The 105,021-nt window shown below is 41.1% G+C and overlaps 2 pseudogenes; one reads left to right on the top strand and one right to left on the bottom strand.

The window, feature by feature from the left end:
- The first annotated feature begins 9,362 nt into the window (after nt 1-9,362).
- On the top strand, nt 9,363-84,843 carry LOC123822670 (annotated as a pseudogene).
- A 5,212-nt stretch (nt 84,844-90,055) lies between these two features.
- LOC123822802 lies at nt 90,056-90,195 on the bottom strand (annotated as a pseudogene).
- Between the last annotated feature and the right edge of the window lie 14,826 nt (nt 90,196-105,021).

The following is a 105,021-nucleotide window of genomic DNA, read 5'->3' on the forward strand; positions in this document are numbered from 1 at the left end:
CCTCTTACAACATAAAAGGTGCACTGAGACAAAGAAATATGGCCCAAATGAAAAAAGATATCAAAGCTACAAAAACAGAACTAAGTGACGAGGAGATAGCAAACTTATCAGATGCAGTGTTCAAAACACTGGTAATCAGGATGCTCACAGAAATGGTTGAGTATGGTCACAAAATCGAGGAAAAGGTGAAAGCTATGCAAAGTGAAATCAAGCAAAATATGCTGGGAACCAAGAGTAAAGAGAAGGAAACCAGGATTCAAATCAATGAATGCAACAGAATGAAGAAATAAACATTCAGCCAGAACAGAACGAAGCGACAAGAATTCAAAAAAAAGGAGGAGAGGCTTAGGAACCTCTGGAACTACATAAAACATTCTAACATCTGAATCATAGGGGTGCCAGAAGGAGAAGAGGAAGACCAAGCAATTGAAAACTTATTTGAAAAAATAATGAAGGAAAACTATACCAATCTGGTAAAGGATACAGACTTCCAGGAAGTTCAGATAGTCCCAAAGAAGTTGGACCCACAGAGGAACACACCAAGACATATCATAATTAAATTACCTAAGATGAAAGATAAGGAGAGATTCTTAAAAGCAGCAAGAGAAAAGGAGACAGTTACCTACCAAGGAGTTCCCATAAGACTATTAGCTGACTTCTTAGAAACCTTGCAGGCAAGAAGGGGCTGGAAAAAAAATATTTAAAGTGATGAAAGGGAAGGACCTACATCCAAGATGACTTGATACAGCAAAGCTATCAGTCAGAATGGAAAGGCAGATAAACTTCTTTCCAGATAAGGTCAAGTTAAAGGAGTTCATAATCACCAAGCCATTATTATATGAAATGTTAAAGGGACTTATCCAAGAAAAAGAAGAAGATCAAAACCATGAACAGTAAAATGACAACAAACTCACAACTATCAATAACTGAATATAAAAACACAAAAACAATCCAAGCAAACAAGTAGAACAGTAATAGAATTACAGAAATGGATATCACATAGAAGGTTGTCAGCGGGGAGGGGTGGGAGTAGAATGGGAAAGAAGGTACAGAGAATAAGAAGCATAAATGGTAGGTAGAATATAGACAGGGGGAGGTTAAGAATAGTATAGGAAATTGAGAAGCCAGAGAACTTAATATGTATGACTCATGGACATTACTAGGAGTGGGTAATACTGGTGGGAGGTGGGGTTCAGAGCAGAGGGGAATAAAGTGAAGAAAAAATATGAGACAACTATAATAGCACAACCAATAAAATATACTTTTAAAAATATGATTTTAATCGATAAAATATATGAAGAGACTCATCACCAAAGCTGAGATACAAAATGGCAAAGTACACAAAAAGATGCTCAATATCATTATTCATTAGGGAAATGAGAGTTATAAAACCACTGTGATTTTCACTGCATACCCACTAGAACGATGAAAAGACTATTCAGTATTGGCAAGGATGCAGAGCAAATGTAACTCTCATGCTGATGGAAATACAAATAGTATACCAATTTAGAAAACAGTTGAGCATTTCTTTATAAAGTTAAAACATATACTACCATATGACCAAGCAAAGCCTGGTCCTCATGTGGACATGAAGAGAAAATAAAGAAGATTTTTTATAAGAATGTTCCAGCAACTCATTCTTGGTAGCCACGGGTTAGACAGGACCCAAAAGTCCTTCAGCTGGTGAACAGATAAACAAACTGTGGCATATCCATACAATGGAATACTATTCAGGAATTAAAAAAAGAAAAACAAATTACTGATATACACAACATAGGTAAATCTCAAAAGCTTACACTAAGTGAAAGAAGTCAGACACAAGAGATACGTACTGAATAATTCTCTCACATGAAATTGTCGAACAGGCTAAGCTGTAGGAGAAAGCAGATTAGTGGTTGCCAGGGCCCAGGGAGGAGGGCTGGTGGGGCTGACTGTGAGGGGCACAAGTGAACTCTCGGGGGGATGCGAAGGCTCGGTATTGCGGTGGTTGTGGTGGCTGCACAGCTGTGTGCATTTATCAAAACTCACTGAACTATACACTTAACATTGCTCAATTTAGCACATGTAAATCAGACCTCAGTAAAACTGGCTTTAAAAATCAATGGCATGAGAGAAAGAAAACTTGGTGAATAAAAATGGAGAAAGATAAATGTTTTCAAGCAGCAATGGAATGAACTAGGGAAAAGTAAGCCACGTGGAAGGATATGGTGATTCAGGGTTAGGAGAACCCACCAAGGAAGAGCAGGATTTTTGGCCTCAATGTTCAGAGAAAGAGAGGGTGTCACATGTAAGAAATACACCTTTTTTGTCCCTGATTGGGTGGTCAGTTGGTTGGAGCACTGTCCTGGTGCACCAAGGTCATGGATTCGATCCTCAGCCAGGGCATACATAACAGTCAAATGATGAATTGCATAAAAAAGTCCAACAACAAATTGTTTTTTTTCTCTCTCTCACCCTTCCCCCTCTCTAAAAAAATAAAAATAAGAATAAATATGCCACTTCCATTCATTAGAAGAAACAGAAAATGAGAAAAAAAGAAAGAGAAAGCTAAGACCCAGGCAGATAAGCAAACAAAACAACGCGAGTGTCTAAAAGGCTGACAGAAGTACAGGAGCAGCTAAGGCTGCTATGGCATTCTTCAAGCATAACACATGCATGAAGATGAAGCACCAGCCATGCTCTCAAACCCCTTAAATACCTGTGAACTAAGAAGGGAACAAATGGACCAAAAATAGATTGCTGGTTGCCAGGGGCCAGGAGCTGGGGAAGGTTGGGCAGTGATTTCTAAAGGGCACAGGATTTCTTCATGGGGTGATGAAAACGTTCAATATTTGATTGTGGTGATGGCTGCACCACCCTGTGCATATACTAAAAGGCACCCAATTGTACACTGCAAATGGGTGAATTATATGGGGTCTGAATTATGTCTCAATAAAGCTTTTACCAAAAGAAATTATTTGCATGTTTGTACAATGTGAATGTACTTAGTGCCACAATACTACACACCTAAAAATGGTTAAAATGGTACATTTCATGTTATGTATACCTTACCAAAATTAAAATAAAAAAATAAAAACAAAAATCAATTGTGTGCCATATACTGGCAACAAACAATTAGAAAATTAACTTTATAAAATACCATTTACAAAAGCACTTGAACCAAAAATATCTAGGAACAACTCTAAGAAAAGATGTGCAATACTTCTATGCTGAAAAATATAAAACATTAAAATATTGCTAAGAAAAAATAGAAAATACCTAAATAAATGGAGGCACACATAATATTCTTGGATTAGAAGATTCAGTGTTTAAGATGTCAAATCTCCCTGATTTGATGTATAAATTCAATGGAATCTCAACCAGAACACCAGCACTTTTTTAAACATTGACAAAATGAGTCTAATATGTGTACAAAAAAAAATGTGTTCAACCTACAAAAGCCAACACAATCTTAACAATAGAAGAACAAAGCTAGAGGACTTACACTACCAGATGTCAAAACTCATTTTAAAGCTATAGCAACTAAGATACCATGTGGCAAGGGATAGATGAACAGACCTCTGAAACAAAGGAGAGTCTGCCAACAGACACAAATACATAGTCACACCTGAGGGATGACAAAGGAGCCATCACAGTTCAGTGAGGGGAGGTCATCTCTCAATAAATGGGGCCTGATCAACTGTACATCCATATGTAAGAAAAATAAACCTGACTCCACCTCACGCCACATGTAAAAATTAATTTGAGATGGATCACAGACCTAAATGTGAAAGATTTCTTTTAAAGTTTCTAGAATTTAAAACACAAAAAGGAGACTATCTTCATGACCATGGAATAGACAAAGATTTTTTAAATAAGACACACGTGAAACACCACTCTTTCTTTTCAGATGACATGATCATCCATGTAGAAAATCCAAAATAATCAACAAGAAAAAACCCTAATAGAGCTAATACATAATTCTATTATAGCAATGTCACAGGATATAGGTTTACATGCAAAAGCTCATTGCTTTTCCATATACCAGTAATGAACAAGTGAAATTTGAAGTTAAGAATATACCATCTACACTAGCACCATCCCCAATAACTGAAATACTTAGGTATAAGTCTGCCAATATATGTACAAGATCTATATGAGGAAGACGAGAAAACTCTGATGAAGGCTGTATTTCTTTGCTCATTTTGGCAGCCTCCCTGTGTTGGTTTCCAGGTGTTAGGTAGAGTCAACAAATGGTGATAGAACAACTGGACACTCACAAACAAAACAACAAATTTAGACGAAGATCTTTCACTTCTGCCCAAGGACTCATGATGTGTTCAATGACAAAGTTAATATCTGAACTCTGGTAAACCCAATCCAGTGCCCACGAGCTTAGCCTTTGCACCGTGCAGATCTCCATTATGTGCAGGCTTCATGTAGAGGTCTACTATTTTTCAAATGTGTGAAGTGGAGCTGCCATCACTAAAATAAGCATATCCATAAATGTTTCATGACATGTATAGTAGCACTTTTCACCAGTGGTATAGTTTGTGTTTTCTCAGGCAACAGAGAACAAACATAAGAAGAAGTTATAGAAGCATCCTTACCATGTTTCATATCACAGTTTTGACACAAATCGTGGTGGTAAGGTTCTAATTCTTAGGTTGGGTACTCTCCTGCCAAGTTTCATTACATTCTGTGTTACATAACGTGCGTGCACACATATCTGAACACACACTCATCTCTCATGCTTTTGAGTGATCCAAATACTAAATATTTTTTAAATGTTTAAGAGCACTGACACTCTAAGAAGAAAAAATATCTTTTTAAAAAACAAGGTGTCTTCATGTGTGAAGGATGGGTCTAGCATTAGGGACATGAGCCAGATTAGCTCAGGATGGCTCGTTTTGGCAATGACAAAACTTCTAACCTTAGCATTGCTCATCTACAGCGTACAGTGGATGGCTATTTTTCAAGTGTGTTCTCTTTCTCTAGCAAAAAGGGAAATTTTCAGAAGGATTTTACATGATGGAATGATACCATTGAAAAGAGCTACATTGTTAAACATCTGTGATGAGACCACTAATTCAACTGGGATATGAAAGGGGTAAGGAACAGGAGGGAAAGAATGAAATACCCATGCACATTCTACATTGAATATGTGTAAATTTTACAACCAGAAGAATGTAATGCAAATGACCAGAAAACAAATCCAGTAACAATAAGTTCCTGCTCTGAATTTTAAGAACCCTGTGCCCTCTGCCCTCCCCACTCCTGCCCATCTCTCAGCCCCACACCCACTCACTGCCTGAGTGGGTGAAGAGCTTTCTCACTGAAAACTTTTCCTTCTTGTCCTTCTCTTTTCCCTTGCACCCTAACTTTCCCTTCTCTTCTGGGCCTCTGTATTTTTAGCACTTTGTCCCCATTGCCACCACCACATTGATCACATTAGAGTGATGACCCTGATGTCATAACCACCTGCTTGAAGGCGGGCACCATGCCAGAGAGCTGACACATTTCCTCTTCTTGAACCATCACAACTGCCCTTGTTGACAGCTGTTGCTATCCCAATCACCTGCCCCAGATCGAATGGTCAGTGCATGGGCAACCCAAGTCTTTGCTTACTCCCATGCAGGTGCTCTTTCTACTGCTATTAAGTTACCTGTTAATGCAATGACAGGCACATCCTAAGTGCTCAATTAATACGTGCTGATGGGAATTAAAAAGACATGGACTTATGCTGGGTGCTCCCAATAAAGAAAAAGGTGCAGAAAAGCATTACTCTAAAGGTGAAGTTTTCTCTTCCTTCCCAACCTTTTCTGCCAAATAATACTCTATGGCCCTAGCATTAAAAACTAGCACATGCTGAGACTAAGCAGGTGCACAAGACAACAGTAAATCACTGCCACACCTGCAAGCCACCACCCTACCCTCCATTCCCATCACCTGGAATTTCGGAGGGTTTTGACACCATATCCTTCCAATATATCCCCAGTCATCTAAGAAGAAATGTCTTGCCATAATCCGTGTGGCTCAGTGGTTTGATGGTCCTCCTGGAAACCGAAAGGCTGCCAGTTTGATTCCTTGTCAGGGTCCACATTTGGGTCGCATGCCAGGTCCCTGCTGCAAAAGACAACCTATGGATGTTTCTCTCACACCTCCATGTTTCTTTCCCTCTCTTCCTGCCTCCCCTCCCCTCTCTCTAATAAAATAAGTAAATAAAATCCTTTTAAAAAAAGAAAGAATAAGTGATGTCTTAGCTGTGACTAAATTCATTTGCTGTAAATTGCTGGAGGAACTGGCTTTATTTCTTCTGTATCTTCTCTCAGTAAAGTTTGATCCGAGAGGACTATGATGAATTATCAAATTATGTTAAGGTATTGAAATTTCATGTGCAACAGTCCTGTGGTTACTTACCTAAAAGGGACAGTTTGCCTCCAACAGCACAGTGCCAGGCCCATTGCCAGGGCTCAAGAATTTTCTTTCTTGTTATTGGAATACAAATTCATACAGCCAATGACTATTTGATACTGCTCACCAGGCACTATGCTAACTTGGGGTTAAGTGCTTACCAAAATCAAGACCCTCTCTACAAGAATCTTTTTGTGAAAAAGCAAGCCAGGCGGTGAGGGACAAATACCATATGATCTCACCTTTAACTGGAACACAGTCAACAAAAGAAAAAAGCAAACAAAATATAACCAGAGACACTGAAATCAAGAACAATCTGACAATAGCCAGAGGGGAGGGGAGAGGGGACAGTTGGGAGAAGGGTTTTCAAGAACTACCATAAAGGACACAAGGACAAAACCAAGGAGGAGGATGGAAGCAAGGGAGAGAGGTGGGTTAGGCTGAGGTGGGGGGAAGGGGTGGGGAGAAAATGCAGACAACTGTAATTGAACAACAATAAAGTAATTTTAAAAAATAAACTATTGCAACGATTTTTTTAAAAAAGCAATTGTTTGGGTAATTAGGTGCTGCAGAGCATTGACCCACCACACAGATGCTCTGCCCTCCAGACAGATAAACACTTGGGAACCAAATAATAAGAACATACACCTTGCCACGGCCTTTAGTAAAATGCAATGACTTTTTTCCTGAGTTGAAACCACTTTTTCGTTTTTAAATATTAACCGAAATAGTTGTTTCATTATTGTGGGGGTCGTACCACTCAATACGTGCCCTGTTTAAGAACCCTTAGCTCAGCAGGTCATTTCTTGCAAATTGACTGCTCCAAGCATTTTAAAGAGCTGACGGCGGCACGTCTTCTGGGCTCTGGGAAAAGTAAGGCTGCTCTCATCCAATTCTGTGCACTCAGGTAAGTGCTCCTCACTCACTGCCCTCCACTCCCCACCCCAACTCCCTTCCCATCTTCCTCCCCAATGCCTTGTGTTCTTGCGGAGGAAAGGCAGGGAGGCCTTGCCGCCTATACTTACGGTTGACATTTATAAATACGCACATTTGGGGTCTTACAGAGACCCGTGCACTGCCACTACAGCCCATTACACAGCTCAGAGCAAACCACGAGGTGGGCTGCAATGTATGGGGTGGATCTGGCTTGGCAGGCAAGGTACAGGAGCACCTTAGGAGCATTCAGAAGGGCCTGGAAGAATCCGGTTAGACCAGGAAGCAGGAGAGGGATGGAGGGGAGAGCGTTCTGCAGGGGGTGGGGTGGGCGGTCCCCAAAATCTGAGGATCACAGCAGTGCGGGGAGGAGGGCCAGGCAGCCAGCAGGAGGAACAGCCAGAAATAGGTTTCACATAAGTGCCCACAACACTTCAGCCCCAACCAGCGTAGGCCCCACTGCCCGCAGAAATTTCTCCACTCTGGCTGCAGGCCTGCTTCCTCCTGTGCTGCTGGTCCAGCTCCTTCCAGCCAGTCCCTCTGCTGCAGGTGGGACCAATGGTTCCTTGGGCCGCTCAGTACCACCTACTCCATCCTAAGCTGGGCTCCCCCATGTTCTGTGAGCTAGCCTCGAGCCTGAGAGACTCGAACCCTGGACCACTTAGTTTGCAGGTGGGTGGCTGTGAAGCCGGCACCAGTGTTACAGGGTGCAGCCAAGAGGGGGGCACTGAATAGGGATTTGGAATGGGGTCCAGAATTCAAGGTGTCTAGGAAATATTAGAAAGACATATAAAATGTCTTCACCCCTTCCTCCCACAGGTGTGAGTTGGGGGAAGGAACACATGGAGCAGGAACATGCAGAGCTGTTTTATACAGCAACAGCTTTGCAGCTAATGCATGGCATGGTCATTTAGCATATCTATAACCTGTAACTGGTTGCATAGATATGTTAAATGGCTGTGGCCATGCTTGGAGCCAGGGGGATGAAAGTGACTTCCACCCAAGATGTAACTGGGGGCAGGTCCCCAGAGTTGCGGCACCTGCGTGAGAGCTTGGAGAAGATTGGCTCCATGACATGGGGCCACACCTGCCCAGACTCACAATGGCAGCCCAGTAAAGCTGGAAGGATACGGGAGTGCTGGCAAGTGTAGCCAGTTGTGGGAGGAGTTGGAAATGGGGCTGCAGAGGAGGATCGGCGTGGGGATTTAAACCAAGATGCGGCAGCCATGTGAGAGGACCACTTGGCTGTGGCAATAGAGAGAGAATAATGTGGTCTTTACCAGAGTGGGGACTCCTGCAGCCCTGTGAGAGAGAAGCACCATGCAGCTTTAGCAAAGAACCACCACCTGGCTTTGGCAGAGGGGCGACCCCCACCTCCCCACTGCTTTGCCGAGAAGAACCATGTGGTTTTGGCCAGAGTGGGGATCCCTTCAGCTTTGGTAGAAGAGGACCACATGGCTTTGGGGTGCTCCCTTTGGCCACGTGGCCTGGAAGAAGGTGAAAGAACTCTTGCCAGTAGGCCATGAGAAGGTGCCACATGGCTTTGGATTAATTAGAGATCCTGCCTGGACTGCAACACAGCTGATGGTGCTTGCAGCCTGAATCATGGACATCTACTTCTTTTCCTGAGATATAGTATCCCAAATTAGGACAGGGGGAGAAGGAAGCACTGTGGGTATCCAAAAGGACTTTGAAATTTTAATGAAGACATTGGGTCACTACTTTAAGTCTGTATAGCTTTAAACAAACATTTCTTTTCCTTCTCACAAATCTCTGGCATTGAGAGATGCCTTTCCTGTAGCAACAGACAATTGAACCTAGTGGGAGGTCCTTTTGGTAATAGTGTATCATACCCCCCTGGTCTGTGTGTGTGTGTGTGTGTTCTGTAACAGTTTTTGGAATCCTTGGGTGGGTCAATAATTGCCCCCTCCCCCCCCAGTCTGCTATGTAACACCAGCACCCCAAGGTGGGTGTCTGAGAGGGCTTGGTTCATGCCACCTGCCCAGCCCCTGGAATAAATGGGGCTCAGAGCAGCCATGATCGCTGAGGAAATGAAGGTGGCTGAGAGTGGGGTGCAGCTGGTGCCTCTCGGAATGGAGAGAGTGGACATCAATCCCAAGTATGATGAAGGCGTGCTGAAGGTGAGGATGGGGGTGCCGGGGGAGTACAGGGTCTGCTGAAGGCGCTGAGCCTGAAGCACCCATGGCAGCCGCCCTCCTGCCGAGCCTGGAAGCTCCTGGCTGAAGCACAGGACAGGGACGGCTGCCTCTGCAGGCTCCAGGCTGTCATGGAGTGCTTGTGCAGGCAGAGGTCAGTTGCAGTGCAGTCTTAAACCATGCTGCATTGTTTGGGAGTTGAGGGTGGCCACAGGCTCGGAAGAGGGCAGCCTAGGTGCATGAACCTACTGTTGGCCATTATTGTGGCCCCCTTGGAAGTCTGTGGTCCGAGCTGAGGCCCTGAGCCCTGCAGCATCAACTAAGGCATGCTCAGTGCAGGGGGGCAGATGGAATAGGGGAGGGAATAGTGGGGGTGCATGCAAGCAGTAGCTAGGGCCCTTGGGTCGTGTGCATAGGGGGCCAGCCCTGCTCCAACTCTGCAGCTGTGGCCAGGATGCCAGCTCCAGCCCTGCCAGCCGTAGCCTGGATGGTTCTGAGCCACCTTCATCGGTGGTGGCGCAAGAGCTCACCAACATCTGACAATTAAATAGTAGCTAGGACTAGAAAAGGGTCACAAGAGCAATATCCTGGCCCAGAGGCTTCTGTGCAACTTGGCCCCCAGACCTGGCCTCCAGGAAGGTTCTGGTACCCTCTGCGCTCTCCTTAATCCCTTTCTAAAGGCTGGGACTTAGCTAGGTCACCCACTCAGCCATGCTGTCTCCAGCTCCCTCAGCCCAGAGAAAACAAGGGACCTATACTTCCTCCTTACACCTGAAACCTCTGTCCTCCCTCACCCGCCCCTCACCACCCACCCTGGCCTCCCTGAATTGGGACTTGGGGTGTGGGGCCTAAAGGCGATGCTTTATTTGGGAGCCTGCTGCTCTGTGTGGGCTAGGCAAACCTCTGGCAGTCCCTCTCTGCTCCAGAAATGCATGTGACTCCCACCCCCTCCCCAATATCTTGGAATAATCTCAAGCTGCTGTGCCCATGGGCATGTGGCTTTCCCTTCTCTCTCCAGGGTCTTAGTGATTTCCACCAGGTTGATATTCCAGAAAGGGTCATTTCCCTTTTTATCCTCAACTCCTTTCCCTTTTCTACTCCTTAATCCCCTGTTATATCACGGAAGCTTCCCTTTAGAGGGCAATGACAGGCCTACCAGGTGGCCCATGGAGGGACCTTGGTAAATGCTAAGGAAAAGAAGACCAGGCTTACAAATTCCTAGGAAATATTCTTAGCCTGGAAATAAAGGACTTAAACTAGTCTATGAGTTGGAAATGCCCTTGTCCTGAGTCCGAGTTTAGGGCCTGATTGGCAGCCCCTGTGCTGGTCCACAATCTGGTGGATTCCCTCTTTCAGTTGCTTCGTTACTCACACTCCTCTCCTCATCTCCAAACCAGACTCTGATCTGAGGGTCACTGGCATTTAGGAAGAATGAGAACATAGAGCGTAAATATGCCTTCCTTTGCTGCTGATAAGCTTTACCAATTGAATCCTCCAACAACTCTGACTGAGATGGTCACCATTCCAAATAAGGTCTAGAGAATCTGAGTGACTGTCTAAGATCATACAGCAAAAACTTGAACTTGGGTCTTTTGTCTCCAGGGTTTCTTTTGTTTTCTTTGTTGTTATTGTTTTTGTTTTTGTTTTTTTAAGAGGGAGACCTGTTTGTTGTTCCACTTATTGGTTGCTGTTTGTATATGCACCCTGACTGGAGATCAAACCTGCAGTGTTGGTGTGTCAGGGTGACACTCTAACCAACTTCACTACGTGGCCAGGGCTTGTCTGCAGGTTTTCAAGCCAAGTCCTGTCATACCTCAAGAAAGACAGGGAGGTAATTTGGCTTCTAGCCAAGCTTTGTATCAGAGTCCTTTGACATTGGTCCCTTGACTCTATTTGCAAGGAGATAGGAGGCTTCCTCTATCTACCTGTCAGAAACACTGAGGTTGTTTTGTGCCTCTTTCTGCCCCCATCCCTGGGTACTCACCTTCTCCCTCTTCCTCCCTGGTCATCAAGCAAGAGGGCACGGACACAGAGTTGCCCATGACTGGGGACCGAGTCCTTGTTCACTGCACTGGGCAGTTGTTAGATGGCACCAAGTTTGCCTCCAGTCTGGACCGCAAGGACAAATTCTTTGATCTGAGAAAAGGTGGGCAAAACCTAGGCTTGGTAGCTAGATTTCCGGGAGGATGTAAGCAGTCACAAGCAGGAACCACGTTTTCAGAAGCTCAAGGAGGAATAGTTTATTACAAACTGCTGCCTTTGTTGTTGTTGCTCCTTCTGCCACTGTTCTGTATCTCCACTGATTCCTCTCCTTGCTCTGATCACTCTGAGTACCTCACTTCCTCTTCAGAAGTGACTGCCTTGTTTCTTGAACATCTTTGTTCCAGAGTTGAGTGGTTTGGTTTGTTGGTTTCTTTTTTAGGAGGTCTAGGATGACAGCACTGATCGCAGCCATGTGTTTCTACTTCTAAAGAGTGTCCAGCTTCCCCTTAGGCATCGTACTCAGGCACCACAGACCCCAGAGTCAGTTCCCTGCCAAGGAGGAAGGACCTGTTTGCCTTCCGTACCTAAAGAAAGGGGAGGTCATCAAGGTGTAGGATGTTGTTATAGCAACCCTGAGGTTGGAAGAAGCCTCACCTGCAAGCCAGAATATGCCCACAGTTGGGCAGGCAGCCCTCTGCAAACCCCTTCAAATGCCACGCTTGTGTTTGAGGTAAGTATCCATCCAGAGAGCAAGGCAAAGAGCCAGCCTTATCTCAGCTCAGTACCTGACTGCCCTCCAGTCCTTCCTGCAGCTTGGAAACAATGTAGCCAATGCTAAGGGTATGGCCTTAAGGGGCAAAGAGAAATGGCCAGGGCAGTTGGCTTTGCTGTGCACACAGCTTACTGCTGCCAGGACAGAGGCTATGATGGAAGTTTCAGGTGGGAAGAGGTGGCCATGAAGCCCTCTTCAGGCTCGAGGCAGTAATGGGCGGAGACATGTTTATCTCAAGAGCGGTGCACAGAGGAGATGAGGTATAATTTGAATCGAAAGGAGCCAGGAGGTCAGAATGTGTATGTAGTTACAAATGACAGTATAGAATGTTGGTGCTTGGAGATAAGAGGAGCAGGGAGATGCTTCCCCCTGTGGGTCAGGAAGGTGAGGAAAGTTTCCTCTGAGGAGGTGGAACTTGACACTGGTCAGTCTGCAAGTAGGGGAGCCCTAATTACCACTAATGACTTGGAGAATGTTCAGAAGACTGCTGAAAGATGTTGGGTCATTTCTAACCCTATCAGACTCAAGTTCCCAGGTAACTGAGTTAGGATGGACTGGAACATGTCCTTATCGTGCAGAGCAGGTAGCAAATAGATTGGTCTTCTGAGGTTAACTGAAATCTGGGTGGCCCGCCCAGCTCTACCAAAATCAAGACCAGGGCAAATCCTGAGAACCTGGCAAAAGTGCCACTTCGTTCACTCCTAGCATGGCTGCCCTCCTGGTCAGACTTCATCTGGCAGTTAGAAGGAACTCTTCTAAATGAGAGATAAGTTGTGTCTCACTGTTGACAAGTTAGTGCTGGGAGGACTGGTCACCCTATGCCTTGTCCCACAAGTAGAGCTGTGCAAGTTCAAGGGAGAGGACCTAACAGAGGAAGAATAAGGGGGAATCATCAGAGAATCGTCAGAGAATACAGACTCAGGGCGAAGGTTATGCCAGGCCCATGAGGGTAGGGTAAGACAGTAGGCAGGTTTTAATTTGGTTTCTGATACTTACTCTTTGGGTGGCTTAGGGCAGGTTATTTCCTTTCACCAATCCTCTTTTCTTGTCTATAAAATCAGGGATTGGAACATACCCTTTTATCATCCCTCCAAGTCTGAGAACACCAGGGTGTCTTGGGGGCAGGAAGTGATGGGACCATGGAGGGATGCCGATGGCATCCTTCTTCAGTCGCCTCCTCACTCGTGCACTCGGTACATTGCCTACAGAGAGCTACATGTCCCCAGTGAGTTAAATGACTGGCCATGTTTGTCTTCACCTTGGTGTGTGTTCACTACCCCCACAGCCTCATTCATGTTCACTGTGCCTCTGGGCACACCAAACATAGGCCGTAATGGTCTCTTCACTGCATTTAGGCGTGTGGCCACAACTGTCCATATCTTCTTGGATCAAAGCATAATCTTTTTGGTCATGGCTGCTACAGACTCTCCTTCGCTGACATCACGGTTTTCATGTTCCATTGGTTCACTCACTCATTCGTGACATTTATGGCAGCACACTTGCTCTGTGATGTACATGATGCTGACAATTTGTAGTTTCTCAGTGACATTGTTCCTGCCACCCATTGAGTCATTTTTCAGTGAGATGCCAGTTTCAGTTAGTAATCATGCCAGTATATGTCTAGCATGAGTTGTCACAAGGGTACGTAAGATACTAACAGAACAAGCAATGTGTTCGGAGGTCAGGGAAGATTCATATCCACACAGGACATGGAGGTACTTCCTGGAAAACAGAAAGTCTTTTTCATGCAGAGCAGGTTAATTGCTGATGAGATGGCTTTGAGGCTTTTTCTGCCCCCACAGCCATGCTTTTGGCAGTGCTAGGAAGGGAAAGTTCTAAATTCCACCAAACGCTGACATGAAATAGGAAATGCACCTCCAGAGTTTTGAGAAGGTGAATTGGCTCAAGGCCCTTCCCATCCTGAAGTCTCATCCCACCCTGGAGGTGACTCTCTGGGGTCACTGACAGTTGTGTTTCTCCATTGGAGGATGGCAGGCCAAGGAGCCTTGGGAGATGCATTCACAGGAGAAGCTGAAACAGAGCTCCACAGTGAAAGAGCAAGTGCTATGTGCTTGAAGGTGAGCCAGCAGCCATGGTCCTGAGACACGCCCAGGGAGGGCTCCTTTGGGCCCACCTTTCCCTGCCAATGGAGAAGTCAGTTTCTGCCAGGGAGTGGACAAGTGGCACCTGCAGTCTTCACTTAGTATAAGCTAGCTGGTCTTGCCTGGTGGCATTGAGGAAGACCTAGCTTCCCTCTCTGCCTCTTAGACTGAAAGAGGTTCCTTTGTAGACATTGGTCTTTTCTATTTAATGCCCCAAGACTCATTCTTTTATGGGTGGAACTAGCCATTTGCATTCCCCATCATCCTGCTGAGGGTACTTTAGAAACCCAGTCTTGGCCAGATGAGTTACAGGACCTGAGGTCTCACTGTTGATTCCTTTCTCCAAGAGGAAGGCACTGCAAGACACTGAGGAAAGAAACTGAAGAAGATACAAATCAGTGGAAGCATATATTTCATGCTCATGGATTGAAAGAATTAACATCATTAAAATGTCCATACTCCCCAAAGCAATCTATACATTCCACACAATTCCTATCAAAATACTAATGGCATATTTCACAGAGCTGGAACAAATATTTCAAACATTTATATGAAACCAAAAAAGACCCTGAATAGCCTTAGCAATCTTGAGAAAGAACAAAGTTGGAGGGATCACAATACCTGATATCAAACTATTCTCTAAGTCCACTGTAATCAGAACACCCTAGTGGTGGCATGAGAACAGGTATATAGATCAATTGAACAAAACAGAAAGCCCAGAAATAAACCCATGCCTTTATGTTCAGTTAATATTTGACAAAGGAGACAAGAGCATGCAATGGAGTAAAGACAGTCTTGTCAATAAATGGTGTTTCATAAACTGGACTGGTCCATGCAAAAAGACAAAACTAGACCACCAACTTACACAAGAATAAACTCAAAATGGATAAATGACTTAACTATAAGTCATGATACCATAAAAATCTTAGCAGAAACCATAGTCAGTAAAATTTCAGATAACTCACATAGCAATATTTTTGCTGAAATATGTCCCAGGACAAGGGAAACAAAGGAGAAACTAAACAAATGGGACATCAAATTAGAAAGCTTCTGAACAGCTAAAGAAACCATCATCAGAATGAGAAGTTCTGGCCCAGATGGAGGTGTAGGTAGAAACACTTTGCTTCCTTGCACAACCAAGAGAAGGATAACAACCAATATAAAAATAAAACATAACCACAACTGCCAGAAAAGCAAACTGCATGGAATTCTGACAACCAAGGAGTCAAAGAAACATTCATCCAGACTGGTGGGAAGGGTGGAGATGGGGGCAGAGACGATGCACAACAAGGCAAAGCAGTGGACCATGCAGGTGAGGTCAGGTGAGGCTGGCTGACAGGAGGGTCCCACATCATGTGCAGAGATACCGGGAAGTGTCTCTGGGGAGTACGAGAGATCACAAATCCCAAGGTTTCAGTGCAGGAAACAAAAGAGTCAAAACCTCTGCCTGTAAAACTCTGGTGGCTGCAGTGAAAAGAGAAACTCCCAGTCTCACAGCCAAGTCTGTTAGAAAGGCCCATGGGATCCTACAACATTCACAAACCCACCCACCTGCAAATAAGCACCTGAAAGGAAAAAGTTTGCTTGTGGGAAGCATGGGAAGTGACAGAAAGTGGAGCAAGAGCTGGGCAAGTGTCATTGTTCCCTCTAGTACACCTCCCCCACAAACAGCACCACAACACAGCAAAGCAGGTTGCCCTGCCCCACCCCTAGCACATAACAGGCCCACCAAGACAAAGAAATATGGTTCAACTGAAAGAAAAGATCAAAACTCCAGAAAAAGAACTAAGAACAGAAGATAGACAACCTATCTGATGCATAGTTCAAAACATTGGTAATGAGGATGCTCATAGAAATGACAGAGCTCTGTTGCAAAATGAAGGAAGAAACGAAGGCTATACAAAGTCAACTAAAGGAAAATATACAGGGAACCAACAGTAAAGGGAAGGAAACCAGGACTCAAATCAAGAATTTGGAACAAAAGGAAGAAATTAACATAGAACTGGAACAGAATGAACAAACAAGAATTCCAAAAAGTGAGGAGAGGTTGGGGAATCTCTGGGACAACTTTAAATGCTCCAATATGTGAATTGTAGGGATGCCAGAAGGAGAAGAGGAACAGCAAGAAGTGGAAATGTATTTGAAAAAATAATGAAGGAGAACTTCTCCAATCTGGCAAAGGAAATAGACTTCCAGGAAGTCCAGGAAACTCAGAAAGTCCCAAAGAAGTTGGACCCAAGGAAGCACACACAAAGGCACATCATAATTACATTAGTCAAGATTAAAGATAAAGAAAGAATCTTAAAAGCAGCAAGAGGAAAGGAGTGAGTTTCCTACAAAGGAGTTCCCAAAATAGTATCAGCTTATTTCTCAAAAGAAACCTTGCAGGGAAGAAGGGACTGGAAAGAAGTATTCCAAGTCATGAAAGGCAAAAAGATTTACATCCGAGATTACTCTATCCAGCAAAACTCTTATTTAGAATGGAAGGGCATGTAAAATGCTTCCCAGATAAGGTCAAGTTAAAGGAGTTCATTATCAACCAATCCTAATTACATGAAATGTTAAAGGGACTTATCTAAGAAATAGAAGATAAAAAACTGTGAACAGTAAAATGACAACAAATTCACAATTATCAACAACTTAACCTAAAAAACAAAAACTAAGCAAACAACTAGAACAGGAACAGAATCACAGAAATGGAGATCATGTGGAGGATTATCAGTGAGGAGGCAGAGGGGAAGAAAGGGGTGAAAAGGAATAGGGTTAAGAACCATAAATGGTAGGTACAAAATAGACAGGGGGAGGTTAAGCATAGTATAGGAAATGGAGAAGCCAAAGAACTTACATGTACAACCCATGGACATAAACAAAGGCACAGGTGAATTCTGGATTGTTTGCAGGGGCATGCAGGGAGGAGGTGCATAAAGGGGAGAAAAAAATTGGGACAACTGTAATAGCATAATCAATAAAATATACTTTAAAAAGGCAAAACAAAACAATGGAAAGGGAACCCACTATATAGGAGAACATATTTGTCAATGATACATTGGACAAGGGTTTCGTCTCCACAATATGTAAGAACTTATACAACTCAACACCAGGAAGACAAACAATCCAATTAAAAAATGGACAATGGACCTGAGAAGACACTATTCCAAGAGAGACATATATAGATGACACACACACATTTGAAAAGATGCTCAACATCACTAATCATCAGAGAAACGCAAATTAAAACCAAAACAAGATATCACCTCACACTTGCTAGAATGGCTATCATGAATAAACCATCAAACAAATGCTGGCGAGGTTGTGGAGAAAAGGGAACCCTAGGATACTGTTTGTGGGAATACAGACTGGTACAGCCACTGTGCAACACAACATGGACTTTCCTCAAAAAATTAAAAATGGAACTGCCTTTTAACCTAGTGATTCCACTTCTGAGAATATATCTTAAGAATCCTGAAACGCCAATTAAGAAGAATATGTGCACTCCATATTCATAGCAACATTATTTAGGATACCAAGATCTGGAAGCAGCCTTACTTCCCATCAGCAGATGAGTAGATTAAAAAAGCTCTGGTTCATTTACACAATGGAATACTGCTCAGCAGTAAAAAAGAAGTACCTTGCACCTTTTACAATAGCATGGATGGACCTGGAGACAATTATGCTAAGTGAAATAAGCCAGTCACTGAAAGACAAATACCATATGATCTCACTTATATGTGGAATCTAATGAACAAAATAAAGTAACAAGCAAAATAGAATCTGAGGCACAGAAACATGGAACAGACTGACAGCTGTAAGAGGGGTGGTGTGAGGTGGGGACTGTTTCAAAGAAGGTGAAGAGGTTAGCCAACCAAAGAACATATATGCATGACCCATGGACATGGACAACAGTGTGGAACTGTCTGAGGGAGTGAGGAGACTGGGTACAGGTGGGCAAGAGGAAAAAATTGGGACAATTCTAATACCATAAACAATAAAAATATTTCTTTTTAATTTAACAAAAGAAAATTACATCCCCACTGTAGTCCCCACTCCCCACAGAAGACAGAAATTTTTTTTTCTGGTTAAGCTGAGCCAGGATGGCCCTAGAGACAGCAGGTCGAGTGAAGCATGGTTAAGAGGGCTGGACTGAGAGCAGAGCACTGAGAGGCAGTGTACCTGAAGACTTTTCTCCAGGATACCCTCAAGAATTCTGATTGTTAGGCTGAGACCCCCTGGGCAAGAATTCAGAGGAGAGGCTTCTCTGGAAAAACTTCTGGATGGCTCTAGGGAAAATTCCACAAATACTGACACCTGGAAGCCCCAACAGAGAGGCTCAGCCCATGGGTCTACAGCCAGCCTACATCACAGACCTTACATTCAGCCTTGCAGCACCTTTCTCTTGGACACCAACAGAAGATAGCCATGGATTGCCAGCCATGGATTTGAGGAAAGCCTCAGAACAAAACACATAACCCAAAATTGGGGGGGAGGGGGGGGGGCGGGGATGGGACAAGACAATGCAATGGGAGAAAACTTCAAAACTACCCTAATTGATATCTTCAGAAAGACAGTATTTCCATGAAACAAGAACAGGATGCTACTTCTTTAAAAATTACAGAACAAGTTCTTGAATATTTCAGAGATGACAGCCAAAATAAACTAAACAGAAAGACTGGGCAATAAAGGTAAAGAAATCTTGATGAAGTGGAATTGAAGGCAAAAACAAAAACAAACCATGCTGCGCAAAGAGACAAGCAATTAGAAGAAAACAATTGTAGGGGAACCAGGAGGTCCAAACCAATGAATGTGAGTATCAAGAAGGTTATTATCAAACATAAGAAAATGTTTCAGGATAGAGGGGTCAAAGTCCCCAGATGGAAAGTGCTCATCAAGCAGCCTGCACAAGGAATTCTGCATGAACACAGCAGGCCCCCTGACTTTCAATCTCAGAGCACAAAGGAGAAAGGGAAGATCCTGAAAACTTTGGAGGGCGAGGTGGGGTCACATCACCAAGGACTAAGTGCAAGTTGCCACTGGACTTCTCAACAGCAGCCATGGAAACCAGTGCAGAGAGGGAGCAATTGTGAGGGAAAATTATCTTCCAGCTAGACTTATGTGTCCATCCAAACTATTAATACCAACCAAGTAGAATTGATACATTTTCAGAACAGCCAAGTCATCATTTACCTCCTATAAAGTCCTTCTCAGGAAGATTCTCTATCAAAACAAGGAAGAAAACCAAGATACAGAATTCAAGAAACAGAGAATCCAACACAGAAAAAATAGGGAACCGATACACATAACAACATGGAAAAATCTTAAAAGCATTATGCTATGTAAAAGAAACCAGACACAAAAGAGCACATGCAATATGATTCCATTTTTATGAAACAGTGGAAAGGTAAAATTAATCTTCAGAAACAAAAAGTGGATCAGTGACTGCCTGGGGCTGGGGTGAGGTGGGAATGGAGAAGCAGCAGCAGAGAACAACTTCCAAGAAGTACAATGAACTTTCAAGGGTGAGGGAAATGTTCTGCGTCTTATTTGTGGTGGTGGTAGTGATGATATGGGTGTTCACATCTATCAGGACTCATTGAGGCCCTGGCAGGATAACTCAGTTGGTTAGAGGGTCATGCTGATACCCCAAGGTTATGGGTTCCTTGCCTGGTTGGGGCACATACAGGAAGGTCACTGGTCATACAGTGAGTGCATAAACTAAGTGGAACTGCAAATAGATGCCTCCCTCTCTCTTCCTTCCTCTCACTCTCACAAATCAATAAAAATGTTTTTAAAAATTACAAAACTAGAAAACTCATTGATATTATACACTTAAAAGGGTGTATATTTTTTATGTCAGTTACCCTCAATAAAATTTATTTTTTTTCAACAGATCAATAGCTGTGAAGTAGGTGTAGGGAGCAACTAATTCAAACTACAACAAATGGATGAAGCACTTCACAGAAGTCTCCAGAGTAAAATGGAATTGATTACTGCTATGGACTGGATATATACCCCCCTGTCCCCACCCGCAATTCATGTTGGAGACCTAACCCCCTTATGGCCATATTGGAAAAGCAGCCTTTAAGGAGGTGATTAAGGTTAAACGAGGTCATAAAAGTAGAGCCCTGATCCAATAGAACCACTGGGGTCCTTATAAAAAGGTTGGAGACACCAAAGATCCCTCTCTCTCTGCCAAGTGAGGACACAACTAGAAAGGGGCAATCTGAAAGCAGGAAGCAAGTCCTCACCAGAAACCAAAGCCTGCTGCAACCTTAATGTTGGATGTTGCAGTCTCCAGAACTGTGAGAAAATAAATTCCTATCATTTAAGCCACACAGTCTATGGTATTTTGCTGTGGCAGCTCTAGCAGACTAAGATGGTAATTCTAGGTATGGAACAGAGGTATCCCCCACTTTCCAAAAGTTTGCATTAGGCAAACTTAGGTCTTTCATAAAAGCAAAATGGCATAATGCAAACCTGCTTAAAGCACATTTTTGGAAAGTGGAAGATACTCCTCACTTTTTGCCTTTTTGGCTTATGAAAGGTTTCTTCTGAATGCTGTACAGTTGTTCCTCAGTATCCACAGGCCATTACTTCCAGGACCCCCACGGATAAAAAAATCTGTAGATGCTAACGTCCTTGATATAAAATGCCTTAATATTTGCACATAACCTGTGCACATTGTCCAGTATACTTTAAATCGTGTCTAGATTATTTGTTTTGTTCACAGCTTCCCCCACCTTAAGGTGGGGAGGCAGAGTCCAGGGGAATGTCAGAGAAGGCCAGGCCTGGCCCTCCCCAAGTCCCCAAATGCAGACAGGCCACCCCCAAAGTGTCTTTAAACCTCAGCCATGGGACATACAAAGTACCTGGAAAGAGGGGAAAGAGCGAATGGTTGAGTGGAGGGGCACGCGACCCACTGCCACTGCCCTGCTGTCTGCACTGCCAGCCCCTGACGCTACTTGAGCCTCTGCCTCCTTAGGCAACTCCCCGCACCTGCGGGGCCTGGAGGGCAAGGGGTGGTGAAGGGTGGCAAGGGTATATGGGGTGCGGACTGGTAGGCATGGACGTGGTGTGGGGCATGAGAGAGGAAACTCAGACAGAGGGTCCTGGCCCTTGGGCCTGGCAGGCAGAAGTTGGCTGGGGTGGAGGCAGACGCCAGGAGAAGGTGACCGGACGCTGAACCAGGAGACTTGTCCAGGTCAGGCTGCAGGCAGGTGCACATGCGGGAACTAGTCTGGCCATGAGGAATACCCGCTGCTTCAGCGCCCCACACTGCCTTCCCCAGACGCACCAGCACCAGGAGGGTGTGGGTGGCAAGCATGGTCTAGAGCTCCCTTACTCCCAGCTCTCTCCACTCTGGTGACAGGAGGCGCCTGCAACCAAGAGGCTAGATTATTTATAATATGTAATATAATGTAAATGTTAGGTAAATAATTGCTATACTAAAGTCTCTACATGTTCAGCAACCATCATAGGTCTAACTACATAGTACATGTTAGCAACAAGGTAGCTTTTCCCCCCAATATTTTTTTAATATATTTTATTGATTATGCTATTACAGTTGTCCCATTACCTCCCCTTCATTCCCCTTCACCCTGTACACCCTCTCCCACCCACATTCCTCCCCTTTAGTTCATGTCCATGTGTCATAAGTTCTTTAGCTTCTACACTTCCCATACTATTCTTGTCCTCCCCCCGTCTATTTTCTACCTACTATCTATGCTACTAATTCTCTGTACCTTTTCCCCCTCTTTCCTCCTCCCAGTCCCCTGTTGCTAACCCTCCATGTGATCTCCATTTCTGTGGTTCTGTTCCTGTTCTAGCTGTTTGCTTAGTTTCTTTTTGTTTTTGTTTTAGGTGTGGTTGTTAATAATTGTGAGTTTGCTGTCATTTTACTATACATGTTTTTTTTATCTTCTTTTTCTTAGATAAGTCCCTTTAACATTTCATAAAATAAGGGCTTGGTGATGATGAACTCCTTTAACTTGACCTTATCTGAGAAGCACTTTATCTGACCTTCCATATTCCAAATGATAGCTTTGCTGGATAGAGCAATCTGGGATGTATGTCCTTGCCTTTCATGACTTGGAATACCTCTTTCCAGCCCCTTCTTGCCTGCAAGATCTCTTTTGAGAAATCAGCTGACAGTCTGATGGGAACTCCTTTGTAGGTTACTGTCTCCTTATCTCTTGCTGCTTCTAGGATTCTCTCCTTCATTTTTACCTTGGCTAATGTAATTATGATGTGCCTTGGTGTCCAACTTCTTTGAGCTTCCTGGACATCCTGGAAGTCTATTTCCTTTGCCAGATTGGAGAAGTTCTCCTTTATTATTTGCTCAAATATTTTTTTCACTTGTTGCTCTTCCTCTTCTTCTTCTGGTACCCCTATAATTTGGATGTTGGAACATTTAAAGGTGTCCTGAAGGTTCCTAAGCCTCTCCTCATTTTTTTGAATTCTTATTTCTTCATTCTTTTCTGATTGTATGTTTTTTTCTTCCTTCTGGTCCACTCCACTGATGTGAGGTGCAGCTTTCATTCCATCACTATTGGTTCAGTGTGCATTTTTCTTCATTTCACTTATTGTAGCCCTGATTTTTTCATCTAATTTGCGACCCAAATCAACCAATTCTGTGAGCATCCTGATCATCAGTGCTTTCAACTGTGTATCTGATAGGTTGGCTATCTCTCAGTTGCTTAAAAGTACTGGTTGTGGAGCTTTCATTTATTTTTCTGTTTGAGCCATCTTTTTCCCCCCTTTGGTCTGGTTGTGCCTGTTACATATGTGGTGCGAAGCCTTAGGTGTTCACCAGGGTGGGGCACCCCAGTTGCTGGGTTGTGATGTTGTATGTGGGGGCAGGGTTGGAGAGGGAACAATGGTGCTTGCTCCACTCTCCATCAGACCTCAGTCCCTTCCGCCGCTTCCCCCGAGCAAACTGGGCCCCTCTGGTGCCTATTTCCATGTGGGTGGGCTTGTGCACCCTGTGGGACTTTCCAAGGACCTCTCCTGTGAGGCTGGGAGTCTCTTTCTGCACCTCAACTCCCACAGGTGTTCTCAGTCAGTGCCCTGAGGCTCTATTTCCCAGTGCTGGGATCCTGGGTTGCTCGCAGTGCCTTGCTTCACAATCGCCACCTCGCTGGGTATGCCAGTTGCCACCCCTTGGCTGGGGTCTGCCAGCTGCCACTTGTGTGCTCCAGTTGCTTTACACACCCCATTCCAATGCTCTCTGCTCTCTGCACTGCAACCCATGCCCGGCTGCCGGACTCCACCCCTCCTACCAATCTGGATGAACGTGTCTATTTTAACTCCTTGGTTGTCTGACTTCCATACAGTTCAATTTTCTGTCAGTTCTGTTTGTTATTCTGTTTCTAAATTGTTGTCCCTATCTTGGTTGTGTGAGGAGGCACAATGTGTCTACCTATGCCTCCATCTTGGCTGGAAGTTCCCCCCAATATTTTTGATCTGAGGTTGACTGAATCCATGGGTGCTGAACTTTGGATGGAGTGGAAACCTATATCCTATTGAGACCACTGGATAATGTGTGAGCAGTTGGCATAAGCATATTTTTAAAACAAACTTCTAAAAGGCAGTTATTCTAGAAAAACAAAATTATTCAAGAAGAAAAAACAATCATAGTATATTGACTTAGCAGAGACTAAAAATAGATTACTACATCATACTCATCACAAGAGGAAGGCACCTATGACCAAAATCAAGAAATAAAGAAATAGCAGCACATAGCTTACAATTTCAAAATGTGCTATGCAAGTGTATTTCCTAAGACACAGACAAAAGAATTAAAAACACCTGCCCGCCAAATCAATGTTTGACTTTGTAGGTAACATGCAGTATTCTATGATAACAACTTTTATAGTGCTTTAAACTAAGGAGTTCAACAAAGTCAAACAATGTGTAGTCAAAAGGACTTTCGATATCCAGATCTATGAAGCAGGAAGTCACTACTGATCTTAAAAGATATTTCACTGGGTTGGTAGTGGAAGAAGTCACACTGCACTGGGTTTAAATGGAAAGCATGAATACTAGTTGAATACTATTTAAAAAAAAAACAAAACAAAACCCTCTTTGCACATTGTATTCCTGACCCGCACTTTGTCCATTGGCAGGACTAGTTATCTCCTACTTGCTAAACATACATGAAAGAACAAAATGAAACAATACAGTACCCCAGTCTGCCCTCCTCCTGTCTCAGAAGATCATGTCATCTCAAGAAAGATGAGATGAGATCATGTCATCTCATCTCACTTACTGCTTCCATCAGTAAGTGAGAGAAAAGGAATGGATCACATTCTTTTATTCATTCAGTCATTCATTCAACATACACTTACTAAGAGCCTTTTGGGGACCTAATAGGCCAAGCTCTTCTTGATTACAGGGACACAGAAGTAAAGACCACAGGTTCCTTATCCTTCAGAAGGTCACAGCCTAGTTGAGAGACCTTCACATCAACACATACGTTCTAATATCACGTAGTACTTACTATAAAAGACAATAAATGAAGTACAAGAGAGAAGCAAGAACTGATCACTATAGCCCTAGCAATCCTCAATGGCCAATATCTAATAAATCCCTAATTCTAGGCTGGGAAGAAAAGACTTAGGGGCCCTTGATTGGATTCCTGCTGTGTTGGGAACCACCCTGCCTTGTTTCAGAAGCTGTAATGCCCTATGGCTAAGGCTGAGTGAGAGACCTTGGAACGATAAGCCACTTAAGGAGACAAAGCTTATCTCCCTGGCAGGAGTGCCACCTCTGCCCCCTTTTACTTCACCCTGCTTGGCCATGAGTGGATGACCTGTTAGCCAATGATGGGTAAAATTCCTCACAGGAGGAACAACCTAAGACAGGCACAGTCATGAAGGGCCCCCAGGGAAGGACTTGAGGGGCTACAGAAAAAGAGGGTGATGGACCCTCACCCCTCAGCTTTGACATAGCCTGAGTCCTCATTCTGTCTGCAAGAAGGCTCCTAATCTCTTGACTGCCTTACTTAAGCCTGAAACAATGACAGAGGGCAGTGCAGTCCTGTGCTGGAAAGGGCAGGTTCCCTGGGGCGATGAGGCCTAAGAAACAATACATAAGATCCTATGAAACCTGCTTTGCTAAGAATGCCCTTAGTTTTCTGATAAGTGTCCCAGCAGGAAATAAGTTTGTTTCCCAAAGTTTTATAGCCCCTTAGCTAACTGACCCTGCCTCAGAATAAGCCCTCGTAGTTCTTTGTATGTTATCTATTGTTTGATCCTTACTGACTGACGATGACTAATGAGTTATACCTGTATTCCTGTGCAAATTGAACCCAGTAAAAGCCCATTGAGGAAAAGGTTCTTGGCCCTTCTTCTTTGAGAGGTTGGCCATCTTTCCTCCCCAAGCAGATCATGTCTTGGTAGACTTATTCTCATCTGTGGTAGACAGGGGTCCCTGTGGGCAGAACACCCCCATCTGGCACCCAAACAGGGACCTGAGGATTCAAGACCTCCTTTGACCAGAGGCTACGAGCCATCATCATGGACAGCATGCCTAAGAGGATGGAAATTAGCACTTTCATCCCCCCAGGGACAGAGGCATCTCTCAGTAAGGCCCTCATTGTGTTACACATAAGAGGAAAGGTTTCTGTTATGCTGCCATGAGTGGTTTTCTTCTCATTTCTCTTCTCTGCACCCTCTTCCATGAATAGGAGTCTTGCTTTCTCTCTCCCAAGCATTTGCTGCATTTTGCGGGCATGGGTTGAGCAGTTAAGAGCCACTAGGATGCTCGCCACTAGAAGACACCCTTGAGAGGATAAGCTCGACATGGACTGGGAAGACACTAGGTTTCCCACCAGCCACAAGCAAAAATCCATGCCATGAGAGGCACACTGTAAAAGCATTCACAAGCCCATCCCCTGAAGCATGATCCCCACCTAGGTTTAGGCTTGAGAAGGAGAAAGCAAAGACTTTTCCTTTTATCAGCTTTTGTAGCAAGGTATTTGTGAGTGTTTCAGCTTCCTGCTAAGCACCAAAGAAAAGACGCACTTCCTCACACTGGCTTGATATCTCGGGTGTCCCTATGTGAGTAGGGGCCTCATGGAAGTGTCTGGGGTCAAATCCCTGAGACATGCAGGAACCTCACAGGGGATTCCACCTTACATAATTTAACTTTGGCTCACCCAGGGAAGCGAGATTTAAGGGTTGGTCACCCAGAGATTCGAGCCCTTCCAGCTGGTCTAGATGACTGGGGGAAAACCCAAGAACCATAAGTGGGGTGAGGGTACCTGGACATCTGGTAGCCCTCCCTGACTGTCTTCCACCAGCAGTACATTTTGACCCATTACACTCCCCTCACTAGCAAGAAACAAGATCTGAGGGTGCAGATGGAGTAAACTGAAAACTGAAACTGGTTTCGTAATTGCTGCGCATGCAGCGGGAGGAATTTCAGAAAATGTTCTTTTATTTGTTAAGGAATTTCTTTAAAGATTTCTAAAAATCCCCTACCATGGGGAACAGACTCTCTAAGGAACAGGAGCAATGTTTTAGGCTAATTCAGTAGCTTTTTAAGGCTGCTGGATGTCTCCGTGATAACAGATCTTTAGATTTGGAAATATGGAAGAGAAGGGACTGATGGACACCAGCTAGGCCCTTCTTGCGGTTCACCCCAGCTGCAGCAAGCATCATGGCTCCACCTAGTAAGCCCATCCAGGCCTGGGTGTATGTGCACTCACAGCGCAGTGGGGCTGGATCATTCCGCCAGGACCAGAGACAGCAGTGGAGAGGGGATTTGGTCCCCCTGACATCCCCTCCTCCCCATGTGGTCAGGGGCAACCTTCCCCTGCACCCAGCACCCAGCACCAGGCACGGGTCCTGGCCCGTAGGGTCAGCCCCTGGGCTGTGGTTCTGTGCAGTGCCTTGCCTCAGCCAGCGCCAAGCAACAGACTTAGAAGTAGCACAGACAGCGTGTCACGGAGGGGAGTTCCAGCCCAGTCATCTCTGAGGTAAGGGACAGCAGCTCCCTGAGCTTTGGGAGGCTGCTGGCATGCTTAATTTTGAGAAAGGGATTTCTATTTTCTTTACATTTCTATACCTGGAAGAGGGGGCATTTCTCAGCCCCACAAAAGTGTGTGGACTCTTAAATGTTTTGGTCCAGATGAGCAAGTTGGATGAATTCAGCCTTATATCCTTTCCATCCCACTTAATATCTGGGGCAGGGACCTCCTCACTCAATGGGGAAAACAAATCACCCTGCCGCCTTTTCCTTAGTGGCCACTGTCCAGATCCAGACTTAAATTCTCCTAGATCCTTAAGTGATCAGGCTAAACAGGAATTAGATTTAGTTAACCAATACCTTTTTTCCAGGCAGCTCACTAGGGTAAACAGACAATTACCTGTCAGACTTTTTTGTTTCCCCACACTTGGGATGCCTACTAGCCTAATCGGACAGTTATCACCTAATTTAGAAATGATTGAATGGTTATTTTTATCCCATCAACCCCAGTGCACTATTACCACCTATATTACTGCACTATGTCAGCTTATTATCAAAGGCTGTGATAGAGTAATTCAGCCTTTTGGCCATGACCCAGATGTTATACATGTTCCACTCACCCAAGTGTATCCACAACAACTTTATAGTCAATCTTTAGAATTTCAGTGTGTGGTCACTGATTTTGTAGGAGATCTTAATAATCATTTACCTTCTGATAAATTTCTCCAAAACCTCCCCACTCTTAATATCCACATAGGGGAAAAATTCAGTACCACTCCTATTCCTAAAGCTAGAACCACCTTTACTGATGGTTCAGGAAAAACGGGAAAGCTGCTATCACCTGGAAAGAAGGGAATGAGTGGAAACATTTTCTTTCTGGAGGGCACTCTTCCACCCAATGGGCAGAAATTTCAGGGGCTATTCTTGTCCTCCAGCATTGGCCCAAAGAGCCAATGACTTAGTTTGTGACTCTGGTTATACTGTATATACACTCCTTCATATAGATCGGGCTCTATTAAAAGAGTAGGTTGAGCCTCAGTTACTAAGTCTATTTCTAACCCTGCAAAGTCTTTTAGATAAAAGGAAGCACCCCTTATTTGTTACCCATATCCAATCTCATTTGGGCTTGCCCAGACCTATGGCAGAGGGTAATTCTCAGGCTGATGCCCTTGTCAGCCTAGCAGATACTTTTCAGTCTACAGTAATGTCTCATCAATTTTTTCACCAAAATAGTCAGGCCCTGCATAAAGAATTTAATATTCCATGGACCCAAGCAAAACAGATTATCAGAGAATGTCCAGATTGTCAAGCGCTTTCAAAAGTGCCCCCTACTCTTGGCATTAACCCTAGAGGGTTGCAAGCTCAAATAATTTGGCAAACAGATGTTACTCACTATCTCCCTCTTCATTTCATAATCTCCTTAAGTTTAGCAATCTAATGAAGCTTAAATTTTAAAAGACTTATTATACTTATTTTGGAATGTTATGTGAATTATGTATGTTGTAAAAAGTTCAAGTAAGTTGTAGACAGTCTGTAAGAAAGGAATTAAGAAAATGAAGGAAAGTATAGGATTGTGAAGGAGGGTAGAAGGAATAAAGGAAAAAGATAGATACCACATTCATGGGTGGCATGGAAAGAAAGTAGTTAGAGTGAAGAGCTGAAGAGGGGAAGTAAAAGTGGAAAGGAAATAAGAGGGATAATAAGCATCTAAGTCTTTGAAACACTGCAAATTCTAGACCTAGGAACTACCAGGTCCTGAAAACAAAAGAGTAATTAACTCGCTGCACAAACCCATTGCAGCTTGCAGAAACAGCAGGGGGCCTGTCTTTCCAAGCAGACACTTACTCAGGTTTTCTACAGGCCACTCCCCTCACTGGAGAATCAGCAAAGAATGCTAGAGCTCCAGGCTTTCAGCCACCTAGGCCATCCACAGAAGATCAAGACTGATAATGTCCCAGGATAAATTACATAAGCCATTCAGGCTTTCTTAGAAAAATGGGGAATTCAGCATAAAACAGGTATCCCCTATAATTCTTTTGGCCAAGCAATTGTTGAAAGAGCTCACCAGACCTTTAAAACATTATTAAACAAACAAAAAAGGGGGAGTCAGGAAACATCCCCCAGGAACTTAACCATGCTAGCAATATATACATACAATTTTTTGAATTGGGATGATAATCCAAAGTTACCCATAGACAAACACTTTGTACAAAACAGCCCTGCACGCCCACACCCTTTGGTCTTGTACAAAGACCCTTAGGGGAAGGAAAATGGGAGGGCCCAGTTGAGCTATTAACTAGGAAAGAGGGTATGATTGTGTTTACCCTCCAGAAGGACCTTTGGAGTTGCTGGAAGAGGGTGAAACCATGTCATAGAAAAGGCTACCCCACCTGCAACCCACCTCCACCCTATTGGACTCCCCCCACCCATCCAACTTCTCTAAGCTGTGTGTCACCCCCCTGAAGCAGAATTCCAGTCAGCATTCCTGGGCAGATATTCATCATTACCTGCAGAGTGCAGTCTCTACCAATCACAAAGGACAAACAGATCAGCTTCAGCTTGAGTTCCAGTAACAGCTCAATGACATCAAAGGCCTTACTGAACAGAAAGTGTTCCAGACCCTCAATGATAATCTACGATGGCTGAACCCTAAGAACTGGTTCAATGGACTGAATTTACAAGTTTGGGTCATGGCAGCCCTTGGGTGACTCCTTGTCTTAACCCTTATTTGTGCTTTACACTGTAGATAGAGGCTGTTTTCTTGTGATCATGTTCAGAAACAGCAAATAACAACTACAATTGAGTTCAGCACCCACCACCCCCGACACTACAACACTCAGTAACATAGTTCCTGAAGATTAAACCAATGGGGTCAGTATGTGAATAAGCCAAGGTAATTTCTGTTTTGCTCAACATCAAAGCAATTTGTGCCCAGAGAAATCTGGAAAGGTTCAGTGCTATGCTTCCATGACCATTCAAATCTAATTTGCTTTCAGTCTAATTTTCCTTGGACCCTGGGGTGTGTTTAACAATTTAATAGAGGGGAGTGAGCATTCCTCAAAAATAAACTGAGAGAACTACTTTGCCCAACTTCAAACCATGAAAATTTCTGTTTGGGTAAATAAGGCTCTGACTAGTTGTAATTGAGGTCTCTCAAGAGCCCTCTTGGACCCCACTATTCATACTTACAGTGCTGATTGGACTCTCAAATATCCCAACCTTGCCAGCCTGCAACACCTGGTAGAGCTCTGCCATGAAGTCTTTCTGGATGGAATAGGGTGTGAAGGGAAAAGGGAAATGGATGCCACCAATCTCCTGGGTTTTATCAGCCATGACCCTAAAGGAGGGGAAAAAAACACCTTGTAGTTCTCTGATGAGCCAGAAAGAACTGGCTTGAAAACTAGAAGAATTCCTAAGAACAGTCTCAGTGCCAGTTATAGAACTTCTCCTTAGGTTGTACATTTTTTTTTTCTTTCACAAAAACACACCACACTCTCTCCATCACGTGCATGTCCCCATGAAGCCATATCAAATCATGGGGAATCCATCTAGTGACATTTATCCCAAGTGGCTCTACAAGAAGGAAGCCTAGCAAAGCCCTTATACAGGAACTGAACTCCCTGCCATTCTACCTGGGATGCTTTTACTGCTTGGATAGCCTTGTAGTGCCCCTAGGAAAGGATTGGAGATTTCTTCTGGGATCGGAGGTGTTGCCTATAATCACGTCTCCAGTATTCTTCTCTCCCTTCTCAGGGCAGCATTTGCAGGATAAATTTGCTTCACTTTATCCTGTTGCAAAGACCTGGAAGTAAAATCATGGCACACAGGCAAAAAATGACAAGTACCATTACAACTTTTCTTATATGGCACAATTTAACATACATGTCCCTATTTTACAGATTATCTTTAGTTTGCTTGTTAGTTCACCCTACCCTCCATTTCCAGTACCCACCAGAGCTGCCTCCGCAAAGTGGTTGGGCCTCAAGAATCAGACCTTTCTGTCTGGTTCCAGACTGGCAGAGCACTCTTCACAAGGACTATGCCCAGCTAGAAAAGCTCCAGATACAGAGACCACAGCATCTCTTTCCCTTGCCAGGCCAAGGTCTAAGGCAAACACTTCCACTCTGTGTCATCTTTTTCCTCTCTTCTGAACCTGATTTCTCTGAGATAGCATTTGCATCTAAGGGACTTCCTTCCCTGAGTCACCATTTGGAGGACCGACTCTTCCATCCTGGTCCCACACTCTCTCTTTGGAAGACACTACTCCAAGCTCTTTAGCAGGTTCATCTTTCACAAGTACAAATACCAATAACCCTAAAACCATTTACATCTTTGTTACCTAACTAGCCTCAATAAAACCAACAGCAGTGTCTGTTCAACATGAGGGGAAAGGCAGTTGCTGTAATGTCCTTCCAGTTACAGTTTAGGGGCAGTTCTATTGACTGCAGAGGTGGAAGGATGAACTATAAGAAAAGTGACTTTAAAAAACTTGGGCAATTCAATAACTAGAGGGAAGCATGTAATCAAATAACCATTACAACATGAAGGGGAGGAGAAAAGGCATGCAACGAATTTTGAGCACCTATGTGCTAAGCACTCCACAGGCCCTTTTGCTTTTATTATCTCATTGAATCTGAAAAACACTGAAGGATACAGTTGTTGCATGTAGATACTTCCAGAGATGAAATAATTGTTCAAAGTCTCAGCTAATTAGAGGAAAACCAGGGATCCAAACCCAGGTCCATATGACTGTTTTAGTCAAATTTAACTGGCTGCAGGAGATAACCAACAGACATAAAAGGGAGATTTATTGAAAAGATACCTATTGAGAATTGAGACCATCTGGAAAAACCAAGAATAGAAGCCATGGACAGGGTGAGAGTTCTGGTACACTAGAACTACTGACACGTTCAAATTTCAAAACAGTTCCCAGAACCTCACCAACCAGTAAGTACCCACAGATTATCTTTCTCCAGCTCACTCAGATGCCAGATGGAGCCACTGACTGACTTCCTCTGCTTACTCACAGCTTCTGCTCATTCAGAACTTCAGCCTGCACATGGTCACTTCAGCCTTCTGTACCTTTTATCTTCAGCTCCCACTACCATGAGAAAATGTTTTTCATGTTTCTCAGTTCTAAATTCCAAGAAAAATCTCTGATCAGCACCTCCTGCCCTTTTAAGACAGGTCCCTGGTCACCCTACAGAAAGGTAAAGCACCAGCCTGATCTGATCATCCCAGGCCTTGGACTTGATGCCCTCCCCACTCCCACCCCAGCCCCCACCCCAGAGAAGGATGAGTCCTCAACAGTTAGGGCCGCTCATCTCCTCAGAGAAGCCTCTTCCTCTATTTCGCCATCCTAGTGGTCAAATACCCTGCCTCCTAATACAAGCACACTCGCACACATGTGCGTGCACACGTGCACACACTGCTCTACTTTAAGTCACTCTTTTATTTCAATACCCTATATTTAATTTCTTCAGAGCTCTTAGCACTCATGACTAACTGGGTTGGCCAAAAAGTCCGCGTAGTTTTTTCCAATAAAATATAAGACACATATTTTGTTTTCACCGATAACTTTATTCATTTGGATATTTTGAGTGTCACAGCTATCTCCTGCACGGTATAATGTTGATTGTTCTCAATAAATGTCTCAGTATGATCACTATAAACTTCAACTGGTCCACCTCACCATGGAGCATCATCTAGGAAGAAATCCCTACCACAAAACTTCACAAATCTCTTTTGACACATTCCATCAGTCACAGTACCTTTTCCATAGGCTGCACCACTCTTTTTGTGTTTCAGTTGCATTTTTACCTTTCTTGAAATAATGAAGCATAATATGCTAAAAATGTTGCTCATTTTCTTCCATCTTCAATATTAAAATGGTGACACAAAAATTCACCAATTTTGATATGTTTTTAATGCACGCTAATATGACAGCTGTCAATATAATCTAACAAAATTATTTTGAATGAAGTTAAAGACAACTAAGCCCTGCTAAAGCCATCTTACAGAAAAAAAACAAGTAAACTTTTTGGCCAACCTAATATTTGTTTTGTCCTCCCCCCTAGAATATATGAGGTGTGTATGGAAAAAGTACAGCCATTGTTAATAGAATAAAAATGGTTTGTGTGAAATCGGTGTAACCTGGCAGTCAAGGAGAGTGGACTGGAATGCACATGCATGAACAACAAAAACTTTACTAGTTGTGGGGGCAGCGAGGGTGTGTAGCGATAGATAACCTTGAGTGAGCATGCATACTCTGTGGCCAGTGTATTCAAAATGACTGAGCAAAAGGAGCAGCAAATCTGCTTCAAATTTTGCGTCAAACTTGAATGTTCCTCTGTAGAAACTATTTGGATGATTCAGGAAGCCATAGCTATGTGGAACTGGTGACTGACAGCTTCATCACAACAACACGCCTGCTTATTCATTACATCTCATGCAGAGTTTTTTGGCCAAACATCAAATCACCCAGGTGACTCAGCTCCCCTATAGCCCACATTTGGTGCTCTGTGACTTCTGGCTTTTCCTACAACTAAAATCACCTTTGAAATGGAAGAGATTTCAGATCCTTGATGAGATATAGGAATATATGTCAGGACTGCTGATGGCAATTGGGAAAACTGTGTGAAGTCCCAAGGTGCCTCCTTTGAAGGGGACTGAGGTGTCATTGTTCTGTGTTTCCTGTATCCTGTATCTTCTTTAGTAAATGTCTCTATTCTTCATATTACATGGCTGGGTACCTTCTGTACAGACTTCCTAAGCTGCATAAAAGAAGGACCCTTGTCTGTCTTGTTCTTCCCTGACCTTAGCACTCAGAAAGCTACATGCTTTGGCAACTAGAAGGCATTCAATAAAAATCTGATACATAAATAAAAAGCAGGCTTGAGATGGGGGCTGTAGGTGGAGGTTTCTGTTCTTTACAGGTGAGTGTGGAGGATGCCCCATGACTTAAATATATAATCCACAAGACAGTTCTTTAACAGTTCCAACCTGTTTTCATATAACCTCACAACAACCCTGTGTAGCCAGTATTTTTATTAGATTTATTTTATAGATGAAGAAACTGACACTCAGAAATGTTAAATCAAGGGGGGAGTGGTTTAACAGGGGAAAGAAAGGGAGGGATCAAGTCAAGGAACATATATAAAGGACCCATGGACAAAGACAATGGGGAAGGGAGGACTGAATTGGGAGTGGAGGAAGGTTAGGGCAGGGGAGGGTAATTGGGGGGATGGGGACAACTGTAATTGAACAAAGATAAAAAATGAAAAAAAGAAAAAAGGGGGGGGTAGAAATGTTAAGTGATTTGTCCAGTCAATCAGCAATTCCCTGAACTCAAGGTTTGAATGTACATCTACCAGACCTCAAACCACTGACTTTGTATTTCTTCACTCTTCCTTCTCACCAGGATAAGTAGGGTGAAGAGACTTGATTATCAAATATCAGAGTGACCACAGGAAACAATACAAAAAGAGAGTCATTATTATTTTACTCCCTGTGAGTAGTAATTATGGACCTCATTATTCTAGAAGCAGCACAAGATAAGTGAGAAGTTAAAGAAGTGTTTAGCCCTGGCCAGCTGGCACAGTTGGTTGGAGCTTTGTCCTATACACCAAAATGTTGTGCTTCCATCCTGGTCAGGGCACATGCCTGGGTTGCAGGCTAGGTCCCTAGTGGGAGGCCACATGAGAGGCAACCATACATTGATTTTTCTCTCCCTCTCTCTCTCCCTCCCTTCCCCTTCTCTAAAAATAAATAAATAAATAAATAAATAAATAAATAAATTTTTAAGCACTACTTTGGTTGTATCCCATAGATTTTAGATCATTGTGTTTTCATTTTCATTTTTCTCAAGGTCTCTTTTGAGTTCTTCCTTGACCTGCTTGTTGACCCATTCATTGTTTAGTATCATGTTATTTTACCTCCATGTGTTTGTGTTTTTCAGTTTTCTTCTTGTAATTGATTTTTAGTTTCATACTATTGTGATTGGAGAAGATGGTTGATATGATATCAATCTTTGCAAATTTATTGAGACTTGTTTTGTTACCTATATTGTGGTCTATTCTGGAAAAAATGTTCCATGTGCACTTGGAAAGAATGTATATTCTTCTGTTTGGGGTGAAATGTCCTAAAAATATTAATTAAGTCCATCTGGTCTAATGTGTCATTTAAAGCCACTGTTTTCGTTTTTGATTTTCAGTTTGGATGATCTACCCATTGATGTCAATGGGATATTAAGACCTCCATTATTGTTACATTACTGTTGATACCTCCTTTTATGTCCATCAATATTTGCTTTATGTATTCAGGTGCCTGTACATTGGGTCAATCAACATTTATGACAGTTATGTCCTCTTATTTGTTTGTCTATTGCTATGAAATGCCTCACTTTGTTTTTGTTACAGCCCTTGTTTTAAAGTCCATTTTGTCTGATATAAGTATTGATACCCCATCTTTTTAAATTTTTTATTGTTGTTCAAGCACAGTTGTCTCCACTGTCCCTTCACCTCATCCACCCCCACCTCCCACCATCAATCCTGCTCCCATTTGGCTTTGTCCATGGGTCCTTTATACATGTTCCTTGATGAGCGTTTCCCTTCTTTCCCCCATTATCCTTCTCCTACCTCTGGTTACTGTCAGTTTGTTCTTTATTTCAATGTCTCTGGTTATATTTGGCTTGCTTGTATGTTTTGTTGATTAGGTTCCACTTATATGGTGGAGATTATATGGTATTTTTCTTTTACTGCCTGGCTTATTTCACTTAGCATAGTGCTCTCCAGTTTCAACCATGCAGTTATGAAGGGTAGGAGCTCCTTCTTTCTTTCTGCTGCATAGTATTCCATCATGTAAATGTACCACAGTTTTTTGATCCATTCCTTTACTGATGGGAACTTAGGTTGCTCCCAGCACTTGACTGTAAATTGTGCTGCTATGAACATTGGGCTGCATAGGTTCTTTTGAACTGGAGTTTCAAGGTTCTTAGGATATAATCCTGGCAGTGGAATTGCTGGGTGAAAAGGCAGTTCCATTTTTAGTTTTCTGAGGAGATTCCATACTGTTTTCCACAGTGGCTGCACCAGTCTGCAATCCCACCAACAGTGCACTAGGGTTCCCTTTTCCCCACAACCTTGCCAGAACTTGTTTGTTGGTTTGTTTATGATGGCCATTCTGACTAGTGTGGAGTGGTATCTCATTGTGGTTCTAACTTGCATCTCTCTGATGGCTAGTGATGATGAGCATCCTTTCATATGTCTCTGAGCTCACTGCATGTCCTCCTTGGAAAAATGTCTATTCAGGTCCTTCGCCCATTTTTTAATCGGATTGTTCATCTTTCTGGTGTGGAGTTGTGAGTTCTTTAAATATTTTAGAGATCAAACCCTTGTCCAAAGTATCTTTGACAAATATATTTTCTCATATGATTGGTTCCCTTTTCATTTTGCTGATGTTTGCTTTAGCCATGCAGAAGCTTTTTATTTTGATCAAGTCCCATTTGTGTATTCTTTCTTTTGTATCTCTTGCTCTAGGAGACATGTCGATAAAATATTGCTGCATGGAATATCTGAGATTTTCCTGCCTATCTTCTACTCTATGACTCTTATGTTGTCACAACTTATATTTAAGTCTTCTATCCATCTTCAGTTTATTTTTGTGTATGGTGTCATTTGGCGTTCAGGTTCCTTTTTTTGCATGTAGCTGTCCAGATCTCCCATAACCATTTGTTGAAGAGGCTATTTTTACTCCATTTTATGCTCCTGTCCCATTTGTCATATAGTAATTGATCACAGAGACATGGGTTTATTTCTGGGTTCTCTATTCTGTTACATTGATCTATGTGTCTATTATTATGCCAGTACCAGACTATTGGCCTTATAATATAGTGGCCTTATAATATAGTTTGGTATCAGGTATTGTGTTCCCTCCTATTTTGTTCTTCTTTCTTAAAATAGCTGAAGATATTCAGGGTCAGTTATGGTTCCATAAACATTTTTGAAATGTTTGTTCTGTATCTGTGAAATATGTCATTGGTATCTTAATAGGGATTGCATTGATCTATAAATTGCTTTGGGTAGTATGGAAATTTTGATGATGTTAATTCTTCCAGTCCATGAACACAGTATAAGCTTCCATTTATTTGTGTCTTCCTTAATTTCTTTCTGCAGTGTTGTGTAGTTTTCTGAGTACAGGTCTTTTACCTCCTTCGTTAGGTTTATTCCTAGGCACTTTATTTTTCTTGTTGCTATAGCAAATGGGATTCCCTCTCCCCCCATTTCTATTTCTGATATTTTGTTGTTAGTGTACAAAAATGCCTTTGATTTCTGAATATTGACTTTGTATCCTGCTCTTTTGCCAAAGTCAGTTATTAGGTCAAGTAGTTTTTTGGTGGAGTCTATAGGGTTTTCTATATATGCTATCATGTCATCTACAGACAATGACAGTTTTACTTCCTCTTTTCCAATTTGGATGACTTTTATTTCTTCTTCTTGGCTGATCACAGTGGCTAGAACTTCCAATACTATGTTGAATAGAAGTGGTGAAAGCAGACACCTTTGTTTTGTTCCTCAACTTAATGGGAAAGCTTTTCATTTTTGCCTGTGTAGTATGATGTTGGCTATAGGTTTCTTGTATATGGGCTTTATTAGGTTGAGGTATGCTCCATCTACTCTCACTTTGCTGTGTGTTTTTATCATAAATGGGTGTGTACTTTATCAAATGCTTTTTCCACACCTATTGATATAATCATGTGGTTTTGTCCTTCATTTTGTTTATGTGGCATATTACAGTTAGTGATTTGTGGATATTATACAATCCTTGCATCCCTGGGATGAATCCCACTTGATCATCACGTATGGTCTTTTTAAAGTATTGCTAGTTGCTGTTTGCCAATATTTTGTTGAGGATTTTAGCATCTATGTTCATCAGTGTTATTGGCCTGTAGTTTTCTTTCTTTGTTGTGTCTTTATCTGGTTTGGGGATTAAGATGATGCTGGCTTCATAAAAGAGTTTGGGAGTCTTCCCTCTTCTTGGATTTTTTTGGAATATTCTGAGAAGGATAGGGGTCAGATCATTCTTAAATGTTTTGTAAAAATCTCCTGTGAAACTTCCAGGCTTAGGGCATTTGTATGCTGGTAGTTTTCTGATTACTGCTTCAATTTCACAGCTCTTATCAGTCTGTTAAGGCTTTCCGCTTCGTCTTGATTCAGTTTTGGAAGACTATATTTTTCTAGAAATTTGTCCATTTCACCCAGGTTTTCAAATTTCTTGGCATATAGTTGTTGGTAGTAATTTCTTACAGTCTTTTGTATTTCTGTGGTGTCAGTTGTAATCTCTTCCCTTTCATTTGTGATTTTATGTATTTGGGTCCTCTCTCTCTCTCTCTCTCTCTCTCTCTCTCTGATGAGTCTGGCTAAAGGCTTATTGATTTTGTTTATCTTTTCAAAGAACCAGCTCTTGGATTTATTAATCTTTTGAATATTCTTTTAGTCTCTATGTCATTTAATTCTGCTCTGATCTTGGTAATTTCCTTCCTTCTGTTTGCTCTGGGATTTGTTTGTTATTGTTCCTCCAGTTCTTGTAGATGTAGGGTTAGGTTGTTTATTTGAAATGTTTCTATTTTTTTAGGTAGGCCTGTATCACTCTGAATTTACCTGGTAGGACTGCCTTCACTGTGTCCCATAGATTTTGGGCTGTTGTGTATTCATTTTCACTTGTTTCCAGAACTTTTTTATTCCTTCCTTGATGTCATTATTAACCATTTCATTGTTTAGTAGCATGCTATTCAATCTCCATGAATTTGAATGTTTTTGAGTGTTTTTCATTGAGGTTGGTTTCTAGTTTCAGGTCCTTGTTGCCCAAGAAAATGCTTGATATAATTTCACTTTTCTTGAATTTGTTGAGGCTTGTTTTGTGTCGTAACATGTGCTTTATCTTTGAAAATGTTCCATGTGCATTTCAAAAGAATATGTATTTTGCTTCTTTGGGATATATATATATATATATATATATATATATATCACTTAACTGATTTTATATATAAAATCAGTTAAGTCCATTTGATCTAAGGTGTTGTTCCATTTTGCAATAACCTTGATGGCATTTTGTTTGAAAGATCTATCCATTGTTGATAGTGGAGTGTTAAAATCCCCTATTATAAGTGTGTTGCTGTCTATCTCTTTATTGAAGTCTGGCAAGATTTTTCTTGTATATTTGCATGCTCCTACATTGGGTGCATATATGTTTACAATGTTTGTGTCTTCTTGTTGAATTCTTCCCTTGAGTATTATGAAATGTCCTTCTGGGTCTCCTTTTATGGCCTTTGTTTTTGAAGTCTATTTTGTCTCATATGAGTATTGCTACCACAACTTTTTTTCCTGCCCATTTGCTTAGAATATTTTTTCCATCTCTTCACTTTCATTCTACGTAGGTGTTTTGTTCTGAGGTGGGTCTCTTGCACGCAGCATATGTACAGGACATGTTTTCTTATCCATTCAGTTACTTTATGTCTTTTGATTGGAGTATTTAATCCATTTACATTTAAGGTAATTATTGATGGGTACTTATTCATTGCCATGCCCCCTTTTGTACTTGTGTTCCTCTCCCTCTCACTCTTTTCCTTCATCTTCTTAAAGCAGACCATTTAGCATCTCTTGCAGTGCTGGTTTGGTGAAGGTGTATTCTTTGAACCTTCTTTTGTCTGGGAAACTCCTTAACTGGCTTTCCATTTTAATTGAGAGCCTTACTAGGTAGAGTAGTCTTGGTTGTAGGCATTCGTTTTTCATTACTTGGTATATCTCTTGCCATTCCCTTCTGGCTTGTAGTGTTTCTGTTGAGAAGTCAGCTGCTAGGCTTATTGGAACTCGCTTGTATGTCCCTTGCTGTCTTTAAGAATCTCTCTTTGTCTTTAATATTTGGCATTTTAATTATGATGTGTCTTGGAGTAGGCCTCCTTGAGTTCATCTTGATTGGGACCCTCTGTGTTTCCTGAATTTATGTGGTTTTTCCTCTCTCCAGGTTAGGGAAGTGTTCTGTCATTATTTTTTCAAACAGGTTTTCTATTCCTTGCTCCTTTTCTTGTCCTTCTGGTATTCCTGTGATACAAATGTTGTTGCATTTCATGTTGTCTTGCAGTTCCCTTAAGCTATCTTCATATTTTTTTAGTCTTTTTTCATGCTCTACCTGGGTTTTTCTTTGTACCTTGTCTTCCAGCTCACTAATTCATTCCTCTGTTTCATCCAGCCTGTTTGTAATTCCTTCTGGTGTATTTTTCAGTTCAGATATTGTATTCTCCACTCCTTCCTGGTTCTTGTTTATAGTTTCTATTTCCTTTTTCATACTTTTTTAGTTGTCACTTAATTCCTTGGTGTTGTCAGTGAGTTCCTGGAGCATCCTTATAACCATTCTTTTGAATTTATACCTGATAGTTTGCTTGCCTCCATTTCATTTAGCTTTTTAGTATTGAATCTTCCATTTCTTTTTATTGTGGGTTCTTTGTTTCCTCATTTTAGGTGATTCTTTTTTGTTTGTTTCTGTGATTCCAGATGCTCTGTTTTGCCAGCTGTCTTTGTTGGGTGAACTTCTGTGGTAGGTGTTCTGTGGGACTCAGGGGTATGGTTTCTTTAATCTGCTTTTCTGGATACTCTAGGGTTGCCCTTTCTTCTGTTTGTGTGGGCTCTGTTGTTGTACTTGGACTTTACCTGTTGGTGGCTCCTTTGTTGGTGGGTTCTCCCCGCCAGCAGTTTTACTGGTAGTCTCAACTCCCACCTTGTCTTGTATGCTATTGTACAGGTGTTGGTTAACAAAGCGGTATTACCAGACAACCAAATCTATGCCAGAAAAACAAAAACAAAACAAAAAACCCTTACCACATCAGTAGTCTCAACCACAATTGAACTAAGATTAATAAAGGTGAAGAGAGATTGCAGGTATTATAAGATATGACCAAGGGAATATGAGATGACTAAAAGAGGGGAAAATGTTGTTGTGTGGTTAAGAGGGAAGAGTATTGATAAGAGTTGGGATAGAACCAAGGTGAAGAAAGGGATAGAGCAAAATTTACAAGATAAGTAAAACCTGAAAGGGCAATGCAAACAGTGGGGTGAGAAGAGAGAATACGGTACTATGAGGTTTGAAATAAAATTGGAAAGGTAGTGGACCAATAGGAACTAAATTGCAGAAAAACCATAAAAGGGTCAGTAGCAATGATAACTGAATGAAGTTTAATCAAGTTGGCACAGGAATAAGACTATTGTAGAAAAGCAAAAAACGAATTGAGATGTCTAGAGTAAACAAAAATGATTTTGAAAGGGTGGGGGAAGCAAGCTAATAAGAGTAAGGAATAAAGCCCAGGTTGAGAGAGAGGAAGAAAGAAAAAGAAAAAGAAAAAATGGGAGAGAGAAAACAATTAAATAAAATTCCTTACTCAACTGATTAGGGGCATGGGGAAGGCAAAGTAGAGTAACACAGCAGAAGAGTATTTTATGGGGTTTAAAGTACAAATAAGTAGTGAACAAATGGAGATCCTTTGGAGAAGTATAATACTAACCTTGATATTTCACTCAACTAGCCACTGTTTATGAAAGGTGAAAAAGAAATAAGACTCTAGAAGGGAAAAAATGTGAGCTGAAAGAAGAGCGCCTATGTGAGGTTAGTTGGAAGTGAAACAGTTAGAGTAAGGCATAGAAACTTGGCATAGTATGAGATAAAATAAAGTTAACCACAACAGTAATAAAGCTCAGGAAGATGGCAAAACAGATTAAGACCAGGGAAGGGTGCTGTGTAAGATTTGGAATAACAGCATAAGAAATATATAATCTGAATAAAAAGTAAAAGACCAAAAGTAGTGTGTTATTTAGAATACAAGTGAAATGAAAGGAGAAAAATTAAAATGCACTATGAACAGGAGAATAAAAAAAGAACAAATCACAAAATTAAAACACACACACAAAAACCAAAAAACCCTAAATAAATGGAAAGATGAGATATTAAAAAATGCAAGTTCTCAAGGTGAGCAAAGTGAAATTTGTTTCACCTGTTGGTGTTCATCTTCTGACTCCTTTCTGGATCTGTCTCTGGTTTTCTCACAGCTCCAGGCTTTATTGTCTGACTTTTAAGAAAAAAAAAAAAGCTCCTCCTACTGATTTTAAACCAGCCAATCTGGTTTTGTAGGTCTTCCTGGATCCTGCAGGCAGAGGTGGGTTGGGGTCCTTTTCAATCCTTTCCTGTGGTGCAGAGAGGATGGAAGCTCAGCCTAGGGTACAATATGCACAGGTGCCTAGTTTCCAGCCCATACCCTCAGAGCACTGTGCAGTCTGCACTGTCCACTCTGTGCATTTGAGCCCTGACAGTCCTGATAATCCACCTTGTTTTGTGCCCCTTTGATTGGTCCGTGAGGTGCATGGAGTGGGAGCAAAGTGCCCCTCTTCATCCCTCTTTGTGGGCCTGGCCATTGCATGAATGCGAGGTTCCTGCAAGACGGCTCAGTTCCCCTGTTGAATGAAGTCTTTTTGGGGGCCACTGCCTCTCCGAGCCCTTGCTGCCTCCATTTGAGCAATCTGTGAGGCACCCTGAGGGAGCAAATCATGATTTTCTGGGGACCAGATCATGCCCCCACTCCTCCTTCGCTGGCCTAACTGCTGGATGCATGAGGTCCCTGCACAGCAGCTGAGATTGTCTTTTGAAAAAAGTCCCCTTGGGTGCCACCTGACGCTCCTTACAAGCACCTGGTTTTCCACACATTCCAACTCTCTGATTAGTCCAGAATCTATCTGGGTCATGGCTAGTCCCCGCCCCTCTCTTCTCCCAGTTCCAGGTGTTACTCCTCTCCCCAATTTCTCTGGTACTGCCCCAGCTGGCAACCGCCGCCCCAGCCAAGGTTCGCTGCCCAAAAGAAGGCAATTCTTTAAAAGGTTCTTATTTTCCCTGCGGTAGTAGAGCAAGGATACAGATGAGTAGACAGGCACAAAATGAAGATAACATTTCCAAAGGTATGGCCTTCTTCTTGTGATGATGACATGATAAAATGTGAAGGTGATGAGATGAATTGAGGTGAATGAAAGAGGCAGTGTAGATATGTTAGGCTATTGACCTTCTGATGGTTTACAGTTATACATAGCAAGCACCTTACGGCTTTTCTTTGGCATATCCCAATTGACAACATCACTATTCTTGGTCCTTGGGACCATTGTTAAGTAAAATGAAAGTTACTTGAAAACAAACACTGAAATACCTCGTGGGTGATATGATAACCAGGATCCCCATCTTTTTTTATTTCCATGTTTATGAAATATCTTTTTTCCATCCCTTTATATTCAGTTAGTGTGTGTCTTTCAGTATGAAGTGGGTCTTTTGTAGGCAACATGTATGGGTCTTTTTTTTTTTAATCCATTCAGACACCTGTCTTTTTTGATTGGAGCATTTAGTCCACTTGCATTTAGAGTAATTATTGATAGCTATGTAATTATTGCCATTTATTGTTTTCTGGTGTTTTTTGTTTTTCTGTTTCTTTTTCTCTTACTCTCTTCTCTTGCATGACTTTATATATACAGTGTTGTTGTACTTAGATTTCTTTCTCCTTATTTCTCATATATCTCTTGTAACTTTTTGGTTTGTGGTAACTGTGTGCTGTACCAAGCTATGTTTATAGCAGTTTATTTTCAGTTGATGGTCATTTAAATTCAAACGCATTCTAAAATCACTACAAATTTTACTCACCATCCTCTACATTCATGTATTTGTCATTATTTTTAGTTCTTTTGTATATGTGTGTTTGCCTGTGTCCCTTAATTTATTGTTGTAATTACACATGACCTTCCTATGTTTGTCTTTCAACCTTTGTACTAGCTTTATATTTTGTTGATTCACTGCTGTCATGTTTTCCTTTGTCAGTGAGAAGTCTTACTTTCCCATATTTTCTTATTCACATTTTTTCTTTTCTCCTTAAAGAAGTTCCTTTAACATTTTTTGTTTATAGCTGATTTATAGCTGGTTTATAACTGATTAATTCCTTCATCTTTATCTCATCTGGGAAGTCAAAGGAGCCCTTCCTTCGACTCTAAATGATACCCTTCCTGGATAGAGGAATTTTGGTTGTAGGTTTTTACTTTCTATCACTTTAAATATTTTGTGTCACTTCCTTTTGGCCTGCGAAGTTTCTCTTGAGAAATCATCAGATGGTCCATGTGTTCTCTGTATCTAAGAGTCTGTTTCTATTTTGTTTGTATTGTGTATTAGATTCCATATAAGTGAAATCATATGGGCTTTGTCTTTCTCTGGCTGGCTTATTTCACTTAGTATAATGTTTCCAGATCCATCCATGCTGTCACAAAAGGTAAGAATTTCTTCTTCTTTTTTAATGGCTGAGTAGTGTTCCATTGTGTAAATGTACCACAGCTTTTTTTATCCACTCATCTACTGACAGACACTTGAGCTGCTTCCAAATCTTGTCTACCATAAATAATGCTGCAGTGAACATAAGGATGCATATATTCTTTGGAATTAATGTTTTAGGTTTTTAAAATATACTCCTAGAAGTGGAGTCACTGGGACATAAGGCAGTTCCATTTTTAATTTTTGAGGAAACTACACACTGTTTTCTATAGTGGCTGCACCATTCTGCATGCTCGCCAGCAGCGCACAGGTGTTCCCTTTTCTCCATATCCTTGCCAACACTTGTTGTTTGTCAATTTACTGGTGGTAGCCATTCTGACAGGTGTGAAGTGATATATCATTATCTTTTTAGTTTGTATTTCTCTGATGATTAGTAACATTGAGTATCTTTTCATGTATCTGTTGGTCATCTGTATCATCCTCCTTGGAGAAATATCTGCTCAGGTCCTTTGTCCATTTTTTATTTAATTGGATTGTTATTTTGGTGTTGAGTTTTATACATTCTCTCTATATTTTAGACATTAACCTCTTACTGGATGTATCACTGGCAAATATGTTCTCCCATTTATTGCAGTCTTTTCATTTTGTTGATAGTTTCCTTTACTGTACAAAAACATTTTAGTTTGATGTAGTCACATTTCTTTATTTTTTCTTTTGTTTCCCTTGCCCAAGGAAGTATATCAGAAAAAATATTGCTATGAGAAATGTCCAAGATTTTACTGCCTATGTTTTCTTCTAAGAATTTTATGGTTTCACATCTCACATTTAAGTCTTTAATAATTTTGAGTTTATTCTTCTGCATGGTGTGAGAAGATGGTCTAGTTTCATTTTTTTGCTTGTATCTGTCCAATATTCCAAACTCCACTTATTGCATAGATGATCTTTAAACACATTTTGTGTTCTTACCCCCTTTGTCAAATATTAATTGACCATAAAGACATGGGTTTATTTCTGGGCTCTCTATTCTGTTCCATTGATCTATATGTCTGGTGTTTTGTTTGTTTGTTTGTTTGTTTTTATGCCAGTACCATGCTGTTTTGATTACCATGGCCTTGTAGTATAGTTTGACATCAGGTAGTATGATTCCTCCCACTTTGTCCTTTTTTCTCAAAATTGCTATGGTTATTCAGGGACTTTTGTGGTTTCATATAAGTTTTTGGGATATTTGTTCTAGTTCTTTGTTTGAAGTGTGCCATTGGAATCTTGAGAGAAATTGCATTGAATCTATAGATTGCTTTGGGTAATATGGACATTTTAATGATGTTAATCTTTCTATCCATGAACATGGTATATGCTTCCACTCATTTATATGTTCTTCAAAATCTTTTTTCAGTGTCTCATAATTTAGCATGTACAACTCTTTTACACCCTTGGTTAAGCTTATCCCTAGGTATTTTTTTGGAGGGATGCAATTGTAAATACGATTGCTTTCTTAGTTTCCCTTTCTGATATTTCTTTATTGGTGTATAAAAATGCAACTAATTTCTGGATATTTATTTTGTATCTTGGTACTTTAATGAATTCATTTTTCAGTTATAGTAGTTTTTGGTGGAATCTTTAGGATTCTCTATGTACAGTATCATATCATCTGCAAATAATATTTTACTTCTTCCTTTCCTATTTGGATGCCTTTTATTTCTTATTCTTGTCTGATTTCTGTGTCTAGGGCTTCTAGTCCTAACTTAGACAAAAGTGGTGAAAGCAGACATCCCTGTCTTGTTCCCAATCTTGAGGGAAGTACTTTAAGTTTTTGTCCTCTGAGTATGATGATGGCTGTAGGTTTGTTATATATGGCTTTTATTACACTAAGGTACATTCCCTTTATTTCTATTTTGCTGAGAGTTTTTATGATAAATGGGTACTAATTTGTATCAAATGCTTTTCTGCATCTGCTGATATGATCATGTGATTTTTACCCTTCATTTTTTTATTAAAATTTTTTTTTTAATTTTTAGACAGAGCAGACAGGTGAAGAAAGAGAGGGAGAGAAGCATCAATGTGTGGTTGTCTCTCACATGCCCCCTGCTGGGGACCTGGCCTGCAACCCAGGCATGTGCCCTGACAGGGAACAGAACCAGCAACACTTTGGTTCGCAGGCCGGCACTCAAGTCTACTGAGCCACAGCAGCTGGAGCCTTCATTTTTTTAATGTAGTATATAACACTTATTGATTTGAGGATATTGTACTAATCTTGCATCCCCAGAATAAATTCCACTTGATAATGGTGTATGATCTTTATAATGTATTGCTAGATTCAATTTGCTTACATTTTCTTGGGGATATGAACATCTATGTTTATCAGGAATATTGGCCTATAATTTTCTCTTTTTTTTTTTTTTGTAGTGTCTTCACCTGATTTTGGAATTAGGATAATGATGGTCTCATACAATGAGCTTGAAATCTTCCCTGAATCTTTCCTTGAAAATTTTTTTTTGAATAGTTTGAGAATGACGGGTATTAGCTCTTCTTTGAATGTTCGGTAAAATTCTCCTGTGAAGCCATCCAGTCCAGGACCTTTGTTTGTTGGAGTTTTTTATTATTACTTCAATTTCATTATTTGTAATTGGTCTATACAGATTTTCCGATTCTTCCTGACTCATTTCTGGAATATTTTATCTTTCTAGGAATATATTCATTTCATCCAGATTGTCCAATTTTTTGGCATATAGTTGTTTGTAATATTTTCTTAGAATCCTTTGTATTTCTTTGGTGTCAGTTGTTATTTCTCTTTTATTTCTGATTTAATTTGGGGGGGTCCTGTCTCTTTTTTTCTTGATGAGTCTGATTAAAGGTTTGTCAGTCTTCCCTGGCAGGTGTGGCTCAGTGGATTAAGTGCAAGCCTGCAAACCAAAAGGATGCCAGTTGGATTCCCAGTCAAGGCACACACCTGGATTGTGGGCCAGGTTCCCAATTGGGGGCATGTGAGAGGCAACTGAATGACATTTCTCACACCAATGTTTCTCTCCCTTTCTCCCTCCCTTCCCCTGTCTCTAAAAATAAATAAATAAAATCTTTTTTAAAAATTGTCTATCTTGTTTATCTCTTCAAAAAAACAACCTTAATTTCATTAATATTTTGTAATTTTTTAATTCTATCTCATTTATTTCTACTGTATTATTATTTCTTTTCTTCTACTCACTTTGGGCTTTGGTTGTAGTTCTTTTTCTAATTCCTTTAAGTGTCAAGTTAGATTGTTTGAGATTTTTAATGTGTTTTGAGGCAGGCCTGTAATGCTATACATTTATCTCTTAGGACTACTTTTCTGTGTTCCATAGATATTTTTGTTATTCTCATTTTCATTTGTTTCAAGGTATCTTTTGATTTCTTCCCTGATTTCATTGTTAATCTATTCATTGTTCAGTACATGTCATTTAGCTGCCATGTCTTTTTGTGCTTTTTAGTGTTTGGTTTTTTTGTGTGATTGATTTCTAGTTTCATACCATTATGGTCAGCGAAGATGCTTGATATGGTTTTAATTTCTTAAATGTATTGAGACTTGTTTTGTGTCCTAACATGTAGTCTATCCTAGAAATGTTTCATGTGTACTTGAAAAGAATGTATATTTTGCTGCTTTGGGGTAAAATGCTCTAAATATATCAGTTAAATACATCTGATCTAGCATGCTATTTAATGCCTCTGATTTCTTGTCTCTGCCTGGGAGATGTATCCATTGATGTGAATAAGATCTTAAAATCCCTTATTACGACCATATTATTGTCAATCTCTCCCTTTATATTCATCAAGGTTTACTGTATATATTTAGGTGCTTCTATAGTGGGTGTGTAAATTAGAGCATTTAAGCCATTTACATTTGAAGTAATTATTTTTTATTTTTAATATATTTTATTGATTATGCCATCATAGTAGTCCCATCCCCCCCCATTCCCCTCCACCCTGCACACCCTCTCTCACCCACATTCCCCATTTTTAGTTCATGTCCATGGGTCATACATATAAGTTCTTTGGCTTCTACATTTCCTATACTATTCTTAACCTCCCCCTGTCTGTTTTCTACCAACTATTTATGCTACTTATTCTCTGTACCTTTTCTCCCTCTCTCCCCCTCCAACTCCCCTGATGATAACCCTCCATGAGATTTCCATTTCTGTGATTCTGTTCCTGTTCTAGTTGTTTGATTAGTTTCTTTTTGTTTTTGTTTTAGGTGTAGTTGTTAATAACTGTGATTGGCTGTCATTTTACTATTCATATTTTTTATCTTCTTTTTCTTAGATAAATCCCTTTAACATTTCATGTAATAAGGGCTTGATGATGATGAACTCCTTTAACTTGACCTTATCTGGGAAGCATTTTATCTGCCCTTCCATTCTAAATGATAGCTTTGCTGGATAGAGTCATCTTGGATGTAGGTCCTTGCCTTTCATGACTTTGAATACCTTTCTCCAGCCCCTTCCTGCCTGCAAGGTCTCTTTTGAGAAATCAGCTGGCAGTCTTATGGGCACTCCCTTGTAGGCAACTATCTCCTTTTCTTTTGATGCTTTTAAGATTGTCTCCTTATCTTTAATCTTGGGTAATGTAATTATGATGTGACTTGGTGTGTTCTTCTTTGGGTCCAACTTCTTTGGGGCTCTCTGAGCTCCCTGGACTTCCTGAGAGTCTATTTCTTTTGCCAGATTGGAGAAGTTCTCCTTCATTATTTGCTCAAATAAGTTTTCAATTTGTTGTTCTTCCTCTTCTCCTTCTGGTACCCCTATGATTTGGATGTTGGAACATTTAAAGCTGTCCTGGAGGTTCCTAAGCCTCTCCTCATTTTTTAAATTCTCATTTCTTCATTCTGTTCTGGTTGAATATTTCTTTCTTCCTTCTGGTCCACACCATTGATCTGAGTCCCTGTTTCCTTCACGCCACTATTGCTTCCCTGTACATTTTCCTTTATTCCACTTAGCATAGCCTTCATTTTTTCCTCTAATTTGTGACCATATTCAGCCAATTCTGTGAACATCCTGATTACCAGTGTTTTGAACTGTGCATCTGATAGGTTGGCTATCTCTTTGTCACTTAGTTGTATTTTTTTCTGGAGCTTTGATCTGTTCTTTCATTTGGGCCATTTTTTTTTGTCTCAGTGTACCTGTTATGTAGTAAGGGGCAGAGCCTCAGGTGTTCACCAGGGCAGGGCAACCCATGTAGCTATGGTGTGACGCTGTATGTGGGAGAGAGGTCCAAAAGGAAATAATTGTGCTTGCTCCACTCTCTGCCAGTTTTCAGTCACTTCCTTCACTATCCACGAGCAAATTGGGCCCTTCTGGTGCTGATTCCCAGGTGCATGGGTTTGTATACATTCTAGGACCCTGTGGGCCTCTCCAGTGGACTCTCCTGTGAGGCTGGGAGTTTCTCCCACTGCTGCCTCAACCCCCACAGGTGTTTTCAATCAGAGGTTTGAGGCTTTATTTTCCCATGCTGCAGCCCTGGGTTGTGCAGTCTGCCTCACTCCCCGGTTGTTCCTTCTGGTTTATCTGCATGAGAACATGGGGCCACCCACTCCACCAGCCACCACCTCGCTGGATCCACCAGCTGCAGCCTTGCCGCAAGTCCTCTCCACCCAGCTTCCTGTCTCCTCCCCTCCTACCAGTCTAGATGAATGTTCCTTCTTTAACTCCTTGGTTTTCAGACTTCCCTACAGTTAGATTTTCTATCTGTTCTGGTTGTTTTTGTTTTTAAATTGTTGTCGTCCTTCTTTCGGTTGTGTGAGGAGGCACAGTGTGTCTACCTATGCCTCCATCTTGGCCAGAAGCCCCCTCAAACCAACCTTTTTATAAAGAGAAAAGTGATCATTGATAGTTATGTAGCTATTGCCTTTTTATTCTTTTAACTATGTTCTTCTGTTTTTTTTTTCTTCTACTTCTTTTTCTTAAAAAAGATCCTTAAACATTTCTTGTGATGCTGGTTTGGTGGTAACAGATTCCTTAGGTTTTTGTTATCTGGGAAGCTCTTATTTCCCCTTCAACTTTAAATGATAACCTTGCTGGGTAAAGTAGTCTTGGTTATAGTTCTTCACTTTTCATCACTTTGAATATTTCATGCCAATCCCTTCCAGACTAAAATCTTTTGGTGGAAAAATCAGTTGACAGTCTTATGAAAGCTCCCTTGTAAGTAACTCTCTTTCTCTTGCTGCTTTTAAGATTATCTCTTTGTCTTTCTTTAACCTCTGCCATTTTATTTATGTGTCTCGGTGCAGACCTCTTTGGATTCATCTTGTTTGTGACTGTTTTTGCTTCTTGGACTTGTGTATCTTTTTCCTTTACCAGATTAGAGAAGTTTTCAGGTATTTCTTCAAATAGTCAATCCCTTGTTCTCTCTCTTTTCCCTCTGGCACCTCTATGATATAGATGTTGTTACACTTCATGCTGTCCCATAGGGTCCTTGAACTATCCTCATTGTTTTTCTTCTTCTTCTTCTTCTTCTTTTTGCTGCTCTGATTGGGTGATTTCTGCTATCTTGTCTTCCAAATTGCTGATTCATTTCTCTGCCTCATCCAACCTACTCTTCATTGCTTATAGTGTATTCTTCATTTCAGATACTATCCTTCATTTCTGACTGGTTGTTTTTCATGGTTTCTATGTCCTTTTGCATGCTGTTGTAGTTCTTACTAAGTTCCTTGAACATCATTATAACCACTTTTTGAATTCTATATCTAATAAATTTCTTGCCTCCATTTCATTTAACACTTTTTTCTGGCTATTTCTCTTGTTGTTTCATTTGGGGCCTCTTTCTTCTTCTCCCCATTTTGGCTGTCTCTTTGTGTTTGTTTGTATGTATTAGGTAGATCTGCTATGACTCCCAGTCTTGGTAGGGTGGTCTTATGTAATAGGTGTCCTGTAGGACCCAGTGATGCAGTCTACTTGATCACCTGAGCTGAGTGCTCCAGGAATGATCCTTGTGTGGGTTAAGTGGGCTCTTGTGTGGTAATTGGTTCTTGATTGCGCTTGGCTCATATGCACATGGTACGTGGTGTCGACTCCTAGGCTGGCTTACAATGAGGATCAACTCTGACCACACTGTACAAGTGCTGTGCAGATACTGGCCACACAAAGCAGAATTTGCTTCAGTAGGGTCTGGTTCCTTTTGAGATCTCCCTTTTTATATGCCACTTGTGAAGCTTATTGGATCCTGCTCTGATGTTGTCTGAAGCTAGTCACTGGGTGTTGGTTTTGGGCCTCTTAGGAGGGACTCTGATACAGACCAATGTTATATGTTGCCTGTGACTGGCCCTAGGCAACATGTTTGGAGCTACCAAATGATCCATTGCTTGTGGCTACTTCTGCTGAGCCTGAATGTGCACAAGAAGGGCCAAGCTGTGCACCAAGGCCAGTTTTACCAGCACCAGGCCAGAGGGCAGGTCAGCAAAAGTACTACAGCACCCAAAAATCCACCTCTGCCCGCCTCTTCCTGCCTCTTCCTGCTGGTTGCCTATTTGGTTCAGTCACTGAAAGAACCTCTGGTAGCACTTGAGTTGTATGAGGCAGGTTCTCAGTGAATCACTAGGCAGATGTGTGTTATATTCACTGGTTTGATACAGGCTTAAACTTGATGCCTGTGCTAGGTTGGATGACACTCAGCAAATGTCCTATAATATACCAAGTCTATCTTCCACCCACTGTGTTCTCACACACCTTTGTGGTGGGGTGGGGTGCCAGGGAGTCATCAAAGTGAGGCCAGCAGGGTTTATCAGTACTAAACAGACCAAGATTTGACCTTGTAAAAGGAGGGCTATGCACTGGTCAGGCTTTTGAGGGAAAAATGTTCTCCATTCTAGAGCCACACAACTCAGTTTGTCTCAGGTTCTTCCAGGAGCCCAATCTCAGCAGGGTGGGGATGCCAGGAGATGGGAGGTTGGGGCTAGTGGATCTCCCATGGGGAAGAGGTGCCAGTCAGGCTTGGGGGAAGGTGAGGAGAGTTGCCATGCTTCAGAACCACACAACTCAATCTGTGCAGCATTATTCCCAGACCTCAGCAGTGTAGAGCCACTGGGAATCATGAAGGTGGGGATGGCTGATCTTTCGAGTGTTAGATGCTCATCAGGTTCACAGGAAAGTAGGGTAAATGGTGCCCATTCCAAAGCCACACAACTCAGTCACTGACACCCCATGGGTTTGCCTAGACCTATACATCTTGGCCCACACAGCTGACTCTTCAGCAGGGCACAAGCTCTGCTGGGTGGGGCAAGAAGCACTCCAGAGTGTGAAGCTATTGCATATTTCTAGGCTTATGCTTATGAAGTAAGGAGGGAACTTCTCCAGCCAAGAAAAATGGCATCGACAATGTTGGAAAATGACTCAGCATAGGGATCCTGGTGGCTATCCCTTCAGCTGTCTCCCCAGAGCCACAAACCCCAGTCTCTCCTTGTGCATCTCTCATCCACTCCTCTCTCCCTTCCAACCAGAGCCCAGGGTGAGTGGGTGCAAACAAGATTTTATGAATTGGCTCTTTACAAGGATATCTACATCTTTAGCCAACTCTCATCTCCCCCTGGTGGACAGAATCACTATTTTTACAGCCAGGTGTTATGTGGGTGTCTCTTCCATGCTCTGGCGCTCTGGGCTGGGGAGCCTGGCTTAGAGTTTAGACTTTTCACTTCTCAGGGGGAACTTTTGCCACTGAGATGTCCCTCCAGGATCTTAGCCACTGTCCAAGGCAACAAGGAGGGCTAGCCCTTTTTGCATCTCTGCCCTTCCCACCAGTCTTGCTATTGCTTCTTCTGTAAACCCTTTGTCATAAGACCTCTTTGGGTAGACTTCAGTTCATTATTCAGGTTGATTGCTCTATATTTTAGTTGTAATTCTAGTTTAGTCCTAAGAGGAAATGAGTATAACATTTATCTACTCTGCCACCATCTTGGACCTGGATGCCAGTTTTTCAAATGTAGTCCCAGAAATGTAACTTTTATGTCAGGTTTTCCTGGAATGAGTGACTGTGCCAAAGCATTCACTGGCTACATTTGGAATAAATAATCAAGGAAAGGGAGCTATTGCAGCTGATTGGTTGGCAAGCTTGAAGCCAAAACCAAAGATTGGGTGCTCAGCTCAACTGCGCTTCACTTCACTTACATTTTTAGAATGCAGCATCATTCAGAAGTGCAAATGATTCTTATGCTATCTCCAATTCATTGAAACATGGATATGAGAAATGTGCTCTAAGCACACTTACAAAAGGGGAAAGAATTATTTTCCTTAGGTTTTGTAGTAGTTGGACATCATACTCAAAGATATTTTCTATATTTATATCACCACGGCCCAGATTGTTATGCACTGGATTGTTATGCTGCTTAAAGTTGGTGCCAACCACCATAATCACTTGTGGAATTGTTTATTCCAAAATTCCCTTAATCACCCTGCTGTTAGTACAAGTAAAAATGACTATACTTGACTTGAACCTATTCATAATGAAACACAGGCCTAGGATGGAACATTACTGGCAAAAAAAGAAAGTCTTGACTTTAGACTCACAAGCCAAAGAACTTAAAAGAAATTATACTAATAATCTGAATAAAACAAAATAGGGCAAAAAAGTAAAACATTCGGATAAGGACTTTATCTATGAAGTTTTCAACTCTCCACACTGACAAAATTATTCTAATCACTCTAGCTGTTGTTAACCTGGCCTCAGCTTTGCTTTATTTCCTTCCAGAATGTATTACATACATGGAGAGGGATTTTTCATGAGGGAAAGTTGGCCTAGTCATGGTTTTATTTATATTTCTATGTTGACACTGTCTTTCTGTTAGAGAGAAACAACTATTGGTCTACAGGGAGAAGAGTCACCCCTCATCTCCCCTGGAAGTTCTGTTTGGTATTCTCACACAGGTTCCCACTGAGTCGAGAGGGTGTCCAATTATTTAGATGACGAATGGGGAAAATACACAGCAGCCCACAAAACAGATCTTCCAACTGTTGCCTGAAAATGAACACTTACATTTCACTTCATTAGAACTATCATTACATCACTACCCATGGGAGGGACTTGGTATTTGTTGAATGGATGATTCACACTTCAGGACCACCATTCATCACAAATGGCTAGCCTGGCCCACATTATCTGCACCCAGGCCCCTCTAAAGGAGCATGAAGGTCCTATAGGATGGGCTGAGCTTCCAGAGCAGGAGTGGGGGACTGGTGCTCCATAGAGTCTAACAGCTCCTCCTCATCTCAATGCTGAGATTCTGAGAATAAAGTCCATCTCCTGCTTACAGCCTTCAGTAAATTTCCCACTTTTCTTAGGACAATCAAGTCAGAATTCCTTAACCTAGTCCATATGGCCAGATGCCACGGCCCTTTAGCTTCTGTTCTACCCTGCCTCTTCCCTTTGTCCCCTTCAGGTGGAGCGTCCTGGCTCCAGCCACTTGGTCCCAGCCACAGGCCCACTTCCTGCCTCAGCCACACCATACATCACTTCCCACCCACTTTGTCTCACTTCCCACTCCAGATGAGTTCAGGGTCAGCTCACAGCTCACCAACCCTGAGAAACCTCCTCTAAGAAAGTCCCCTACTGAATGCTGTCATGCATGTCTCTCCACTGGACATCCACGCTCATTGGTATGACTGTCTTCGCCCTTCATGAGGCAGAACCTCATCTATCTAGTTCATTCTCATCCTCAGTAACCACCATACTAGCTGACATAGATGAAACTGGCAGGGAGGGAGGGAAGGAAAGTGGGAAGGGGGGAAGCTCCTTACACTAGGCAATCCCTCTCCCTTACCCACTGACTTAGGGGTAGATATAACAGACAGGGGCAGGGAAAGTGTTAAAAAGAACTTCAGTAGACTCTTTTCAGCACATCCTGTGCATGCTCTACAATGAAATAGTCATTTTAGAAATTTTTCTCATACAAACTGTATTGGCTTTACCACCTTCATTACATTTTTTATATTAGTCTGTTTCATTAAAAATGAATGTTCTCAAAGGCTCTCCACCAGAAAAGTGCCCTGGAGTGGGCAGTGGTAAGTGTTAAGTCTCTTAAATAAGTCATTTTTATAAAATAAATAATGTCCACAGAGTGAGCATAATATTGTAGATGCTGACAACTGACTAAACGCCAGGCATATTGGAGCCTGTTTTTTTCTAGTTTTTTTTGTTAAGACACTACACTCCCCCAAGTAGACTGGCCATGGGCATGTTCTGAATCTCCTGGTTCCATGGAAAGGGTCAGGGTTATAAAAACAGTAGCTACTACTGTCCTCACTGAGCCCTCACCCCTCACCATGTGCCAGTCATCATGATGGGCAGGATTATGGGGTGAAAGCTCTGACATCAGGCATCCATACTTTGCTGACCCACAGGTAACTTCCGACAAGGACCTTGCCACTGTGCCCCAGATTCCTCCTTCCTAAAGTGAGGGTGATAATAGTACCTATCTCAGGTGGGTTTCAAGGATGGAGTCACAGAATGCACACCAAGTGTTGAGCTCATGGAAAAGCTCTCAGTGAGAGTTAACCATTGACGTTGTTCAACAAACCATGTTATTATGTCCTCAGCAAACTAAAGATGGATGCGTGCACAGGTTTAGCCATGTGTGCATGTGTTTGTTTACAACCTCATTGTACAAAGGAGAAAAATGAGGTTTGGAATAGAGGTAAGTCAGCCTGATCATGTCAGATTGTTGGAGTGACGTCAGGATGCCCACACAGACTGATTTGTCTGCAAAGTCCCTGACCTCCATCACTGCTGAGATCTGAAAGAAGAACACAGCCCCATTAACACAACAGTCTGAAATGCTACCACTAGCACCACCCCCATCACACCCTGCCAACCTCACCTACCACCAGGTGGCTTTCACACCTCTGCATGACTGAGGTTTAGGTTAGCACCTGTTTGAAGACAGTAGACTGGTCTTTTTGAGCTTTCCATTCATTTCTTAACTCAGATGAGAGGAAGGCTTCCTGCTGCACATAATCTATAGTATTAGAATGAATATTGAAAGAGATGCTAAGTGGTACAACTCCTTGTAGAGTTGGAAGCATTAAACAAATGAAGTTTTTGGGTTTGTTGTTTTGTCTAGGGCAACAGGAGAAGCACATATGAGCCCTGGTTCCCATGTAGCTGTCCCAAACCTTGATCTAAATCCCCAGAACTTTCCAGACACTCCTTCTCTATTTGTAACATGAGAATAAACTCACCCCCTCCCAGAGGAGCTCTGTAAACCCTAATGCTCTACCCAAATATTATGTCATTATTCCCAGTGTGTGCATTGAGGGGTAGGGTGGGAGGAAGTGTCTGCCTTTGGTGGTGGAGGTCCAATTGAGAATTGGACCTATCCAAAGGTCTCATGTATTTTCAGATTCTGTTTCAGATTTCATCTCTTCCATGCAGAATGCTGATACTGCTGGCCTGGAGTGGAATCCTACACCTCCTTTCTCCCATGGACCCCTCCAGGGTCCCACACCAGCCTCCCTTATCACAGGTGCTCTGTGTGATTACACACATAACTCTAACCTCAGGAGAACAATTTCAGGGAAAAAATATATGACCAATAAAAATACTTTCAGAATGCTGATTCTTCAGCCTTTAATATAAAATAATATTTATGAAATATTCTAGGATTTACATTGAAAGTGAAACATGAGGGTCGTGAACATATGTTCATCTAGCTCATTAGGCAAGCCACAGTCCTAGTGTCACAGAAAGTAGGTCTATAACCCTGGGCTCCATTCATTACATTATTCCATGATGTAACCAACTACCTTGAAACCAATAGTGAGTCCCTTTGGTGGGAGTGATGATTAAAGATGAAGTTTATTGCTAAGAAATACAGAAGTCCATCTATCCTACCAATCCTTAAGGAAATGCTAGGTACACCAAATTAAAAAACTTGTTTTGTGTCCATCCCCACCCCTTCCTGCCCGAGTAGCTGTGGCACAGAGTAAACACTATATTGGGAATGCACCCATGTGTGGCAGTATCCCACACTTACCCCTCCCCAACTGAGCAGAGAAAACAGTCTCTGCATTTCTCCAGCCCTGAGCTGTTCCTCCTCAGGAGACTCTGTCCCTGCAGGAAGGAAGGGTGAGAAACTAAATTCTCAAGATTCAGTAAATTCAGTCTGATGTAATCATTCAAGTGTTACCTTTCAGTATATGCTCAGTCTCGTAAGTATTTCTGAGTCTCTCAGATATTTCCCCCTTTTCCCACTCTTCTCCAAAATAGTGAATGAGAGCCTGGAAGTAGCTAATCTCATCTCCCCTAGGGTCTCCCAGAAATCCTCTTGTTGTGACTGCAAAGTGGCTGATGGGGTCACCACCAGATTTGCTGTGGAATGACAGACTGACCTGTATTGGAGGAGGGGGAGAACGTGCCAACACCCTCTACAAGGGTCCTTGTCATTGCCCTAGTGCTAAGTAGGTTCTGCTTGTCAGTGGACTCTCATGAGGTTATAAGGTCATAACTAGGTCACCACAGCCAAGCAACAAGGACTCCCCAAAAGGCTGCTGGGACATGGCCTCATGCCATACCTAAAGGGATCACTTTGGAGACCAGCCGTGATTACAAAGATACCTTCACAGTAAATGCATGTTTCTCAGCAACAGCAATGGAAAGATAGATGCCATAGGTGGCATCTCCTATGACAGATGGTTTATCAGGGATAGTGGTGCAAATAGGGATAAGCAGAGGATGTTGGCATCCCTATCCTGGGTCACAGTCTTGGCTGCTCTCATAGAGAGAGGCAAGCAATCAATTTACTATCAAAAGGATATGATAATATGATGATCCCAGATAGCAGCTCCACTGCAAAGCCTTCCTCAGTACCCATTTAACAGGCAGAAGAGGTCTCACTCCCTCCTCTTTGCTGCCATAGCCCAGGGTTCACTCTATAATACCATCACCAGTGTGTCCACACACACCACAACCCCGACCATAGCAGTCCTTCCCCAAGTGATCACAGTTGTTTCCTCTTCCTGACCCTTGTTTAAAATGTGGATATGTGCGGAAATGATGACTGTGTTTTGAGTGAAGTGTCCCAGGGCCAAAGGGAAGGTGTCCAGCTCCTCTAGTGACTTCTGATTCAGGACTCAGAAGCTCTTGAGGAAATCTCTAGCCGACCCCGTCATGCTTTCCAGCCACCCTCATGCCTGCTCTCCCATCTCCATTGCTGTGCAAAATAAGGACTGCCTCCTTGAGCAAACTTTAGTCAGGCTTCACAACCCTTTTTTTAAGTAGGCTTCATCCTTGGCCCTGTCCTTGGTGTGTCAAATCCAGTTTTACCAGAGTCTTTCAGTTTATTGAGAAACCCCCCAACCTTGATATCCAAGTGAGCTCCCCTCACCTTGATACCTACCCAAGTTCCTAATAATTTTCCATCTACTACCTCATCCTGCCAGTTGATTAACAACTTCTATGTGTCCTTGTTGTATTCAGAGTTGTGTTCAATCTCTCCCCTACTAAAGTAGTCTTAACTTCTATATTCATCACTAAAGTCTTCCTTGCCATTTCCACAAGTGCCAGCATAGTTTCTCTTTACCAGTTCCAAAATGACCCTAACACTTGGTCAGTGGAAACCACCATTTGATTTTGCTTCTGGTGCCAGGACAGCACATCTGAGCAATCTGTTTCTGATCCATGGTCACTGGCTGGGAAGATAGGGCTGGACGAGCCACTCCAGGACAGCTTTGTCACTCCCATAACTGGCACCTTCAGACCTCCTGTCCTCTTGCTCTCTACCTGGCATTTCATTCTCCAGGGCCTCTCCTAGACTGTGGGCTTCTCCAGCAGACTGGTCTCAGGGCAGTCAGGCTGCTTACACACACTGGCTTCTAGCAGAGCATGCATTCCTGGGTGAGTGTTCCAGGAGGCCCAGGAAAAGCTGAGAAGCTTCCTATGACCTAGACATGGAAGTCCAATATGTCACTCCTGCCTCATTCCATTGACCAAGCAAGTCACTATATCCAGTCCAATTTCATGGGAGGATGGAATATATTCCACTCTCAAAGGGAAGGTGGCTTTTGTGTCCAGGGAGGGAAGGAAATGATGGTAGTATCTCAGAGACAAGCTGTCATTTGCCCTGGGTTTGCCATTCTCACAACAGGCCTCCCCCAGGAATTAACCCGTGGGCCATTGACTTCTAATTTATATTCTAAGCTTCACAATAATTTTGCATCTTTAAAAGTACACGAGTTTTCAAACTGAAAGAGCTCCAAGGTCAAAGTTCAAACAGTGAACAACAAAATAATATTAATTTATAACCCAAAATACAAAATAAATGTCTATGAGTCCTTACTGATATAAATGAATGAATCAATCAATGAATGAGTAGGGAAGATAAATATCCTTTACAAAAGAATTTCATATGGTGTCAGATGGGTACTAGACTTATGAGAGTGATCACAAGGTGTATAAATGTCTAATCACTGTATTGTACACCTGAAACTAATATAAAATTGCATGTCAATTGTAACTGAAAAATAAAAATTTTTATGTATTGTTGTTCAAGTACAGTCATCTCCATTTCCCCCCTACCATGCCTCCCCACCCATCCTTGCCTCCTACCCTTAAACCCACCCCCATTTGGCTTTTCCATGTGTCCTTTATGGAAAAGCTTCCTTGGTGGCCCTTCCTCTATTTTCCCTCATATGGTCACTGTCAGTTTGTTCTTTATTCCAATGTCTTTGATAATATTTTGCTTGCTTGTTTGTTTTGTTGATTAGGTTCCACTTATAGGCGAGATCATATGGTATTTGTCCCTCACCACCTGGCCTATTTCACTTAGCATAATGCTCTCCAGTTCCATCCATGCTGTCACCAAGAGTAGGAGCTCCTTTTTTCTTCCTCCTGTATAGTATTTCATTGTGTAAATATACTGTAGTTTTTTGATCCACTCATTTACTGCTGGGCACTTAAGTTGCTTTCAGAAGGCCAAGAGAAATATGAAAGGATGCTCAGCATCACTAGCCATCAGAGAGATGCACATTAAAACTACAATGAGATATCACTTTACACCAGTCAGAATGGTCATTATAAACAAATCAACAAACAAGTGCTGGAGAGGTTGTGGAGAAAAGGGAACCCTAGTATACTGTTGGTGGGAATGCAGATTGGTACAGCCACCGTGGAAAACAGTATGGTATTTCCTCAGAAAACTAAAAATGGAACTGCCTTTTGACCCAGCAATACCACTGCTGGAATTATACCCTAAGAATCCTAAAACACCAATTCAAAAGAATCTATGGCACCTCAATGTTCACAGCAGCACAATTTACAGTAGCCAAACACTGAAAAATAAATTTATTTTATTTTGCTTTAAAAAAAATTTTATTATATTTTCCATTACTATTTAGTTCCCTCATTCTCTCTTCCCCCTGCAATCACCACACTGTGGTCCATGTCCATGAGTTCTTTTTCCTTTTTGCTCAATCTCTCCATCCCCTAAACCACCCCCATGGCTTAGCTGACATCCTGCTCTCTATGAGTCTTTCTCTATTTCTTTGTTAGTTCAATTCAATAGATTCCATATATGAGTGAAATCATATGGTATTTGTTTTTCTCTCACTGGCTTATTTCATTTAGCATACTGTTCTCTAGGTCCATCCATACTGTTGCAAATGGCAAAATGTTCTTTTTCTTGTGGCTGAGTAGTATTCCACTGTGTAAATGTCCCACAGTTGTTTCATATACTCATCTATTGATGGACACTTGGGCTGCCTCCATACCTTGGTGACTGTAAGAAATGCTTCAATGAACATACGTGTTGGGGACCACCCTGCCTGGTATCAGAAGCTGTAACCCCCGCCAAGGCTAAGGCTGAGGGAGTGATCTTGGACCATAAGCCACCAAGGAGACAAAAGCTTATCTCCCTAGCAGGAGCACTGCTTCTGCTGCTTCATTCACAACTGACCCCCAATGCTTGGTCGGTTAGCCAATGACAGGTAAGATTCCCCAAGGGGGGAACGATCTAAGACAGGCATGATCACATGGAAGGCTCCCAAGAAAGGACTTTGGGGGCTACAGCAAAAGGGGGTGAGGGACCCTCGCCCCTTGGCTTTGACGTAGCCTGAGTCCTCATCATCTGGGAGAAAATCTCCTTATCTCTTGGTTGCCTTAGTTCCCTTGCTCCACCTAAGCCTGAAACAATGACAGGGTGGTGCAGCTCTGTGCAGAGGGGGTGGCGGGCGGGGGGGAGGGGTGGGAGCGGATTCCCCAGGTGATCAGGCCTAAGAAAGAATATGTAAAATCCTGTGAAACCTGCTTTGTTTAGAATGCTCTCAGTTGAATGATAAGGGTCCAGGGAAGAAGTTTGTTCCTCAAAGTTTTACAGCTCTTTGACCCTGACTCAAAATAGGCCCTCAGATTCCCTTGTTACCTATTGTTTGATCCTTACTTCCTAGCAATGAGTAATAAGCTTTACCTGAATTCTTATGAAAATGAAGCCAATAAAAAGCCTCTCCGGTGGGTGAACGGGGCGTGCTCCCCACTAGAGAGAATGGCCATTTCGTTCCTACTTCCCCACAGAAACTGCTTGTCTCTGTGTATGTCTTTCTCACATTTCAATGAGCCATCCACAGTGTTCCACGCTCACTGCCGGCCGGTGAGCAGGCATCACATACGGGTACTTACGGTCTTTCAAATTAGTGTTTTGAGTTTCTTTGGATATATTCCCAGGAGTGGGATTACTGGGTCAAAAGGCAGATCATTTTTTTTATTTTTTGAGGTATCTCTATAGTTCTTTCCACAATGTCTGCACCTGAACAACAATTAAAATAAAAAACAAAAACAAAAAAATAAAATAACAAACAGTAAGTGCTGGTGAGGATGTGCAGAAAAGGAAACCCTTTTGCACTGTTGGTGGGAATGCAGGTTGAAAAATAAATTTTAAAAAAAGAATCCAAATAATTTATGTAGCTATTTCCCCTTCAAAGAAGTGGAGTTGAACTCCTTACCCCTTAAGCATTAGCTTTGTTTAGTGATTTTCTTCCAAAAAGTAGAGTTGGAAGTTGGGAAAAAGTAGCTCCACAGTGGGTGTCAAGTGATTTTATGTAACCATTTGACTAGATCATGATATGCCCAGATATCTAGTTAAACAATGATTTCTGGGTGTGCTTATGAGAGTGTTTCCACAAGAGATTAGCATTTGAATGGTGGACTGAGTAAAGCAAATGACCTCCCCCAAAGGGGGTGGGCATTCATTCAATCTGTACAGAGCCTGATAGAAGCAAAAAGTGGAGGGAGGTGGAATTCACTCTCTGCCTGACTGGTCAGCCAGACAATAAATCATCTACTCCAGCTACACACTGGTTCTCTGGCTCTTAGGCCTTCAAATTATGCCACCCCATTCCTAGGTTTCAAGCTGGCAGACTGCAGCTCATGAGGCTCCTTAGCCTCCACAATCATGTAGTCAATACATTATAATAAATAATAAAATAAAACAAAACTGTATATCATTATGTTACAGAACAGACAAGGGGGGCCTGAGACGATATACTATTATTGAAAGAAGGCCCCAGGTCCGTTATGTCCACTGCCAGAGGAAAGACGTCTCTCAATGCCAGAGATTCGTGAAAAGGAAAGGAAATGTTTATTTAATGCTATACTAACTTAAAGTAGTGACCTAATGTCTTTATCAAAAATCCCAAAGTCCCCCAAAACACCCACAAACACACACAGTCCTTCCTTCCTTCCCCCTTTGCCCAGTCCAGAGTACTGTATCTCAGGAAAGGAAATAGAAGTCCATGGCTCAGGCAGTCCTCTGGTTCTTCCCAGTTAATACTCCATCTTGACTAGGAGACCTCCCTGGGTTCCCGGCACCCTCTGCTGAGTCGCCGGGATCTCTGCTAAAACCAGGTGGTGGTTCCCCTTCTAAAGCTGTGGGGGTCCCCGCTCTGTCCAGGCCTCGTGGTTCTCCCTTTCAGGCCTGCGGGAGTCTCCACTCTGTCAAGGCCACGTGGTTCTCTCTCCTAAAGCAAAACGGTTCCCCCTCAATGGCTGAGGTCCTCCCTATTCTGCTAAAGCCGCATGGTTCTCTCTCTCTCAGGGCTGTGCATGGCTCTCCTTCCTAAAGCAGCATGGTTCTCCCTCCTAAAGCAGCATGGTTCTCCCTCCTAAAGCAGCATGGTTCTCCCTATTCTGCTAAAGCCACATGGCTCTCTCTTTCTCAATGGCCGCCAAGTCTGGGTTTTAAATCCCTGCGGCCAATCTTCCTCTGCAGCCTCATTTCCGACTCCTCCCACACTCGGCTTCACATGCCAGAACTCGTGTCCTTCCAGGTTTACTGGGCTGCCATCATGAGTCTGGGCAGGTGTGGCCCCATGTCCTGGAGCCAATCTTCTCCGAGCTCCCAGGCAGGTGCTGCGGCTTGGGGGATCTGCCCCCAGTCAGTCTTGGTGGGGAAGTTACTTCCATTCCCCTGGCTCAGGGCATGGCCACAGCTATTTAACATATCTAAGCAACCAGCCAAAGGCTATAGATATATTAAATGACCACGCCAGAGGGTAGCTGCAAGGCTATTGCTATGCAAAACAGCTCTCAATGGCCCTGCTCCATTTGTTCCTTCCCCCAACCCACACCGTGGGGGTGGGGGATGGAGACATCTTAAAATCTCCTGGACACCTTAAGTTCTGGACCCCATTTCAAATGCCCATTTGGGGTCCCCCCTCTTGGCTGCACCCTGTAACAATTATAATATTAATGTAATGAATGATAAAATAAATAATACCTGATTATATATATAAGCAATAAACTAAAAATGTTTGGACAGAGAGAGAGTGAAAGACATCTTATTGGTTCTGTTTTTCTGGAGAACATTGACTGATACAGTGGAGAAACCTGGCAAACAGCTCAGCCAGGTGATCAAGGTCATCATCAACAGTGATAAATCATGTTAATAAATATACAGTTGATATGATATAGTAAAAATGGCACTTCTGTGCCCTTCCTCCCAAGAACATTAGACACATTCGAATAGAGGGACAGATCTCTTAAATTCAGCACATGCTGACCAGCACTTCTCAAAACTGTCAAGGTCATGAAAAACAAGGGAAAACTGAAACTATCATAGACCAAAGGAGGTTAAGGAGACATGACATCTAAATGGAATGTAGGAGCCTAGATAAGATCCTGGAACAGAAGAGGAGCATTATAGGGGGAAACTAATGAAATTTGAGGTAAGTGTTCAGTTTAATAGTAACGTGCTGATGTTAGTTCCACAGTTGTGACTATGTGCCATTGTGACGACAACTGTAACAACTGGGGAAACTGGGTATGGAGTATATGGAATTCCCTTTACTGCTTTTGCAACTCTTCTGTGAATCTAAGACTATTCTAAAATGAAATACTTCCTCCCAAATTATATGAATCTAAACTAAAATAAGATTAATTCATTAAGGAATAGAAAATAAAAAAAGGAGGGGAGGGCCAAGCCCAACAACAGCTGGATCTTGTTACTTCAAAGCGCAGGTGACAGAAAGGAATTCAAAAGCAGATAATGACTGCCAAAAGCCAATTACTTCAGATTTAGGGTCTAGGATTTTGAAATGATCAGTGTCTGTACATGGAGTAATTATGACCATTGACTAGACTATGGTTCAATTTAAATTCTGAGTTTTAAGTTTGTTCCCTTTTCTCCTGGGTAACCCCAATTGAATTGCATCTGCAATGACACATCAGGAATCTGAATCAAATATTCTCCTCCAGGACAATGACTATGTTCAAGGAAGGATGATCAATCAATACAGGAGTCCTCTCTTTTGCCTCTGGCTACCTGATGAAACTTAACCTACCACTACCAGCAGCTAATCCTACGTTATGGGAACAGAAAGGGGACTTAGAGTTTTAGAGCTTTAAGTCCCAAAGTGCTGGTGGAGATGACCCTAGTGGTGCTGGTAAGAGTAGCCACATCTTTCCACAGCTGTTTCTCAGTAGATATGGTACTTAGACACTCATTTGGCCATGGCAATAGGGTTGTCGGCTTCAGTCACATGGCCCGTTGAGTGTCAGCTCAGTGGGAAACCCAGCCCAGCACAATGAAGGCCCTGCCCTTCAAGGCCAATTCAGTCACAGACAGCTCTTTTCCCAGACCTTCTACAAAAGTGGGAGGTGAGGTGCAGGGTGCTGTGAAAGTGGCATCCCACTGTTTCCTTTCCCATTGATGTCTCTTTCAATAAGTAAGCATTCATATAGGAAAAGTGATAATATCATGGCTTTGACAGTGTGTTTGACTTTGTTTTCCTAAGAAAGGATGAGAACAAAGATTCCTTTCACCACACTATAGCACAGCAGCACACAAGAGGGAGGCAGCCTGGAAAAGGTTACATATGCTGTGAGGGGTCAGATTATGTTCCAAGTGCACTGGGAAGTCACTAGGAGGTGCAGCCATTTAAGGACAGAGTGTGCTGGAGAATGTAAGGGACCTGTCTGGAACTGGGAGGAAGTTTATTGGCTCTCTCATCTCCTTCATAAATTTTAATGGCATGGTAGAAAATTGGGGTCAAAAGAAACAATTAGGAAAAAAAAAGAAACAATTTCCCCAAGTCTTGATTTCCTGAAAAAATAGCTACAGTTTACCCTACAAGCATCTATTTTCATAGGATCCCAAAATAAGATGGAATCAGATTTTAATCTGGGAAGGGAATGTGAACATTCTAGGCCATTTTGCAGCATTTTTGTATTAAACCAACCAACAAATATTTATTTGGAATTGGCACAGTCCTAGCCAGAGGGCTGGGCACCAGGAATAGTGATGAACAGGACTCAGCTTGTGCCCTAAGGTGCTTACAGCCTAGTGCTAGAGAGAAGTAGTGATGGATGCTGATTGGGAAAGACCAGTTCCAATTTCATCTGGCTTTTATAAGTTTTTTTTTTTTTTACCTTCACCTGAGGATACATTTATTGATTTTAGAGAGAGACGAAGTGGGGTGGGAGGAGAGAGAGAGGGAAGCATCCGTGTGAGAGAAACATCACTCAGCTGCCTCCCATACTCACATCCACTGGAGATCAAACCCACAACCTAGGTATGTGCCCTCACCAAGAATTGAACTCACAACCTTTTGGTGCAAAGGACAGCATTCCAACCAACTGAGCCACCTGGCCAGGACTGGATTTTCTACATTTTATAAACTCAACCCAAGTTTAAACATCTACAAGATGAGGATGATACCCAAATGTTCTCTGGCATTGAGATCCAGCTGCTCAATCATCTTTAAAGTATGCGTGAGTTAAGAACAACTTTTTCTGTTGACACTAGTGATTTACCAAAGTCAGAAGTCTGGAAAGTTGGGACAGTGACAAAGTTTAATTTGGTGACCTACTTTTCATCTTTCTATATCCTTTTTATTCTCTCCAGATTTCCAAGATCTCTTATTTTGTACTTCCTCTCTATCCTCTTAAGAAAGAATCTGAAACTCCTGGGTACTTTATTTTTCTTATTGTCATATCTACATTGAGATTTAAAGGACTGATGAAGCCTAAAGTGTGTTTCAGTGGGGATGAAGTTGTTTTTTTGAATTTGAAGTAAGCTCCACTCAATCCATTGTAGCTGGTTATTATATGTGGATTAAAAGAATAAATGTGTACATAAGCAAAAAATAAAAAATAAATAAATAAGATGTATTCAAAAGAACAAAAGGGGAAGTAGAGTTAGATAGACAGAATGGTAACACTGCACTAGTCCAAATAAGGTTATTAAGCAATCAACACACAAAGATAAACAAGATATTATAACAGCAAAAAATGAACAGGTGATATGCTCTCAGAATCAAGGATCATTCATCCCAAGAGAAGACCGTTAGCAACCTGATCCCAACACACATTACATTATCCTTCCTCCATTCATTCTGACAAAGACTGGGAAAACTTTATCATGGCCTGAGGCCAGCAGCAGCCCACAGCTAACTGGTGGCTGGAGCCACAGGCCAGAAGATGACTCTACAGAGAGAAACTCTCTCTTTAACTGGGAGGGACAGAACTTGTGATGTGGCAGCAACAGGATTTTGTACTCTACCTGTGTGTTGTTCTTTCCTTGGAACCTGAAGCCTCTAACCTGTAATGTCTGTTCATGTGAAAGGTAAGGACTGTTCAACTCATAATGTCCTGATGCCTTTTCTTGGGAAGAGGGTGCCACCTCATTCTACCTTTTCCTTCCAGTCAGTTCCATTGCCTCATGTGATCCTTGCCTCCAAAGATCAGTACTCTCTGGATTTGTTTTTCTGAAAAGGAACACTTAACAATCTTCACTTACTCAACTTTACCAGTTGATATTGACTCCTTGGGTAATCCTTTGTGCAAGTCACACTTTAAACAACACAAAAACACTGTGTTGTACAATATGTTACCTGCCACCCCACACAATCCCTACTGTATCTAAGTGACTCTTACCTTTAAGATCAATTTTAAGTAGAGCTGCTCCCTCAGCCTCCAGATGAGAAAGCAGCAAAATCACAATTGATAGGGAATATAGTCTTTTCTTAATGAAAAAGGCTCTGGTTACACTTCTGATTTATGACAGATTATTTGTTTCAGACCAGGTAAAGAATGCAGCAATTTGCTAGTATAAAAGCAAGTAGATAATTTTTAAATAGTTATTTGTATTCAACCACTTTACTAATCTCTTATCAAATGAAATGCTTCTTTGATTATCTGGTGTTCTTATAGGCAGACAACAATATCTGCTACAATATTTTTCTCCTTTTAAATAATTATAGCTCTTATTTCTACTTGATATCAAATTGCATTGCCCAGAAATTCAAGGAAATGGTGAATAATAATAGTGACAGGAGACATTCTTGGGGTCTCCCCCCATATGTAATGGAAATACTTCTAAGGTCTCACACTTAAGCTAGCTGTTGTTTAGTAGAGTTACATATTCTACCCCAAATGCACACCTTTAGATTCCTAGTGTTTTAAGGACTTTTCTTATCTCAGTAGGGAAAGAGCTCTGAATTTCATAAAACTCTCTTCAGAATCTAAAGTGTTTTCCTTTTTGAGTTGTTGATTTGATTTGTTAATACATTTTAATATGGTTATTCTTGTATTGCTGTGATAAATTCTATGTGATCATAATAATTTATCTTTCAAGTGTGCTGTTTAATTTGCTACTGTTTTATGTAGGATTTCATATCTATGTTCAAAGGTGAGACTAGGCTACAGTTTTCTATTCTGAAATTTGAGGAAAATAAATCTTTAACACAATTTTAAATTTTATTTTTTATTATTGGTCTATTTAAATTTCCCATTTTGCTCAGTTAAAGATTTTTCTATTTATTAGTATTTATTGTCTTATAATATTTAAAACTGCTATTACTTATGCATTCCTTCCTTCATTCAACAAATACTGTGTTTGACTTCATAGATTCAATCATAATAAGTTGTGAGACTTCCATGGAGACTTCACATTTTAGGAATTTAATCACTGTGCCTGGTGCTAATTTCACTATTGGTGACATGTTTGTGAATGTGACTAAAGAAGTCCTTTTCCAATGTGGTTTATATCCCAGTAGTGGGCAGCCATGGATGAAGTAGATGAATTGATTGTAGACAGTGACAGGACATGGCAAAGCAAGGCACAGTGATGGCAATAGGCAGCATGGCTACCTGGAACACAAGATCAGAGACAGGGTCTCTGAGGGGACAAGGAGGAGCCGAGGTCTCATGGGAAGCAGACTTGCAAAGGTCATGGGGTCCAGCATTGCCAAGGTTCCAAAGCCAGAACAAGCTTAACCTGTTAAAAAAAAATGACTGGAGGAAAAAAACAGGGAGGTTATGGTAAAGGAGGTCCAGAGAAATCATTCTCAGCCTTTGTGAGGAGATTGGATGTGTTCTAAGGGCAATAGGGGGATGTTGGAGGATTTAATGCAAAGAGTGACATGTTTCAATGTACATTTGATGAAAATTGGTTTTGCCTTCATGTAGAGTGTTGGGGCAGGGAACAAGAGTGGCAGCTGGGAGACTAGTTAGGGGTTTAGTGGTTGCCCAGGTGAGAGGTGATGGTGTAGCTCTATCCCTTTCTTGTTCTGTTTTCATATGTCTTGTTCTCCCTTGAGTAGATATTCTGGAAGTTTCCCTACTCAATTCCTTTTGTCTAAGAAACAGCACTTGGGTTTCTTACTCTTTTAATGTCTTCTTATGAATAATTTAATGGTGTTTTCAGTCTACTTTTCTTTTGCTTTTTTTTTGCTCTTTTCTGATTCTTAGCTCATTAGTTTGTTGCTTTCTTTAAAAATAAAAACATTTATAAACTTCAATGTATCCCATAAATCTAATATTTAGCAAAACCATAATTTCACCGGCCATCACCAGTTTGGGTACTAAAGGTATTATATCAATGACCCAAATTTTACTAGATAAAGAACAATAATTGTTATACATTTAGAACCCTTTTACATTTGAGGAATTCCCCACCATATGACACAGCATGCCTACCTGCATTAAGTGAAAACCTGAGATATCTTCCCAGCTCCCATCATACTAAGGCATGAACACTAGACTCTAAATCAGAAGCCAGTGAGAGGAAGAATTGATGGCTGAGCAGAACCATGCTGTAATGGGGCAGCAAGGGCCATGGTCACACAGGCAGAGGAGCTCATAGAAGCTGATGGCAGAAAAAGTTCCATGAAGGAGGGGCAATAAAACATGTCCATTGTTCCTAGAAGACCAGGTAAAAGGAGCAATGAAAACTGGTCACTGGAGGTGACAACACAGAGATGAGGGAGTGAAAGCTGAATCACTCTTTCTGATTGCATCCCTGTTTTCTCAGGGAATAGGGAAGGCCGGCCATCACCTGAGAGGAAGGAGGTGCAAGGGAATTTTGGAGGTTTGAGGAAAGGCAGTGTGGGGCACTCATTGAAAGGGAAACCATCAGCTACTAAGGCTAGCAACATTTTGACATTCTTGAATATCTGTAAATTTCCCCAGCATTAAAAAAGTTTTGTAGCAATAAATCCCTATAGCATGTGTGTGCATTTGTTTCAGAGAATGCAAGAAAAAAGGTTGGATAAACTGCATTATACCCTACACCCAGGACTAGCAGAGAAAAGCACCAGTAGCTGGAAAGGTCCAGCAGGTCCCAGGGAGGGAAATACAGGATGGCTCAGGTAGACAAACAGAGCAGAAGGTGAGGCTGAGCCGGGGCAGTAGGGCACTGAGCAGTGTCCTCCCCACCAGGGGCTATGGTCCCTACATTCCTAAATAGGTTAGAATTGCCCTCCTAGATACACCATCACCTTCCAGGAGAAGTTGAACTTCATGTGTTTAGAAATTATTTGAATTTCACTGACATGGATTGCCAATATTGTTTTCTTCCAATGTATTCCTGTAGTTGCAAACACTAATGAAGGCTATTTCCAATCCTCACCTTTACTTTTGCTGAATAAAATATGTTTGCACTGAATAAAACATTTCTCCTCCCTCCCTCTGAGCACATGTTTTCAGTGTTTTCCATTAGGGACCTCTACTTTCCTCTGGGGTTTAAATGCTTATCTTTGAATGTACTCCTGTTCTATGGGGGAGTTGTAAAGAAGTCAAGTACATGTAAAGCCATGGCTAAAGCCATCTCATAAATAGATCTCTCTTTCTCTGGAAACTCCTGTACTTCACACCCAAAGTGCATCTCAGACCTTAAAAGCCTTCCCATGTAGCCTGAATGCTCCAGACAACACTTCTACTTCTCACCTTTCTTTTGGCTTTCTGATTGCTGACTTTCACTTTTAAAAGTGTAAGAGATTCTCCTTCACACATTCCCTACAGTGTTGTCTCCATGGCAGACAACTAATTATAAACTGAATCTTAAAAGTGAAAATTGAATCTAGATACTAGAATCCTTAATTAAGAGGTTTCACTATATTACTATTTACAAAAGGACATTTGACTACCTGAGCCTCACTCAGTTTCATGTCAGTATTAACCATGAGTTATATACCACAAAGAAACAGAAACAAGAAGTCCATGTTCCAAGAGCAAACTACTGTATTTGATTTTGTATGTGAAGCTAAGCCATCAAGTGGACATATATGTATTGACTGCATTGGAGCCTTGGAATAGGACTCTTTGATACTTAAATACTTTGTTCTCAATCCATTTTCCAAACACTCTAGTAAAATCATTGTGGAGAACACTTGAGTGTTCCACAGGTAAATCATAGACCAAACATAAATACAAGATGAATTAATAGTAGTAAATAAATAAAAGATGACAAAAATAGATCATTTGAATAAATAAGAAAAAATATAACTTTTAACAGGACTGATATTAATTCAAATCAAGGAACAGAAACTAGAAGAGTTAGCCTTTCATAAGTAAATAAAGTACCAGGGAGGATGAACATAATTTAATTTTAGAATCACAGAAAACTTGCTTTATATTCAGAAGTTTCCTTCCTTACAATAGAAATCGATTGCCATGGATAGGTTACCAGAGCCAATAGTTCTGTTTAGTGTTTATTTTCTTTTACCACTCAGTAGGATGACCTTCCTTTCCAACCTTTCCCCCGCTTGACTTCCTGTATTCACTCATTCAACAAATCACTGAGCATCCACTGCACACTGAGCCTTGAGGTACATCACACATACAGATATCTCTGTCCTCAGTGCATATGTTTGAGGACACAGACTGATGGTTTAAACAGACTGTTCTGAACTATACTGAGAGTGGACTCAGAGTGGGGGCATGAGTGGAGAACACAGAAGCCCCTGTCTGTGCCCGCCCCCTCTCGTCCTGGCAGTTGCTCAGTCCTTCAAGGCAGCACCTGCCCTAGAGGCCTTCTGTCTGATGGCTTACTCCTCACCCCCACCCCCAGCTGTCTTCGCTCTATGTCACCTTCTCAGTGAGGCCCACCATGATCACCCTGTGCAACCCATGCTTTCTTGTCCTCCTCAGCATATTACTTCTTTTCCATAGCACTTATCATTTTCTACCATGCAATGCAAATTACTTTTAAAGGTTATAGCTTATTGACTGACTTCTTCCTCCCTAGCAGCTCCTCCTGAGGCTCCTCCACTGTCTCTTCCCCATCCATAGCTAATATGTTCCCATGAGTGTTATTCTCAGTTATTTTCAACAATGATTCATTTTTAATAGTGTTTGTTTGTCAGACACTGAGAACACAAAGATGAAAGAAGCCTTGGACCCTGTCCTCAAGGAACTTAAAATGTATCTGAGGAGGCAGACCTGGAACCATTTTCACTATCCAGTGAAATACTTAGATGTAGCTGAATTGCTAAGAGATCACATGGACCACTCAGCCCCAACTGGGAGTGAAGGGAAGTCCTCCTATTGATCGTAAATTCAAGGATCCATTGGCCTAAAAAGAAGCTTGAAGGATGAGTGAAAGTTAGCCAAAAAGATGAACAAAGAGGAGACTAAGAACATGCGTTATGCTGGCAGAGCTGATAAACTTCCCCCAAGTTGCAGACAGGCGTCCTCAGTTCCCAGCACATACCATCCTTGAATGGCTACACCTTCTGGTGACTTCTCAGCACAGTTGGAACAAAATCCAACCAGGTCATCCATGAACATGCCTATCTGTCTACCTCTCCTTCGTGTACTGCTCTCACATGTGAGAAAGGGACTTTTGTCTTTATCCTAAGTCTTTTTTTATTTTTTAGTTTTGAATTTTTATAAGAGTTCATTTGAGCTAAACTGATGACATATGCTGGGGAGCAAGAACTCTAATGATCCAGAGAAAAACTGTTTTGCAGCTTTTTTTATGCCCTTGAAATTAAGGAGAGAACATCAGTCCTTTTGTTAGAAGACAAAATTTTAAAATAATCAACAAAACAAACAAACAAGCAAAATATAACCAAAGACACTGAAATTGAGAACAGGCTGACAGTGAGCAGATGGGAGAGGGGAGGGAAATTCAGCAGAAAAGGGGAAGGGTTTGCAGGAACAAGTATAAAGGACACATGGACAAAAACTAGTGGAGGGTGGAAACAGGAGGGAGTTGGGGAGGGCTTGGGGGTGGGCTGGGATGGGGGTAAAAGGCAGAAAACTGTACTTGAACAACAACTAAAATAAAATAAAATTTTTTAAATAGAAAAAATACAACTACAGCAATATAGCTTTTAATGAATAAATGTTCTTTTAGTTTAAAAAAGGACTCATGGGAACAGTAAGATGCAGGAAATAGGGGCATCTGCATGGCACTCTCAACTGTATCATGCCCTTTCCTCTGAAAATCTGGGTAAAGAGCTACATAGAACTAATATTAGACACTCAATAAATGTAGGCACCCTCTCTTTCTCATACTTTCCTAACTCAAACCTGACAAGTGAGGCCTCTTCCCTGAGCTCCAGACTCTCAGATCCAACTTTTTACTAACCATTTCTGCCTGTGTTTCCTGCAGCACCTCAAATTCTTTATGTGAAAAGTGGAATCCATGATCTCTCCACTCACACACCTCTCTTACAGCTTTATTTCTCAACTTGGTCAATGACACCACCAGTTCCTGTCAGCAATGCAAGAGACATCAGAAATCCCTCCCTCTTCTCACCCCTCACACAGAATTGGCCATCAAGACAATTAGATTTTCTCTTCTACAGCCCCCTCCACTTCTCTTCCTAGTTGACATCCTGACAGTTAATGTTTCCCTTTGATCCTTCATTATCTTCATATAATTGACTGTAAAACCTTTCTCATTGGTACCTGCTGTCCTGGCCTGGGTCTCCTTCCTTCCTTTTCCAAAAGCAGAGCTTGACTAGAACCTGTGAGCAGGTAGTTAATTTAGGATGCACTCAAGGCAACAGGAATAAGGAGCCAGAAAAGTGATGTGAGGAGCAAAAACCAATATAAGGATCAGTTATCATATAAAGAAGATTGCTTCCATGGGTAGCTTGGGCTCAATTCTACTTTTCAGGAACATACAGATTGCCTCTCTAAATTTTTCACTGAGGTGGGACCAGGAGTAGCATCTACCCACTGGTTCTCGTCCCTCATGGTGCACTTCTGAGGTGGGCGAGGCAGTGTGGGGCAAGGCACCAGAGGCATCTGTTACCTGCCTAAAAAAATCCACCTTCCAGCCCTGGCTGGCATAGCTCAGTGGATTGAGCGTGGGCTGGGAACCAAAGTGTCCCAGGTTCGATTCCCAGCCAGGGTACATTCCTGGGTTGCAGGCCATAACCCCCAGCAACTGCACATTGATGTTTCTCTCTCATTCTCATTCTCTCTCTCTCTCTCTCTCTCTCTCTCTCTCCCCCTTCTCTCCCTAAAAATAAATAAATAAATAAAAAACTAAAAAAAAATCCACCTTCCTTCCAAAATGTCTTTCTAAAATATAAATTTGATTATTTAAATGCCCTACTTAAAATCCTCCTTTCACTGAGGCTTCCAACATGGCACCCATACCCATTAGAAGAGAGGATAAAGTCTGCATGATTTGACCCCCACCTTCCCAACCTCATCTCCTACCGTTCCTCTCTGCTGAATGCCCTGGGCTCCAGCAATATCAGGCTATGTAATCTCATTCCTTTGTGTTTGTTCATCCTTCCCTTTTGAATGTTCTTCTCCGCCTGGTGAATACCTACTCATCTACTAAAACTCAATCCCGCTGTATACCATTCTCCTGTAGAACCTCCCTGACCCATAAGAAACAGCTAAGCTCCCCTTCTTTGTTTCTATAACAAAGAAGTATAAGGAAATGTTATGGGTGGAATAGTGTACAACTCTGTAATGTCACATATCAATTTTCTTGTATTACATGCCTGTCACTCCCCCTACTATGTTATGAGACCCTGGCAGAAACTACTGTTAATTTTTTTCAGTGTCTTAAACAATGTTTGGCTCATGGACCCTTCACTAAATATTTCTTGAGTAACAACATGAATTGGTCACTTATAATGAATCAGCCACTTAATGCACATGCCTGACTAATTCCCAGTCAGGGCATATGCCTGGGTTGCAGGCCAGGTCCCCAGTAGTGGGTGCTGGAAGGCAACCACACATTGATGTTTCTCTCCCTCTTTTTCTCCTTCTCTTCCCCTCTCTCTAACAATAAATTAACAGAGTCTTCAAAAGAAAAGAAAAGAAAAGTTATATAGATAAATTAAGAAACTTGTTCTTTACCCTAAAAGTAGCTATAGTCTGCATTCACGGTCTCTACTTACTCATCATCCATTCAAATATAAAGTCCCTCAAATGAGATTTCTGCCTCTGCTACCTAATTTTGAAACTACTTTTGCCAAATGCGGATGGCATGGACAATTTCTTCTCTTTAAATTAAATTATCTCTATTTGGCATCTGACAGAGTAACTTTCTCAATCAAACTCTCTTCTTCACTGGAGTCAGTCTCTCTGGTTTTCTAATGTTCTCTCTCTTGTTTTTTCTTGGGCTTCTCTTCTTCTGCCTACTGCTCAAGATTTTATTCTCAGATCTCTTACCTTATTCTAAAATACTCCTGAAAAATTTTATGCAACCCCATAGCTTAATCCTCCAGAGAAACTGGTACATTCCAGACTTCCTTCTCTAGTTGAGGTCTCTTCCCTTAATACCAGCCACACATCTGATTGGATAGCATACCTCCACATCAATGTCCCATAGACTAGGGTTACATCTAGTTAGGGTTACATCTGCAATGTAAAAACCTAAAACCAAGAGCATCTTTCCTTCACATTCTTGATTCTCCTCTGCTATTCCCTACCTAGGTGAATGACAGTCCCATCCAACCCAGTTACCCTTGTGAAAAACCTGGAAGTCATCATTGATACACATTGGTAGACATTTGTACCTATGTGTACACTAGGTCCATCAACAATGTATTGATCAGCAAACACTGTCTATTTGCTCCTACCATCTCTATGATCACAGTCTTACTTAAAACCTTCATAACTTTTCTCTTGGATTATCTCTGTAGCCACTTGTTGGCCCCTTGCAGCCCAGAGCAATCCTCCTTAAATATAAACCTGACCTATGTCACTTAAAACCAAACTTCAAGCTGCCTTTCCATCTTCTTCAACATCAACTGTTACTACTCTCTAGTCACACTTTTTATTATTATCATATTCTGACTACTAAGCCATGTTCTCCTGTATGCCTTTCATCTAGGTAGATAAATCTCCTCTTTTCTTTACCTGGCTAAAGCTTACACATTCTTCCCAGCATGACTCATTTGCACAAACAGTTCAAGAGCTGGGTTAAAATTTATCTATGTTATAATAATAAAGTGTGCAGCAGCAGTGGAAAGAAAGAAAGAAAGAAAGAAAGAAAGAAAGAAAGAAAGAAAGAAAGAAAGAAAGAAAGAGGGAGGGAGGGAGAGAGAAACAAAGAGAGAAAGAAAGAGAGAAAGAAAGGAAGGAAGAAACAACTAACACTTACTGAGGGTTCACCAGTCACAGTGGTTCTCAAACTTAAATGTGTAGAAGAATCACCTGGGAATATATGAAAATGATGATCTCCAGGGCCCATCTTAGTATTTAGATTCATCAGATTTGAGGCTGGGCTCAAAACTCTACCTTTTCAACAAAGTATTCCGAGTGATTCTGATACAGGTGATTAAGGAATCATATTTTGAAAAACACTGAATTACTGGCTCCCCTCCAATCAACTCAATACATTGCCACCAAATTAATATTCATACAATAGCTTTTATAATTTTAAAACATCAAGTACTTGGTACCAAACATGATTGATTATGTGCTTCACACATACCTGTGAATTATATTAAACCCAGTGAGGTTGGTATTATCTATACATAAAGAAACAGTTACAGATGTTAACTTGATCAAATTCATGCACAGAATGACAGGATTTAAGCTTGGGCTTGTGTCCCACAATATCATGTTTTAGATCATTTACTGCTATATAAAAACAATATACAAAAGTTTCAGTGGTGTCCTCCATGACTGTCAACTGCATGAAATCCTTGGCCTGGATTTGAAAGCCCTTAAGAGTCTGCCCCATATGACCATTAAATTTATTTCTCAATTTGACTGGTCTAAGGGATCCCAGATAGATGATAATATATTATTTCCAAGTGTGTCTGTGAGTGAGACCTAGAGAACAGTGTGTTTAAGACTAGCATTTGAATTGGTGGACTGAGTTAAGCAGATGGCCCTCCCCAATCTCAGTGGGCATCACTGAGTTCATTGAGGACTCACATTGAATAAAAAAGGTGGTGGGTGAATTCACTCTCCACTTGAGCTGTGACATCCATCCTCTCCTGCCATTGGGTTTCAGCTTAGGCTTTTGGACTCAAACTGGGACTTAGACCATCAACCACCCTCTCCCCCCATTTCTTAGGCCTTCAACTGGGACTCCATTACACCACTAGCTTTCCTGGTTCTCCAGCCAGCAGATAGCACATCATGGGACTTCTCCCCTATGCAATCCTGAAATTAGAAACTTCGTATCCCTAACTGCATGAACAAATTTGTGTCTCTTATCGATATTTACATATTTCCTATTGGGTTCTGTCTCTCTGGAAAATTCTAATTAACATTTTGGTAGCAGAGTTGGTCGAGGAGAACAGAATTTTAAAAATAAAGTTTCTGAGAGACTTCCAGTCAAGATGGTGCCATAGGTAAACACATCTTCCCTCCTCACACAATCACATCAAAATTGCAACTAAAATTATAGAACAGCCATCACTCAGAACCAGGAGAAATCTAGTTGAATGGAAGTCTGACAACTACAGAATTAAAGAAACCACATCCATCCAGGTAGATAGGAGGGGTGGATATGCAAAACAAGCTGGTCCCACATCTATGTGTGGTGAATACAAATTTGGGAAGAATATCTCAGGAGTGAGGAGTCCTAACCCCACACCAGGCCCCCAGCCCAGGGTACCAGTGCCAGGCAAGTAAGACCCCATAACTTGTAGCTGCAAAAACCAGCAGAGATTGGGCCAGTGAAGGAAACTTCTGGAGTCCCAAGCAGTTCCTCTTAAAGAATCCATACATGAACTTACTCAGATCACTCCCTATGAAATTCAGCACCAGGGTAGCAGCTTGAAAGGTACCAGTGGCATATAAGGAGGAACTGAAATGACCAGCATAAAGGTGAGACATGGAGGACAGCTTTCTTCCAGACAGAAAATAGGTAGAGCCACAGAACTGACAGCTGGGTGCCATATCTGAGACTCCATCAACCTGGCTAACACTGTTTGCCTCACCCTGGAGATCACTCGAGGTTCTGTCCCACTCAATTTACAGCTGTTAACAGTGGCAACTACATAGGAATGGCTGGTCTTGACTCAAGCTTCACAACTTCCTAAATCCTATTAAACAAGCAACATCTGACCTCAGTGAGTCCCCAGCCATCCATACCTCTTGCTAGGTGGTCCCAGGCCCAGAACTAGAAGCAACCAGCCTAGAGTAACAGTTTGGCTTTGACTGGGAATCTCCAAGCCCAGCACAAGTAGCAACCATCTCAGATTGCTCTATAGCTCTGGCAGGGTGGCCCCTGAGCAAAACATAGGTGAGGGCTGAATTTGGCCTGCACCCCTTGGAAACCCCAGGACCAAAAACCCAGTGGATAGCTACAGACCATGTCGGATCACCATCACCCTGCCCCTGCACGAGTGATTCTCCATGGAGGGCAGAGGTTGGTGGTTAATGGTGACAGCCAATCCTTGCAACTGACTGGCCTGAGTAAACCCCTCCCATTGACCTGCCAAGATCAACCAAAGGCTCTACTACAAAAGGAAGGTGTACTCAGCTGACATGATGGCACTCCTTGAGTATTGCACCTTGGATGATAGGGGAGGTTGTACCACTGGACCCTACAAGACAGCTACTACATTATACCAAGATATGGAGTCATAGCAGCTCTACCTAATAAATAGAAACAAACACAGGAGGCTGCCAAAATGAGGAGACAAAAAACATGGCCCAAATGAAAGAACAGATTAAAACTACAGAAAAAGAACTGAACAGAATTGAGATAAGCAATCTCTCAGATGCAGAGTTCAAATCACTGGTCATAAGAATGCTCAAGGAACTTAGTGAGGACCTCAACTGCATAAAAAAGATCCAGTCAGAAACAAATGATAAACTAACTAAGATAAAGAGCAATTTTCAGGGAAACAACAGTAGAGTAAATGAAGCTGAGAATCAAATCAATGAGTTGGAACATAAAGGAAGCAAAAAACAACCAATCAGAATAAGAAGAAAAGAGAATCTAAACAAATGAGGATAGTATAAGCAGCCTCTGGCACAAATTTTAGTGTTCCAACATTTACATCAGAGGAGTGCCAGAAGGGGAGGAGAAAGAGCAAGTCATTGGAAATCTCTTTGAGATAATAACAAAAGAAAACCTCCCTCATTTGGTGAAGGAAATAGGCATGCAAGTCCAGAAAGCACAGAGAGTCCCAAACAAGATGGATGCAAAGAGGCCCACTCCAATATATATAAAAATTAAAATGCCAAAAGTTAGACTTCTAACCAAGATGGAGGTGTAGATAGACACACTGTGCCTCCTCACACAACCAAAAGAGGGACAACAACAAATTTTTTAAAAAAGCAACCAGACTAAAAGAAAATCGAACTGTATAGAAGTCCAACAACCAAGGAGTTAAAGAAGAAACACTCATCCAGACTGGAAGGAAGGGCAGAGACAGGCAGCTGAGAGGACTTGCAGCAAGGTGGAGGCTGATGTACCAGGCCAGGCAATGGCTAGTGGACTGTTGGTCCCACATTCACATGCAGATAAACTGGGAGGAACAACTAGGGAGTGATACAGACCACACAACCCAGGGCTCCAGTGAGGGAAAACAAAGCTTCAAAGCCTCTAAGCCTCTGACTGAAAACACCTGTGGGAGTTGAGGTGACGGGAGAAACTTCCAGCCTCACAGGACAGTTCATTGGAGAGACCCACAGGGTCCTAGAATATACACAAACCCCCTCACCTGGAAATCAGCACCAGAAGGGCCCAATTTCTTTGTGGGTAGCAGAGGAAGTGACTGAAAACTGGCATAGAGTGGAGCAAGCAGCACTATCCCCTCTCAGACTCCTCCCCCACATACAGCGTCACAACGTAGCCACATGGGTTGTCCCGCCCTGGTGAACACCTAAGGCTCCACCCCTTACTACATAACAGGTACCACAAAACAAAAAAATAATGGCCCAAATAAAAGAACAGATCAAAGCTCTAGAAAAAATACAACTAAGTGGCAAAGAGATAGCCAACCTATCAGATGCACAGTTCAAAACACTGGTAATTAGGATGCTTACAGAATTAGTTGAATATGGTCACAAATTACAGAAAAAAAAATGAAGGCTATGAAAAGTGAAATAAAGGAAAATTTGCAGGGAAACAATGAAGGGAAGGAAACAGAGACTCAAATCAATGGTGTGGATCAGAAGGAAGAAAGAAACATTCAACCAGAACAAAATGAAGAAACAAGAATTCAAAAATTGAGGAGAGGCTTAGGAACCTCTGGAACAACATAAAACATTCCAACATCTGAATCATGGGGTACCTGAAGGAGAAGAGGAAGAGCAACAAATTGAAAATTTATTTGAAAAAATAATGAAGGAGAACTTCCCCAATCTGGCAAAGTAAATAGACTTCCAGGAAGTCCAGAATGCTCATAAAGTCCCAAAGAAGTTGGACCCAAGGAAGCACACACCAAGGCACATCATAACTGCATTAGTCAAGATTAAAGATAAGGAAAGAATCTTAAAAGCAGCAAGAGAAAAGGAGATAGTTACCTACAAAGGAGTTCCCATTAGACTATTGTCTGATTTCTCAAAAGAGACCTTGCAGGCAACAAGGGGCTGGAAAAAGGTATTTGAAGTCATGAAAGTCAAGGACCTACATCCAAGATGACTCTATCCAGAAAAGCTATCATTTAGAATGAAAGGGTAGATAAAGTGCTTCCCAGATAAGGTCAAGTTAAAGGAGTTCATCATCACCAAGCCCTTATTATATGAAATGTTAAAGGGACTTATCTAAGAAAAAGAAGATAAAAACTATGAACAGTAAAATGATGGCAAACTCACAGCTATTAGCAACTGAACCTAAAAACAAAACAAAAACAAACTAAGCAAACAATTAGAACAGGAACAGAATCACAGAAATGGAGATCACATGGAGGGTTATCAGTGGGGGAGGGGGAGCATGAATGGTAGGTTGAAAATAGACAGGGGAAAGCTAAGACTAGTATAGGAAATGTAGAAGCCAAAGAACTTATATGTATGACCCATGGACATGAACTAAAGTGGGGGAAGCAGGTGGGAGGGTGTGTGCAGAGCAGAGGGAATAAAGGGGAGGAATGGGACTACTGTAATAGCATAATCAATAAAATATATTAAAAAAATAAAATGCCAAAAGTTAAAGACAGAATCTCAGAAGCAGCAAGAAAAAAGCAGTTAGTTACCTACAGGAGAATCCCCGTAAGATTGTCAGCCAATTTCTCAAAAGAAACTTTGCAGCCTACAAGGGACTGGCAAGAAATATTCAAAGTCATGAAAAGGAGGAACCTACAGCCAAGATTGCTCTAACCAGCAAAGATATCATTTAGAATTGATGGGCAGATAAAGAGCTTCCCAGACAAGAAAAAAACTAAAGAAGTTCATCATCACCAAACATTATTATATGAAATGTTAAGGGCACTTATTTAAGAAAAGAAGATTAAAACTATGAACAATAAAATAACAAAAAGTACATACCTGTCAACAACTGAATCTAGAAAACAAACTAAGCAAACAAGAAGAATTGATGTGGAGAGCATTTTGATGGCTGCCAAATGGGAGGGGGTTGCAGGGGAATGGGTGAAGAGATTGGGGATTAAGAGTTACAAATAGATAATTATAGAATAGCCATGTGGAGGCAAAGTTTGGTATAGGAAATGGAGTTTAGATCCTCCAATGGGGATGACAAAGAATTTATATGCATGACCCACAGACATGAGCAATGGTGTAGGGATTGTCAGAGAGAGTGGGGGCTTCTGGGTGGAGAGGGGCAAAGGGGAAAAATTGTGACAACTGTAATAGCAAAATCAATAAAATAAAAAAATAAAAATACAGTTTCCAAATTGATACTTGTGTTTTTGGAATTGGCTTAGATGCTAATTCTATATCCAGCAGTAAATAAACACTGATGGGGATGGTGTAAGACCAGTAAGATGGTGTGGTGGTGGCAGTGGTGGTAGAGACCCAGAGAGCCCAGTCTCTACTCAGCAATGACCAGGAGGCCTCCATCAATATGCTCCAATCCATAGTGAACTGTGATATTCAGGAAAATGATGAAAGGGCAGTGCAGGCCAAAGAGCAGAGCATCCTGGAACTGGAGCCTCTCCTGGCAAAGAATGGACAAGCTGCAGAGCTTGGAGGACTCCTGAAGTATATGTGACCCTTCTTAAATTCCATCAGCAAAGCTAAAGCAGCTCATCTTGCCTGATCTCTTCTTGATCTGTTTCTTGATATAGAAGCAGTTACAGGGCAGGAGGTTGAGTTGTGTTTAGAGTGCCTCAAATGAGTCAAGTCAGAGAAAAAAAAACTTTCTTACACCAAACTTCAGAGATGAGGCTGGTGTCTTTGTACTTTGATACCAAGAGGTTCCAGGAAGCATTGCATTTAGGTTCTACCTGTTGTGGGGGTTGAAAATGATGGATGACAAAGCCCTTTTGGTGGAAGTACAGCTTTTAGAAAGCAAAACATACCATGACCTGAGGAACTTGCCGAAAGCCCAAACTGCCTTAACTTCTGCTCAAACCACAGCAAATACCATCTACTGCACCCCTAAATTTCAGGCTACCTTGGATATGCAGTCAGGTATTATTCATGCAGGAGAGAAAAATTGGAAAACTGCACACTCATATTTCTATGAGGCATTTGAGGGTTATGACTCCATTGATAGCCCCAAGGCCATCACATCTCTAAAGTAAATGTTGCTGTGAAAAATCATGCTCAACACCTCAGAAGATGTCCAGGCTCTGGTGAGTGGGAAGCATGCACTTCAGTATGCGAGGAGGCAGATAGAAGCATTAAAATGTGTGGCCCAGGCTAGCAAGAGCAGATCACTGACAGATTTTGAAAAGGCCCCAACAGATTACCAGGCAGAGCTCCAGGATGACTCAGTCATCAGCACACACTTGGCCAAGTTGCATAACAATTTACTGGAACAGAATCTGATCTGAGTCATTGGGTCATTTTCCCGAGTACAGATAGAATACATATCTAGCCTCATCAAACTCTCCAATGCCAATGTGGAAGGAAAATTATCACAGATGATTCTTGACAAGAAATTTCATGGGATCTTGGACTGGGGGAGGGTGTTTTGATAGTTTTCAATGAATCTCCAGTAGATAAAACTTATGAAGCTGCTCTGGAAACAATTTAGAACATGAGTCAAGTAGTGGTTTCTCTCTACAACAAAGCCAAGAAACTGATACAGAGTTGGATCTATAATGGTCCTTTGGAGAGTGTGTGTGCAAGACTCTTTTATCTTGTTGTTCTACTTTTCCCTCAGAAAGTTCTTCAACCCTTATATGGTGCATCTGTATTCGAGCTGATAGAATTCCAGTTTTCATGTAATCCTTACTGGCCCAGCTTGGGAGTAGGGACATTGCTAGGAAGGGAGGAAGGAAGGGAGGGAGGAAGGAAGGAAGGGAGGGAGGGAGGGAGGAAGGAAGGAAGAAAGGAAAAGAGGGAGGGAGGGAGAAGGAAGGAGGGAGGGAGGAAGGAAGGAAAAGAGGGAGGGAAGGAGAAAGAGGGAGGGAGGGAGGGAGGGAGGGAGGGAGGGAGGGAGGAAGGAAGGAAGGAAGGAAGGAAGGAAGGAAGGAAGGAAGGAAGGAAGGAAGGAAGGAAGCTCTAAATAAAAGGAAAAAAGGCTTACACTACCTAAAGCTGTGCTCTCTGCCTCCTGGGAGAGGGCTGCCAAGCAAGGTGCTCTGCCAGTCAGTCACTGGGACTGTTGATCCACCTGCTTGGGCGCCACCACCAAAGCAATGACTTTTTATTCTGTTTGTACTGAACCAAAACAAACAACTGTGCACAGACTGCTATTTTTTTTATTTGAAATCAGGCATTTTGGTGTTCTTACTCCTGTCATATGGACTGTCCATCCAACTTCCCTCCAACAATGGCTCCAGCAGACTGGCTGGAGATCCTGCTACCACCACAGCAGCAGCAGCAGTGGCAGCAGCAGTGGCAGCAGCAGAGCTCCACTCTGACCTGTGAAGGAATAGGGACGAGGCCAGGAGCTGGTGTCCACCATGGCCACACAAGAAGTAGTGTGGGCCCTCAAAGGTCTGCTGTGCACATGGCTCTCTTTAACACAGTGAACTAGATTAGACATCAGTGTTTAGATTGCCCCTATCCTTTGCTCTTTCTCTCTCCTTTCTCTTTTTCCCCTTTCTCAACCAGAAGACTGTCACATGTCTCTCTTCCTTCCTCCTTTCTCGCCATGGGGAAGTCAGGCTATCTGATATCCATTAGCTCTCTCCCTGTCCCACACCTCCTCTCTCCTGCTGGAAGATGGGTTTATTCCTTTTTTAAACAGTGAACATTAGAAATGAGACTGTGGCACTGGAATGATGTGGATTTGTTTATTTGTTTCATTTTTGTTGGGTTTCCAAGCAACATCATGTCCCCTTCCCAGGGAGCTTCTTTACCTCTTAGAAATCAAAGGGATTGAGGGAGAGCTGGGTTTCAGTATGCTTTGTGTTAGGATGAAACAGCAAGGCTTGGTGCTCAGTTCCATTTTCTTCTTCCTCTCATCTCTCTGCTTTCTTTCTTTCTTAATTTCTTTCTTTCTTTCTTTCTTTCTTTCTTTCTTTCTTTCTTTCTTTCTTTCTTTCTTTCTTTCTTTCTTTCTTTCTTTCTTTCTTTCTTTCTTTCTTTCTTTCCCTTTCTCCCTCCTCCTCTTCCTTCCTGATGCCCTCTTTTTGTCTTTCCTTACCTTTCTCATATTATCTTTCTAGGTTTTTGAATAAATTTATATTTTGTAAAAGGATTTTATTGTACTGGGTTTTGCATCCTCACTGAATCTGTCTGGCTTTTATTTTCCTCTCCAAGATCAGGTATTTGTTCTCAACATCTCTCCCCATGATATCCAGTCACTGTTTTGGTTTTGACACCATCAATATCAAATGTACAAACGGTTCTTGCTAACCAACACCAGGTATATCTAACATTCAGATGAGTTCCAATAAAAATAATTTAAAAAAAAAGAAAGAAAGAAACACTGATAGCCCATGGTGTGAACTGTTTACAAAGATTTTGCAAAATGTGTGCACTGGGTTCTCCTAATTAACTAACCACAAGAAGCAAGGAGCTAAGTAACTCCATATATGATACTTTCAAACATTTTTAGAAAACTAAGTACTAAAATGACACAGGTCAGTGATGAAAGGAAAAAAAAGATGAGCTACTTAATTTTGAATACTCCCCCACATGAATGCCTTCTGGTAATTTTCCCATCAACATTCTCTTTCTTCTTAGATCTTGAATCTCTTCTCTAGTGCCTTCTCTAACTACCACAGATACTCAGATCTTCCTTAAACAAAATTTTAAGATCAGAACTATAGGGAACTTGATAAGCATTGCCCTCTACTTCATAGGTAGAAGAAATTGAGACCCTGTGGGAAGGATCTGGCCCATGGCCATAGTGGCAAAACAGGGACTGGGTCCTAGTTCTCCTGACCCTTAGGTCAGTGCTCCTTCCACACAAAAGGCCACCTCCCTCCATTTATTGAGAAAACAAAAACAACACCTTGCTTGTAGTAAGAAGGAGCTTTATGGAATGATGGAAATGTTTGAAACTGATTGAGATGATGGTTGGACAACTCTATAAATTTACTAAAAATCATTGAATTGTACACTTAAAATGAGTGAATTTTAGACTATGTAAATTACACCTCAATAAAGCTGTTAAGAAATGAAATCTTGTTCTTAGAGAATGGAATTTAGTCAGAAGCAGATGCTAGCACACAATAGGCAGCAATAAATTATAGTTACTGCATATGATTCTTTCCTCCTCATTTAAGGTCCCCATCCTTCCTTTAGAATCAGTTTTCTTACTTGCTGTCACTACAAGATAAGCTTTCTACAGGCAAGAACTTTCTGTAATTTGTCCTATTTGACATCACCAACTCCTAGAATAATATCGACTCAAATATTTGCCAAATAAATAAATGAATGAATGAAAAATATGCAGACACTTATTTTCTTACTATTCATTCACTCTACCACATAAAATTTGGCTTCTATCCCTGGGAAGGAGCTGATAACTTGTCCAAAGTCCACAGATGCTTAAGGGCTTAGGAGCAGAGCTGGGATCTGCCAGGCTCCCAAGTCTCTGCTCTTACCCACACTGCTCAAGCTGCCTCTGATAGGCACTGAATAGCTGTTAGCTGGTGCTATTTCTGAATCTGCAAATAGCTGTATTACCTAGGTCCCAATATTTAGCCAGATTGGTTTGTATCTTTTTTTAATCAGACAGAGGTATGTGTAAGTTTTTTTCCTAAAGAATAACAAGAAGAGTTTTGAAAGAGCCAAAAGAGAATAGATTTAGAAATTAGAAAGATAAAGTGTGAATCCACGTTGCTAGCGGGTGATGATGGTGGGCATGTTACCTAACTGCTCTGAATGGGTTCTTTTACAAAATCAGAAAAGTGCCACCATCTTTGCAGAGTTATCACAAGATTTTAATGAAGTAGTGTCTGTAATGTCTGTGATGTCCCCAGCACCCTACCTGGCACGCACTAAGCATTCAATAAATGCCAAAAGGCTGAAAGGAAAGAAATGGAGGAAAGAACCAAAGGAGACAAAGTGTGAAAGGACAGTAAACAGATGGCATGAGTGAGACAAAGATAGAAATAAGAGGCAGACAGTAGTGCTTAATACCATTTATGTAAATTAAAAACACACCACAAACTTTTAAGGACAAGCATCTAGAAGGCATGTATTAAATATAATAAAGGGAGGATTTTTAGGGGGTGTAGCATACAATGAGATGAATGGGAAATACAGAACAAGACAGGGATGTGTGTGAGCTGCTGTTGACAGCATACACAAGAAATCCAAGACATTCATGTTCCTACAGACATCACTGTTATGCACACACATCTTCCGTGTACTCACAAACAGGCAAAAAGAGAAGGAAGAAAGGCCAACTTTTCTGCCCACTCAACTTTTGTTCCCAAACTCCCTGATGTTTTGTAACTCCCATCTACCAGCCATTCCAAAAGTCTACCTCCTGCTGGATCCAGTGAACCTAAAATCCCCAACAAATTGTCTGAGGTGCTCAGTTGACACAACTACTTAGCCACCAGTCCTCCTTTTCTTCCTCAAGTGCCAAGCTTGCTTGCCAAGGACTTGTTTCTTGACTGTGATCTTTCTGAAGAATACATCATTAGCCAAATTAAAGACTTTGGGATTGATTTACATCTTCCCATAGGAACTGCCTTGTATATAAACACACAGTTGACTCAGTTAAGAACAGAGGTCAGAAAACCTGACAAGTCCATCTGTCAAGCTTTCAAAACTTAAATTGAAGAACAGATCCAGGCAAGCAAAATCCATCTGTTTAGAATTTTTCTATCTAATACAGTGGGCACATATGGTCATTGAGCACATTAAATGTGGCTGGTCCAAACTGATACATGCTGTAAGTGTAAAAGGTACAAGATTTTGAAGATTTAGCATGAAAAATTTAGCATATCTTACATTAATAATTTTATATTAATTACTTGTTACAATGATAATATTTTGAGTATATTGGGTTAAATAAAATATATATTTTTGATTTTTTAAAAAATATATTTTATTTATTTATTTTTAGAGAGGGGAAAGAGAAAGGAAGAGAGGGAGAGAAACATCAGGGAGTGGTTGCCTCTCACACGGCCCCAAATAGGGACCTGGCCTACAACCCCGGCATGTGCCCTGACTGGGAATTGAACCAGCAACCCCTTGGTTCACAGGCCCACACTCAATCCATTGAGCTACACCAGCCAGGGTGATAAATAAAATATATTATTAAAATAAATTTCACCTATTTCATTTTACTTTTTAATATGACTTCTAGAAAGTTTAAAATTACATATATGGCTTATATTATATTTCTATTAAAGAGCATGGATATACACTTCCCCCACCAGTGTGTTTCAATCACTGTTTTACCACAGTAACACCCACTGATAACAATATCTGATGATCTGATAATTTGAGTAAGAGCTTCTATCTGCCCAATTTCATACTTACGTGCTATTCAACCTATTTTCAATCTTACTTATTCTATAATATTCTGTGTTTTTCTTTTGGATGGCTACAATGAGTCTAGAGTTTCTCGTATATTTTACATGAGTGTTTTAGCCATATTTATTTTAATTTTCACATTTTTGGTAACCATAACAAAAGAAAAATTTAAGATGAGTTGAAGGATGATAGTCCACTCAATTAAGCTGAGAAATGCTTTTTTTTTTCTTCCTTGCTAAAGTGACAGTGTTGGAGGATGGTTACTCTCTCTCTGGTTTATTGACCTATACATACCAAAAATAAAAAATAGCTGGGTCAAAACCAAGGGCACCATAAGAAGAAAAACCTACAGATCAGTGTGCTTTATGGACATTGATGGGAAAATCCTCAACAAAATACTGGCAAACTGAGTTCAACAGCACATTAAAAAGATTATAGACCACAGCCAAGTGAGATTTATTTCTGAAATTCTGAGAGGGTTAAACACACAAAAATCAACTGATATAATATGCCTCATTAACAGAAAGGGAAAAAACCTGCATAAGCATCTCAATTTATACAGAAAAATTGTTTTACAAAATTCAGCACTCTTTCATGACAAAAACATCCAACAGATTAGAAATAAAAGAAAATTTCCTCAAAGTGATAAGGGCCATATATGAAAAACCCACAGCTCACACCATGTTTACTGGTGGGAGACTAAAAGCTTTCCCCCTAAGATCAAGAACAATACAAGAATGCCTGTTTTCATCACTTCTATTCAAAATAATACATGCTGTAGATTCTATCAAAAGCAATTAGAGGAAAAAAGAAATAAAAGACACCCAAATTGGAAAGAAATAAGTAAAATTATCTCTGTTCACAGAAGACATGATCATATATATATATATGTTTATATATATATATATATATAACCCTAAATATTTCACCAAGAAAAAAAACAGAACTAATAAATGAGTTCAGCAAAATTGCAGGATGCAAAATTAACACACAAAAATCAATTATGTTTCTGTATGCTAGCAATGAACAATTGGAAAGAAAATTAAGAAAACAATTCAATTTATAATTGCATTAAAAAGAACAGAATACCTAGGAATAAACTTAACCAAGAAGGTGAAAAACTTGAATACTGAAAACTACAAAACATAGGTGAAAGAAATTTTAAAAGACACATACAAATGAAAATACATCCTTTAGTTCATAGATCAGAAGATTTAATATTATTAAGACATCAACAGCATCCAAAGTAATCTATAGATTCAATGCATTGTCTATCAAATTCCCACAGGTTTTTTTTCCTGAGATATTATAGGAAAGGCAAGTGGCAGCTGCAGGTATTATGGTGACCTGAGCTGTCAAAGTCTCTCCAGGTTGCTATCACATGCAGTTGCCCACAGTTTTTTTTTTCCTTCAGAAATAGAAAAGTACACCTAAAAAAATATATATGGACTCTCAAGGGATCATGAATAAACCAAAATCATCTTGAAAAAAAGAAGAACCAAGTTAGAGTAGTCACACTTGCTGATTGCAAAACTTACTACAATAATTAAAACAGCATGGTACTGGCACAAAGATGATACAATATTATATATATCAATGGAATAAGATAGAGAGCCCAGAAATAGAGAAATTAGCCCTCATGTATGTGTCAATTAATTTTAATTAATAGTGTCAAAAACAATTTGTTAGGAAAAGAACAGTTCCTTCAACAAATGACACTGAGAAAACAGGTTATCCACATGCAAAAGAATAAAATTGGACCCATATCTAATCATGTACAAAAATTTACTCAAAATTGGTCAAAGATCTAAGCACAAAAGCTAAAACTATAACACTCTTAGAAGACCTAGGAGGAAAGCTTCATGATACCAGATTTGGCAATAATTTCTTGGAATTGACACAAAAGCACATACAAATAAGAAAAAATAAATGAAATATGTCAGATACAAAAGCACATAAGCTGCATGATTGTACTTAAGTGAGATAACTAGAATAGCCCAGTTCATACAGACAGAAAGTAGAAGGGTGGCTGCCAGAGGCAATGGAGAGTTATTGTTTAATGGGTACTTAGTTTCTGTTGGGATGGTAACAAATTCCTGCAGATGGATATAGGTGATAACTGTTCGATACTCTAAATGTACTTAATGCCACTTAATTGTAGATTTAAAATGGTTAAGATGGTAAATTTGACATTATGTATATTTTACCACAATAATAATAACACAAAAAAGAATAGTTAAGGGTCTTCTGGGTTCCTACAGGATAATGGTAGCTACCTGTATTAGTCAGGGTTCCTTAGAGCAACAGAACCATGTATAGAGAGAAATTTATCATAAGGAATTGGTTCACATGATTACAGAGGCTGAGAAGTTCCATGATCTGCCATTGGCAACCTATAGACCCAAGGAAATCCAGTGGTATAATTTGGTCCAAGTGCAAAGGCCTGAGAATCAGTCCAAGAGCAGGAGAAAACTGATGTCCCAGCTCAAGTGCTCATGCAGAAGAAAGGAAAAATCCTGTGTTCCCTCACTTTTTGTTCTATTCAGACCCTCAATGGGTTGGAGGATGCCCACCAACATTAGGGAGGGCAATCTGCTTTATTGTGTCCACCAATTCAAATGCTAACTTCATCTGGAAACATCCTCACAGACACATCCAGAATAATGTTCAGCCAAATATCTGCACACCCATGGCACAGCCAAGTAGACATACAAAACTAACCACACCAGGTCTGCTCCTTCTCAACTTGGCATCCACATACATCTCTTAAACCATACTTAATCTCCAGATAAAGACAACAAGAAGGTCCTAATTCTGCCTAACATAATACAACTATACTGCATACAACTGAAAAAGCACTAACCCTTTCCCCAGAAAAAGAAATGAAGTCCTTTAGTAATGGTTACTTTTCTCCTTGATGTTCTGTAACTTAAATATTATGATATAACCCTGGCTAGTGTGGATTGAGGGCAGGCCTGTGAACCAAAGTGTTGTCAGTTTGACTTCCAGTCAGGGCACATGCCTGGGTTGCAGGCCAGGTCCCCAGTGGGTGGCACACGAGAGGCAACCACACATTGATGATCTCTCCCTCTCTTTCTCCCTCTCTTCCCCTCTGTCTGAAAATAAATAAAAATTCTTTAAATATTATGATATAAAATGTAAAATACTTAAATACTTAAAACTTAAAATACTTAAAACATAAAATACTTAAATCAATACAGTGTATGTTACAGTATATGTAAGACAGAAAACAAAGATGTATTCATAACAAAATAAGGAGAAAATGCTCATGACAGTTATTGTCCTCATTATGTAACTGGTCACATGGTCCTTCCTGATATTTATAAGTACCTTCTTCTACTACCTATTCTGTATTCCTTTTACCTTCAGCAAGCCCTTTCGGTGGTCATGGTTCTTTACTTGGTGGAGTGACCCAAATCTACATTCCTGAAGGGTCAGGGATATTAGCAATTATGCCTAGATTAGATTGTTGTAGTTTTTCATTGACCCTACTCAAGGCATGGTAATATTGAGAGACACCCAAAGGGGTCTCCTGTATACCTTACCTCCATTGTGGAATTGCAGGTACAATTTCCCCTTGGTAGTCAGGATTAATCACCCCAGCCAGCACACTAAATCCCTTCTTTGCCTGTTGATCAAGAGGCATGAGGAGCTCAAAGTGGCCAGGTGGCAGTCTTAACATTCAGTTCAATGGAATAATTGTTGTGTCTCCTGATGGAAGCACTGCTCCCTCTGGAACTAAGACCCTTAGGCTAGTAGAACATGACTTTTCAGCAACACAAAACAAAAATTTGCTAGTTGGCCACTAAGTGTAATAGTGACTGGAGTCACCCCTGTTTTCATCCCTTGACTCCTGGAGATGGGAGAAACAACACCATATATTGAATACTGATTCAAAGTAAATACAGTCTTCTGGAGAACTTTGTCCCAGCAAGGTATTGTTACCTAGATGGCACTGTAAATGAGTCTTCAAAGGGCCATTCCATGTTCTATCAAGCCAGCTACTTCATCATGGTGGAGAACACAATAAGACCAATTAATTCTATGAGCATGGGCCCACTGTCACACTTCTATTGTGAAATGAGTACTTTAATCTAAGCAATGCTGTGTGAAATACCATGATGGTGGATAAAGCATTCTGTAAGTCCATCCATAGATGGTAATTTTAGCAGAAGTATCGATACAGGGAAGGCAAATCCATATCCTGAGTATCTATTCCAGTAAGAACAAAATGCTTTCCCTTCCATGATGGAAGAGTTCAATGTAATCAGCCCGCCACCAGGTAGCTGACTGATCACCCTGGAGAAGAGTGCCATATCAGGGACAGTGTTGATCTTTGCTGCTGGCAGATTGACACTCAAGAGTGGCCAAAGCCAGGTGAGCCTTGGTAAGGGGAAGTCTATTTTGTTGACCCCATCAGTGCATCTTCCATTTCTACCACCATGCCACTTTGTTCATCAGTCCATTGGGTGATGACAGGAGTGGCTGGGAAAGAGGCTGACTGGTCACAGAATGGGTCATCCTACCCACTTGATTATTAAAATCCTCCTTTGCCAAGGTCACCCTTTGATGGATATTCATAAGGGAGACAAATATCTTCACATATTTTTTGCTCATTCCAAGAGTTCTATTTACCTTGCCACCAATTTTCCAATCATTCCTTCCAAGGCCCTGGCCATCCAGCCAAACCATTGGCTGCAACCCATGAATTGGTATATAGTTGGACATCTAGACATTTCTCCTTCCAAACAAAGTAAATAACCAGGTGTGCTGTTCAAAGTCTTGGGAAGATTTCTCTTCACCATTGTCCTTCAGGGATGTCCAAGAATGGGGCTAGAGTGCTGCAGCTGTCCACTTGGGGGTGGTACCTGCATATCAGGCAGGAACACCTGTGAGCCAGGCCTAAGTATTCTCTTCATCAACTGGCTGTAGGGAACTCTGTATGAGGCCACTCACATACATGGGAGAAAAAAAGGGGACTGTATGCATTTGGGCCACTTCTTCATGTAAAAAACCTGCGCCTCCAGGGACTTCCCAGACTTGGTCACATATTTACCACTTGCATTTGATGCAACTGTATGGCTTGCTGGGTCATATAACTTCAGTTAGATAGTCAGCTCAGGTGGCATGGTAACTTGGTGGCCCATGGTTAAACATTCAGTCTCTACCAATGCTCAGTAGCAGCCCAAGAGTTTTGTTTTGTTTTCTTAAAAGGAAAGTACTTATCTGCAGAGGATGTATTTCCTCAAAAATCCTAAGAGCCTATGTTGAGAAGCACATATAGAAGCCTGTCAGAGACTCAAAGCAGCATCCCCCTCTGCCACTGACACTTCAGTTACCATCGGGTCTGCTCATCTCCTGGCCCAAATGGCAAAGCAGCTTGCACAGCAGGCTGGACCTGTTGCAGAGTCTTCTCTTATTCTGGAGCCCATTCAAAACTAGCATCTTCTTGGATCACTCAGTTAATGGGACAGTGTCTCAGTTAATGGGACACATCCAGCTGAGGAATACATTGCTTCCAAAGTCCAAAGAGAATCACTAGGTGTTGTGCCTCTTTCATTGTAGGAGGGGCCAGATGCAGTAACTTTTTCTTCACCTTAGATAGGATAGCTCTACATGTGTCACTGAACTCCTAGAGATGTCACTGAGATAGAAGGCCCCTGAATTTTTGTCAAATTTATTTCCTACCCTCTGGCACACAAATGTCTTACCAATAAGCCCAGAGTAGTTACTACTTCTTGCTCTAATAAGCATCATGGAGCAAGTTTCATTCCCCACAATATCATCAGTGTAATGGATCAGTGTGATATCTTGTGGAAGGGAAAGATAATCAAGATCCCTGAGAATGAACTATTGACTTAAGGCTGGAGAGTAGATATACTCCTGGTTTGTGTTGCTGGTCTTACCAGGTGAAAGCAAGCATTTTCTGTTGGTTTTGCTAACAGGTATCAAGAAAAAAAGCATTTGCCCAATGCCAGCTGCATACCACGTACCAGTTAATTTGCTCAAGCAATGAAACCACATCTGGTACAGCAACTGCACTAAGAAACACCATCTGGTTAAGTTAATAATAACCCACTGTCATTCTCCAAGATCCATCTGTCTCCTGCACAGTCCAGTTAGCAAGTTGAATGGGGATGTGGTAGGAATCACCACCCCTACATCTTTCAAGTCCTTGATGGTGGCACAAATCTCTGCCACACAAAAGCAGTATTGCATTTGGCTTGCTGTTTTCCTAGGCAGAGGCAGTTTGCATGGCTTATGCTTGGCCTTTCCCACTGTAATAACCCTCAATCCACAAGTCAGGGAGCCAATGTGGGGATTCTGCCAGCTGCTTACTATGTCTATTCTAATTATAAATTCCAAAAGTAAGGGAATAACCACAGGATAGTTTGATGGTTCACTAGTCCCACTGTGAGACAGACCTGAGCTAACTTAATTGATAACCTGACCTCTTTAAGTCCCTACACTGACTGGTGGATCAGAGTGATACTTTGGTTCTCCCGAAATCAAAAAGAAGACACTTCCTCTTTTCAGGAGAAAAGATACTTTTTTTTCCTGAAAGAAGACAGCTGAAAAGAAGCACCTTAGTGAGACAAGATAATGTAAACGAATCAGGAGACAGACAACAAAGGCACCATTTATTAAAGAAAACTGCAATTCACTATAGCAACAGAAGAGGAAGCTCTTGAACTAATCATTCTTCTACATATTATCATCTGCAACAGCGATCCAGGAAAATCCAACACAAACACTCATGAACAGAAAACAAAACAAACAAAAAAGCACCAATGTGAAGTTAATATAAAAATAAAACAAAAAGTAAGAATTAAAACTCTTGAATAGATGAAATCCCAAAGAGAAAGGCTATAAGTAGAGGCAAACTGTAGCAATACTAAAACATGCTTTAAAATGGTTTTTATTTTTATTAATAATTATTTTATTGTTGTTCAATTACAATTGTCTGCATTTTCCCCCAACCGGTCCCCCGCCAACTCCAGCCAAATCTGCCTCCCCCCCTTGCTTCCATCCTCCCCCCACCCCGGTTTCATCTATGTGTTGCTCGTAGTAGTTCCTGAAAACCCTTCCCCTCATTATCTCTTCCCACCAACCCTCTGGTTACTGTCAAATTGTTCTTAATTTCTATGTCTCTGGTTATACTTTGCCTGCTTTTTTCTTTTGTTGATTATGTTCCAGTTAAAGGTGAGATCATATGATATTTGTCCTCACTGCCTGGCTTATTTCACTTAGCATAATGCTCTCCAGTTCCATCCATGCTGTTGCAAAGGATAGGGGCTCCTTCTTTCTCTCTGCTGCATAGAATTCCCATTGTGTAAATAAACCATAGTTTTTTGATCCATTCATTTACTGAAGGGCACTTAGGTTGCTCCCAGCATTTGGCTATTGTAATTTGTGCTGCTATGAACATTGGGGTGCATAGCTTCTTTTGGGTTGGTGTTTTAGGGTTCTTGGGATATAATCCCCACAGTGGAATTGCTAGGTCAAAAGGCAGTCCCATTTTCAGTTTTCTGAGGAAATTCCACACTGTTTTCCACAGTGGCTGCACCAGTCTGCATTCCCACCAACAGTGAAGTAGGGTTCCTTTTTCTCCACATCTTCTCCAACACTTGTTTGTTAATTTGTTTATGATGGCCATTCTGACCAGTGTGAAGTGGTATCTCATTGTAGTTTTAATTTGCATCTTTCTAATGACTAGCGATGCTGAGTATCTTTCCATATGTCTCTGGGCCCCTCTGTATGTCCTCCTTGGAGAAGTGTCTGTTCAGGTCCTTTGCCCACTTTTTAATTGGGTTGTTTGTCTTCCTGGAGTGGAGTTATGTGAGTGAGTTCTTTCTATATTTTGGTTATCAAATCCTTGTCTGAGATATCATAGGCAAATATGTTATTCCATATAGTTGGTTCTCTTTTCATTTTAATGTTGTTTCCCTTAGCCTTGCAGAAGCTATTTAATTTGATGTGATCCCATTTTTTTATTCTTTCCTTTATGTTCTTTGCTCAAGGAGGCATATCGGTAAAAATATTGCTGCGTGGAATGTCTGAGGTTTTCCTGCCTCTGTTTTCCTCTAGGACTTTTATGGTGTCACAACTTATATTTAAGTATTTTATCCACCTCAAATTTATTTTTATGTATGGTGTAAGTTGGTGATCGAGTTTCATTTTTTTGCATGTAGCTGTCAAGATCTCCCAACACCATTTGTTGAAGAGGCTATTTTTACTCCATAAAATGTTTTTTTTTAAAGCAAGTGCTAATATGATAAATGACCACTAATCACAAATTCAAACACTCAGAATAGAAATGGATGAAAAAAAATTTGAAACAAAAACTACTGTACCAAAAAATATAAGCCAGAGAAAATGAAGTTTTCCAGAAACAAAGATTACATTTTAATTTTCCAGAGAAAGCCTTTTTAAAAAAAATTATTGCATTTATGGGGTAATATTGGTTAATAAAATTATATAGATTTCAGGTGTACAATTCTATAATACATCATCTGCATATTTTATTGTGTTCACCACCCAAAGTCAAGCCTTCTCCTATCACCATTTATCCCCATTTCCCCTCTTCTACCCTTCTCCATTTCCCTCTGATAATGACCATGCTATTGTCTGTGTCTATGAGGATTTGGGTTTGTTTGTTTTTTTTTTTGCTTAATCCCTTCACCTTTTTCACCCAGTCCTCCAATCCCCCTCCCAACAGCAGTTTCTGTACTTATAAGCCTGTTTCTGTGCTGCTTGCTTATTTTGCTTTTAGATTCAATTGTCAATAGATATGTATTTATTGCCATTTTATTGTTCATGTTTCTGATCTTTTTTCTCTCTTCTTCAAGAAGACCCTTTAACACTTTATGTAATACTAGTTTGGTGGTGATGAAATCCTTTAGCTTTTTCTTGTCTGGAAAGCTCTTAATATATCTTTCAATTCTAAATGATGGTTTTGCTGGTAATCTTGGTTTGTAGGTCCTTGCTCTGCATCACTTTGAATATTTCTCGTCAATCATTCTGGCCTGCAAAGTTTCTGTTGAGAAATCAGCTGACAGTCTTATGGGAGCTCCCTTTAGGTAAGTGCTTTTCTCTTGCTGCTTTTAAGATACTCTGACTTTAATATTTTGCATTTTAATTATGATGTATCTTGGTGTGGGCCTCCTTGGGTTCATCTTGTATGGGACTCTGCACTACCCAGACTTGCATGTCTATTTCCTTCACCAGGTGAGGGAAGTTTTCCATCATTTTTTCCAAATAGGTTTTCAATTTCTTGCTCTCTCTCTTCTTCTTCTAGCACATCCATGATTCGAATGTTGGTATACTTCAAGTAGTCCCAAAGGCTCCTTACATTATTTTTTAAACTTCTTTTTTTCTTTTTACTGTTCTAATTGGGTGTTTTTTGCTTCCTTATATTCTAAACCTTTGATTTGATCCTCTGCTTCATCTACTCTATTCTTGATTCCCAGTAATGTATTCTTCATTTCAGTTATTGTATTCTTCATTTCTGCCTGATTCTTTTTTATCTTTTCTATCTTCAATTTTAAGTTCCCTATCTCTTTGTTGAAGTTCTTTCTCACTAAGTTCATTGAACTTACTTGTAACTAGTGTTTTGAACTCTACATCTAGTAGAATGCTTGTCTCCATTTTGATTAGTAGTTCCTTTCCTGGAGTTTTGTTTTTTTCTTTCCCTTAGGATATGTTTCTTTGCCTCCTCATCTTTGAAGCTTCCCTGTGTTTGTTTCTATGTATAAGCACATTAGGTAGAACTGCTATGTCTGCCATTTTTAGTACAGTGGCTTTATGTAATAGTGTTCTGTAGAGTCCCATGGCACAGCCTCCCTGTTCACCAGAGCCAGGCACTCCAGGTGCATTCCTTCCCACTCCCATGTGGGGTGTGTATACTCTACTGTTGTAGTTAAGCCTTCATTGCTGTTAGCACATCAATGGGGTTTACTCCCAGGCTGACTGGTGGCTACAAGGACTGGCCTGCACCCACCAACCACCATGGAGGATCAGCTGTGCAGGGGCCCACTCTACAGAGCAGGACTTACTTCAGTAGGGCTCTGGTGCTCACTGAGTCTACTCCTTGAATGTGTTGCTTGTCAAGGCAGTTGGGTAGTGCTTCAATGTGGTCTCAAGCTGTCCACCAGCTGCACTGGCTCTGAGGGCTTCCAGAATATGCAGGCCAACGTCAGCTGCCACCTGTTTTACTGGGTCCACCCAGCATGAATTACAAAGTAATCTGCAGATGGCTCCTACTTGTACTGGGCTTGGAGGTACCCAGGCAAGGCCAAGCTGTGACCCATAGCCAGGTGCTGCTAGAGCCAGGCCTGGGGCCACTTAGTGAATGCCTTAGTACAGGGCATTCTGAGGCCAGATGCTGCTTGTTTGAGAGATTTTTAAAAAGTCTGAAGCATAAGCCAAGACAAGATATTTGTATAGAAAGGACACTGGAAATAGCTTGGGTGGACCTACCAGCTTGGTGGAGCAGGGTCTCGGAGAATCACGAGAGTAAGGCAAACAGTGTGAGCCAGGTTGATGGAGACTCAGATATGGCACCCATCTGCCAACTCTGTGGACAGGGGGCATCTCAGATAAGAAATAGCAGTCTGTGTCAGCGCTTCTATCAGAAAGCTGCCTCTCCAGCTTTTGCCCTGATGCCAGACAATTCAGTTCTTCCCTGTATGTCTCTGATGCCTTTCAATCTTCTACTCCCACACTGGAGCTCAAAGGTAGTGAGTCAGAGTTAAGTCCGTGTGTGGGCCCTTTAAGAGGAACTGCCTTGGTTACCAGTAGCCCTCCATCTCACTCAGCAACAATCTCTGCTGGTCTTTACAGACAGTCGTTATGGGGAATTCTTTTCCTGGCACTGGAACCCTGGGCTGTGGGGATGGGACCTCTTGCTCCTTAGGGGGTACCTCCACAGCTGAGATATCCCTCCCAATTTTTATCTGCCACCATGGGTGTGGGACCAGCCTAATGCATGTCTCTGCCCCTCCTATCAGTCTCAATGTGGCTTCTTCTTTAATCCTTAGTTGTAGGACTTCCATTCAGCCAGAGGTTAGGGGTTCTGAATGATGGTTGTTCTGTAGTTTAATTGTACTTTTGATATGGTTGTGGGAGGAAGTGAGTACCGTGTTTATCTACACTGCCATCTTGACTGGAAGTCCAAAAGGAAATTTTCCAAGGGAAGAATATAAATAACTAAACATATGATAAGATACATAGATTAAAGAAATATAATACATACCAAAAATTAAACAAAAATAATAAAAAGAGAAATAGATATAAAAAAAATTTAAAGGATCCAATTTGAGCTACTGTTAAAGTAAAATGAAACAATAGAACTAATATCTAAAAGCATGATTTAAGAAAAATTAGCTGAAATTAAAAAAAAAACCTGAATCCATCTGTTGAGGTGGGCCCTAGTGTACCTGGAAAAACTGACCTAGAAGAGGTAAATGCAAGACATATGCTTACAAAACCACTTGACAAAAACGACAAACAGAAAACACTGGACCTCCAAGGAAAGGACCAAGTTACTTACAAAAAACAAAAACAAAAACAAATCAGGTTGGACTCAGACTTCTCAATAGTATACAAATAGAAATCAATGGAACATTTTCAACAACCCCAACACACTCATAAAAGTGTGGGCAAAGGATTTTATATGAAGCCATAATAAATATCTTTAAAGAATCAAATCTCCAGAAAACATTTTAAACATGCAAGGACCAAGGAAAGATTGTATTTACAAACCCTTCTGAGGAATATTCCAGGGAATAAGATCCACTGGGAAACTTTGGCAAAAGGCTGGTGTTGAGCATCAAGGGCATTTAGTGATACACTCGAGTACATCAAAACTGGGGATAAGGGTGGAAGAACAGTTTAGTAATGTTACACACTCTGACAAAGTGGAAATAACCCAGCTGAGAAAAGGGAGGAGAAGGGAGAGAGAAAGAAAAAAGTAGAATAAACTCATTGACTGATATGTAAGTAACAGGTGGGAGTCAAAAAAGGTTATATAGTTGACAACCCAAAAAGTACAAACCTAATGAGGTAAAAATAAACTAGGTATTTTATATAAAATATTAGTAACTTACATATTTACACACATTTTGATCCAATTTGAGCTACTGTTAAATATTTTGAACTATTTGGATAAAATGGCATGTCTGAAATATGTTTTTATATGAGTATATCCCAACAACAAAAAAAGGGAGAGTATCAATAAATGTAATTAGCAGTGTCATTAATAATAATTGACTCTAGGTGAATACATGAAGGATCATTATACTATTATCATTTTTAAACATTTGGATATTTGCATAATAAAGAGTTTTAAAATAGGAACTAGTTGAGTAAACTAGTTTAATAACATCTGCACAATGGAGTCTCAAGAGCCATAAATAAGGAATAAGCAAGCTTTATCTGTGCTGATATAAAGTAATCACCAAGATTCACTAGTAAGTGGAAAAAAAAGATATAGAACAGTATATATAGCATATCTTTTGTTCAACAAAAAAGAAATACATATATGTATACAGCCCTGGTCAGGTGGCTCATTTGGTTGGAGCACTGTCTGGTGCACCGAAAGGTTGCAGGTTCGATCCACAGTCAGGATGCATACAGGACTCAACTGATCAGTTTCTCTCTCACATCTCTTTCTCCTTCTTTTTTAAAACATCAAATAAATATATCTTAGGTGAGGATTAAAATATATGTCTATATGTATACTAATGTGAATACTATGTGTTCACATATACTGTGTATACTATGTATATGTGTACTATGTGTATACTATGTAAAACTAATAAAAATGGCTACCTAGTATGAAAAGGAAAATAATAAAAGCAAGGCTTCTGCATATACCTGTTTATATAAGTTGAATTTTGAACTAAGTAACTGTTTTACCTATTTAAAAACCCACTAAATCAAAAAGGAAATATGTAAGCAAATTCTAAAATTGAAGACAACGTATCTCAACTATATATGAAATTAGTATTGTAAACAAAAAAATTACTTCAAGTGTCTTGAATACAGTATTCTTACACCTTTGGTAGGATATGCATAAGAATAAAGAGAACTGCTAAGAAATCCTAAGTTTTACTCAATATTTTGATTAGTAGTAACATTGGTTGTAATTTTTAAAGTAAATTTTGCACATTGTAGAATAAAGAAAAAACATCAATATAGTTATGTTATTAGGAACCAGAATTTTCTGCCCTGGCCAGGTAGCTCAGTTGGTTAGAGGGTTTTCCCCAATACATTAAGGTTGTGGGTTCAATCCCCGGTCAGAGCACATACAAGATGTATTCAACAAATGAATGCATAAATAAGTAGAACAACAAATTGATGTTTCTGTCTTTCTCTGTTTCTCTCTTCCTCCCTCTCTCTCAAATCAATAATTAAAAAAAGAAACCAGGATTTTCAGTATAAGAGAAAAAGAGATACACATAAAAGAAGAAAACACTATGGTACTATTTTGAATTAATATTGTTGAGACTCATGATTTGTAAAAATATACTTCCTAGCTCTGCCCATTGAAAAGGTCTAGAAGCAATCACACTTTGGTAGCAATGAGCACAATCTAATGTCTAGAGTTTGTTTTCTAAATATTATTCCTCAGTAACAGAAACAAAAGTTCCCTGGAGAAATGGCTAATTCCAAAACTGGGGTAGGTAATGTACAAGATGAGCCTATAGCATCTACTTGTGTCAGAAACCAAAAAGAAGCTCAAAACTGTAAGGTGAGTGTCAAAAGGATATGGAACTTAAAGCTCCCCCTTCCCCAGCTAGGTTTAGAACAACTTAAGCAAAAACAAAAACAAACAAAAAAACAAACACCATTTACTATAATTGATTATAAAAACTCCACATTCCTATAAAAGATAGAGGTGACTATTTTACAACTCCTTACTCTGAAAACTAGTTACTAAAGGGGAAAAATTAAGCATTTGCCCTGCCTATTTTCAGAGAAATTTTCCCAGTTGATGAGTAAAAGCATTTCTTTAAAACATGCAAGCAAATAAATGTAAAAAGGATGACAAAAGTAGAGAAATCACCATTTTGGAACACCCAGTGAAACAAGTGATTCAGGTAAATATAATCAGTGGATGGGTAATTAGGGAATAGGGTATTCATTTTGATGCCAAAATATCATTCTGCAGAGAATTTGCTAAGTGCAAAGGGGGGAAAATGTACCTTTACATTGGACAGATCAACCAAGTGATCAAATCTGGCATAGAACAGTAGAAAAGCCTGACATTACACCCTTCTAAGTAATTCTACATGAAGTACACAGCATCTTTCCCAAACTGCTTAATCTGAACCTCATCTAGTGCCTACTTTTAGGAGGTAAAACAGAGAAATGAGGTAATAATCAGATGAATGCAGAAAGTGGGATAATGCTGTACAACTGGTCTGGTTCAGTCAAGGCAAATGGGGAAAAATGAGGGGACTAATCAAGATGACAAAAGAGCTGTGATCCAATGCAATGCATGAATCTAAACTGGAGTGCAAAAATACAAGCCAAAGGCTATTTGAGACAATAAGGGACTGTGAACTTTAGTTGAAATTGGAGAAGTATTAATACCTCAGGTGAGCTAGTGGTTTCATCATTCAGGATAGACCAGGTTATGCTGTAGTAACAAAGAGCCCAAACTCTCAGTGGCTTGGAACAAAGGATTATTTCTCCCTCTCACTTTGTAGCAATGTTTCAGAAGTATTATGCTCTCCAATCTATTGCTTTGTTCTAGAGTAATTCTGTGCTTAAGAACACAAGAGATGCTTAATGATACTGGTAGGTGGTTTAGGGCAATGTTTCTGAGTGTGATTCCCATACCATTTTGTATCAATCTCCAAAAATACTGTTAAATGCAAACACTTTATTGCTATCTGTGCAAATATCTTTAACTCCAAAGTCCTAACCCATACTTGCTGAACCAGAAACTCAAAGACAAGACTTTAAGAAACTACTACTAAGTAGCTAGCTTCTGAAAGTTGCTTTATTATAATTCCACTATATTTTATAAATGTTGCTGTACAAAATGATATTTTACTTGCCTAGAAATAACTAGAGTAGCAGTTTATAAAATGGCAGAAATTAGTGTTTATTTTCTTACAAGGTAGCAAGTACAGTAGTATACATATTTTTTTAAATAATCAATTAATTTTGACTACAAGCTTTTTTGTAGAGATTCCTAAAGCTTAGTTGTATATTTTAAAATAGAGGTTCCACATTTTATTTTAATCAATTGAGACATACTAATGCCAACTGGATTACTACATGGAAAAGCTAACAAAATAGCTAAAATTTGGGTAATGAAAAGGGATCAGTCATTGATAGGACTTTGCAACTGCTCTAAATCGTTTTGCAGACAATCAGCATCTCATCCAACTTAGAATGCCAACTGGAAGGTTTTTAGTATTTTTAAAGTAGACTTTCTGAAAAAACAAAAGTAAAAAAAAAGCTAGGCTAGTTACACACCTATTCAAATGGACAAGATCCAGAACACTGACCACACCAAACACTGGTGAGGATGTGCAGCAGCAGGAGCTCTATTCATTGGTGCTGGGGATGCAAATGGTACAGCTACTTTGGAAGACAGTTTGGTAACCTCTTACAAATGGTAACCTCTTACAAAACTGAACATACGGCTACCATACAATCCAGCAATCATGCTCCTTGATATTTACTCAAAGGGGTTGAAAACTTCTGTGCACACAGATGTTTATAGCAGCTTTATTCATAACTGCTACAACTTGGAAACAACCAAAATGTCCTGTAGTGGGCAAATGGACAAATAATCTCTGGTACATCAGAAATGGAAGATTGTGCAATGCTACCAACAACAACAACAAAAAGAGCCATGATAAAACACAAGGAAACTTAAAAGCATATTACTAAGTGAAAAAAGCTAATGTGAAAAGCTACATACTGTACAAGGGGGTCCAAAAAAAACCCCAGCATTATCTTCTGGAGGACAAGCCCCTTTTAAGTACAGGCTTCCCCTGCTGGGTGTGTTCTAGGGACCCATCTGTACCAGTGTACTGGCCGACATTGTTGTGAGGCTGTGTTCAGCTTCAGGGAATTGTTTTTGAAGACTCTTTCAACACATTTGCCCTTTTCCTGATGGGTGATTTACGAGTGCACCTGTCTGCACCACACTGAGTGTTCAGCAGTTTTTGACCAAAAATGGCATGACCCCCATGCCCCACCCTCCCTATTCACTGATCTCACCCAA

This window comes from Phyllostomus hastatus, unplaced genomic scaffold, assembly GCF_019186645.2.
Source record: "Phyllostomus hastatus isolate PE091 unplaced genomic scaffold, TTU_PhHast_1.1 phas_contig_41, whole genome shotgun sequence".
Taxonomy (NCBI): domain Eukaryota; kingdom Metazoa; phylum Chordata; class Mammalia; order Chiroptera; family Phyllostomidae; genus Phyllostomus; species Phyllostomus hastatus.